General features: G+C 40.2%; 1 protein-coding gene across 2 annotated transcripts; it reads right to left on the reverse strand.

Moving 5' to 3' along the window:
- Positions 1-24,830: 24,830 nt before the first annotated feature.
- Positions 24,831-81,327, reverse strand: ATP10B (ATPase phospholipid transporting 10B (putative)). Of its 2 annotated transcripts, XM_081939293.1 has the most exons (21): positions 80,772-81,327; positions 71,965-72,169; positions 69,592-69,677; positions 66,676-66,782; positions 59,654-59,785; positions 55,972-56,099; positions 51,821-52,073; positions 50,451-50,680; positions 48,310-48,489; positions 44,736-45,336; positions 43,685-43,791; positions 40,392-40,518; positions 38,954-39,138; positions 36,982-37,297; positions 35,518-35,594; positions 34,102-34,227; positions 30,691-30,891; positions 29,039-29,119; positions 28,764-28,868; positions 27,569-27,756; positions 24,831-25,392 (listed from the first exon to the last, which is right to left on the reverse strand). In XM_081939293.1, the coding sequence occupies exons 1-21, from the start codon at positions 81,233-81,235 to the stop codon at positions 24,984-24,986; spliced, it is 4,308 nt and encodes a 1,435-aa protein (XP_081795419.1). In that variant the 5' UTR covers positions 81,236-81,327; the 3' UTR covers positions 24,831-24,983. The 2 variants fall into 2 exon arrangements, with proteins under 2 accessions (XP_081795419.1, XP_081795420.1); XM_081939294.1 differs by lacking the exon at positions 30,691-30,891.
- Between the last annotated feature and the right edge of the window lie 62,852 nt (positions 81,328-144,179).

Below are 144,179 nucleotides of genomic sequence, written 5' to 3' on the forward strand. Positions count from 1 at the left end.
CATTTGCCCTTTCAACATGCAACCACATGGAAGAATTGGGTGCATTTTAGGACACATTTTCAATTTAGCTTAGACAAGGCTGTAGTTAGCTTGACCTTTTCTGTAATATGTACAAACCCAGTGAATGCTCTAAAGAGCCTTCCAAGAATTGCTCCACCTCCATTATCTCAATTATCCATTATCCCCATCTCCACGTCCAACCAGCATGGCAAAAAGTGAAAGATGCTATGAATTTTAATATAGCTACCTGTTGTGGCCCAGCAGGAGCTGTTGGAGCTGCCACCAGACTCCGACAGTGAGGGTCCCTATGAGTCGGCTCTGGAGGATGTGGAAGACCCTGGACAGGGTTCTGACTCCGAGCAGGGATCAGAGTGGCTGGTTGGCCACCAGGAGGCGCCTGAGGCATGGAGCAGTGGTGAAAGCCAAATGGAGGGTGCTCCTGATGTCATTCCTTGGAGCAGTGGGGAGGAGACAAGGGACAGTGAGTCAGACATCAGCAGTGAGTTGTTGGATGCTCGTTACTGGCGCGCTAATAGGCGTCAGGAGCAATTGCGCAGTTACAGGAGGTAATTGCGCTCAGCTGATGATAATTAGACTCCTCTCCAGACTATAAAAGGACTGCTTGTGCACACGCCCTTTTGCAGAAGTCAACGCATGAACTAATGTGGGAGAACAGTCTTGTGAGCGTGGCAGGCTGGATTGCTGCCAGTGCTTATCAGTGCTGAGTTGTTATGAAGGCTTATTTGTGTTGGATTGCTGCCAAGGACCTGTCTGTTTGTAAATAAATCCCGTAACTTATCTGTGGCTCGGAGTGTGTGTTGGGGGGGGGGGTGTCAGAACAGCTACCTCTGGAAGAGTACAGATTCTTTATCTCTTTTTCAAAAAAGCAGAGCAATCTATGATGGGTTGGATCTGTTGGTCGATGTGGGAAAGGACCTTAAAGTTACGAAAATTCGAAAGCCATGGTATGCTGTAATCTATTGTTACATTCTGAATATTGTTCAAAATTGTCTGAATGTTCCGTAAGTTGAATGAAACAATAATTTCCGTTCCTCTATCTTTGCTTCCTGAGTTTGGAAGAGAGGCATATTGCACCCTTAATATTGTATCCTCATTTTCCTCTTCCCAGGTCCTGCCTATCATCTTGTGACAATATATTGCAACAATGTGTATTTCTAACAAGGGTATAAAATCATTAGACAAATTGGGCAGAAATTTCTGGCACTGAGGTATAGTGCTATGAGAAATTTCACCTATTAAAGCCTTGGGTTTCATGGAGCTGTTAAAAGAATTCCAGCTGCCAAAACCAGGTGTTAATGGATTTGTGTCACCTGAAGGGAGAAGACCAATTGTTGTTCTTCCTTTTGGGCAGGTTAAGAAAGGGAGTGTTAGTGAGTTGCAGTTGCAAATTGGGTATGTCTAATCTAGGGAAAAGAAGGACCAGGGGTGACATGGTAGCAGTGTTTCAATATTTGACGGACTGCCACAAAGAAGAGGGAGTCAACTTATTTTCTAAAGCACCAGAAGGCAAAACAAGAAGCAATGGGTGGAAACTAACCAAGGAGAGAAGCAATATATAAATAAGGAGAAATTTCCTGGCAGTGAGAACAATCAATCAGTGCTGTGGCTTGCTTTCAGGGGTTGTGGATGCTTTATCATCGGAGGCTTATAAGAAGACACTGGACATCCATTTGTTTGAAATGGTATAGGGTCTCCTGCTTGAGCAGAGGGTTGGACTAGAAGATCTCCAAGGATCCTTCCAACTATGATGATGATGATCCCCAGCTAATGGAATTTATTCTTTTTTATTGCTGAATTTTGAACATAGAATCTTCATGCTGGATGGCTGCACACAGTCAATGAAATGCTACCTAAATGTGACTTGTTTGGTAAACCAAATCGGAACCATAATGAGATCATATAATTCTACTTTATTGTAAAGCTGCATTGGCAGAAACTTGCAAGTCTGCAAGTACAAGCCTCACCGCCCTATCTGCCTTACAGTGTGAGAAACTAGGAAGGATCTCTTCTGAACCTCTTGTATCACCTTCTATCCAGTTGCAAGCTTTGCTGTCTCTTATTTAACCATCCCTTTGTGGCATTCTCTTGGCCAAGTCTCTCAAGGTTTTTCTTACATACAATTACATCCAACCATTGTATTTGGCAGGGCATTCTTTATAGCTTAATATTCTGTGTGAACCGAACCAGTAGAACATAATTTGCACAGGAGAACTATTTGCACAGCTTTGATTTCTGCAGAATCCTTACTAAACAGCACCCGTCGCTATATTTGTTAATCATTAGGATGTGACTATGCAAAAAAACTTTAAAAGGTTAATGATCTTTTGACTTTGTCTTGTCATAGTCTTGAGAGTCCAATAGATGGCCCTCTTGGACTATATATGTTAGCAACAGAGGCTGCAGAATACTGAATTATCTTGCTTTCCTTGTTATTTTCCTAATAATAGAGTGAAAACATATAAAGAGAAAATTAGCCAAGGGGAAAAAAAGAGTCCTCTGGTGGAATTGTGGGCTTAATTTATTCCTGAGCACAGTGTACTTGAGGAATGATAAGAAACAACTTTGATATTCTTCTAAATAAATAAATAAAAATTATGTAACCTAATCTCTTTGGTTCTTGGTTTAGGTTTATTCAGCTGCCATTTAACCACTGCTGTAGTCATAGAGCATAGAGTCATGGGAGCAAATAAAAGCTATTTTGATTGATATATATTCCTCAAGGACAAGATGAAATATAAAAAGCAAGCTTGCAATAGCTGCTCACCTGTGCTTTGAGCTTTCCTTTTCCTACTCACTCCAACTGTGCAATGGAAACAAAGTACAAACCAATAATGGAAATTGTTTTTTCCTTCACTTAGTCCCTCCCTCCATGCTTCATACAGGCCCATATGTACTTGAACAATGTGGAATGAGAATGAATTGAGATAGAAAAGTAGTTTTGATGGCAAGGGGTAGAGATAAATCCACAGGTTTTGTTAGAGCCTAAGAGCACACTTTAAAAGATAGACTTCAATAGAAGAAATCCAGTCTCCCCTGTGATCCCATTTAAAGTATGACACAACTGATGGAAAACAGGCACTGCTTTTATAGTTCCATTCAGAGTTATTAGGGAGGTGGGTTAAGCCTCCAACTAATTTCTGATTTGTTGCCTACACAATACAAATGGATTGTATTGTCCTACCATCCGAATTGGACAGGATAAATAATATGTTAGAAGACAGAAATGAAATGAAAATGCTTTGCTAAATTACTGGTGTGGGATTTTTTTTTTAAAAAAAAGATCAGATTTTGAGATGAATGCTATGTTATTTAAGAGCACAGGTACTGGGTGGGTGGAGAGCTGGCTTAGAAATACTAAATGTGGGGAAAATGGCATTGTGATTGAACATGGTCTGAATATGAGTTAGCAGTGTTGTGGCTCTGAAAAAAAGGCAAACACAATGTTGAGTTATAGAGGAACAAGTGCTCTTTCCAAATTATGGGAAACAATATTTTGCATAGCTCAGAAATCACCTCAAGATAGCTGTTCCAGTCTGGATACCATGTTTTCAGGAAGATTCCCCCAAAAGTTGAATAGATGCAAAAAAAGATTAGGTGGATGATCAGAAATCTAGGAAGAAACCTGGAAGGAATTGGGGAAGTTGAGAAGACAAAATTGAACAGGATGTGAATGCACTTTTCCCATACCTGAAAGGATGTCATGCAAAAGAAATGGAAACTTTTAGCCCAGAATGTAGGGCACAGAATAACGATCTGAAATTGCAGGAAAGCAGATGTCAATTTAATGTGAGGAAAACGTCCTAATGTTGTTAGGTGTTTCAGTGGATGTGTTCAAGCAAAGGCCGACCAGCTATCTGTTGTGAATTCCTGCACTGATCAGAGATTTAGATTTGGTGACCTGAATGCCCCCTGAACTGTATGATCAGATAATAAGACAGCAATAAGCCAGGCTGTTTCTCATGGCTGAGTTAATATGCTGTTCTCAGGCCCTGAGTTGGCAGAAAAAGAATAAAGTGGCATAAACTGCTGTGCCAACTGTGGCTGCAGTGGGGGTTCACTGACTTAAAATGGGTGTGTGGAGCATGACTGGGCCCCACCACCTTTACACTATGCATAAAGTGTATGATGCATATTAAAAAAGGGTGGAGAGTTGATTGCCTGTTTGTATCCACTATTTTAAAGCCAATGGCTACTGCTGCAGCTTTCCTGATGCTGCCTCCTTTTTCTAGCCTGTTGTTATTATTTTTCTTTTACATGTCAAGCTTAAGAAAGAATAAAGGCAGAGTCTCCAGTCTGCCTTTTTTCTCCCAACAAACACCACTTGCAAAACCACCCATGTTCATACTCTTTAACATGAGGTGAGTTTATTTATTTTTTATTTTATTTATTTATTTACCGTGCTTCTAGACCGCCCCCTCTCCCGAAAGGGACTCGGGGCGGTGTACAGTCCATGTAAAGAATATATCAAAATACAATAAATAGAAGAATTAAATATGTACAGTTAAATATGGAGGAGGTTAAAAATAGAATTAAAAGAACTGTACAGAGTTTAGCGAAGGCTTAGAATCATGTGTTTAGTCACCAATCCAGTTGCCTGATTACAAGATGGTGTTCTTTACTTTTTTGAAAAGCATGAAAGAAATGCTCAGAAGTAGCCTGGAAATAGCTGGTCAGGCATTACGGGGTCAAAATTCTCAGTAGAAGCCAGCAATCTGATCCCTCCTGCAGCCCAGGTCAGAATGATCACATTTGGTCATGCCCAAGGATTTGTTGAAAGAAATGTCCTTCTGGGTTTGCCCCCAAGTGGGGAAAAATACACTGGAGGCATGGAGGCTGCTTATAAAGATGTTTTAATGTTTTAATGGAGGACAGGATGGCATGGCTGGAGGTCCTGGGGAAAAAAGGTGATCACATGCTTCCAGGTTTTGGGTGAAGAAGAAAAGGGAAGAAGGGTCAAAGAAGGGCTTGCAGGGCTTTTTATAATCTGTTCGGCCCCACCTATCTGTTTCCTGTTCCTGTGTAAGAAATGTATTCTGATTGGTTATAAAACTTAAACTTAAACTGGTTGTCAGACTCACATGGGCCCATGCAAGGGCAATCCTCTAGGCTGAGTTTTGAATCCAGGTTTGGTTGAGTTCAGATGTCATGTGGTCAGTTGAGTAAAGGCTTATATTAACATGCCTTCATTCCCATCCCCCTGGAGCTGAAGTGGAGAACTCTTTATTATGTAAAGTGAACTAGCTCGGGCTTTAATGGCTCATGGACAAAAGGTGGGGGCAGGAAGCTACAGGGAGAGTTACCTTGTCTTTTTGAAACATGTTTCTTTTCACATCCAGAGAAATATTCTGCCTTTTCAATATTTTCCTAGGATATTTCATTTTTCTGGGAGAGGGCTGGGTGATAACTTCCTACATATTGGAGGAAGGGATGCAATCAGAAGTCTAAAGCGGTCTGATCAATAATCCAGGGGTGTCCATGGAAGGGGTGTGTGTCAACAAGTCCCAGTGTTGATCATAAAACTGAAGCTCTGCTCTTTTTATGTGTGTTTCACTACAACCAATGAAAAGGGCACTAGAGCATATCAAATTTAATCCACAGCATAAATTGATAAAAGGAGAAACACGATATCTGTAGTTGTTAGGAATGACTTATCCATATTACGAATGGTCTTGGGAGGACTTTCAGGGAAAAATGGCAAACTTTCCATGAAGTCAACATTTGCAACAAATAGTAGGGGGCTAATGAGTAGATTGGCTCTATTGACTTTATCTGGATAAACAGAGGATGCAAGAACACTCAACAACTGTATGTTGTGCTCTATACAATTGTTTCCCACGAGGAGAAAGCAGCCCAGGAACTTAAGGAATTTGTCACACAACAACAAGTACAAACCTATGAGCAACAAATGCAGCCTTTCAAGGGACACTAAGTTAGCACTTCCCTTGCTGACCACTTTTGGAAATTACATATTGATTTGCTTTAAAGAAGTTAAATAGCTTCAAATGACAAGGCTGGAAACACTGGGTGAGTACTTTCATTTCCTAACATAAGAAAGCAAAGATTCATCTTTATAACTTGTAAGAATTTAAAATAAACAGCAAAAGCAAGATAAGGGCATAGAAAGTTTTAAACAGGTTAAGGATTCAGGAAACATTGGGATACTGTATTTCTGACATTAAGACTTTGAAATTAATTTTAAAGAACAAATGCATTTTTTTGAGAAAGAAAAATATTTTTGATATTGAATGCATCAAAAACTTATAAGGGCATTTGGAAGCAGTTTTGAGGAATGGCACTGGGACTTCCTATCAACAATGCCAGCTATGCTGTGTCTTCTTGGGAACAGTCTGTTTCCAGAAGAAGATATTACAGAGCAAGTTATGCAAAAAGTATATCTGAAAACAAGAATTTGAACAAGATTTTGCTATTAGGCTTAAAAAAAAACACCTGGATGAGGCTTTAAAAATTAAGGAAATTAAATGACAATCTGAGAGAGCAATTGGATTTTTTGGGGGGTTGGACTTCTGAATTTGCTTATAGTTAAGAGTTGATATATGGAATAGTTATTTGAATAGGATATGTTGATAATTGGAGTAGTTCACTTTGGATTTGCTGATATCTGGAATGGAAAAATGATGTTTAGTTGGTTTTATTACAGCTAACGTGATCTTTAAGCTTTTCTCCATACAGTTTTTGTGTAATGTTCTGATCTGATTAATATTTAATTGTCTTTTTTGTAAAAAGTTTTTTATTTTTATTTTCAAATTCATTCTTAGATATACATTCTTATAATTATTATTTAATATACGTCAATTCATATCATTTTTCCACCTGTATATTTACATTTTAATATTTTCTTATTTCCCTTCCCCCTTTATTAATCATGTGTCATCTGAGATACTTATTTCATGTTTTGTTCCTTTTTCTTTCTATTTATACCTTTATTCAAACCACTCGTAAAATCGCCCCCATGTCCTGTACTACACTGATTCCTCTTTGTCCTTTATTCTCAATGTCAACCTGTTCATTTCTGTGCAATCTAATATCTTCTTTATTACTTCCCATTCCGATTGGATTTTGTCTGCTTTCCAGTTTTGTGCAAATACATATTTAATGTATTTAATTGTCTTCATCTTCCTATTTAAAGTATGGGATATTCATAAGCTCATTCACTTTAAAGTTTTGTACTGTCCCTTTTTGTCATGTTAAATTATAGTTTTTTTTTCTTCACACTTGGATATTGGACCACTGTATGCCCTTTAAATGCCATTTGTTTACAGGTGAGAGTTGAGAGGTGGAATGTGCAATTTTATATATGATAATTAAAGTTATTATTTTAAGATTTTGCACAGACTTTTTGATAACACCTGAATTGAGAAGATATTACTTACTGGATTTGTTTATAGTTAAGAAATGAGTATAGTTAAGAGTGGAAAAGTTTAATATTTGTTAATTCAGAGAGGGTGAAGAGATCATGAAATTGTTTATACGTGTGAGGATCATGGGAAGTTGCTTTCTTAGGGATTTTTACTTTTTCTTTGTATCTGGTCTGGTGATGAAAAGAAGGCAAAGGCATAAGAAAATTGCAGGAAAATGCATACCATGGTTAAAGGCAAGTAACAAATTACCTTTCTATCTTTCCATGTCTCTGAAGAACAGATACTATTCATTTGCTTTGGTGCTTGACAGCACTGTCTGCTCCTTTATAATATGAAAAAGTGTTTGTGGCATCAGAATAAAAAGTATATAATATGGAACTGTCTTCTGTCCCCTTGATTAATATGCTTGTTAAAAAATAGAAAGATAGAAATTTATTGGCAAATATTAGTTCTTGTTAAATGTTAGATGTAAAGGTTCATGTCTCTCCTTTCCTTTATCTTCAGTGGGAAATAAGGAAAACTATTAGACGGGGTTCTGGAATTAGGATTAGAATTGTAATGCCAAATGTAAAAGCAAAATCTTCCTTCAGCTCTACTCTAGCAAGTAGCTAGAATTCACATACATTTTGTTAGATTAAGACTTATTGAATTAAATTATAATGTTGGTTCCCATAAAGCTATGTTACATCCACATAAGGTTGGATTCATATAACTTCTAAAAACAAAATAAATCGTGACTTGTGATCTTTGACTTCACATATTGCGTTAATTCACAGTTTGCTTATTCATTGTTTATCAAATTAATGGCAAAGAAGTAGTATATGGTTCAATGCTAGGAAATGCTATGTAATGCTATTCAACATGGTTTAAAATTATTCTTCAATTTCCTCATTTTCAAGGAAAGGACAAAAGTTTAATGAAAAGATGAATTATTTATTCACTTAGGAACCATTGCAGCTAATCTGGATATGGGTGATCTTAGATACATATTTCATATCCCATTAATTTGAATACATGGTTAGAAGAATACAGGGACTATGAATTATCATAAGGCACCCAACATTCCTATAATGAATTATAGATTAAACACTGGGATTTGCAACACCAATACAAATGTGGAGGATATTAGAAAGCTGGCTTAAAGAAATGGTAGCGATGGCACACGATATATAATGCAAGACATGAAGCCAAAGCTACATGGGAACTTTCTTTTGAATGATCCCCATTATTATGCTGGCTTAGCTAACTAGAAGTACATTAGAGGACCTTTTGGTGTCATTTGTCAATTTATGACTCTTTTGACCTGAGAAGCTGGTTTATCAAATGAAAGAAGATGTCTGTATATACAACTTCATTGGGTTATTTTCTTTTGTTGCTTCTCTTTCTTTTGCGTTCACTTTTTTTAGCAGAATTTAAACAATAATCATTTTGGGAAAAACATTTGTCTCATTTTGCTTAGAGTATAGTTTTATGATTTTAAGAAATTAAGATTATTATAATGGCACTGAAGGACAAGCTCTCTTTGTATTAGGGAAATGGTTGCTCTCAGCATTACTGCCTGTTCGGTGCATGCAAAAATTTGCTCCGTGCATATGCGTATTTGCGTAAAAATAGGTCTGTGCATGTACAAAATGTTTTAAAAAAACAAAAATTATATTTGTGCAATTACAATTGTTCTGTGCATGCGCAGAACCGAAAATTAGGATGGCGGCCCTGTAGGAGAACCAGTTCGAGGGCGTGGTAGGCCTGGCTCACTACCGGTTTCAGCCACCCAGGCTGCCCAACCACTACCGGTTTGGCTGAACTGGTCCGAACCAGTAGGAACCCACCTCTGCTTTGTATGCACATTTGCAAATATAGCTGTAGCAAAGTCAGGATCACTTTATGCAGAGACAGGCACCCATGTGGCAGGCTTATTTGCATAGTTCATTAGGGTGGGAGACGGTGCCCTTTATATTCTAAATGGTGAGTAATTTGCTGAAATAACGACTCAGATTCACAAGAAATTGGAAATAATTAGTTTAAGCAGCTTTTCTCTTAAAACGTTTTTCACTGATAGGGGAGAAACAATAAATTAACAATTTATAGAAAGATATAGTTTGATTAATATATCCTTTCTAGTCCGGGTGTCAGCTTCCAAATTGCATAGCTCTGAGTTATAGAAAGGAGGGAACAAAGTTCTATTAGTCATACCGGTAAAAAGAGGGGAGTAGGAAAAAGAAAAAAATGGTGAATTATGGAGAGTGAAATGTGGAGAGAGGTTAAGAAGAAAGAAGATGAAACAAAACATTAGCAGTTAACATCAAACAAAAACATTAAACAAAATCGATCCCGATTAATGGGAAATCTAGACCATATGAAGGTTACTCCCAGCCTCTCAACTTTTAGAAGTGAGGCTAACATCTTTAAGTGATGGTAGGCATACCGTTATGTATCTATTGCAGTTATAATCCATATATTCTTGGTAGTTTAAGGGCAAATTGCCATAGGTATCTTTATTGCTACAGCGATAACTGCATGAGATGGATGAGGCCAAAAGACCAACTGGCCCCAAATCACAAAGTGAGCAAATTTGCCACCCTATGTAAGCTATGAACATACCATTTCTGGTCTTCAAAAAGTTGGACCATTAGACAACAGAAAAGAGTTATAGCTTTATATATCTCTTTGCTGCCATCTCATGATCATCTCATTTTTTTTTTGCAACTCTGATAATTTCTAATCATTTGAAGCTTGGCATTGCTGACATATGTTGGGATGAAACTCATGACTGAATGTAGTACTGGAAGATATAGTTTGTTCAAAATAAACAGACCCAATAAAAGGGGAGGTGGGATTGCATTACAGATCTGCAGGTAAATTTCTTTCTCTCCCTCCCTCCCTCCCTCCCTCCCTCCCTCCCTCCCTCCCTCCCTCCCTCTTCCCCTACCTCTCTCACACACACTCTGCTGAAAACCCTGCAGAAAGCATCTAGGTGAATATTAAGGGAAAAAGAAAATAATGACACTATCGTGGGCGTGCACTAAATAATAGAGATGAAATATTCATGAATCAAATGGCTGAGGAATCCAGGAAAATCACCACTGTGGTAGCTGCCCCAATACGAAGTGGGAATCAAACTGCAGCAAGTGGGAGACCCAATATTTTTTTGAGGCGCCTTCCAAACAGCTTCATTGTTCAAAGGTGGGGAAGGGATCTTGAAGATCAAATGTAATGAACTTAGCACTCATTAAGAAGAAATGGTTGAGGACATTGAAGTCATTGAGGAAACTTGGGAAAGAGCAAGCACACGATCCTATAATTCACCATATTACAGTCAGAGAGAAGAAGGGAAAGTTGGAGTAATGTTCTAGATGTTAAAATGGTGAACTTCCATAGCTACACATTCTGGCTGCTGGACCTCAAAAGGATCTCCCAGCAAGAAGCAGCGACACCCGTACTGAAAATAAAAACAGCGGTTAATGCTGTATTCTGTGATGCCACATGAAATAAATAAATAAAAGGGAAAGGCAGGAAGCATTTCTTGCTTCTTGAAATCCTGAAGGGAAAACCACTTCTACAAAACTGTGAAAAATGAAGTAATTAAGGCCCAAACACAAGCCAAAACAGAAAGAAAAGGAGGAGACAGTTGTTGATTGCATAAAGAGCACTCTGATCAACTGAGAAGCAAAAGCATAATTTCAAACAATGGAAAGAGGTGTGTATAGCAGAAGAAGTCCATATATCTTAAAGTTGCCAAGGTTGAGATACATGGCTCTAACTAACTGAACACCCTTTTGGTGTTTTTTTTTTTTTTGCAGTCTCCAATTGTTCAGCTGGAGGAAGCACTGATGGCAGATGGTGATCTTTGTTTGTTACCAAAGTTTTGAGTTTGCCAGAAGTGAAAAATGAAGATAATTGCAGGTTAGCTTGAAAACAGGGATTTGGGCATGAAAACTACAGTGGTGTAGAAATACCCATGGATTCCTGAATAAAAATAGCAAGGCAAGAAAACATAAGGTTAAAAACTACACACAAATAGCAAGTGGACACCAAGATCTTCTGTTACACAAAAAAGAAAGAAAATGATCAGTAACCTCCTTTTATATTAAATGCCTTTTGGAAAAACGAACCTTTTTTCCCCAATCATGAGCAGACTTGCACAAACATATCCTTATTCTGAAGTTCATTTTTCTATGCTTAGAATGTTGTGATGCCGTTCTTGGACCGCTGGATAAAGTTGGCTTATTTAATATTTTGTCCCCTATCCAACCCAAGTCTTTCACAATTATTGTTGATTTCATAACAATAACTTTGGCAGTCTGTTAATTGCATTCTGAAACTTGTTCTAGATAGTTCTCAACTTACTATCCATTTATTGATTGTTTGAAGTGATGATAGCAATGCAAAAGGAACTTACAACTGGTTGTCACACAGAGAGATCCATCACATGATCAAAATTCGGATGCTTGGCAATTGGCATATATTTAACATTAATTGCAGCATCCCAGGGTCATTTGCAATCTCCCAGAGGGCTTCTGACAAGCAGTCAATGGGGGAAGCTGAATTTGCTTCATGACTGTGGCAAAAACAATTGTAAAACCGGGCATGTTTCACTTAGCGACCAAATTACTTAATGATAGAAGTTCTGGTCCCAATTGTGGTTGTAACTCGGGGCTTATCTGTATCTTTTATCTGCTTTAAATCAATAATACAGTTTTAAAATTCATACACAGTGAAAGAAGTGTATTGATGATTTAATTTTACTTTGCATTTGGAGAGCCTCTTCTTAGAGTTCAATCTTTCAGACTAATAACAGGGATGAAAAAAGAGCAGATCCTCTAACTCTTGGGGGAAATCTTCATGTACTCTCTCTATTCCCCTGATTTTTGTCCTTAGTTAAATATATTCATATTAAACCTTGCCAGCACCCCTTTTCAATCTTGTACTTTAGCATATAATTTTCCAAACAACATCAAACACAAAAATCAAATAGTATAAGTGCAAGAGAAAACAGAGCAGAACAAATGACTGAAATGCATATTTCTCTTCCCCCTGCCACCCCAGAACCTCTCAAAATAGATTCAGAGAATGAACTGAAATTAACAGAATTCAGTTTCTTTTTCATAAAAAAGGGAAATCCCCCCCCCTTCCCTTGCCAGTCTAAATGAGCAGTGTAGAAATCTGGGTAGAGGCATATTCCATCAAAGGAGAATATCTGTAGCTCAAAATTGAAATGAGGGCTTCTTGATGATTTCTGAGCTTGTTGTTTTCTTGCAGACATTTCATTACTCAAACTAGGTACTATCACCAGTGCTTATTCATCTGTAAGTAAGATAGAAAAAAAGAGTGGTAAGCTTTGTGGGTTTTGTCGCAGGAGTGGGCTTCAAATTTTTTTAGCAAGGGGCTTTCCTTGAGCCTCGGGGAGAGTGAAAACAGCACCCTGGAGGCCAGAAATGGGCTCATTTCTGGACTTCCCAAACATCTAGTACGCCCGTTTTTCACCCTTCACAAGCATCTGTGCGTGCCCTGCACTTACTTGCATCCAAAACAGACTGTGTGGGGACATCTGGGAGGGGCGGCGTGGGGTGGGCGGGGCCAGCCAGGAGTGGGATTTGAGGGTTCTCCGAACTGCACAGAATCTTAGCTAGAAGTACTCCCAAACCCCTGTGATCCCCCAGCAGCCCAGCTCCTGGATTTGTGTATAAGAGGGAAGAAAAAAGAAAAATCTGAAGCCATTCAGGGATGGGGTGATATTTTGTATTCCCCCTAGAAAATAAAAGTTATATTTTCCGGGCTTTTAGATTTAGCGAGATTATTTTTTTTTAAAGCAGCACCTTTTATGATATTAAATTTGGATTTTGTAGATCACCAAGAGTCTCCATAGATAAATGCAAGAAATTAATTAAATAAAAATCTCATGTTTTTTTTGAATAACAGTTTATTTGATGCCAGAAAAACAGTATTCCACTCTAGTGCCCATAGCAAAACTGTTTAAATATTGGGATCATTTGAAGTATCTGACTGATGCTTACTGACTACTTGCTTTGACTTTAAATATTTATAAAATGTTATCACAAGCATGCAATATTGCAGGAAACCGAAAAAAGGAAGATTCATAGCGGAGACCAGTAGAGAGTTCATGCTTGTTGAAAATGCAGAGTTTGTAAACCTTACAACAGGCATAACAGAGCATTTCCTGAGGCTAATAGCTTTTAAAATAAATGTTTTGGTAAGAGAGTGCCCTATAGAGGAGCAGAGGAGCGTCTCAACTTTAAATGAAACTTAGATCTATTTTAAACAGAATATTTAGGCTTCTAGTGTAACAGATATTGTAATCCATGACTTCAAAATAATGTCCTTTCATTTGACAAGCAATCTGTTTTTAGCCATTGCCTTTCTCAGTTTTGAATCAGTTTAAGTGATTGAAGGAAAAAATGTGTTATTCCTTTCCTTAGCTCAGGTTGTCCTTGGGAACTTGGACTCTGTTTAGAAGTTGGTTATCTGTTCTGACCCCCCCCCTCTTCATACACCAAACACGCCGAGACAAAGATACTGCACAATGATTTATTAACACACAGACTAGACCTTGGCAGCAATCCAGCACAGACTAGACCTTGGCAGCAATCCAGCCTGCCATGAGGACAAGACCCGATAGCTTCTCCAGCTCTGGTAAATATGTTGATTCCTGCAAACAGCTTGTGGAAAGTCCCTCCTTAAATACAGTCTTGAGAGGAGCCTAATTACAACCACCTGAGTTCAATTATCTCCTGTAACTGCGTAGCTGTTCTTTACGTCTATTAGCCCTTCGTTTGCCGGGCATCCAGAACCACCTCCCTTGTCTCCTCCCCACTGCTCCAAGGCATGACTTCAGGAGCACACTCCCTTTGGCTTTCACTGCTGCTCCATGCCTCAGGCGCCTCCTGGTGGCCAACCAGCCTCTCTAATCCCTGCTCGGAGTCGGAACTCTGTCCAGGATCCTCCACATCTTCCAGAGCCGACTCATAAGGCCCCTCACTGTTGGAGTCTGGTTGCAGCTCCAACAGCTCCTGCTGGCCCACAACAGTTATCTGAGGTCAATGTGCCTGAAAGATGAGAAAATTTAGTCTGGCATATGGTTTTGTGAACTGAGTTTTACCAATCAAATCCATAGAGTGTATCCTGAGATAAAAAAAAGAATCACTCTTTATTGGATGGAGCAAGAATTATAAATAATGAATCTAGAAAGAAATGAAGTGCAGAAGATATAAACATTTATGAACATTACTGGTGTGATAAAGTTATTCTTGCCTGTAAAATGATTAAGACTATAGTGAGTATTGTTTTAGTAAGGATTTTTTCCCCAATCTATAGATTATTTTATTTGGTTTCTGAAACAGAGCATGCCTTTGCTGGAAAAAGATATATCTCTGTATATGTTGTTGATGGCATGAAGGCATTTTGGGATTGGTTAGCACCTTAAAGGAGTGGAAACTCATGAAAATATTTGTGAACATTCTTAGGCATTAACAATTCCAGAGTAGATTTTTGAACAGAAAATCTAACAGCAAAATTCATTCTTTAGTATATGACTTGTATTTATTGGCAATAAGAAAGAAACAGTTAATATACAGAGGACAGAAATAATTTCTATTCTGAATGCTAAGTAGCATGAGATAATGTCTTTGAAGCCTGGGGTGATATATGATATTGGCCAAAGGTGTGGAAAGACCATCAGAAGATTGGATATGGCTCACAAAACTTTGTTGTGGTGTCAGCAATTGGTTGTTAATCTCCATGAGGGTATACCCATGGTCAGTTTTGTGATACATTTTGAGTTAATAGTCTTAGTTACAGATGCCAGTTTCTAAATACAGAAGAAAACAGTAGGAGATCTGAGGTATTGCTAGTAAGAACCTAATGATGTTCTTCCACATAGGTTATTTAACTATTATCACAAATAAATCTTCTGAGCAGTGAGTCTGGTATTACACATTCACTCTAGCTGGGTAAAAAGCTCTGCATTTGGGCAATACAGAGTCCCTGAATACTTTCCTCAGTCCCAGCATGCCTCAAGTCCGTGTACAAAGGAATATTGTTAAGCATTAATTACATCATTAGTCCTTTCTCTATTGGTACTAAAATGATAGTCAGGGCCGGATTTAGATGAAAAGAGGCCCTAGGCTATTCCACTTATGGGGCCCTTTCACCTCCCATTTTTAAGTTTGTAAATTACATGAGAGATAATAAAATACATCATTACTGTGATATATATCTGTCACCGTGAAAGACCGAAATTGGTGAATGTCGACATTCACCGGTGAATGTTGGTGAATGTCGACATTCACCGGTGAATGTTGACACATACCAATTTCGGTCTTTCACGGTGACATATATAACGAGTCAGCGTAACGCTTTACTTTTGCTTTTCAATTCGCGGTCCTGGAAACTACTCGTTCTAACCGTGCAGGATCGCAGGTTTAAAAAAAAAAGAAGTCCGCGAATAGAAGACGCTTAAAAGGAAGTGAGCAGCCGAGGTATTAGGGTAAGGGTGTCGAGAGGATAAGGACAGCGTAACGCTTTACTTTTGCTTTTCAATTCGCGGTCCTGGAAACTACTCGTTCTAACCGTGCAGGATCGCAGGTTTAAAAAAAAAAGAAGTCCACGAATAGAAGACGCTTAAAAGGAAGCGAGCAGCCGAGGTATTAGGGTAAGGGTGTCGAGAGGATAAGGACAGCGTAACGCTTTACTTTTGCTTTTCAATTCGCGGTCCTGGAAACTACTCGTTCTAACTGCGCAGGATCACAGGTTTAAAAAAAAAAAGAAGTCCGCGAATAGAAGACGCTTAAAAGGAAGTGAGGAGCCGAGGTATTAGGGTAAGGGTATTAGGGTAAGGGTGTCGAGAGGATAAGGACATACACCAAGCGACTATGTGAATGTCGACATTCACCGGTGAATGTCGACATTCACCAGATTTCGGACTTTCATTCATCAGATTTCGGACTTTCACAGTAACATATCAATATATTAAATGAAACATGTTGTAATTGGTACTAACCTTTATAAAAAATGTGGCACGGATAAATAAAAGGCCCCTCTTGATCTTGAGGCCCTAGGCTGAAGCCTAGTTAGCCTATAGGAAAATCCGGCCCTGATGATAGTACTGTACAGTAATGGGAATAGAGGGTCATATAAATATTGAAGGCAAAAGTGGTTTCTTTGGAGCTGTGGGCACAGGGGCCCTTGGGTTCCCCCTTAATTTATCTTTGAAGCAAGCCCTCCAGTTTTTCAAACAAACAAGCACACAAACCTGGGTGCACAAGCCCCTGGTAGTACCATTGTAGGGGAATAGCACCGAAGGAAGGGGAAGCAAGTGAGAGAGGAGTTACTATTGCTGCTACACCACTAAGGCTGCCATATCTGGATTATGATATCCAGATGAGCAGCAAAAATAAAAGCAAAAAGATACAGAAAATAGAAGATAATATATATGGCTCGGGGTTGAACTGTGGAGCTTTTGGTACTCTCTTAACAACAGTGGTACTAATTGAACAATTCCAATTAACAACCATGGCAAGAAAGGTCATAAATGGAGCAAAATCCACCTAACTTACTTGGCTTGCTTAGCAACAGAAATGTTGGGCTCAGTTGTAATCATACATCAAGGACTACAGTACTTGTAATATCCCAGGTTCTTGGGAAGGACTTGATAGGCAGATAAAAATGCCAAATCCAGTCTAAACATCTGTGTCAGTCCTACTTCAACTTGAACCTTTAAGTAAGAATGGATCCTTGACTCCATTTAGTGAGAAAGATACAGTAGAGTAAAGCCAGAACTGAAATTTGCATGCCAAAACCGCCAAGTGTAACTCCTCCCGCCCGAGGGGCTTCCCACTGTTGGTCCATTGTCCAATCATATTTGAATGTGGTGTTTTGAGAATGGTCTCTTCAACTGTGGGCTGGCCGATATGCAGCTGCATGCCATCCCCAACCATCTGACCTTGACGTTATGTCTCTAGAAGGTAGGGTGCGTAGTGAATCTTCCCCCCTCCTAATCAGCTCTCTCCCCACAGTGTTCATGACAGATTAACATCGAGCAATATGAAAGTCTGAGCATGAGGCGGCAGTTCTAACAATCTGGCTCACGGTATGATGAACCATAATAATTATAAATCCTGTGGTAGTAGAAATTGCGCTCTTTGGAATTATTTTATGCATCTCACTTTTTTCCCACTCATATATCCTGCAAGAGATCTGTTGAAGTCACTAATAAGAGCAATCTATTCCTTCACTGCAGGCTGCTTCATCAGTTTTATGAAACGTGGGAAAAAACCCCCCCAAGATGGGGGGGCTTCAGGGAGACAGCGAGTGTCCCACCTTTTTAAATTTCTACTCTTACCCGTGGTTTGTTCTAGCTCCATCCATCAGCCTCTGACACATCAGTCCTGTGGGACTGCTTCTTTTGAAAGAAAAAAATAAAATTGCCTCTAGAGCATGAATGGTTCTCTTTTTGCCATCCATCACCAAATTTCCAGATCAATAGAACAGAGAACATTTGCAGTGGATAAAAAAAAAGTTATTCTAGTTGCTCTTTATCCAGAGCCTCAGAAAGGACAAGCCTAGACATAAATATTTACAATGTTTCTGTTGCTGTAGGCATAGCAGCTGGCTGCCATGATACTTGGATCTACAAATCAATATTTATGAGCCCTCAAATGCTTAGATTACACCTGGCTATTAGTCTGAATCGACTGGTTTATTGTTTTAACACTTGTTAGAGAAGTGATAAACACCTTTAAGCAGCACTTTTGTAAAAAGGTAGCTTCATTACAGAATTGGAAACTGCTTTTGGAAAGGGAGCATGCGTGGTACACGCTGAGAAAACTATTATTCCTGGTTTTAAAAAAGCCTGTGTTAAAAAGGGGAAAATGATAGCGGTATAAAGGTAAAATGTTAAAAGAAGGGAAAGTTTTGGCTTGGTTTTAGAGATCAATAATTGTGGTTACTCAATGTGCATAATTGAATGCGACTTAGAGTTCTAGGAGTTTTAGGCTTTATCATCCAAACCTTTGTACATGTCATTTATGAGAGTGATCAGTGCAGTTTCTGCCTCATTCTTAGGCTTGACCATCATGAATCCCCTATTTCAGTGATGGCGAATCTTTTTCGCCTCGGGTGGAAAAAGCACACACATGCGGGCTATCGCGTGTGCTCACATGCCCCCTATGCTGTGCCCACTGTGCATACATGTGTGATCCCCCTGCTGCCCCGCACATGCGTGCACGGCTTTCTTGGAACCCGGAGAGTGCAAAAAACGCCCCCGCCCCTTAGAACTCTTCCGGAGGCCGGAAATGGCCATTTCCCGACTTCTGATGGGCGTGGTAGGTCCATTTTTCACCCTCCCAAGGCTCTAGAGGCTTTCTAGGAGCCTGGGGAGGGCGAAAAATGGCCTCAAATCAAGGCCTCAAATCAAGGCCTCAAATCAGCTGGCCAGCTGTTCAGTGTGCGCATGCACACTGGAGCTGACAGGGCAACGCATTACATGCCCTTAGAAATGGCTCCGTGTGCCACAGGTTCGCCATCCTGGCCCTATTTTATATGCCTTCTGCAATTGCAGTTCAATCATTTTCTTAACCTTCCTCAAAAAGAGATGTTGGAGATTGGATGATAGTTGTGGGATTTTACTCCATTTGGGCCTGGCTTCTTGAGGAGTGGGTTGAACAGAGCTCTTTCAAGGCTTTGGGAACTGCCTTTTCCCTCAAAAAAGCGTTAACCAGCCAGATGGGATACAGGGACTAGTACAAAACTGGCAGTACTGAGATAATAGAGAATTCCATTCACCTCCTTGAGTTCTAAATGCATCCTGGGGACATTGCAAGACTCCATCATTGTCATATCAATACTTTTGTCTATCTAGCATTCAATCTGGAGCAAATGCAAGCATTTCTAGGCATTAAATCCTCGGCCCAATTATTACAGTTACACTAATTACATTTTCAGATCTGCCCATCCCTAACAAGATCCAAATGTCAACTCGCTCGTGATTTAATTAGGACATTGGTCAAAACCCTGACACCAAGATGTTCTAAATAGTGGGGCTGGTTGACACTCCATACGTGTACTGTGTTTTCCCCAAAATAAGACAGGGTCTTATTTTCTTTTGACCCACGAAATATGGCCTTGGCCTTAGTATCGGGGGGTGGTGGTGGTTATTATTTTGGGGATGTAGGAGGCAGCAAGCCTGGGACTGCATGTACTATCGCCTCCATGGCCTCCCCTCCCTGTTCTTTGCGCTGGCCGAGCAGCTGGCCGGCACTGCTCTGACGTGTCCCATCACCGCCCTGCATCGGGTTGGGCTTTCTTTGCGAGGGGGACAATCTGGGGAGCGACAGATTTAGGAAGCCTGGGCTGACGTGGGGCAGTTTCTCCAGTGAAGCATCTGATTCATCTCTAGGGGTGAGCATTTTGCCTCCTCTCTGCCCTGGCTTGGAAGCTGCAGAGGAAGCCTGCCATGCCCGGTGAGGGGTGAGAAGAAGAGGCAGCAAGAGAAACCACGTCTCGCTCCACACCTCTCACTTCTCCTCCACCCCACCTGCCACCCCTCTCGCTAAAGAGATGGTAGGGAAGGGAAGCAGCCTGGATTCTGTTAGCATTGGGGTGGGGTGGGAGGAGTTGGGCTGCGAGACACGCGTCCTACCCAAGACTTGCAGCTCCGTCGTGTTTCTCACTGTTTTGCCCAGGGAAGCACCTTGTAAAAAAAATCTCGAGAGTTCAACTTCCCTGGACAAAACAGCGAGGAACACGACGGAGCTGCAAGTCTCGGGTAGGACGCATGTCTCACAGTCAAACTCCTCCCACCCTGCCCCAATGCTAACAGAATCCAGGCTGCTTCCCTTCCCCACCATCTCTTTAGCAAGAGGGGTGGCAGGTGGGATAGGAGAAAAGTAAGAGGTGTGGACCAAGACATGGCTCCTCTTGCTGTCACTTCTCCCCCCCCCCCAGGCATGGCAAGCTTCCTCTGCAGCTTCTAAGCCAGGGTATAGAGATGGCGAAGGGTGAAATGTTCACCCCTGGGGATGAATCAGATGCTTCACTGGAGAAACGGCCCCACGCCAGCCCAGGCTTCCTAAATCTCTTGCTCCCCAGATCGTCCACCTTGCAAAGAAAACCAACCTGACGCAAATGCCGCCTGCAGCCACCTCTTCATCCTGGTGAAACTACATTTTGAAAGGATGATCTGCAGGGGGGGGGGGGATTTCCTGCACATTGGCAGCGGCGTCTCATCACAGGGCTTCTCCCGATGTCCCACGTGCGAAGCAACATCCCGTAAAGGAAGGCATGGAAATCCATACAACTGGGGATGTCGGAAGAAGCCTTGTGAGAAGATGCCGCAGCCGATGTGCAGGAAATTTCCCCCTTTCCACCTTCAGATAGTCTTGTAGAGTTCTTCAATGAACTTTGCTCTGTCTATGTCTGCAGGCGGCAGCGTTGACAGCATCTCCTTGCAGGGCACATTCTTCCTTCTTTCTGGTCTGATTCTCAAATATTTTCAAGCAAAACACTGCCAAGAGAGGGAAGTATCTCTTCTCCCTCCCTTGCCAAACTTTGTGTGTAGGCGTAACGTTTCACAAAGCTCCTTAATCCGCGGCTGCTGGCTCCCTCGCTTTGTGTTTTTTACACACATACTGACGTACCCACCCTTCCTGGGAATGCTGTTTCCCACTCCCAAGTTTCCGTTTCCAAGGAAAGAAGAGCGCTGGGGCCACACTGGACATTCCCCCCTGCCCTGACTCCTGTCAGCCTCAACTTTGCTCCTGAAACCCTGCGGGCCACTTCTCTGCTTGAGCTCAGCTGAAGGGGGTGGCTGAGGGCAAGGGTGAGACGAAATAATGATAAAAAAATTGTGGATAGCTGCTGCTACAGTACCCTTCGGAAGGCCGGTGCAAGGCCCGTGGGGTGCATCACTTGGCCTCTTGCTGCTTTTGTGGCCGCAATCGATGGCAAAAGCAACCGCACTTGCCAGAGGCCATGGCCTGAGCAGCACCCACAAATTAACTGTTTTTTGAATGGCAGCCAGATTGGCTCAACTGATCTTATTAAGGAGCCGAGAAGCGCTGAGGTGACCGGGGAAGGGAAGGGCTTCCTCTTGTACTTGCCATGGCACCCTTTCACTAGGGCTTATTTTCGGGGAAGGCGTATATTTACACCCACCTCAAAAACCAGGCCTGGCCTTATTAGCAGGACATGTCGTATTTTTGGGGAAACACGGCAATAAGGATAAAAAAGAAGTGAGGCTCCATTTTGAACTCAGACCCATATCCAGGCATACTTGCTTCTCTGCTAGTGTTGCTCCAGCTATCGCTTCATGTACTTTGTTTCCTGAAGTACTTCAGAGACCCAAGGGCCTATACAGGATCAGTGGACAGGAAACAGCTGCTCTGAGGCAAGCCAGGTTAATGCCCTGATCAATCTGTATTCCAGAGGCTAATATAGTGCTCCGAAATTTTTTTTCTTGGGGGGGGGATCCCCGGAAACTATCTGAAAATCATTTAGATCTATATCTATATTGGGGTTGGCCATTTGAATCAGCTCCTCCTTGTCAGGCTTTCAGCCATATTCTTTTTGGATCTTTGGCCTGTCACACTTTCTATTATTCTACTATGCTGTTTCTATTGTGGGAAAATGGGAGGGGATGGTGGTACGGAGTTAAATGTTATGTAGCCAAAATAAAATTCCTTTCTAGAAGCCAAGGTCATTCTTTGCCTCTGCACCTTTGCACCTGACCGGAACTGGATGGGTGGAAGCTACCAGCATGGCAGTGGAAGATTGGGCCATGCGATGGACTTGTAGGTGTCGGGGCAAGATCTTGAACTCTCAACTGGGTGGAGGAAACCCAGGAAGCTTTCAGAATCGGGTTTTTCCAGATGTGCCAACATGGCTCTCTTCATAAATTGGAACTTTGAGGAATACTTTGCCTTGGACTCTGATTTACTTTTGGATGCTATTTGGAACGCTGACACTCCTCTCTGCAAAGATTATTGGCTCCAATTAATCCCATCTAAGGAAGCTATCTACCCATGACAAAATACTGATGAAAATCTACAGAACCAGATCTATAGTGCAAGAATTACAATATTGGAAGAGCCCTGTAGTGAAGTGGATTGAGTCTGTAAGGAATAAGACTTAAGGCCTCAGATATCCTTTCTTATAAACAGTCTGGGGCTTTACCCTGATGCTATTTTCTATTCTGCCTAGAGCCTTGGTAGTTCCCATTGCCTCCATGCAACTTTCAAGGCGGCACCTTCCCTGGGATGATCCTTCTAACCATTTGGGTGAGGAAAAAAAAGGGGTTCCTATATTTTGTAGCCTTTCTGTCAAATGAAAAGGCAAATAACTGCCATAGTGTTGCCTGCTGGTTACATAATATTGAGGCACATGAAGATGTTCCAGCCAGAGGTGGCTTGCTGCCGGTTCGGCCCAGATCGGGCAAACCGGTCGAAGTGGTGGTGGGATGCTCCGCCAACCCACCCGGATGCTTCTGCGCATGCGCAGAAGCATTATGTGCACGCATGAGCATGCCCGAACCTGTAGTAAAAAAAAATGGCAACCCACCACTGGTTCCAGCCCTTTCTTGGGAGACAAACCAGAGACATACCAGAGATAAACAGTAATCAAAGTTTATTTAAAAAGATGATGTAATTTTAAAAAAATGTTAGATATTAAAATGTTAACATTTTGAAAGAGGTAAAGTCAGAACTTCTCAAATCATTGGACAGCAACAACTTTAAAAAAGGGAATTGCAGCAATGGTACTACTATATTATAAACTTACCAGGCTCTGAGTTTTTACCAAGCTCAGAAAATTTCTCATCAGGGGAAAAATTTGATCTTAACACAACCTGCTATATGCTGAATTTCTGAACTTGGGCAGAGATATAAATAATATTCAACTTAGACAGATACAGACAGAATAAATTAACAATTAATACAGCTTTTGCTTAAATGCTTTCTTTTTTGCTTAGGGGTATTCAGAATCCCAACACAAAGTGCCCTGTTTTCATCTGGACCTTCCCCAACTTTTTATCAGAACTTTTGCAACAGCTTTCTACATTTTCTTATTTTTTTTAAACAGTCTTTTTCTTAAGAAAGAGAAGAAGAGGCCGGAGCACAAGCCTTTTCTCTATGTGACAGAAGTCATGCCTCTGGTACTGATTCTGCTTGAGATGACAGTATGAGTATTCCCGGTCTGAGAAGTCAGCTGTCATTCTTATGAATCCAGACAATAGGGTCATTTGGAATATGTAACCTAACCTTTATTCACTGTGGGAAACGAAAGCATGCCCTGCTTTGACACAGTTAGAGAAAAGATGTATCTCCCCCCTCCCCCCCCATGCTGCTCTTACTGTTAGGAATTCTTTTTTTCTTGTAACATTCAACCAAAATTGCCTTCTCACAACTTAAATTCATAATTCCAGGTGATAGACTCTAGACTTCCTTTGGTGCAACATTCTTTCAGCTGTGCTATTATGCCCCCTTTCAGTTTTCTCAAGGCTGAACTGGCTTGGTTCCTTCCTTCAGTCTCTCTTCATAGGAATTCTCTTTGCTTCTTGGACCCCTGATCAGTGGTGGGTTCTTACTGGTTCGGCCCAATTTGGTCAAACCAGTAGTAGTTTGGCTGCCTGGGTCGCTGGAACTGGCAGCGACCCAGGCTCGCCACATCCCTGACCCGGTTCTCTGGGCAGCGCTGTAGGCACCGCCATCTTGCTTTTCACTTCTGCGCATGCGCAGAACATTTTTCATTGTGCTGCATATGCGTGCACGGTGCACCCACAAACAAACCAGCAGTAGTGCCTGCCAGAACCTACCCTTGCCCCTGATCGATGGTCCACCTTCCTTACTCGGCATCCCATTCAAAGTAGAGGTAAAGCTCTTAAAATATATATCTTGGCTGATAATTCCTGAGAAATCAACAAACTTTACTTCCAAATATGGAATTAGGTCACTAGGTTGCTTTTTACCCAAAAGAACTAAACAACTGTCTGACCACTGAAGAGCAATTTGGCATGTGCAGTTTTTCGCATACAGTATGCATATATGCAACATATATTATATATGTACAGTACATACAGTATTATTTCAGATTTATTTAAAAAAAATCCCCTCAAAACAGTTTTGGATTCTCACGTAAAATATCTAGATTAATGGCTTATTTCTTTATATCTTTAAACATGAATCATTTTACTCTTAAGATGTTGCAGTTTTAACTCCTATTCATCAGTAAGGCAGAAATGTGGCATGATTCTGAAATTTCATTGGTGAAAAGAAACAGCCCTTCTATTTTTAAGTTCCCACAAAGGAAATCTTGTGAATTGTCCTCTAAGCTATTTGAACCCTTCCTCCCTGCCACCCCCCCCCCCAGAAATATATAGCCATATGCATCCAAAATGTCTTGCACTGTATAGTCAAAACACAGTTTCTCGATATACTGATGAAATTTTATTTATTTTATGTTACCATGTAACATAAAAAAGGAATCCTATTTTTCCTTTCATTGCCCTTATTCGTGGAGAGTGAGGCTGGGAAAGCAGTCAATTTTGACTTTTCCCTCTTGAAAGTTGTGCCTCCTTCACAAAGTCACTGCACTCAAAGACCTCCGATGGCTTTGCTGGGAACTTGTGTTCTGGGGGATTTGGCCAGTAAATGGCTCCACAGCTGTAAGTTGTCCAGTCTCTTCCTGGATGCATCTTTTGGCATCATCCTTGGCTTCCTCATTCAAAGTTCTTTCTTCAAGCATTTCTTTCTGCAGAGGCCCTAGGCCCTGGGGAACACTGGTCTCGGGAAGCCCGAGTGCTACATCATCACAAATATTTCCACTGAGTTGACTAGGATCATCATTGTGGATTGCCGGGCTTTCTTTTATCAGCTTCCATTTCTGTATTTCACAGTCCTGTTGCTCTTTTGGCAACTTCTCCAGTTGTTGTGCTTTCAGGATGCAGGATATTTTAAAAGTCCCTTGCAGAGCCAATATAAGATATCTAGGGAAGGCAAAGAAAAACACAGTTATTTTTTCAATAATAAGCTATCTCGCTCACTCATTTTGTAGGTGGTAGATGTATAATGTGAATTATGCTTTTAGTTAGTCATTCATACAAAGATTCCACTTTCTACAGATAACAGTTCCAAAATACCACACATACAGTATGGATTCCAAAGGCACTTTTTGCAAAGTACAGACAAAGATACAAAAAGGGAACAAAAGCTAGAATGAGGAAACTCATAATTTTATGAAAGTTAGAGTCACAAAAGATCTGTCACAATGGTGGTTTCCATCTACCTGCTAAGGTGGTGCCATGGCTAAAGATGCATAGGTAACCTGATACTATCCGAACAAATAAGGCATAACTCACATCCGTTCAGACATAGCAAGATAATTTGGAAATAAAATCCAGAATGTATAGAATAGATCAGCTTGCCTGTTCTTGGGCTAGGGTTTTGTTTGATGATTATGGACAGCTTCAAACTGCCATTCAACCATGTTAGGGCCAGCTGCTATGTTTCAGGAAAAAAAATGGTTTAGTTATGCCAGTCTGTGGATCACAGCCCATGGTAAGTGTATTTCTCTGTAACTGTATTATATAAACAGATATGGTTTTCCCTTTCCAGAAATCTTAGTGTGGTCAAGATTGCAGGGAAGGGTAGGTTAAACCTTCACAGCTTCTACCAAGTCCCCCACCACTCTTTTGTCATTTCTGCTCTTGATCAGCCCATCCTCACTTCTTTGTGTGGCTCAACTCAAGAGATCTGTGACTTCTGAGGATTTTTTTTGGTCCCCATTTCTCCTTGCAAGATAGCAAAGCAAATGCAACTGATTCCAAAGACACAGATGTGCAGAAGGCTCCTCCTGGTTCTGGCATGAATAAGCTGCAGAAGAAGCAGTAAAGGCAGCCTACATTCTATACAACATTAGTGGTAACAGGTGCAAGTTGACAAATGCAGGGATTCATGGAAAATGTTACAGCAAGTGCAGTGACTAGCAGTAAATCAGCAGCAATAGTAAGATGAGAAATTGCCAGTTGCCCCAAATGTCTTGGACAGTCATATATACAAGAGGCCTATTCTGTTATTTTTGAAATAGGGCAGCTTCATAAAGGACATTTTGAAATTGTCTTATTTCGGACACCATGCATAGTATTGCCCATACTTTTGTCTAGATTTTGAATATCAGTGATCTGTTATGAAAGGAAGAGGACACTTCTGCTCTTCTTACAGTTACAGCAGGAAAGAAGAAGAAAACAAGTGAACAACTCTGAAGTTTATCAAGGTTTGCTCATGTAAATACCAAAAACCAACATTTGTAAATATATTTGGATGCATTTCTTCAAGCTTTCTTCTGTTATTGCTGCCACTCTGTGGCACCCCACTCTTTATCAGTTTTACAATAAGCAAAAAACGTCTCATTTTACAGAAAATTCATAGGAATGCAATGTTATGGAAAGAAGCTAAAATGTTCTGCCCTCATATCAATGTGTGTTTTGTAGTAAGAGATTAAAGCAGGACTCAAGAAGAATAAGGCTTCCTGAGGGAATTCTTTTCATAACCCTTAGACCTTGGGTGTTAAGAGGGAGAAGCAGATAGTCGATCTTTATGCTATTTCTAAGGATCATATGACAGCTGGAGAAGTCTGAGCTGTGGCACTAGCTGTAACATGGAAACATATTTTTTCTTTGAAGTACTCAAGGGTTGCCTCTCAAAAGAGAGAGAGAAAAAGGAAGGCATCACACAATACAACAAAGCTTTTATGTTCTAGCAAGGCATGTCAACTCAATTTCTCCAAATTGTACAGAGAAAGTTGCACTGCATTAAAGGATGTGGGCTGTCAAGGGCTTTTAAGCTTCCCTTCCATAAAATGACAGCTATACCAAGGAACTGGCTCTTGGTTGGCAGGTTTTTGTGGAGAATGGGGAAAAAAACAGACTAGTAAGGGTACATCTGCTGGGACCTTTCTCTGGAAATCAGATTTTACATGGTACCAATTGCCTTATTTGCAACATCCAATTGAGACCTTGCTTAAATAACACCATACTGCAGAGATAAGGCTTTCTGTTTCCTGGGACAACATTTAATCAATTTTTGTAATCCTCGATCTGGTAAGCTAGTTATTGAGTGGCACCTCAAACAAGAACAAGTAAGAAAAAAAAACATTGGTCAAACCTTGGGAGAAGTGCTACAACTGGCATAATAATGATTGTGAAATAAAAGCTTGGCTCTGAAAATGCCATCTCCATAATCCAGTAGGGATTTGTGGGAGGGTTACAAAGGACACAGGTTGCATTGTAGATGGATGAGAAAACGAAGTACAGCAAAATACTCCCAATTATTGCAATCCCATGGAACAGGGTCTGTGAACAGAAGAAAAGAAAAGCAATTAGAGAAATAAACCTTTTAGCTTTGATTCCTGTCTAGGAATGTGATGGTGCAGAACATCAGGAGAATATAAAGAGCAAATACCATAGTAACAATCTTATGCTGAGGCAGTGCAATTTCTATGCAAACAAAAGGCATCTGAATGTAAAAATTGCAGCAACGATGAACCTGCATTGAGGAATGTCAAATTTTGGAATTAACTCTGATGCTTTTTGTCAGGTCTTTCCAAGACAAGTGTGGGCCTGGTGGGAAAAAGCAGTATTTTTTTCTGTTGCATTTGAGAAGTCATGCTTTTTAGTTGGCTTTGTGCGAATATTGGTTTCCAAGCCCTGCTGTCCATTTATTGCATTTTTGTACGTCTGTACCTTTGAGTCAGTGTTACCTGGTTTAGTCTCTGCAGTTTATTTGGAAAGAATTTTCAGAAGTGGCTTTGCTAAAGCGGAGAGTGACAGGCTCAAGATCACTCAGCTGGCTTTGTGCTTAAGCTGGGACTAGAACTTTAACTTTCTTCCATTTTCAGCAAAAATATTATCTGCAGCCTTGTCTAACTGCAATCAGCAATAATATTTGTAATTATGTAAAATTTTTACTGAAATACATAAATATTTCTGATAGAAATGAGGGAAATGATACTTTTTTGGCGGCTGCTGCACACTGTTGGCTCATATTTAAGTGATTGTCCACTAGGACTCCAAGATCCTGTATGAAAACTCACACTTATACTATTTCTGAATCTGAATACTGCACTATCTGCAAATGTTGGCATTTCAGTACTTTTTCATCATTCGATAAATCCTTTGAAATCCAAGGTGGAAGGGACTTATACCCAGACACTCAAATGTAGTATCAACAACACATGACTATCACCTTAATAGCCAGGTCATTGTTTCAATCAATCAATCAATCAATCAATCAATCAATCAATCAATCAATCAGCAAGCAAGCACACAAACTGGGATAGTTATTGAGACTGTATACATACCCACATCTGAATTTCTAAAGCTTGGTGAAAAAGAATAGTAAGAAGGGCACCAGTGTTAACTACTGTTCCAAATGTGAAAACATCAGTATCAGAATCCTGGTATACCTGAAAAAGTAGATAAAAGAATATTGATGTATCAAAATACAAAACAGAAATGTTGAGTTTTATGAACCAGCCTTCTCAAGTCTAATATACTTCAAATATGAGCTGAATAGCAACAGGCTGGAAAAGGCTGGTTTAGAGAAAGTTGAATAGTTTGAGATTTGAACACTTACTAGATAAGGGATGAAGAAGCAAATGAGACTCTGGTAGAAGGCATCCAAGATAGCAAGGAAAAACGTCAGAGGTTTGTAAATCTGTAGCAAATAGGACACAGAAAGAATAGAGATTTTTCAGAACATGTACATTTTCTTGATATATCACTTATAACTCGATGGCCACTGGGGAATCCACCAATCAGTTGTAAATGACAGGATTTGCGTCAGTTTCATTCTCTGCCATTGCCTTCAAAATCAAAATCAGTGGAGATGTGGTATGCCTGAAAACCTGAAAAAGTTTTATTTAAATTGCTACTGATAATTCTATTTATTCTTATATCTCTATCCAAACAGAACAGCAAGAGGGGGGATACGGGGAAGAAGAAGGTATGGAGCTTGGGTTATTGATGGGCTTGTCTCTATCATAAGAGGTCAAAACAAGCCCCTGTGGGCAAGAATGCATATTTCCAATGTAATTATTGTTTTGGTTAAATTGTTGTATATCTTTTCCATAGACCTCTAGGGGCTTCCATGGAGATCTCCATGCCTTTTATCTCCATATCAGGATGGACCAATAAGGTAAGAATGGATGTCTTCAAATTGGGTGTCTCTGGGTCTAGTTTGGACCTACTCTAACACTTTAAACATAATAACACATTACAGTTTTGGTTACTATGATAGGTGTAACTTTTTCAAGGTAGGGATTAGCCATAGCTGTCCCAGGAATATTGCAATATATTTTACCTAGAGACTGGACTTTTGCAACGTGTTTCTGCTCTTGAGGGTGATTTATAAACCACACTTAGATTAGAACGAGGAACTAGGTTACTAGGGTCCTTTTCAATTAATGTTGTATTTGTACTATAATGTAGTATTATAGGGTCTGCATTGTCTGCTGTTTAGTTACTAAACTACTTTCCAGATTTCATTTTGATTGACAAGCACACAGCCAAGTCATATGAACAATCATTTCTCACAGAACTTTACCTGGTTTTTAGAGCCAGGGAAGAATGTCCCCATGACCATACTGTAGCTTGCTGACATTCTTCATAAAGGATTGTGGCTTTTTTAGTGTGGGATAATATCCTCTGTGATTGTATGTGGGTTCTTGGTTTGGAAGTGTTTTTTTTTTTTGCTATCGCTTAAAAGACACATATTTTCCCACTTGTCTCCTGGATTTCCCTATTTTAGTCATACCTACCCCAACAATTGTTGAACTAGCACCTTGACTTGTTAACACATTTTATTGTGCTTATTGTATCAACCTGTATTTGTGGCTATTTTAAGCTTTGGGAATTTTTGATCCAATGAGAATCAATGTATTTAAAAGTGTAATGAGTTGCATTTCTTAGTGCAAGATCAGACTTCACACAATAGTTTGGACTGATGAAAAATGATAGAAGAAAGCATTGAATGCTCCTCCATAAACAATTGTTTTCGTTCTATTTTTTTCATCCATTCATAGCAAAAATGTTTTTAAAAGGTGCTTTTTACCCAAGAGAATACAGTTGTTTAATAAGGGAATTGTTTAGCTAAAAAATTGACCATATTCAACAAATCGTGGCTTAATGCAGTGTACAAACCCAGCCAAGTTCTACTTTAGAGAGGATATTTATCTTGCTATACTGTGAAACCTGTTATATTATGGGATATTCTTGAAAAAGTGTTACCTCTGAATTTTGTCCACTTTTATAAAGCACAGGAATGTCCAATAGGGTTTTTGCAGAAATGTCTTTATCCAGAATTCCAGAAATTAATGGTGGTACAGATGTAAAAAACAAGCTGAAAAATATCATTTGCCAGTAGTCTATCATAGAAGCCCCAGAGAAAGCACAGAAGAACTGGTACCAGAAGAGAAGGTTGGCATAGGTCTGGTGATAACATATGAAAAAAATAAATGTTTTAAATATCTGTAGAAACATCATCCAGCCTTTGCTATCCAAGGGTGTTTGGTCAGTCATAATACCTAGCCCCTGCAGAGCATGATAAACTCTTAGAATCTGATCAAGGACTCACAGTATTAGGCTAAACAAACTCAATATGCTATTTGATTTTAATTAGTTTTTTTATTAAGTTGAGAGACTAGCTAAAGTTACATTACAACCATGTACAACTGAACTCTATTTCTTTTTTAAAGCGCTGGGAGTGAGAAAGTTAAACTAACTATTGGGATAAGGAGAGAAGCATATTTATATTTTTCTCTAACTGCAATTTACCCATGCTAATTTGCTTTTTGTTTGTGTTTTCTTTCTCAAGTTTTTAAATGTACCCGAGTTAATTTTTGGAACCCATGATGTCATATGATTAGGAAAACAGCAGATGGACAAAAGGATTGAGAACTGTTTTCTCAGTTACTTCCCTACTTTTAAACTATTTCTTTTAAAAATAAATTTGTCAAATTTAAGCTAAGGAGGCATGGTGGTATAATGTTTAGAATGGAATATTGCAGGCTAACTCTACATAGTGCCAGCAGTTTGATCCTTACTGGCACAAAGTTGACTCAGCCTTCAATCCTTCCAAGGTTGGTAAAATGAGAACCCAGATTGTTGGGGGCAATATGCTGACATTTATAAAATCACTCAGAGTGTGCAGTAAAGCATCACAGAGCAGTATATAAGTCTAATTGCTATTGTTAAGAGTAGTAACAGACTCACTGAAATCATCAGAACTTAATTATGACTACAATATATCTACTTGTTTTTAGTAAATCTACTTTAAGCACAAATAAGACTAGATTCAGTGCATTATTAAGTCTTAGTGACAAACATTTGCATGAAAAATATAGTTAACCTTGGGTGTATGTAAATGGATTGTAGTCATCTACTTGAGATTCACAGTCAGAGCTTGCTTTCATGAATATAAATAGCTTTTGTATTTCTTGCAGCTATGTGATTGTCACTCAGAATCAAACACAAACTTTGTATGCTGCAAAGGTAACATATTTATAAAATGTCACTTCTATTTATTTATTTTTGTACGAAAAAATTGAAATAGTAAAATTAAATAATTGGCAGAAAAATCCCTCCTATTGTTTTCTACAATTTTCTAGCTACTTTCATAGCAAACAATGTTATGGACCTTGATGGTAATAAGTCAGAAAAACAAAAGGTAAACAACATTTGATATAATGAAATTCACCAGAAATAGGCAAAGTAGAAAAAGTTCAATCAAATAATGGGAGTTAAGTGTCTATGTACATGCAAGAAATACCAATTTCGTTGTATTTAAGTACAATGACAATAAAGATTATACTTCTACTTAAGTGGATAAATAGGTACAATTTTGATGGGAAGACAACAGCATTATCTTGCATAGTTATGCTTGCCAAATGACCAAATGAAGCACCTTTAGGCAAAGCTGGCTCCTTTGGCTAGGAAGCAGATATGAGCACTGGCCCTTAGAGTTGGACTTGGGAAACCCTTACCTCTTTTATTTATAGCAATGTAGTTAAGGCAGGGGTGTCCAAACTTGGCAACTTTAAGACTTGTGGACTTCAACTTCAGCTGGCTGGGGAAATCTGGGAGTTGAAGTCCACAAGTCTTAAAGTTGCCAAGTTTGGACACCCCTGAGTTAAGGGAATCCATCATTCTTTAGTAATGGGAATCATACTTTTTCCAGCATCAGACCTAATATTAACCCCCCCCCCTTTGTAAGGGTTATTAGTGACAAAGTAAAAATTAAATAATATTTTAGAAAATCTCCATGGTTTTTGACAGTGGACTGGGATATTGGGAAATGAAATAATAGTGGGAAAATTAATGACATTAATTCAACATAAGCATTTCCCAAAAGATATTTGATTTTCCCTCAGTCCTTATAAAATTGTGGTTTTGGACACCAATGCCCAAAGTGGGAGTCAAAAGAGGCAAAATGGTACTTGTAGCAATGCAACAGAAGCTTATCCCTTTATGTCTGTCTCTCTGTCTCTGTATCTCATCTCTATCTCTCGGCATCAGGGAAGCCTCTGGACAGTCCCTGAAGTCTTCAGAGCACTCAAAACGATCCACCGAGCAAACCGGAAGTCTCGGAGGGTCATTTTGAGCGCTCCCAAGGCTTCAGTGACCGTCCAGAGGCTTTCCTGAAGCCTTTGGAATGTTTAAAATGACCAGTCACTTCAGGTTTGTTCGGATGATCATTTTGAGCGCTCCGAAGGCTTCAGGGACTGTCCGGAGGCTTCCCTGATGCCTCCAGAGGGCGTCCAGAGGGGCCGGGGAGGCTGTTTCCGTCTTCCCCAGGCTCCTATAAAGCCTCTGGAGCCTGGGGAGGGCGAAAAAAGCATGTAAAAATGGGGGGGGGGCGGCACACCTGTAGTGCGCACATGCGCACTGGGGGTCGTGCATTGCATTATGGGTGCGGCACACCTGCACATGACCCCCCTGCGCTCCCCCCACTTATGGCACGCGAGCCAAAAAAGGTTCGCCATTGCTGATCTATCATCTACAATTTTGTATATAGTGTACATTGCAATAAACATATAAAGGAACTCTGGCCTTGATTATGCTGCCATGATGTGGCAGCATGTTGTGTGATTATGCTACCATCTTGTGTTTTTTTTAAACACCCCCTCCCTTTGGACGTGCTAGTGGCTCTGGATCCCAAGAGATGCATGTTAATTGCATGATTGAAATGTCTACCCTGAGAATATGGATGTCCAACTGAATTTCCTGCAATGTGGCAAAAGCTGACTAATATGGTCATCTATTAGTAGCATAGGTTTCCCATCACTTTAGGTCATTGTCAGCCTGTAGAGTCCATGTCAGGACCAACTTCTACATGGCATGATTATAATCAGCCATTTTATGTATAGCAGTAGAGCCACAATTCTGTTGAGGATTCTCCAGATAACATTTTTAAATAGGAAATTAGAGAATGAAACCTATTTTAAAGGAACGAATGAATCCATTTAATCAAAATATTTTTAAATTCTTGAATATTTCAAGAATGACTTTATGGAATGTTTCCTTATTATATTTTTGGCAACTGGTAAGCTGGGCTCCAGTCAAATAACCTATAAACAAAACCTGTCCAATTAAGCAATAATGGATGGCATGCAGGATGAAATAAAAAGTTAAAACACCTACCACATTTTTATAGAAAAAGTATAGCACCATCTTTCCCAAGCGAGAATAGCACCAGTGTCCATGGACTAGAAGTAACTTCTTGAGGTGTTTAAACTGAGATACTGAAAAATCACTGGCCATGACAGCCTGAAATGGAGAACGTATATATAAATGACACAATATATATTTTCAAGTTTTACTGATCCAATATAAATCAGGACTGCAGGCAAAAGTCAAAATAATAAAAGCCGAGAGTGGGAAATATAATGTGTCTCTAGTGTAATATTAGACTATTCGATTGCAGCTTTTCCAAAGCTTTTGCTCTTTAGATGTGTTTAACTATCATTTCTGGAATTCTCGCCAAAGCTAACTGGGAATTCTGAAGTGAAGTTACACACTAATATAACTGGAAGAAAAGTTAAAAATGAGTGTGCTAGAGTTTCATTATGAAACTGCATCTGTCTCCATTTCCAAGCCCAGTGTGACAATTTAATGTATAAGACAGTGATCTTATGACAGTTAGACTTAGAGTAAGCAATTTTGGGTAGTTGGAGGCTTCACATCACTCTAAAATAATGAGGAAAAGAGGGTGGGAATATATCATTTATTTGGATGGAACTACAATTCTCCCCTTCTCCTTAACCTTTGTGTGAAAGTTTGGGATCCTTTGTTTTTTTAAGCCATTTTGCTTATTTTAATGCACTACTGTTTGTGCATGTTTCTCTTCTCCAAATATTCAGCAACAGAGGAACAGTGAGAGACAAACAAGCACTTGGAGAACCTCTTGTAGCTCTGGAGCCACAAATTGCCCATCCCAATCTAAAATAATAAAAACAGCCTTGGATGAAACAACTCAAAACACCGAATGAGGAAAACATCCTCAAGTACTGCTTGTAATCCAGTACAATTCCACATCAAATATAGTCCTGCACAGAGAATATGGATTTAGTGGTAGAGGTTGGACAATCCATCTATGGTTTTACTGGATTACAATGTAGTTGTGATTCAGCCTCAGTTCATAAGTGTCAACCAACAAGAAAATTAATTGTCAGCTTATTCTATTAGGATGCTTCTAGTGACATTTCTATCAAACAATTAACCCCCTTAGGAAGGATGGGGGAGGACAAAGAGTTTCCAGATGATGCTTCTGATTGTTAATCAACCTTCCTTATTTTTTTTCTGCTGCACAATGTCTTTGTTCAGAAACATTATAGCCTTGGACATTTGCATGGGATAGGTTCATATGCCTAAATGAATAATCAAGGTAAGCATACAAATGATTTGATTCATTATAAATGCAAATCATTTCACTCTGATTTCTCAAGGATATTGCTTACCTTGTTATAACAGATAAGTTCTTAAGTTCACTTTTTATGAATATGTACCTTAGCAATTGTTGCCAAGGGCAAGAGAGTATTCTTCAATTATTATGCATACCTGCATACCTTCTTGTCCAGAAATGCCAATTCCAATATCAGCTGCCTGGAGCATACCTACATCATTTGCGCCATCACCTAGAAAAGAGTGAAACATATATTTCTCTCAGACTGAAAAGTAGGCTGAACAGATGGTATGTAAGGCAATGGAAATATTTGTTCAGCATATTTCTCATTCTGCAATATATGGTTTATGTCAGAGGCCAAGTTTGTGTAATTAGATATAGAATGAAAAGATACTTCTTTTTGTTTGCCTTGAATCTTGCCATTGCTTGAGCTTAAATTTGAGTAGTATGAACAAGAGAAATAAACTTCTTCCCATTCACCTTGTTCCAAGTCACTGCTGACTTTATTATAAATCATTGACAGTGACAACAACAATTTCATTTTCAATTCTTGTATAAGTTTTCTCAGCAATTTTGCCTTTTGCTCAGCAGAAACATGCATTTTTTGTTATGTTATGTTTCACTGACATATCAAACCCAATACTAAGACCCCATTCTTACACTTGAATTTAGCCCAAAACCTGAGAAACAATTGATCCAGAGTCATATTTCCAGACTTATCACATTACTTGAATGTGAAGTTGGGATTTTTTTTCCCATTCTACAATTGCTAATTTTGAGTCATTATTTAATTTAATGTCTATTCACCTAGTTTGGAGGGACCCCTTTGGACCGCTACACAACCCATAAACAATTTGGACATAAAACCAAACATAGTACAGTAATACTGTACATAGTACTGTTTTGCTTCATTCCTTGACAGTAATAAACATCTAGTTTTCACATTTCAAGCTAAGTAGCAGCAACTAGTGGTTGAGTAGCTCATTTTTTGTATGTTTCCATTCACCATCTCAGATCACGCTGCTAGGAAAATAGTAGATTTGGGAAGGATTCTTTTTTTTAAAAAAAAAATCAACCCTATTCATTCCAATGTTATCATTGAAATACTCCTTATAGCCTACTGAAGATAGATAATAGCTTGGATAGATGGATGGTTAGGTGGATGGATGGATAGATGACAGCCCATTTGGGGCAGTGGTTAAGTCACCAGACTAGAAACAAGCTGTGAATTGTTGACCCTTCCTTGGGTACAAAGCCAGCTAGGTGACCTTGGGCCTCAGCACTAGGATGTGTGGGAGGTTCTTGGGAGAAATGTGCAAAGAATGCTGGGAGTGTATGCCAAGAATGTACATTCTCAGTAGGGTCATTCAAGGCAGAAGAGAACCCTAGAGCAACCAGACACTTATACTGAGCAGCAGCGATGTAGGAAGATTGATCACTTTAGTAACAATGACAAAGATAGAAGCATCATGTTATACTATATGGGAAAAGGCAATAGTAAACTATTCCTATATTTTACCAAGAAAATCAGATGGGATAGGCAAGGTTGGAGACAGAGTGTTCTGGAGAAAATGTAGTTGTTAAGTACTGACAGCTACTTGATGGCACATGATGCTCACCTACTGCAAGAGTCAACACTTTCAGCTGATTCCGTACAAGTTTGACCACCATGCTTTTCTGCAAAGGAGTGCATCGGCAGCACAAAACTGAGTGGCTATATTTTGTAAGTTGAAGAAACTTATGCTCAAGTTTTCCTTGGAAAATAGTATTTAGAGCTCTTCCATCAACTACTAGTCCAATAACCGGATTTGGAAGTCCTGCGTTTGACCAAGAAAATGGCAGCTTAAAGCCAAAAATACTCCAGATTTTTGTAGGGATTACTTGACCCTTCTGCACCTCTTCCAACATGATATCCAGCAGCGATTCACAGGTTTCCTATGGAAAAAATAGTTGAATAAGTTGTGAAGCTACATGGCACTGCAAACAAGAATTCTTCTGTTACTAAACAGTATATGCTAAACTTTTAATTATTTATAGTCTTTCATTCCATTGGACTACCACATAAATTGAAGGACATAAGTGCTGATTTAGAGAAGTCATTGAACAAGTTATTTGATCAAATATTTAGTAACAGTTCAAAATTAGAGAATGTGGTGCATTATCCAAGCTAATTTTAACCTCCCTCATAATGTATAGTTAATTTGTACTTCGCTAATTCTTATATAATTCTGTATATTCATGTTTTACAATATAAGTCTTCAATTTTGGATTACAATTTACATCACCCATATGTGTGACCTGAGCTACTGATATGAGACCATGGATTGGTATGATTGGGATTATAAATAAAGATATTTAGAGGACACCAGGTTAAAAAATGATGCTATACAATTTTTGCTATTATTAGTGTATATTCAGAAGAAATTGCAATATGTTCACTGTTGATGCATTGAGATAAATACTACTGCATATACTGTAGTTTATGACTAAATGTACTGTTTTATTGCATATTGCAGATGAATTAAATACGCTTTATCATTACATCACTGATAAATGAAATATTAACAGGGGGGGGGGGTAGGTTTACCCCCTGTTTGTTATTTCAGAGAAGAATTACTTATTTAGTACCAAAGTTTACTATTTCTAAATAAGAATCAATTTCTTTCAATAAGGAACAGATGGCAAGCCTATGATTAAGCATCAAGCAAAACCTCAACAGCATGTGGAGATAAGTTATTTTGCAAACTGCCTAAGGCATATGATGGTATTAAAATCTTAAAGCTTGTTCCTAGCATTCACAATATCTCCCTGGGTTCTGAAGAAGGTGATACAGGACTGCTTCTAAAAGCACGGATGGAATCCAATGGTATAGTACAGAAGCAGGTATATTGATTCATATAATGAGAATTCTCCGCATCTCTCCCAACCACTTCCCACATCTTCAAAATCTACTATGAAGGTGGCGCAGTACTGGAAGAAGGAAGAATTGCCTACTATTCAAGAATGGACATTAAAAGTAGTAAACGTAGCAGAGATGGCCAAAATCTCAGCATATTTGAAGGATTATTCAGATGAGAAACACAAGCTGGAATGGAAAAGATGGATTGACTACATTCAAAATAAATATCGGACTAAGAAATTCCAATTAGCTTATGAATGAACAAGGAATGTTACAATTTATCTAAAGTTAGTTTAATAAAAGGGGAGTTAAAGTACAAGAGGAGGTAGGATGCTATAGTTAGTTAGCTTATGTTAGTGTATGATTGTTAAATGTTTATACCCTGTATTTTGCTCTGGGAGGTTGGGGGGAGGGAAGGTTGGAGGAGGGGTAGGGTTGGGGTGGAGGGAGGGAAGGGGAAGGGGAAATATTTGTAAAATTATTAAATTCTTAATAAAAAAAATCTACTATGAAGCTGGAACAGATTTTGAATACATATGGGGAGGGTCTCCCCATTTGGGAACCCGTGAGAATACACCATTGGATTCAGTTCTTTTCTCCCCTCCACAATTCAAGCCTGTTCTGAAAAACTTTTGCATGAGAAATTATTTACCTATCATGGCATATTCTCCCTGCTGGCCATTAGGACCTACCTTGCTTTCCGTATTAATGGTAAAGACAGTGTCTCTTTGGTCTAGAAGTTTGCAAGAATAGGCAATGTTGACAGCTGTTTCCTGCTTATCTCCAGTTAATACCCATGTTTGGATTCCAGCTTCTTTGAAGGCAGCAATGGTATCAGGCACGCCTTCTTGCAACCGGTCTTCAATCCCTGTTGCTCCTTGTGAAAAGGAAATAATTAGCATTATTGATTGCTGCCACAGGGAAGGCACACTTCTGGGATCTAGGTAAATGGCAGTATTTAATCGATGGAAATCAGAGCACGGCCAGGCAGATATGATGAGAGACAGGTGATCCCTCAAGTAACTAGGCTCTATGCCATTCATTAGGAATAATTAGGAAACAATTGCCATGTGATAAAGCAGCCCATACCCCACATTTAACTTTTGTTATATTTTACAATAATTGCTCTGCAAAACAGTTGTGATTAAGAGATTCTTCTTTAGGACTTTAGAATATAAACCATTTTTTTTCATTCCTACAATTGGCTTATGCAAAATGGTTTGTATGCCAATTGTAGGAATGAAAAAGATGGTTTATATTCTAAACGTTTTGCAGAGCAATTATTGTAAAATATAACAAAAGTTCTGTATGCTCTGTATGTACTATGGGGTTGGGATACATTTATTATACACATATACACGTGCACCACTGCTGGAGCAATGAGGCATAGGATTGCACAAGAACATTTGTTTTAGCTTTTCATTATCTTCTGGAAGATGAGCTTAAAAGGTCAAAACTTACATAAGAATAAAAGAAAAACTAATGGAAAGCTGACCTGTTTAACCAAAAACCATTCACTAAACAGGTTATCTATTGTTTCAATGCAAAACGTAGAAAACCCTATTCCCTGGTTTGAGATGTTCCAGAATTAAAATAACTCTGCTAAATGAACATTGAAAATAATTACTGAAAGAGTAATAACAACTTTCCTACTGGGATCAATCTAACGTTATTGGAAATTTTAACTATTACATATTGAATACAAACTATCACATAAAACCTGGATAGCTAAGCTGTGACTGACAGCTGAGGTTTATAGGAGTCCAGATTGGTGCAAAGAGGTCTTCATAGGACACAAACATAGAACATAATGAAGCAAAATTGTCTACATCAGTGCTCAGAAGATATGACATATAAGACATATGTGCTGTAGTGTACAACTAAATGATGTCATTTCATGTTTTGGGTTTCTGAGGTGCAACTGGCAGGTTACAGTTTACAGATTAACAAAGTTGAAAGGGACTTTGTAGGTCATCTAGTCCAACCCCACTGCCCAAGCAGGTGGTACATTGGCTACTCTTGACTCAGAACCAGGTAACACTCATTTTAAACCTGAATTGAGATACTGATTTATTAGTAATCATGACTATCAGATTAATTAGGCTAGAATGAATAAATACTTCAAGATACCTAATAAGGTGAGTTTACTTTCCAGATGTTGTGCTGCTTCCATTAAAAGTTCATCTTTGTTGTCAATAGCTATTTCTGCCTCATGATGAAAGTTGAGCCATTTTCGAAATTCCTCTTCACTTAAAATCTGTCATGGTGTAAAGTCGACATGTAAGTGAAAATACTAAATGCCTGTCATTAGGTTGGTGGAGATCAACAACTCTAGTCTGATTCAGTCGTTAGAACATTTGTTGTTACCAACTGCAATTCTAATACATTATCACTAACTATGATGGGTTATAAAAGTTAGGGTAGTGTTACTTCACAAATACAAATAGAGTCAGGTAGCAATTAATAGTATTTTGACAACTGAGCACAAAGTATGCAATATTACAAACACACAGCCTGAAGTAATAGATTTGATGAAGTATTATGTCCTAAAAATTGAGTTAATTTTGAAGCAGATACAGCTATGTTTTATTTTAATAAGAATTCTGGGAATACAGGAAAATTCTAGTGAAGGAAAATAAAGCATTTTCAGTAGGAGAAACTGTGATTTAAGAGATGAACTACGGTTTGTGAATTCCAGTATCTGAGCTGACAGAGAAGAATTTGAAGCTTTATTCTGTCCTCAGAGGCATTTATATGAGATGACATCCAAGGATTCTCACTGAATAAAGCAGAGATGAAGTCTTGTACTTTGAATCATGATCAAAGCAAGCCTAAGAATATGCTGTCTGAAATAAAACCCTGGACATCCTGCCAAAGTCCACGAACAAGACTAAGAACAGAATTATTTCAGCATTGATAATGGAATAGCATCCTCCATTGAGTCTGAGGGGCTCCCAACTCATAAATGGCATCCAAGTTCGGTGAGATGGCATAGAGCATTCTTCAAAACTATTGTGAGCTGTGATGGCGCAGTGGTTAGAAAGAATGCAGTACTGTAGGCTACATCTACTGACTGCCGGCAGCCAGCAGTTTGGCAGTTCGAGTCTCACCGGCTCAAGATTGATTCAGTCTTCCATCCTTTCGAGGTCAGTAAAATGAGGACCCAGATTGTTGGGGGAAATATGCTGACTCTAAACCGCTTAGAAAGGGCTGTAAAACACTGTGAAGCATTATATACTGGTAAGTCTAAATGCTATTGCTGTTGCTCACCACTCACATAAATCTGAAGTTTTACCCTGTTTAATAACAAAGTGCAGGAGCTCTGCCTTTTGGTATTTATATTCTGCAGCAATGAGATAGTATCAGTTGAGCAAGAAAACCATAATGTGTACAATGAAATAATAATAAAAAGCTTCATATCTTAATTACATTACTGCAAATGTTATTGACAGAGTTTGGTATCACTTTGGCAGATGATACGTACCAAAAACCAGACAGTGGAAATGTCTCTTTTGTTTTGCTGGAGTGCTAGATGATTTTAATACTTATGGTACTAATATTATAGCATTTAATATTTATTATTAAGATGTTCTTCCAAAGTCTCTCTCTGGTATAGAATGGGACTTGGAGAACTGGTGTATGATGATAGAGGACTATCTAGAACAGTGGTTCTCAACCTGTGGGTCGGGACCCCTTTGGGGGTCGAATGACCCTTTCACAGGGGTCGCCTAAGACCATCGGAAAACACATATTTTCGATGGTCTTAGGAACCGAGACACCAATTTTATGGTTGGGGGTCATACAACATGAGGAACTGTATTAAAGGGTCGCGGCATTGGGAAGGTTGAGAACCCCTGATCTAGAAGATGTTACCAGAAGGTGATAATAGTTTTCTTTGGAATTTCATTTTCTCCATCATTATTTAAAACGCTCCTAAAATTTATGGAAGCCTTGTTCACATTATTGACATCTGATGCTGCCAAATCCTGATGAGTTGTAATTCTGTATGTCTTTCCTACCTAAATCCAAGAAGGCTATTTAATACCTACTACTGTCAATAAAGGATTACACGAGGGAACAACAAATAGAAGCTTAATCCAAATGAATTGAAAATGTTCCTGTCTAAAACAGATTGGGATCAGGGATTCCATCTGTGTTGGAAGGAACTGTGATTCTTTTTACTCACAATTTGGCCCTGAGTGCATTTGCACAGCTACAGCTAGGGTGCCAACTGCACCTATTCCTGGAGATGTTAGATGATGATAAATGTCTTCATTATATCATATAGGAGCAGCCATTAACACAATCGCAACGAACTAACCTTTGAAAATGATTCAGAAACTTTGATTGGCATAAAATGCTGCAGGCAGGCAATTGACCTTCAGTTTTAGTGGGCACATCTCCCTTACTGCAAGAGCATTATTGATTTCCAAGCTGTTTCTGGCCACAGTTCAAAGTGCTAGTTATCCCCTATAAAGCTTTCCACCATGTGGGATCAGGCAGTTTGAAAGAAGAAAAAAAAGTCTCCCACATGACCTTACTCAGGCTTTAAGATCCTCTGGGGAAGTTCTGTTCTGTTATTATCAGAGGGAAGAATGCAAAAGATCTCTCTTCCAAAAATTCCGATGTACCCAGCTTTGTCCCTTCTTTAACATCTTTCCACTGTCGGACAAATATAGTTTTATTCACATAGATGTTTAATTTTCCAGCTGCTGTAAGAGCAAATGGTGCTGCATGTTTTTCCTTCTGGAAAAATATATATTTATTGCATTGTTTTGCATACCAACTTGTGCATACTATAAAGAGGAAAAATGGATTTGGAGTTAAAAGCAGGTGAATTTTGCCAATCAGTTGCTGCATGTCTTCAGGTCATTTCTGCTGTTTCTTTCTCCTATCAGGTAAGGGTTCCAAAATGAAAGTAATTTTCCTAATATTTCAAGCTAACACTCAGTGCTACTGAGAACAATACCTTCCAAACGTTTTTCTGACCATCAGCCAAAAACTGTAATTCACATATTATTTTCTTTGGAGCAGTCCAGAAATGTTTATGCAGGCTTTGATGCTTATTCTAAACTAAAGCAGGATAAAAACCACAGGTTGTAATTTACACTACGATTAACCAGCCTAGCCGGAGTACCAAATGTTTCAAGAAACAACAGAGAAGCTCTGTTTGATTGCAAATGTTTCTGATATTCAAAAGTTAGTAATAGGAAGAACAGATGTCAAAAGACTGGATTAGAGTATTGCTTTCCTTTAGCTTCATTTTAAGATGATTCAGATGAGAGGGCAGTAAGAACCGTAGGAAATTAATCTGGGTAACAAAGCATTTGCCATTGGGGAACTGGCTCAAAGTGTCAAAACAAGCCATTTACTGAAGTGATTGCAATTATTATTGCTATTATTACCATTAAAAAAAGAATTACCTTCTTTGCTATGCATAGAGTTCTCAGACCGTCATGTGCATACCAATCTAAATGTTTTTGTGTTTGTGTTCTCACTCTTCTTATTCTTTTTCCTGTGGCCACACTAGCTGTGAAACACAAAGGAAATCTGCTGATTCTCACCACAGATTTAAGAAGTACCCTCTTAAGTACCCTTCTGCAGCCCAAAACTAAGACATTTTTTTGACGCACAACAAAAAAAAAATCCTCGTGGGCATTGGTCTTTCTTTTCTGTCAAGATTTAAGTATTACCCACATGTGATGCTTGATTTTACTTTATACATGAACAGAGTCAACTTGGTCCTTATCAATTACATCTAACCTGGGCAACTGAAGGCTTTTAAGATGCTACTGAAGCAATTTTCACCATTGTACATTTTAGCTAGGGCTGCTGAAGTAGTAGCCACAAAGCTCCCCAATCATGGGATTTCTTACCCCTGCCCTACAATGTGATTTCTATTATTTAGAGTTTACTGTTAATTACCAGTTTGTGTATCTTCTCCTATTAGAGAATCACTATGGTCATTTTTTTACCATTTTAATACAGTGCTCATAAAAACAAATTAATGTCTACATTAATAATTAGAAAGGATACAGGCTTTCTTAATTAGTCTGTTCAATATCCTTTCTAATTACGTAAATCAACATCCTTGCTCTCATTTTCACTACTAAGGTTTCTAAGTGTATTGTTTCTGCTGCAAACTGAAGCCTATACATCTTGAAGATACTGTCCAACAATCAAAAGTACCCTCTTTTCCTGAAAATAATATCTCCCCAGATAATAAGCCCAATTGGGCTTTTGAGCGCATGCGCTAAAATAAGCTCTCGTCTGATAATAAGCCCTCCCCGAAAATATTGCAACGCAGCAGCAGCCATGAGGTGACCACGCTCGACGCCTCCTGCACCTCAAAAATAATAAGACCTCCCTGAAAATAAGGCCAAGTGCTTATTTCGGGGGTCAAAAGAAAATAAGACCCTGTCTTATTTTCAGGGGAACATGGTATGCCTTCCTCCTAGTTCATTAGTTCTGTACCTTTGGTAGGGTCTTCCAATACATCCATTATGGCGGAGTCTGCCCCTTTGGTATAGACTATGATTTCTTTGGTGAGGGGATGCCTTACTACCACCGACATCCTCTTCCTGCTGGAATCAAAACCCAAGGTGAACAAGAGGTCAAAGGTCAGAAGAGTCCCTTCCGGCAGCCTTACAGTCACTTGTTCAGGCGTTCTGGAGACTAATGTAAACTGGTAGGCATGGGCTGCGTGGACTAGAGCTGCTTCGTCTGGGCTTTCTGCCTCATAACAAATTTCTCCCTGCAAAGGCCCATGGTTTCTGCCTGCAAAGCTCCTCTCATTTGGAGAGGGATCCGAAACCCCACAGAGGTCATTCTCACTGAAGGACTCCCTTCTAAGACTCTCATCATCTGTTAAGCTGGAACAGCTTTGAGTAGGACATTCATCTTTCATTTTTGATTCCGCAGAGGCAGTGCTGCTCTCTGTGTTAATACTCTCTCCTAAGTCTGAACTTGATTGAACCGATGTCTGGCTGAGGCTTGCCAACTTCAGCCACTGGAACAGCTGGTGAATTTTCTCCAGGGAGAGTCCTGACTGCTTCATCAGTGATGGTGTTGTAACCTTAAGAGAAAAGAGGGAATTGGGATTAATTAAAGCAAACATTCTGCAGCACAGCTAATATGAAATTGGACCATTTCACATTAACAGAGGAAACATGGAGAAGGTGCCAAGTAATGCCATTACTCAAACTTAGGGGCTCATTAATTGGACATCTCGATAAGGGGGATTTTGTTGGCTTCCTTATGTAGATAAAAACCAAAGCTTTACACGAACAGTTTAGGAATTGAGATATTTATAAGCCCATTACAGAATATTTCCTAGGATATATAGCACCTTTTAAATGATTGAGACAGAATGGATGCAAGTGAAATTTCTGTGTATTCTTTCAGTGATTTAAGCTCTATAAATGGTTTAAGGGAAAAAGTATGTTTCTTAAAACTCAGAAAAATCCCCAACTCTCAAATGAGTGTGCTTTTTTTTCTCGTCTATGGTGGTTAAGCAATTAAAATGTTTCTTTAATCATCTGCTTGGTTTATTTACAATACCAGTTTTGCCTCTTAACCCACTTCCCCCTCTATGAATGCACAAACCAAGGGGGAGTCTTGGTCTTGCTTGCTATGATGTGACAACATTATTGTGCACTTTGTGGATCTTAGTTTGGGCAAGAAATCACAGTGTGGTTCCAGGCTGAAAAATGGCCTACTCCTGTTCTGCATAAAGATGATGTTTTTTCTTATTGTGTAGAAAGACAGATTTTTTTTTAAAAAAATGAAGCTCCTATTCACTGTAAATGGCAGAATTAATTAAAGATAGAGATGTATGTCAACCTATTTTACTGCATTTCAGCTTCACGTTGTTCATTTGGGTATTAATTACACTCAGTTTCTACGTAAGTTTATGGAGAAGATTATTTAAAAAAAACTCTGCAAGGAAAAGTGTGTATATAAAATATGATTAAGTCTCCCAAACAACATTCCCAAGTTTATCTTATTCATGGGTAGCATCTTGTTAATATTGTAGAGTTTCTTCATGATGTTCTAAAATTCCTTTTATTGGGTTTTGCTGAGTTAAACGTTTAGCAGGTAGGGGAGGTGGAGGAAGAAAGCTGAGCATTATATTTCTGTGCTCAACCATAAGGACTGTTATGAGTGCATAAAATAATAGTTCTGCAAAATAAGTGAGTTTCAAGATGGGATGTACAGGAAAATTGCAATAAGAAAGTGAAGGAACTTTTAGAAAAAAATTAAAGAGGAATTGGAAATGTTTCAAATGAGAGTGCTCAGATGAGAGTACTCAAAACCTTCAGCAGGTACAATAAGAAACTGAAAGGGATAATACCAAACTAGGTGCTACACATATTGATTCTTCTAAATTTTGAGGTTGATTATGGATTACAAACACTTAATGTGGAATTTAAATGGAGCAAATATTTCTCAAAAGAGAAAAGATCATTTGAAAAACAAGATATAATTTTTCCACAAGCCACACATGGAAAAAAAAAGTTATAAAACTTGTGTGAAGAATTTATTTTAGCAGAAACTAAAAAAAGAAACGGAGTTGTGTTGTATAAAATTAAGTCATATTGTAGTCTAACCCTAAATTTTATTACAACTTATATTAAAAAAACAAGATAAATTTTTATTACACTCTCCATAAGATCTTTATAGCACACTACTTTATCCTCATTTGGGGCATAATTTCCCCTTAAACCCTTACAAATAGCTTTCACCCCAACAAATATGTTATGGTCTTCAGTCGATACAAGTTCTGGTTTCGGCTGAGGATGAAGCCAAGTGATTCACTGAGGGAGATGGGCAGTTAAGAAATATGAAATATAAATGAATAACTAAAACAATTTTGACCAGGTCAATTAATAAATTAATATTTCTGTTATAATGAAGAAATATAATATATCCTCAGGTTATTATTCAGTTTAGCTAAATATATTAAGGTAAAGGTAAAGGTTCACCTTGCACATATGCTCTAGTCGTTCCTAACTCTAGCTGGGACAAGTAACAGGAGCTCACTCCATTATGCATCGCTAGGGATTCAAACTGCCGAACTGCCGACCTTTTTGATCAACAAGAAGGGATGCCACTGCGTCCCTTCTAAATACATTAGTTTCCCTTTAGGAACAGAGTTTCTCCAATAGTAAAGGATTTCTTTTTTTCACAGAAGAAAAGATCCGCATTAACATTGGCTGTTATTTCTCAGAGTAAGTTTGCTTAATTGGCATATTTTAACTGATAAGCACAGGTAGCTTAAATGTACTATTTAAAATAAACCTATTTCTCTGACTTTATCCTTCATAATTTAGTAGAGAAAAAATACTTAGGCTTTGGGGACTCTTTTTCTGAAAGAACCTTTTTGAGAATCTGTGAGTTCATTTTTAAACATGAGAATATAAATCATAAAAAAGTAATGAAAGAAACTGATGCTTTTTAAAAATGTAAATTTAATTAGTTTCACCTTTTTCTTCTTAAAAGTGGATGCTTTTCATTTCTGCAAATGGATGTACTTTGGATTTGATCCAGATTTTTTGATACTCATTTTTTCCCAAAGATTTAGAGGAAAAATAAATAAACAGAATTGGTTCATCCATCTCAAAAGTTGTTTCTTTTGTTGAAGATTCCAACAATATATTCTGTTGAATGTCAGTCTTCTATTTTCTCTATTGTGTATTTTTTTATATGAATAAAATTGTATGAAGTATTCATATGTTATTATTTTGTATTGTCCTTGATAAAGGAATTGCTTGAAACTTGTTTCTGTACAGTGAATTATTTTTTTTACTTGCCCTTTCTATCTCCTTTCGGTGGGATATTGATTAAGTTCATTCACACAAAATGGTAGGGAATTCTGGACATTAACTAGGATTACTGAAGGTCAAAAGTAGGGAAATATTCTCCCTTATTATAAAGTAATATTTCTTTCTAGCCTGCTTGAGAGTGGTTGCCATATGCTTTCAACTATTACATTGAATAGATAGAACATTCTTCCTCAACTAGCAAGGCAGTCAAAGTGAAAGGTTACCCTTTGCCTTGGTTCAGTTGCTGTAGATACCACTACTGTGTTGCAAAGGGTCAGAGCAAGAAAGAAGTCTGTGATGGAAGACGTGGTTTCTCCAGCAGTAAAGGATTTCAAAGATTCTGGTGGGCACGAGAGGTTCTTCATTTTCATCAGCAGCTTGTTGTCAGGGGTCACATCTTTCTCCTGAAATGCATATTATTCAGTTAAAGCAGACATTTGGAGCATTAGGATTGTGTGAAAAATAACATCTTACGCTGGGTGTTGTAAAAATTTCAAGAACACTGTGTTTGTACAGAACGATACCAATCCAAGCACAAAGGCAACAGATCAGCTTACTTCTGTTGCCGAACATATACACCAACACACACACATATAAAACCTTTGTCCAATATATGTCATGTGTCAGTTTCAACAGGGGTCAATAACACATAGATTTCCATTCTTCCAAGGTCGTTAAACGAGGACCGAGATTGTTGGGGGCAATATGCTGACTCTGTAAACTGCTTAGAGAGGTCTGCAAAGTCTTACTGCTATTGCTACCACATGTGGCCCTCTAATTTTCTTAGGATTGTGCTCTTAAATTCAGTGGTGAACAGCCTGAACTGTGATTCTTTATCATCTCTGCTTTTGGGGGAAATAGATGCACAAAACATCAGAATTAGCTTATTATCAATAACTGCCAAGTTTCCTAAACTGCGAAAAACATACCCTCAAAAATACTGCTCCATTCTCCTTTGGGAAAGACATCAGACCTTGCCATGCCTATCTCTGCCCAAGATGCCCAAGAAATGGCTTTTTCAAAAGTATGACATAGTATTTAAAATTATTACCTGCATCTGCATTATAGGTCAACATGTAGAAGAGAATATTTATAGCTCAGGGTTGAACTACGGAGTCCTTGGTGCTAGGTTGTTTCCTCGCAAATGTTTCATTACCAACCTGATGATGTTACCTAGTTTGGTAATAATACATCTGCAAGAAAAACAAACAAGCTCAGAGAGCACCAAGGAGTCCGTAGGCCAACTTCTTTGCATCTTGCTTTTGGAAGGATTGGATATCATTTTCTGGATGCCGAAGACATTTTGCTAAATACTGCTGGCTCCAAGCTGGGAAGGAATGGGGGCTGGTTCAAGAAAGATGTAAGGGTTTCCTTCAAGTGTAAAGGCAGAGACTAACTAAGAACAGTCAGCATGTTGATCATGCTTGCTCTCACTGCTCCATATTTATATGTAATTCTTTTGTAATAAGCCAGAAAGCACATTTGCATCAGGAGAACAATAATCTGCTTAGACTGATACCAATTGATGTACATGGTTCTTCTTATTTGCATTTGCCTCTCTGGATCATTTGCCTGATTTTTGCCTAATATTTTAAGAAAGCGCTCACATACAATTTTGCCCATGTAATGTAGCTACTTGCTTGATTTCTTGTCAATGGTCTTAAGAGACAGATATTTGAAGGTGTCATTTTACTAACCTTTAACTCCTGTGCCTTCTTGGCATGCTAAATTGCTACTTATTCTTTTTACCTGCTTATTATTCCTGACTGATTATTATTCTTGATATAGATCTTTAAAAAAGAAATTGCTGTTATACCTCTAAGAATTTGAGGCTAGGTTTGTCTTCTTTGTAAAGCCGAAATTTACTTTATGTTATTGCTCACTAGGGCTCAATGTGCTGTAGGAATGTGCTTTGGTCTGAAGTCTCAACTATAACCTCTTATTATCAGAGAGGGAAAAAAACAGCAGGGAAAAAATGCATTTTTAAATTTCAACCTCTTTTTATATGTAGTTTCCCTATGTATTTACAATGTAACTATCTGGCTTCAGTTCTGTTTTAATTTTTCTGTTATTTTTTTTTAAAAAGCAATACAAATTAATTTTAAAAGGTCAGAGGGGAGAAAATTTGACTCTCTCAAATAAGACAAAACATATCCCGCACATAGCATATTACTAATCCAAAATGTTTACTTCAAATATGTATACATAATCATAGGATCTCAGAGCAAATTTTGCCTGGTGACTGGCACCTATTGAACACCTCAATATTTCCTCTTTTTCTTATAGTTGCAACTGAGATTTTTCCCCCTAAACCAGCTGTAGGAGCAAGGTTTTATAATTTAAAGAAGTGAAAGGTCATACTTACAAGGGTGCTACTAAATGCCACCTGAGATGGAGCAATTCCCCAGAGACCCTGATATTTATTTCTTGTGTGTCCTTGAAAATGGGGCCGAGCACTATGACATCTTTGCAAAGGCCTCACATTGTTTCTCTGTGTTACTGTGGTTATTTCTCCAACTTTGGAAGGGAGGCTCAAATGTTTCTTCCAGTTTTCATTCTCTGAATTGATTTCCTTGTATGAATCCAACCGCTTAGCTATGAGAGACAAAAAGAACCAAGACAATGTAGTGGTTAAAATGTTGGATTTGAGCTCGGAAGACCCAGCATCAAGTCCACACACATCGCAAGGCTCACTAGTTGACTTTAAACCAGTTATAGTCTTCAATCTACTCCACATGAGTCTTAGTGGAATAAAAGAGATCACCGTGTTTACCCCTTCAAAGTCCTGAGAAAGGTGCCCCTTCTATTGGTTCTGGTGGGGCAGACAGAAACAATGGGGGAGAGGCAGTCACCTGAGGAAGTCACCTGTGGGACAGGAATCAAGCCTTAAGGGGAATGGGAGTCAGACGCAAAAGATCACACATAAGGTCTAATTAAACTGATTTATTGCTACTCATGCCTATGCACAGGAATAGGCTCAACTAATGATTACAACCACTAGGAATTCAGATCTCTTGCATACAATCTAGGAGTTAGATAAGGATGATTGGAATTCAAGAGGGGTTGGACTTAGGTTGCTTGTATCTATGTAGAGATTTTAGGCTTTTAATTCCATTCTCAGGTTCTGCCACTCCTTCCTTTACAATGGGCTGTTTGAGGGCACTTCCTTACAGCTAGGACTTTATTTTTCACAAAGTTTGCTGCACTTTTGCACTGCTTTGTGAATGTCTTCACTGCTGTTCCTTGGGATGGGGGTGAAGTTGAGGTATCCAATGGCTTCTCTTGCAGGGAATAGTAGCGAAGCAAAAACTTGGGAAATCCCCAGAGCTGAGGTGAAGTACCCTCACATTTCCAAAATAAATGCTGAATGGATATCTTATATTTGTTTAAAGCTGAAGCTGATCTTGGTTCAGCTTCTCCCCATATAAGCTCTTTGTTTTCACAGAGGTGCAAATAGCCAGCATCCTTCTCAAAATACCCTTCTGCATCCTTCTGTGTATAAGGGACTGGAATCACAAAGGGTTTACTTTGTGACCTCTGTGTATAAATGCACATATGGTATAGTCCTGTCTATGTGCATACAACATATCCTGTAGTCTATTTCCTTCTCAACTTCCAAGAAAGGACTAAGCTGCAGGACATTTGTATTTCATATTTGAAGTGAATTTCTTTCTCCTCCAGCAGTTTTCACATTCAGATTAATTTAACACTTAAGAGCAAGCACACAAACCTTACCATTTTCCTGATGTGAAAATTCTTTCCCATTAATTGTACATCTTCGAAATACCATTTTGTTCTCCGTCAGAGTCCCTGTTTTGTCAGAGAAGACATACTGAACTTGTCCCAAGTCTTCAGTGATATTGAGTGCTCGGCATTGTATGGGCAAATCTTGCTCTTCATTATACAAGTCAATATCATTATGAATTAAGAAGACTTGGCCCAACTTGATTAGTTCAATCGATATATAGAGGGAGATCGGAATTAAGATCTGAAAGAAAACATTTCTCAGCATGTTAGAAATTCTTTTGCTGGATAATTTTCTGTTTCTTTTCTTGACATTAACAATGACTGCTACAAGAAGTCTCCACAGAGATTTCCATAGTATCACCTATGTCTTACTCTGAAGTCTTTATTGGCCTTCAGAGTTGGGGCAAATCTACAGAGTACCCACCATCTCGGTGCCTCTTTCTCAGCCATCCTGGAGCTCTACAGAGATCAGGAAAATAATGGCATTTATTTCCCATGGCTGGGAAATTATTACTGTAATATTTATAGCTGTTTTAGCACTTGGTTTTTACTTTCTGCTTGATATTGTTTTTAGATTTAACTTTCAGATTTCAGATTTAATGGTACATTGTAATTATATTTTTGTTTTTACAGTTGCTGTTTTTAACTTTTCTGCTAGTCCCTACAAGAACCTTTTTAAAAGAGTGACGTTCAAGTATAATAAATGAAAATATCATGACCCTATATAGTTATACTAAGAATATCTAATAATAGATTACAATGGGATTTTTCTGGAAAGTTGTAATGTATGATAATATGGATTTATATTGGATTAAGTCTACTATTTTTACTCTAAAATTGAAGCACTTTGTAAATATATTTCTGCTCAGAATTTTCCAGTGAGGTCATTTTCTCCCCATTTCTTTGCAATCACTGGGACAAACAAGAAAAAAGTTAAGGAAACAATTGATCCATTGCTAGGAGAAAGTGTCAAGAAGGTGACAAGCAATAGGGAGAAAGCAGATCTATTTAACTCATGTTTTGCATCTGTCTTTACACAAAGGGATAAAACAGTCCAACCTATCAAAAACAGCATCACAAAAATCAGATTAGGAACACAAATTGAAATAGGGAAGAAAATGGTAAGTGAGCACCTATCTACTCTACATGAGTTCAAATCACCAGGACTGGATGGATTACACCCCAGGGTTCTGAAGGAACTGGCAGACGAGATCTCAGAACCACTGAACTATATCTTTCAGAGATCTTGGAGCACCGGGGAACTACCAGAGGACTGGAAAAGAGCTGATGTGGTTCCCATCTTCAAAAAAAGGGAAAAAATAGATCCAGGAAACTACAGACCTATCAGCCTGACCTCAATACCAGGAAAGATTTTGGAAAAAATAATCAAGCAATGAATTTGCGAACACCTAGAAGCAAACAAAGTAATAGCCAAAAGCCAACATGGGTTTGTCAAAAACAGATCATGCCAGACTAATCTTATTGAATTCTTTGATAATGTGACAAAATTAGTGGACCAGAGGAATGCCATCGATATAGTTTACTTGGACTTCAGTAAGGCATTTGATAAGGTAGACCATAACTAGATAAAGTAGAAGAATGTGGGTTAGACAGCATCACCACCAGATGGATTCGTAACTGACTGACCAACGGCACTCAATGTGTAGTCCTCAATGGAACTGCATCTACATGGAGGGAAGTATGCAGTGGAGTACCCCAAGGCTCTGTTTTAGGCCCAGTACTCTTCAACCTCTTCATCAATGATTTGGATGAGGGAATAAATGGGGAACTCATCAAATTTGCAGATGACACTAAGCTGGCAGGAATAGCTAACACTCCAGAAGATAGGCTTAAGATACAGAAGGATCTTGACAAACTTGAACATTGGGCACTATCTAATAAAATGAAATTCAATGGTGAAAAGAGTAAGGTTCTACATTTAGGCAACAAAAACGGAATGTACAGGTACAGTATAGATGGTACCTTGCTCAGTAGTAGCAACTGTAAAAGGGATCTTGGAGTCCTAGTGGACAACCAATTAAATATGAGCCAGCAGTGTGCAGCAGCTGCCAAAAAGGCCAACACAGTTCTAGGCTGCATAAATAGAGGGATAGAATCAAGATCAGGTGTTAATACCACTTTATAATGTCTTGGTAAGGCCACACTTGTAATACTGCATTCAGTTCTGGTTGCCACGATGTAGAAAAGATGTGGAGACTCTGGAGAGAGTGCAGAAAAGAGCAACAAAGATGATTAGGGGACTGGAGACTAAAACATATGAAGAACGGTTGCAGGAACTGGGTATGTTTAGTTTAAGAGAAAGAAGGACTAGGGGAGACATGATAGCTGTGTTCCAATATCTCAGGGGTTGCCACAAAGAAGAGGGAGTCAAACTATTCTCCAAAGCAGCTGAGGGTAGAAAAAGAAGCAATGGGTGGAAACTAATCAAGGAGAGAAGCAACTTAGAACTGAGGAGAAATTTCCTGACTGTTAGAACAATTAATCAGTGGAACAGCTTGCCTCCAGAAGTTGTGAATGCCCTAACACTGGAAGTCTTTAAGAAGATGTTGGATAGCCATCTGTCTGAAACGGTATAGGATTTCCTGCCTAGGCAGGAGGTTGGACTAGAAGACCTCCAAGGTTCCTTCCAACTCTACTATTGTATTGTATTGTACTTTTCATAAATATTCTGGAGATTCCCACAACCTTTTAGAACATTTACAAGAATGAATATTATGGCTGCTTTAAGAGTCATATTCCAGTATTTTCTCACACTCATGCTGATAACAATGCTCTCTAATCAATATGCAATGTTGATATTGTGTGAGGTCCAATGTCTGCCTGCCTGCCTGATCTCTCTCTCTCTTTCTCTCCCTCCCTCCCTCTCCCCTCTCTCTCATGACTAATTTCTTGCAGCTCCTAGACCTTGTCTAACACTCACTATGAAAAGTCTGGCATCCTCAGGAACCTGTTTCATTAGTTGAAAATAAGAATTTACAATCTCCTGGGTACATTTAGAATTCTGGATAGATCTTCTAATTGAAATTTCTTTCTTTAACTCTATTTGCAATAGACATAAATCCTACTGTTACTCATACAAACAAATGTTCAGGTTGGGACAAGAAGTAAAATTCAGATAGATAAAGTAGCAATGATTTAGGTTATATAGTATGGCAACCTCAGCCTGATACCCAACTTCACATTTTGTGAGCTGCTTTAACTTTTAACCCTGAGTCAAGATCAGTTTTCTTTCCTAGTTTTTATACTACAGTAACTTCCTTCTGCATGACAGAAAGCAGGAATGACATTGTCCATAAATAATAAAACAATTGTATATATATTTATGTGTACAATTTGATTTGATTTGATGCTGCCTGACTCTAAATGATTCTTAATTATAAAAGTTTGGGCTTCTTTCTTTTTGTTGTTCTATTTCCTCTCCCATCTATCAGGATTACAACACAGAAATGCTAAAAATCAGTGGTGCAATTTCCCACCCAGTTTCCAGTAAAAAATAATAATAAAGAAATAGTCTTTTAGTTGGGACTTCATACGTACAATAGGAAACTGAAACAGAATCCTCATAAATGCTAAGCCCTGCTCTGTCTCCTGCAGCCATTGGCTACCTGAAAAGAATACTTCAAAAAAGTGTGGTTCAAGCAAGGCTACAAAATATTCTTCATTCCATATCTAAAGTCACATTGAAAGATTACCACAAAAACAATGAGATGCTTTCAGCATTAATACTGAGACATTTCTCTCAACCCTTCATTGGTTCCCAGCTGAAAGAATGATGCAACCTTTTTTTTTTTTTACAGCTCTTCCATATATTATAAAGTGCATTCCAGGAATGGCTATGTCATTCTTATCAACCAAACAAGATAGATCAGTAATTTATTTTCCTGCACTGCACAAGGATGGCTAAACTGAAGCTGTGATACTGAAAAGGAGACACTTGTGGTGTGAGATAGGATGTGAATTGGGGTTCACACATCTAGCTCATCATTAAGCTGCTTGACTGTTCTATTTCTGTATTTCCTTGGAAGAAAGATCCCTGTAAAGTAACTGAGATGTAATCCTGGGTCAACGCACAACTTTAAACCTCCTTTTCTCATTCATACAATAATGATTTTTCTCACCTGTAGAAGGATGATCATTGTCAGGAATGTGTAGAAACCTGCAAGAGCTGGAGCAAGGTAGTTGCCAGTTATGTCTGGGATGATAAATAAGGGGTGGGTGAGAAAACTTCCATTCCAAATACTTTGACCTGCATTCAAATACAAAATATTTCAGGGAGTTGTGAAGAGGGAGGCAAGCACATTAAAATAAAACATAACAGGATTGTATCCAACTATGTTGTTACACAGAGGACGCAGCATTTGATAGCATATGAATTCCCCTCCTCTTTTTCCTGTCCCTCCTCATTAATCCTCCCCTACCCCCACCCAAATTCAGAACAGGGCCTTCTGCAGGAATGATCTAACAAGATGCATAGAAGAGGGAAGAAATATCCTTTTGCACGAACAGAAATTCACTGGTGTAATGTGGTATGTAATCGACAAGGAATTGGTTCATTACTCTGTAATAATTCAATGTGAAAAGACCCCCCCTCCCACTTATTTTGTTGCAGCCATCTTGGGCTATTTGCTCCACAACTGTAAGCTGTAACAGCTAATTCCACTTCAAGCATTCGGATGTGGCACTAGTTTATAAGCCATTATCTAATGAACAGTTAAAAAACAAACTGTGCTGTTCTTAAGTGTACAAAATTGGATTTTGCATGAAACGAAACAGGAGGTTATTAATAGATATCAGCATCCAACTTTTTCATTAGAACGAGTTTCCATTTAAATGAAATACAATCAGAGTGTATTTAAGTGCAACATTAAAGCCTCAGGGAAAGAACACTGAAAAGCCAAGAAATAAAATGAAATCATTTTCTACCCATCTCCTTATAATGAAATGTATGTCAAAAAGAAATACTTGCAGGGGACTCCTGGGAAGTGTGAGGAAATAGATCAGGACATGTTTCCCAATTTTAAGGCGTACAAAGATTAAGACTAAACTTGTTTGCAATTTGCTTTTCCATCTTTGATCTATTTTTTTCTCTCCCTGAAAAAGGAAGACATACTGCGTTCCCATTCTATAAAACTGATCCAGCTGCGATCCTAGATTAAACCAAGACTATAACCTGAAATTCCCATTTTGTTAAAAATGAAATGAAAAGGAAAGGAAAACTGAACTGCTGCTTAGTTAGGACTCTTCATTTCTAGCTAGTTCAGCTCTTTTTGTCTGGCTAATTCAACAGATTACAGGCATGTCATCATGCCACTTTCCTCAAAGACTCTCACCACACAAAAGAAATTAAATGCTAAATCTTCCAGTGGAGCGTTTTGCAACTCACTTGCAGACTGACACTTAGAAATTGGGACACAATTATAGAAACATTTGCTTCTTCTGCCAAATATTTATTTGTAGAGTCTTGGTGGACTTGTTTTCATTAGAATTTGACATCTTTGCAAATCCTGGTCACATTAGGACACAATCTCTGCAATTGCTAAGAGAGCAATCTTTTCCTTTGCTTCTTATTGAAAGTGATTGGTACCATCTAGGGAATTTACAACAATGAATTATTAATTTTAGCAGTTAACTTTTTCTCTACATCCAAATTTCTATCCATATTGAATGGGCTTTAGTGCTGTTGTTTTCAAAGTGTTTCTTATAAGCTTATTATGGGCTCCACAGTGAAATGACTAGCAATGGCAGGCAAATAAATTCTTCAAGGCCGTTATGACTCTTTCCTTGTAATTTGCAGCCAGAGTCTTACTTTCAGTGCACAATAGGAAGGAAAAGAAGGAAAGGAGTCCACCAGAGTTTATTTTGCTAGTTATTGCTGACTATAGGGGGAGGTGCTCATCTTTGTTTCAAAGACATGAGCCAGTGCTGTTCAAAGACATTTCCGCAGTCATGTGACCAGCATTACATTGTGGAGCGCTGTTTCCTCTCTACCGAAGTGGTACCTATTTATCAATTTACATTTTGCATGCTTTCAAAATGCTAGGTGGGTAGAAACTAGTCGAAGAGGGCACTCATGCAATGCTCAGGTCTCAAACACAGGCTTTCTGCTTTCCAGCCGACAAGTTGAGTGTTTTAACTGCTGAGCCATTGTGCCATCTGAGTCATTGCACCCAATTCCACCCATTTTACAACAAAAAGAGTAATAGAAAAAAATAGAAAGAATAATAGCAAAACTCAAAAGGCCTAGTGCTGCATACAACCTGAGCACACATACACACCAAGATTATCCCACAGAATAAATGTAAACATTAAGCAACATTCCAGTATGGGCATAGAAATTTTAAGTTGGATAAACCAATTTGAAAAATTTGAAGGCCTTTATGATCTCAAGAGAAATTATGCTTTTCAAAAGTATTAGAGCAAATTAATTATCCCATTATTCCAAAAGATCATGTATTAAAATCCCTTGATTATTGGGGATAAAATGGTGGTTGGGTTTATATGTTATTGTGAAATCACTTTTTCTTTAGCATAGTATATTGGATAAGCCAAACACTGACCACATACATCATATTAATACTTAAATGATGGTTTGCAAAGCACAATAGATGGCTTTAACATTATTTATATTGTTAAAAATTAAGCAACAACATTAAGATATGCAGCATATGCAAATACAGGCTTAGATAATTTTAGATGAAATCTCTATGACTCTAAATCAGAGTTAGAAGAAAAATGCATCTTCCATCAATAGCAAATACTCTTTTTAACATTCGAGTAAACGTTTCTCTCTCTCAGTCTCTCCCCATCAAATTCTCATGGAATCCCAGCGTTCTAAAGAATACAGTTTGAACATCTGAGCTAAGCATCCTTTAGATTTTTTTCTCTTTCTCTATAAAAACTGTTCTTTTTTTCTTCTCTCTTTTTCTTATGGCAAAACATTTTTTTTAAAAAAGTTTTTTTTTAAAATGAGGAATTGTCTAAAGGTCTATAGCACACGGAGGCACAGTGGCAATGAGTTGGATTGTAAGTTGAAGAAGCTTCTTGCATGAGAAGCGAAATGTCTTCAAATAAAAACCAGAAAGTTCAGTTGCCTCTTGAAAAAGCACCTTTGGGATAAGAGAGTGGGCTTCCTCATTTCCAGATATACAAGTTCAGCTGGACTGGCAATAATAAATCTTTATTCGTTTTTAATGTTAAAGATATACCTGTATGGCCAGTAGAAATAACAGAATAACAGAGTTGGAAGGGACCTTGTAGGTCATCTAGTTCAAACCCCTGCTCAAGCAGGAGACCCTAAGCCATTTCTGATAAGGGGCTGTCCAGTCTCTTCTTGAAAGCCTCCAGTGATGAAGCACCCAAGTCACCTTACTGAACAAGAGGAAGAGCTGCAACCAAGCTAATGGTCAGATTTTTTAAAAATCTGATTCCGGGGCCAAAATATAAATTGAGTAAGCACTTTAGACATGACCCTCCCTAGTTTTCATAAAGATATAAGAGAGGAGAAGGAAAGTACATTCAGATGCCATTGCTATAATCTTATTATAAAGTAGTTAGCGGTCATACCATTAATGTCTTAATCTGGTCAATTTTGAGACGCTGATCATAATAGAGTTAATATCACTGGCTGCTATTGATTGCTACTTCTTAGGTTTTTTTCTACATGTGCTACCAGAGAGCCTCTCTTCCCTCTGTAAAAGGGCAGCATTGATCTTCTCACCTTTAGAAAAGTCCATCCAAGTGCACCATGTTACAAAAAGACTTTCACAAATAGTAGAATAGGTTTTTACCACTGTTCCATACCTAATGCTCCAATGAGACACATGACGAAGAGCAGTCCCACACAGAAGAATATATCCATGTTCATCTGTTGTTCTATCTTGCTGCGTTTGTAACGAGGACCTCTGTTATTCAACATAGCTTTGGTTTCGTGACCTTCCAGGTGTGCACATGCAGTAAGATAAAATGATCTTATGAATATAAAGAACTCAGGGATTAGGAAGAAACCAAATTTTAGATTTAAACTCTAGCCATGGAAACATACATTTTCATGGTAGTTTTGGGAATATATGTTTAAAGGATAGGCATATGCAAGAGCATTATTTCCAGAGATGTTGAGTCTCTTGCAACTTCAAAGGTTTTGGAAAGAATTGTATCTCACAGAGAATCTATTAATTTCTTTTCTGGAGGAAGCTCGCAGAAGCAAAGAAAGGTATCTAAAACCAAAATTCCTGCTCAAATTAAGATCCTGGAGAAATCCTGGAGAAAACAATGAGGTGTGCAGGTGTGTTGAAAAGGACATACTTTGAAGTTAAATCATCCTTGATTCAACCTGTGGACATATAATTCTTGGGCATATCAAAGGAAGTAATCTTAAAGAAAGTGAGGGATGGGTAGATTCAGAGAAATGGTCGAAAGAAAGAGAGAAGAATGTTCACATTTTGCTATGCATGACTGAAGGCCAAAATAGATTAAAAAAATACCAATGTCACAAAAATAACAGATTCATGAAAGAGATTAGGTAAAGGTAATGCACATATTGCACATAAGTGCTAGTCATTCCTGACTCTAGGGGGCAGTGCTCATCTCCATTTCAAAGCTCAGGAGCCAGCGCTGTTTGAAGACGTCTCTGTGGTCATGTGGCCAGCATGACTAAATGCCAAAGGTGAACAGAATGCTGTTACCTTCCCCCAAAGTGGTCCCTATTTTTCTACTTGCATTTTTACATGCTTTCGAACTGCTAGGTTGGCAGAAGCTGGGACAAGTAACGGGAGCTCGCTCCATTATGCGGCACTAGGGATTTGAACTGCTTAACTGTCGATCTTTCTGATTGTCAAGCTCAGCGCCTTAGCCACCGCATCTGCCATGGAAAAGATTATAGATGGATTATACAGAAAATATTACCAAATCCCAAAATCCCAAAATGAACATATTTATCTTTTTAGGGTGGATTCAAGCACTTCCTATTTGGAATAATAAGGCTGAGATTGGTACAAACACTTCCTCATCTATCTATAGATGTAATTTGAACTGCATTCTTGGCAACAGACTTCCAGTGGTAGATTGACATTGCAGAAAGCCAAGAAGATTGCATCAATATATCCCGAATTCCTAAAAATTTTAATGGTAAAACTGGAAAAGTTTTTAAATCTGCAAGTAAGAGGAACAGCTGTTAGACAGCACAGATAATTAGATGAAGCTGTAGTTTGATAGGGCTATTATATTCTTATTGCTGCTCATCAACCTGGATTTAGAAAGCTGAAAGGCTTTTTAAAAATATCTAGAAAATAAGTACATAAATAGTTTGACTTTTTTCTTTAAGAGAAAAAAGGAGGAGGATCAGATTAGGACTATAAAATTGTCCACAATGTGGAGAGAATGAATAGAGAACTATTTTAAACTGAACTTTAACAAAGTTTTTATTGCAGATTCTTTAATAATTACATATTTAAGGAAAGTTAAACATGCATATTTTTTTTAATTTCTTAATAGAACAGATGGCTGTAATGGATGTATTACTTACTTCTCTTAAATGTCATTTATTATTTTAAGGCAGATTACTAAATGGGCAGTTTCTAAATTTGGTTAACAAAATTAAAAATAAATGTCTTCAATCCTCTGAATAAGCAACACTTCTCCCAAATATAAGAAACAAATGCTAGCCAATAATTGCTATATGCTTTTACAATGGTCACTCCTTATTACATAATTTTAAAAAAAGACTGGAACAAAGCTCAATAATGCATTCAAGGTTCTATCATGGAATCTCACATAAGAAGACCTGAGCCAAGAAATCAAAACAATACTTTTAAAAATGTCTTTCCTGTCATAAAACTATAATCTTTGGTGATCTCCCTCTCAAGAGCTTTTCCGAGTAGTACTGAAATCCTTAAATTCAGAAGATTCTCTTCTGAGCTTGTGCAAGAATGTAAAAAAATAAAATAAAATCTGTGATATTCTGGCCATTTTTAAAAAAATGTACTGCATATATAACTTTTGTTTTTTTTAAATAAATTCTGCAATTGCCATCTGGGGATGCTGTTTCGGTGCTTCAGGGGCTATGCTGGATTAGTTCACTACGTGTTGGACAGCAATATTAATGGAAATTAACCATAAGCATTTGAATGAGTTTTCACATTCTGAAATAATTGGCTTAATAGAAATTGGCAATTGCTGCTCCATCATGTTCTGCTTGTGACTTTCTCAGCACCATCTGGCTAGCTACAATGGAAATCAGAGCAATTAGTTTAATGGATTTTTGATTTGATCCACTGATCAATTCATGAATTCTATCTCTGAACCCAATCCAGAGGCAACAGACATCATAGTCAACGGAGATGACTTCCTGAAATGAGAGTTCCTATAGAGCTCCCTGATGTGTGATAATCAGAGAAATGTATTTGATATCTAGGTTAATTCATGGACTATTACAGGAAGGGAAACAGGACTGATGACGGTTGCTGTAACTATTTATTGTTGCACATTTTATTTTGTGAAAGCTCTGGTACCAGGGACGTGTGGTCAGGGGAGGCAGGGGAGGCAGAGCTGCACCGCTCTCATCATGAATTTTTTTTAAAAAGGGAAAAGGTGCTGAGGAGCCTTCTGCACACGTGGTTGGGAATGGGAGTGCTCCGTGGTCCCCTTCATGTTGATTCAGGAGTCAGGAAGGAGGGGAATGGGACCACGTGTGCAGGAGGCTCCTCTAGCCTCAGCCTTACTTTACTTTATTTCGTATTTCTAGACCTCCCCCTCTCCCAAAAGGGACTCGGGGCTGTGTACAGTCACAGCCTCCCTCCTGCGCACGTCCCATTCCCCGCCTTCCTAAGTCAACATGAAGGGGACCGCGGAGCGTGAGCCGCGGTCCCGCAGAGCGCGCTCCGTGGTCCTGCAGAGCGTGCTCCGCGGTCCCCTTCATGTTGACTTAGGAAGGCGGGGAATGGGACGTGCGCAGGAGAGAGGCTGGAGCGATCACGGAGGAGGGATCGCGGAGCATGAGCCGCGGTCCCGTGTAGCGCGCTCCGCGGTCCCCTTCATGTTGACTCAGGAGTCAGGAAGGACGGGAATTCCCCTCCTTCCTGACTCCTGAGTCAACAGGAAGGGAATCGTGGAGCGTGAGCTGCGGTCCCGCGGAGCGTGCTCCGCGGTCCCCATGTTGACTTAGGAAGACGGGGAATGGGACGTGCGCAGGAGGGAGGCTGATGTGGTCCCATTCCCCTCCTTCCTGAGTCAACATGAAGGGGACCACGGCTCACGCTGATGACATCACCAGCCTCACCAGCCGTAAAGCTCACCGCACGTCACTGTCTGGTACGGTATATTGAGACCACATTATATGCTGAGCCTCACTTCCATGAAGACAACAAAGTTTTATTTTAGTGTCTTAAAAGAGTGCAGGGATGTGGGATGCTTCTAGATACTAATTTTCTTCTGCCTTTTGGGCTGATTGAATCTCAATCCGTTATTCAATGCTTTCTGCAAACCAGCTCCGGGGCATATCAGCAGACCTGCATCCCTTGTCCCATTTGGAAAGTTCATTTGCATTTTCTGTCCCTTGTTTCAGAGACATATGGGACCTGTTTCCCAGAGAATCATTCTTGTTTGTTGGCATGTGTTTCCCCTTTCCTTTTCATATCCCCAAGCTTTCAATTCCTTGCTAGCACTTTATTTAGCCTAGCAAGGAGAAAAGCGCTCAAGTGCAATTTTGTTTGCATGTGGTTCTCATGGGGGCTTGTTGCCTTGCAGCACTCAGGATTTGCTGGGATAACACACTTCACACATTATGCAAAAATGCCACTTTCGCAAGATTTACCATGATTCACAGACTCTACCATGGTGATCTGATTCCATGTGAAGAGGAGTTATTTGAAGCTTCCCTGCATTAATAGTTTCAATAGTGAGTCTTTCCTTGCAACGGCTTTAAAAGCAGGCAATTGGAAAAAAATGCCTTGCAATACAGTCAGCGGATGTACAAAAATATAGAAGAACAAGTATGTGAGCAGTGTGCCAGCATCTATGTGCGTGTGTGTGAAGAATACTAAGAATGCCATTGTTCCTCTTTCTCTGCAGGTAGAGCAACCTAATGGAGTTTTGGGGACAATGCATTCAGCAACTGGCTAGTTTAAAAAAAAAAAAGAGTAGGTGGCCAGCAATCTTTGGTCATAGCTGTCTACAACTGAAAAGCTACAGTTGTAGAGGCAACATCATATTGAATGTGCTTGACATTACTGATAATGAGAACAATGTGGAGAAATCATAGATAAGGTTTAAAGTCTGTTGGGGATTATTTGCAAATGGAAAGGCTGGTGGTTAGAGAAGTCCTTATTCACAATGAATATCAACCGGAGCCAAAAAAAATGCAGAGTACTTTAATGCCTTAAAACCTAATTAGATGGCCGACTGATTTCTAAGTAAATTTGACTGTTTCGCAGCTGCCAGAGTGACTTAATGAGAATCTACTAGTGCATGTTCTGGGTGAACATAAAGAAAGTCCAATAAGTTAGATCCAGCAGTGAATAATTTTAATGCTGTTTAGTTCTTCCCAAAGTGAATCTGAAGTACCAACAAAACAGCAGGCCAGAAAGAAACACAGGGTAAATTGGAATCTAATGGTTCCCATTTCAGGAAAAGTTGTAACCAAGGAATTTCATTACATAGGGTCTGTTTATTTAAAGCACCATGTATTTTCTGTGGTTTTTGTCTGGCTGCGCAACTAGGCATATTCAATCAGCGCGCTCAATGTCCCATGCATTAAGCAGCTCCACCTGATGGGATCTAGGAGGCATGCCTTTTCTGTTGCAACCCCTGCCATCTGGAGCACCATCCCAGATGCATTATTCCCCCATCTGAGTTCTTTCCACAAGACTTGGGTTAGAGAGTAGGTGATAGTCCTATATATTTGAATATTATTTGGAGCCTTGATGGTGCAGTGGTTAGAATAGAGTATAGCAGGGTAATTCTGCTGACAGCCAGGAGTTTAATTCAGATCAGCTCAATGTGGACTCACCTTCCCATCTTCTCAGGGTCAGTAAGATGAGGACCTAAATTGTTGGGGGCAATATGCTGACTTTGTAAACTGCTCACAGGGCCCTGCAAAGCACTATGGAGCAGCATATAAGTGCCACTGCGATTGCTAAGTGCTAGTTAATGGTTATTTTTATTCTGGCACTTGCCTTTTTATTGGTATTTGTATGGTTTTTTACTGTAATCTGTTCAGGGTTATTGTAGAGTTGGGTGGCCATACACATTTCTAATAAATACAATATGAAAACAAAACCAGTGTTATCATTGTGATATGAGGTTTCCACTTTTCCTTGCTCATGAGCAATTGGTATTGTGGGAACACCTCCGGCATCCAAGAATTTTTTTTTGAAAAGTGATTTACTAGGAAAATAAAAGTATTCCCAAGAGGTACTGCTAGGTTTATGCCTGAGTTCTTAAAGTAAAGAGCTGCTACAGCATTTAAAATGACAAGATAAGGATGGAAATTAGTTTCTTTCCTGAACCTCCTTCCTGAGTGATAGTTTTACTGTTATCAGCACAGCAACTGCAACAGTTTTACGCAAACTAAAAAAAGTGCATGCTGACATCCCAGTCAGAATCCAAGTTATTCAGAGCAAACCGGAATAAAATTTAAGCAGTTCTTGAGGACTTGGAATGAGGATTTTATATTCACAATATAAGGTGAAGACAACTCTTCAGATTAGTTAAGATTGCAACTTCCTCTTTTCCCACTCTAAGAATTTGAAGCGTTCCAGAACCCATTATTTTAAAAATCATTCTTGACAATGCATTCTTCTCTCTGTGTAGTATAACCATTCACCTATAGTCAGACACTAATGAAACACACCATGCACCTTTCTTCCCTTTCCCTTTTACACATCTTGATTAAGTGCTGCTTTTGTGGTGATCTTCAATAAGGATTCCTAAAGTAGCTTACAAAAACAGCACAATCCTCCTGCTCACAACCCTGTGAAGAGTGCCATCAAAGGCCACAATTTGGTTTCCTGTATTACTGTACAATGCAGCATTTCTTCTATTCTCAAATTATAAAGCTGCCCTTCAAGAAGCAAGATATAATTAGCCAAAGTGATGGATTAAGTAAGAATATATTTCTCAGACTAAACTACAAACGGTGACCCAGGCAGTTTTTGAGTTCTCTAAAATTATTGCTCAGATTAAAAAGTATCCAAAATAATGAAGAGTGGAAGCTGGCATAAAAAATTAATAGGAATTCATTTCTCAACTCAATGGTTTTCCCATTGAGTTGCAATGTATGGCTGTGAAAGTTGGACCATAAGAAAGGCTGAGTGCCAAAGAATTGAGGCCTTTGAATTATGGTGCTGGAGAAGATTCATGCTAGTCCCTTGGATTGCAAGGCAATCAAACCGGTCAGTTCTAGAGGAGATCAACCCTGACTGCTCTTTAGAAGACCAGATCCTGAAGATGAAACTCAAATACTTTGGCCACCTAATGAGAAGGAAGGATTCACTGGAGACAAGCCTAATGCTGGGAAAGATTGAGGGCAAAAAGAAGAGGATGACTGGGAATGAGGTGGCTGGATAGAGTCACCGAAGCAGTAGGCATGAGCTTAAATGGACTCCAGAGGATGTTAGAGGACAGGAAGGCCTGGAGGAACATTGTCCATGGGGTCGCAATGGGTCGGGCATGACTTCACAATTAACAACAACAACCTCAACTCTGCATTTTACAGAGAAAGTACCAGAGACAAAACAAATTTTACATTGCACAAAAAGTGCTGGGGAAAAGAATGTTTTGTGACCCTAGTATCAATCTGTAGCTGTATGAAAAATAAATCCAGTAATTACCTGCATAGATAACAATTCCTATTGCAACCTCTGTATTCCTTATTATGCAACCACGAAGAAGAAGGCTTTCATTGTCCAGTCCAATTCGTGTGCAATCAGGCTGTTCCCTGTAAAGAAGAAAGATGTGCATTGTTTTCTTCACATCTTTTTTTTTCTTGTTCTCTCAGTGCTAAATAATACACTACTAATGTCGTGACTGTGGGTGATTATGTTTTGAGGCTCACTGATGGTATAAAGTACTGCAGGGGGTCACTACCATGCTGCGGTTTCAAATCAGTGTTAAAAGGCTGAGAATTTACATTACAGAAAAGATGATTTCTCTGATGTCTTGAGCCCTAGGCTTCTACAGATCACCATGTAATGTTTTGACACAACACATTTTTTTTTTAAAAAATCACACAATACATTCTTTTAATGCAAGTGTTCAAAGATCTCGGAGGCTCTTCCTACCTTCTGTTGTACCAAAGTGTCAGCAGTGGAAATTCAATACATTGGGTATACATTTGCCAGCAGCATTTAAGAAAGGATGTCCTTGCCACTGCAGATAAATCTATGTACATGGTGAAACGCTCGCAGGCACTTGATTGGATTCTTCATACTTAATGCTCAAAGGCTGTTTTAAAGCAACCATCTGTCTTTTGTCTGAAAAAAGGCCTCAAAATGCTTCAGCTTTTTTCTATGACCCATCTTTCAAGTTTACCTTTGGAGGATTCTGAATGGAATGATTATCACAAATTCTCCTTCCTTGCGGTGGAATCTAAGGCGAGAGAAAGACTTTGGAGGGCCGCATAGAACATCACCACATTTCTGATAAATGTTGAAGCTGTTGAAGCTATCAGAACCCTGACACCCAGAAAAATTGGCTTTGCTAGACATTTCCAGCAAATTAATATTCAGGATTGGAGTAAATGAGGTTTTAACAGCAAGAAGGAATGCCATTTTGCTATTATTTTTGTTGTCTCTTTCTCACAGAGGAGAGGGGGGAGATGCCATGCAAGTGGGTTGGTCTGATTTATCTGTGGGGGATCTTTCCTTTCCTTTCCTTTCCTTTCCTTTCCTTTCCTGTCCTGTCCTGTCCTGTCCTGTCCTGTCCAAGTCAGTGCCTTATTTCTTTTACTTTACATCAGAAATTGGTAGAAAACTTCTCTACCAGTGTTTGACGATTGAATTTGGATGCTACAAATGACAGTTTGAGAGAGTTTGTGCAAACTATAGGTTGCTTCATTTTTTATGCCAATCTTTCTGTTAACTGCTATCTGTACATACTGCAAAATAATTATAGGAAAGGTTAGGGAATGGGTGATTGTAGTTACAGTTCTATGCATTGAATATTTGCTTTTAATGTAGGAAACCAATTTAATTTTCCACTAAAAAATGGAACAGATAAAGGATCAGCCTCAGACCCGATCAATAATAACATTCAACGAGGTCTCTCTCAATTTTAAAATACTTGGCTACAAAAAAAAAAAAAGATCCATAGAAACAAAATAATTACAGCCCATCTTCAGATGATCCCGATACTGGCATGCCATAAGGCAGTTTCTAGGAAGAGCAATCATGAGACACACCCAGCAGTGTTGATTTACATTTGCCACTGTTGGGAATTGACATTTGTTTGCATATTTAAATATTCTGGGCTCAGTAGTACTAGTTTCATATCACATGGGCTGTATAAATCCAATGACTCTTCATGAGTCAGAATAATTTAACTACAGATAGCTAACAACAAGAATATGTTCTGGATAACTTGCAGTGCTTAGATGGGGCAATATAGAAGAAGGCTGTATTAGTTCACTTTTAGAATATTGAAAACATTCAGTGCGCTATGGAATAATTTATCAGTACACTTCCCACTAGTTTTATATATCATGTTGGGATCTGGATAGATTAACCTGATTGGTGAATATATTTTTGGAAAGCTCATGGGCCTTCTTTAGTAATTCACCCATTGTAAATACAAAGAGCAGACAAGGTTGAATACCCAAGCCTCAGTTATCTTTTCCTGATATTGCTGTCAGGAAACAGCCAGACTGGCACAAATAAAGGATTGCATCCTTTGGAATGAAAATGATAGACTTCTGAATCTATGCAAGATGAATATGGTTACAGCTCTTCAGATATTTCTCATTATTAAAGGAAATTGAGGATGGAAATGGTTGAGGCAAATATTTCATTAATTATCCCCCACATTTGCATTTTTGGACAGCCTAAAGAGGACCTAAGAGGACTTTAAGTTGAAGGAAGCAGAACTTGCAGAAATGTGGCTGTTTATATAGTGTATCTGTTTGAAACGAAGTCACAAAATAGTCTTCTGAATTCCTAATTCCAACATAGGATGCACTGCAGAGCTCATGAGCTCATTCAAATTCTTTCTGAAGATGTCAGCTGCTCACCCTATAATAATCACACAAATTCATCTAATTCCATACTTAAACAATGACAATTGCTCCCACTTTATAAGGATACTGTGGTAGATGATAAAAGAAAATGTATTGTTAAAGTGCTAAAGCCAAACACAAAGTTCTCTGCAGAAGGACATCAGCAGTCTATTCAGTCCTAATCCTCACTGAAGAAGAATGAATGTAGCAAATATTGCTGAATATATTTATTTCTGGACTACTTGCATACTTGGGAGAGTACAATAATAGTTATATAAATTGTTCACAATATCTCAAAACATTTTGAGTAGAATACAATCATAACATAACATAACATAACATAACACAACACAACACAACACAACACAACATAACATAACATAACATAGTTATGGCATCATTTGCAAACTGCAGCAATGAAAAATAATAAAATGTGCTGTGAAATCATGACACATACATATTTTATTACTTTCCCCTTTTCTCTACTGGCTCTAATAATAGTGATTGAATGGTAAAAATAAAAACTGCAGTAACTTACATGTAACCTGTAAATCTATTGAGATCATTGTTAGGTTTTTCACAAATAATGATATTTTGGAATAATTCTGGCTCAAATTCCGTATTCTGTAAAGAAACAAACAAAACAAAATTAGTGATTTGTAATAGCAAATGGATATTTTTTAAACTGGTTTATAAGAGCTGTCCCAACATTTCTGCAATGGTTAGAAGTGATAATTGCATATTAATGTGGCATGAATGAATCTAAAATGTGGCCCCATCCAAGTACTTATTGTAATACAACAGTAGCTGAGTGAAGCCAATAAATTAATCCAACCTACCCCAAATTGGTACAATCTAGATTTATTGGACTCCAATGTCTATCATTACAAAGGCTGAAATCCAACATATCTGGAATGCAACATAATGGGAAAGATACAACACAGGCAAGGCAAGAAAATATTAAATCTGTAGCACTGAAAACAGAAATATTTAAAAATACTTTATGTTTGATGTCTCAGGGGTGTCAAACTTGATTTCATTAAGGGCCACATCAGGGTTGTACTTGACTTCAGGGGGCTGGGTGAGCGTGGCCAGGGTGGCCCATTCAAAATCACTTGGGAGCAAAAATGGAACTGGGGAGGATTGCATGCGGTCCTCCTGAGTTGTTTTCCCTGACAGAGACACCATGGGCTAGTCCTTTGCTGTTTCCAGGGCGGGCCCATGGGCCAGATCTAAGCATCCCATGAGCCGGATCCACCCCGTGAGCCTTGAGTTTGACACCCCTGGTCTAGATGATGCTGACTTCATTTATTTGTGTTTAACCATTAAGGTGCCATTAATGTGTTTGAGAAATCACTCTATAATTTAAATAATATAATTTTTCCAAGATTAAAAATTCCACAAATGGCTTTATATATAAAATGGATAAAAGGAAATATTAATTATACTGCTTCTGAAAATATATTAATGTGGGAACAGAGATATTAAAATATCTATTATTTTTGGCCAATCAGGCTTAAATTTGAAGTAAGACTAACATTTATTATCAATTTTTCATATCCCACTAAATTTCACATCCCAAAATGCACATGTATATTAACATTTCCAGTGGGTGGATGAAGCGTTAGTTTTCTCCTGAAGTAAGTGATTTTAAATTGGACTTAGTTCACCCAAGTCCTTTCAATGCATTTGAATAAAAACACAGTGCCACATATGCCTCTATATAGGGGTGAAGTGTTGCTAAGTTTATTTCTATGTGATAAAGTTGCAAGTCACTTCTTTCTATATCTTTTTTTTATTTACCGTATTCTTACTTCACTTTTTTCTTTCTTTTTTCTGATTTTACTTTTCCTTCACAATTTTCATCTCCCTCTGTCTGTCTGTCTGTCTGTCTTTCTCTCTCTCTCTTACTATTATAAATAAAATAGTTATTTTAAAAAATATTCTGATGAAAACTGAGCGAAGGTGCAAGGAAATGTTACATATTGGTAAAAAGTCACTGCTTGCCTGCTGAATTTTTTAAAACTGGTAGTCACAACATTCTCTTTAAATTATATTTCTGGACCATTAATGGCTTGCTTGAAAATAATGACTGTGTCTTGGTTAGGGGCAATCTTAGAACCTCATTCTGAGGCTGTACACACTAATATAACCAATCAATCGATCTGCACAGGGTGGATGACCATCTGACAGTACAGCCTGCAAGCTGGCTCATCATTTTGGAGCACAATAAATCACCTGTTTTTTCACCCCCACCCCCAACTGTAGCCTTGTCAAGCATCTGACAGTCTACACAAAAGTGCTGACAGGCTGGGAGTTTCTGTGAAGGTCTGGAGTAGAGCATGCCCCTTCCTGTGCTGACAAAACTTCAAAACCTATGTTTCAAAACCCAGCTTTTATATAAGATTAATGTATCATTTCAGCAGCTGATATGTTATAAAGATTACTTTTCTCCTCTCTTCTACTAATCATTATAACTTGGAAGAAGAATCTGAGGCTGTCTCACAAGCCCTCCATACCGCGCTTCCTTAGAAGAGTCCCGAGGAACCGTGAATCCTGCTCCTGAAATGGTCCCATCTTCGTGCATTTGGCAAACAATGGCGGATATAAATGATTTCCTAAGTGTTTAGGGCTTATGCTCTTATCTTGCTGCACTCTATATCGGTTTTAAAAATCAGTGGCTTAGAAAACTGTTCCAGACACGTAAAATTCAGGGATAAAAAAAAAGGGGGGGTTATATTTAATTATTTAATTTTCTAGTCTTGACTGAAAATAATCAATAGTTTCAAATCCTGAAACATACTGAAAATGTCTCTCTCCATATTTGAAGCCTGGGACCCTTGCATCCTTCCTTCACTAAAGGAGGTGGTGGCCCTGTTCCACCAAAAAAAGAGAGAGGGAAGTTGCTTACCTGATGGGAGAAGCCTTTCACAACTTGTCTTTGTTTAAGGTTGGTCTCACCATCAAGATTTGCTGTCTCCAAATAACAGATCCTGTTCTGATCAGAGGAGTAGAGCAGCAGAATATCAGCAGGAATGACCTCATTGCATTGCACCTGCACAAAGTCTCCCACTTGAACATCTTTCCAGCACTTCTCAATGTAGGTGTGTTGGCTCCTGTTATGAGAAGATGCACCATCAGTTAACAACCTGTGACTGCCCTATCAATGCACAGAGCACCTCTTTTCTTTAGGGCACAGGAAAGCATTGTGAAAGACATTTTTTAATGCAAGTGGATTAATGGGAAAAGCAGATTATCCATCCATCCATCCAATTTGGCCATCTATTTCAACAAATGATTCTGGGTGGAAAAAGAATCTTAAAATATATTAAAAAAACAATTGCTAAGATAAATATAGAAAGTGAATCATATCAACTTTCATAAGCAACCAGATGCTTTGAAAGTTGTTATTACATCATTGATAGCTCTACTCAGGGAGATTCCTTTAAGTTCATATTTTTAAGTTCAAGTGGATCAATAAGTTATCAAGTAGTTTTAAGACAAATCTACAAAAATGTTTAGTTAATCTATGTTGTCATATAATGGTAAAACTGGACTAAAATTTCAGGCGTATTTTTTTTCCTTAGGTCAACAGGGTAGTAACATTTTAAAACAGATTACTGCTAATAAATATTAAAAAAAACATTTGAGTTATTGCAAAAATGCTTTGGGTTGCCTTAAGCTGTAGGATGGCAGTGTATAAAATTAAATAGCTTTTGTTTTCACAAATGCAGTCAAAACACATTAGCATCATCTAGCACTCTTAAATTATCTTCAACACTGAAAAGTGTTCCCACGTTACTTATTTAGATTTGTTACAGCTGCTTCAGTCTTCTCTCTATATGTATTATAAAATATTTATCTTTAGTTTTTGCAGCAACCATTCCTTTATATGGATTTTTCCTTATTGACAGGATTTTTTCATGTACATTTCTATCATAGATTATTTTTTCATCCATTCCACTACCATAGTTCTGTGATAATGTGTAATAGCTTATTTTTCACTCTGTTTCAAATGACTCCCATATCTTTTTAAAAAATGTCCATTGGCCATTTATTCAATTAATTTACTAATGCTTTTTCAACAGAACTCATACATCTTCTTTTTGTACTCATTATATTTTTTGTTTCTTTTTCTTTTTCCCTCCACTTTTGTTTAACCCATGTTTCTAGTTTCCACCAAATTCTGTTTTTCCAGCTTTGGATTTTCTTTTTCCTGCATTGGTCCCCCAGCAGCAAGATTCCTAGCTACATCAAGGACACCATCCAACACTGTGTATCGTCTTCACTTTATCTTGTTATCTATCCAGTTTTTAAAAAATGTGTTCTTGCCTTTGCGTTGTTGTTCAAATGACTACCCAATTCCAATAAATATTATTGCTGTCTGATAGCAATGCTTGCTTGTTTTAGTGGGCTGTTTGGATGACCTTCTTTACTTGGTTGACTCTACCTGGAGAATACACTGGCATACACTTCCAGTACTTTTTGCTCATCCTTCTCAGGAATGCTCCATTCTCCCAACCACAATGACTCAGGATAACAGGACTTAACAGTTCATTATGCTCACATAGCAGCAATAGGAATAGCACTTAGACTTATATACCGATTCATAGTGCTTTTACAGCCCTCTAAGTCATTTACAGAGTCAGCATATTGCCCCCAACAATCTGGGTCCCCATTTTACACATCTCGGAAGGATGGAAGGCTGAGTCAACCTTGAGCCGGTGGGATTTGAACTGCCAAACTGCAGCTAGGAGTCAGCTGAAGTACCTGCAGTACTGCACTCTAACCACTGCGCCACTCGGCTCTTTATATATTCACATACTTTATTCATTCTCTCAGTCCTTTGAAAATGATAAAATCAGTCATGCTTTCAGATTTACATTTATTCTTTTGACATGCATATGTATGAATCATTTTATACTTAAAACACGTATTTTTTCTTAAAATAGAAGGTAACCATAGATCCCCATTCTCATTCTCTCTTGGGTTTCTGAAAGGCCCAGTCATGTTATTTGCATTCTTATTCCTACCAGCTATTCATGTCACCTAACAGAATGATGTTTTACCCAGATAACATTCATTCAGAATGCTGCATTGTTTCTCCCAAGATGGTTCTCCAGTTCTTCTATAATCCCCATTCACTGGAGTTTAATTTGCTACTGTATGGATTCCTGTTTTTATATGCAACCCTCAACAATTAATATATTTTAGCACTTCATTCCTAATTAAGCCTGTTCTTTCCCCCATTCATGTATAAATCAACTCCATTTCAATAAAAACCGTTCAATTTTTATTTGGAACTATTACAAATTTCCCTTTCCTTGTAGTTTCACACTGTATATACACACAATATTCTTTCATTCTTTCATTTTATTTGTTAATGCATTGCATAGACTTTGATGTTCAGCCTCTTACATTCCAAGTCGCAAACTTTTATATGCGATGATCTACATCACATGGAGTCATAGTTATTGGCCTTTGTTGGTCATCATGGTCTTGGTTGCCTGAGACTTTCACATAATGCTTTTGAATAAGAGAAGGAAAGAGTAATTAGTCATAATCATGCCTGGCCACATACAGCATTTCATGCCAATTATAAAGCATGATAGTGATTAGTTTTGGTATACTCTGCTCAAGAATGTTTATGCTATCCTATGCAAATGAGGGCACCTAATCAATTGTGGCTTGGAAGGCAGCATGCTATTGCCTGGTAGAGCAGTGGTTAGAATGCAGTGTTGCAGGCAAACTCAGGTTGACTCAGCCTTCATTCCTTCTGAGGTTAGTGAAATGAGAACTCAGATTGTTGGGGACCATATGCAAATAATACTAACATTATAAGCCATCTAGAGCAGTAGTTCTCAACCTTCCCATTGCTGCGACCCTTTAATACAGTTCCATATGTTGTGGTGACCCCACAACCATAAAATTGGTGTCTCGGTTCCTAAGACCATTGAAAATATGTTTTCTGATGGTCTTAGGCGACCCCTGTAAAAGCGTCGTTCAACCCCCAAAGGGGTCCCGACCCACAGGTTGAGAACCACTGATCTAGAGAATGCTGTAAAGCACTATGGAACAATATATAAGTTCCAAATGCTATTGTTATGACCCTGAATCCATCAATTAGGAAATATATATGGTGTACTGACATATTCTGGATATAATCTTTTGACTGTTTACCGAAACCCCTCCAAGCTGATTAATTGAAACTGGCATTTTAAACTGAGTGTACCAGGTAGCAAGTAAATATTCTTTAAGACGGCTTTCTACAATGAGGGTAACTAATGAATTGAGGACATGTGAGTATTTATAAGAGAAGAAACACTTGGAGAAAAGCTTTTAATTCTTCATGATAGACGAGAGAGAAAGAACTGTGTTCATGGATTGTATGGGCCTTCATATATTCAACACCAGCAATTGGAATTGTATTTAAGGTAAAGGTAAAGGTTCCCCTCGGACATATGTGCCCGGCTCTAGGGGGTGGTGCTCATCTCCGTTTCTTAGCTGAAGAGCCAGCGCTGTCTGAAGACGTCTCCCTGTCATGTGGCTAGCATGACTAAACCCTGAAGGCGCACGGGACACTGTTACCTTGCCAACAAAGGTGATTGCTATTTTTCTACTTGCATTTTTACATGCTTTTGAACTGCTAGGTTGGCAGAAGCTGGGACAAGTAACGGGAACTCACTCCGTTACGCGGCATTAGGGATTCGAACCGCCAAACTGCCAACCTTTTTGATCGACATGCTCAGTGTCTTAGCCACTGAGCCACCATGTCCCCTTACTTGTATTTGGGAATCTAAATTACTTGTATTTGGGAGTCCATAACTAACCAAAGAGGTTAAAGACAAAGTAGGTTCCATGTGGTAGGAAACAATTTGGATGCCATATTGTTACTATCTGAAATCTCCAAACTGCTTCAAGAGAAGTTCCATCTACTGTGCACCATGGTAATCTAAAACAGTTTTTTTTTCCAATGCAGAAGTCATTATCATTGGGCCAGTTCTGTGATTGAAAAAGTTCGGCCATCTAAGATAACAAAGTATGTTTCATGTCCAGATGCCAAATTGGTATTCTGAGAGAAGATTAAATCTAATAGCACCCTAAACTCTATATCGACTTCCAAATGAGAAAACATTTAGCACTAGTTCCCTGGTCAAATAAAACATTTATTTACATTTCAATTATATTTCTCCAATTCTTTACTGATTTTAGACACTTTCTGGGCATTTTCTGCAATCAAATAGATGGAAAGGAGAAATGTAATCTATATATTAGCTGGCAGAATTTTCGAACTTTCAGAATTTGTACAACTTCAGTTTATTTCTTAGATTTTTTTAGATTTTTAGATTTTAGATTTTTTAGATTTTAGAGTTAGCCTAATAAAGTTTTGGATTTCTCATGATAAACCCAACTGCTTTTGTTTTATACCAAAACACCAGGGACAATTTACATTAACCATTGGAATGATTACCCTGACATTTTCAGGCCAATAGAGAGCAAAAGTCTCCAATGTTGCTTTCTAGAAACAGTCTACCATATAAGAATGAAACTGTAGCTTCTAATTCTCTAATATTCTATTAGGAAAAAAAATATAATTCTAAAGCCTTCTCCCAGTGAAAATAACAATCCAGGACAACCCAATTATGTGTTAAAAAGATGACCAGATTAAAATGATTTTATAATCTTCATTGAGGAATGCAGCCTTGCCCCTCATGAATTCAACTTCCTTTATTACCTTCCTTTCTCAGGATCAGTTGTGAACAGACCATAATTGATCTAGCCTGCACAATGCATGAAGCCAGAAGCTACATGTTTAGCAGAATGGCTGAGTTCAGAGTGGATATTGTATATTAAGATCAAATGAAATCATATTATGTTTAGTTTGATATATATATTTCAACACGAAGCTTCCATAAAACTCTCTACATGCTGTTTTGGTAGTGGTTACCATTACGCTACACCCAACAATAATACTGATTCCTTTTAAAGCCACCAAATCCTAGCAAATTATTTTGAGTTTTGTTGGAAATAGAGGTAGATAGTGTAGAGAACTACGGTATGTCCTGGTTTTCATTTTATGGCTATTTTATTTTAGGGCATGTACTTTTTGTTCCATCTGGCTTCTTTAATTTTGCTTCTTGTGTTTTCAAGCAATTCACAGTGTCTCAAAGCTAAAAATGTTTAATAGGAAATGAAGATGGTGATTGCCTATAGAGTAGTTCTCATACTGGAGTGAGTGGATGCCATGTATTTTATATCCATAATTTGATTGTTCCCAACCTTGATTTATGAAAGAGGGTTGGATCTACTTTGGATTCAATGCATTTTGCCCAAGTCCAGTCAGACTTAAATAAACAACTCCCCCTTTCTTTTCCCCCAAAAGAATTGATCATTTAGAACTGTGTACAGAAAGCACAGATCATACTAGCCTGATTTTCTTTATATTCCTTGCAGTCTTGCTTTGGATATGTGGCAAAAGATTGCCCATCAATGCTAAATTTTCTCCTTCTCCCAGATGACTGAATAGCACAACCAGTAGGAATTTGTGAAGACAATTTAAATCCAGTCTAACAGTACCAACACTGTGAAGTGTTGCTAGCATTCCCTTTTTCTATGTAAAAATCAAAATGAGTGTGATGTCTTCAGGAACAGTTTGATCATGTGCTAAGATGTGCAAGAAATCTTCTATAAATATGTACATTCAAACATTCATTATCTATTGGGAGAATGCCTTTTCTCCAAAACCTACATTATACAAAACACTGGAACCAAAAGGTGTGGCCTAGGCAATGATTGAAGAGGCACCTGGCTTTTCCAATAATGGAATTGCATGTAAATGGAAGTTTTGGCAAGAAGAAGCAAGAGCCTCTCTCCCTGACAAATATTGTACCTCCATTAATTCATTGCCTGGAGTTATTTCAGTGTTGCAGCATGTTTATTAATAACATTATGCAAATCAATTCCATTTAAGATGAAGCCTTGGTTAGCCTTTTGCAAGGCAAAATTTCAAGATCAGCTGAAGATGAACATGGTATTAGGACATTTCTTAAGAGAAATCTCACAACAGCCTATGAAGTTTTTTCTAGGAACTAGTTGAAACTGTGTAAAATAAGCCCAAATACTTCACAGTGTTAGATATAAATAGTAAGAAACCGGTCACTTAACGAGGAAAATGGGCAGCATTAAAATTTAATAAATAATAAAATAAAATACTTCCTCATTTGGTGCCGTGATGTTAGGCCTCAGGTTTTTTGTTTATAAGGAAGAATGACCAGAAGCAAAACTGAAGTAAACCTTTTTAAAATAAGAGCAATGTTGAAATGATCTTAAGAAGATTATAGAAGAACTTTCATTAGAAGCATCAGCCAGGAACACTTCAAAATAAGAAATCATATGTAAGACGAATCCAACTGGCATTCTATGAATCCCAATTCATACTATTGTAGAAGTGTGTGAAAAATTCTTGTATTCTAAACAGATCCTGGATATGTGAACATGTATGTAAGTTATGGGAAGCATAGTTTAAATATGTTATCAATATCTTTAAACCTGACCTGATAGAGTACTGCTAAAAACAATTATAAAGGATCTCATCCATTTTACAAACTTTCAACTTTTTATCACACATTTTCCTTGTAGCCAATATAATTAATTTTTAAGAAAAATAATGATTTGATATATGCTTTTGTCATCTGAAATTGAAAAAAAAATTAAATTCAAGGTGTTCTGATACATCAAGGCAATTAAGATGTTCTGATGCACCCATAACACATATCTCTACGGAAATGTTGAAGGACAACAATATAGAAAATTCCAAGTGACTACCATCTGGAGATATGGAAAGTTCCAAGTGGCATTGGAAGTTCCAAATTAAGTGCCCCTGTCCAACTAGCCAAAATGCGTTACGTGCCTTAGGGAAAGCAGTTCCCATCTACTAGTTCAGCTTCCTCTCATTTTGAGTTTAGGTCACAGCCCTGAGGCAAATCTGAGTAAGGGGAATCATCAAAATTTGTTGCCACTGAAGAAAATATTCATTTTACTCTTCTCTTATGTGGCAAGGAAGCAGAGATCTTGTCTAATAGTATAGTATTCAAATATACACCTGTACACTTTAATTTCCTAGACTTTTATCTGAAATTAAGTTCCATACTGATGCCAACTTGCTGTTTGGATGACAAATAGTAACAAAGAATGTTCCACCCATAGCTGGACATCACGACAGGCCACTGTTTGGATATAATAACCTTAAAAAGAAATAAAGCCTTTATGGTAAATGTGCATGGAAATGCTTTCCCATCCTTACTTAAAATATATCAGAAATTGGCCTGTTAGCCAAAAAGAGAATCCTGTGGCATGCTATAGAGACCGGGAAGCCTAGGAAAAGATGTGGAATGTAGTGTGTTAATCTAAATTTAAAGCAGGGTATAGAGATGAAGATAGAGATATGTGGCTAAATTCTCCATTCACTTCTCCATTCTTTAGAAGCTGAAGAATAAAGTACAGATAATTAAAAAAAAACTTTTTTCCTATTCCTAAGAGCACTAATAAGGACAATGATATGGATCTGTGCCACTAAAAGGACCTAATTTAGATATCATTACTTCAGGATCCATACCTAAAGATGATATGTTCCTCATATGGTTCAGTGGTTCACTCACACAAATTTAATTCCAACTTTTCTTCTTGATTCTTCATAGTTTACCGATAAAATAGATAGATGACAACTAAACTTGGGAAAAAAATCTCAATTGCTGTCTGTAAGGCAGCATAAGAAACTTTTATGGGTTTGAATTCTGGTAGGTAAAGTACTGTTGTGTGACTCATCATTGGCCTTGCTTTGTGTGGATGACAAAGTATGGTGATGGAGGAAGTGAGAGAAGGAATTGTAATACCAAAAGGATAAAGGAAGGAGGAGAAGGAAACTGTGAGGCCTTAGGGATAGCTCTGGTGGTTGGTTTGTGGTTTGATTGTGGTGTCTGGGCCAATGTCCCCATGCAAATTTTTAGCTTCCTCTATAGTTCTCCTTTAGGCCAATAAATTATGAACAGAAATATAATAATAAACTAAATACTAACAATAATTTTATGTTAAATTACCTTTACAAAGGTTGTAAGAAAAGAAACATGATTATCAAGACTTGACAGTTCAGTAAATGATGACAGCAGCACGGGTGTCATTTTTCAAAAACCAAGAGATGAACTACTCAAAGTATTACAGAACTACTCAAAGTATTACAGAACTACTCAAAGTACACATATTTTGCTCACTGTTCTGATTTTACCTAACTATTTATAGGTTCTGATTAGCAACCTGACTAGTAATATAAAAGGGTCGCTATGTATATGACAGCGGTGAAAAAACCAGAAAAACAAAACAAAACATATTGGGAATCATTCAGAAAGGATCAAAAACTGAAATTGCCAAAACTAGAAACTCAATTCTTGGCTATTGTCTTCGCGATGAACACTACATCTCTACGATATGTCACATAAGTTTAGTTTGAAATAGAGAAAAAAGCAGAAGAAAGCAACCTGGGTGGGATTACTAGAAAAAATTTCTCTCTTCTGCAATACTAAAATATTTGTTTTAGTTAGTTTAATTTTAGCTAGATTATTTAAACCAAATTAGCATTAGTAGTAAATAATATTGGATAATATTTGAAGGCTCATTAAAGTTGCTTCTGAAACCTCCCCAAACTGCATCCCAGAACGTATTTACCTGCTGTACACTAGGCAGCCCATGCTATTGATCTCCTTGTCCAGCTTGTATCTCCGGAAGTCTTCCCAAGCATCTTTAAGAGCAGTGATGGCCATTATAACACAGACGGGCAATACAGATATTCCTGGCTCAAAAACATTGACTACTGGCACAAAATTAAGAACAACGATGGCCACAAAATATATATTGGCAAAGCGGCGAAACTGTTCAAAAACATTTTTAGGGATAAAAGACAAGAATGTGTATCGGGTGGTCTTGATTTTGTTGCCTGCATAATGTCTATTTGGTTTTTCTTTCCACTTGGCTTCAAAGGGCAAGTTCGACAGCACAACTCGTGTAGTTTCTTCATTCTTTCCCCCATTCCTCCTTGTCACAGATTCCACACTCTCCGACTCTGAGACAACGCTCTGGCAGCACAGCCTTCTGAACCAATGTATATCCTGTAGGAATGTTACTGAGCACATTTCCTCGACATCTTCCTGCCCCTTTAAAGCTACACTTAAAGAATTAAAACACAAACTATCCCAGTTGTTTTCTTCCAGGGAGAAGTGTCAGGCTGAATTTAATTGAGCCAACTGCTTTTGCTTGCTTTAGTCAACACCTGTTGAAACACAGAGGTGTCCTCCTTCTGCAAACCAGTTTTGCTGCCATCAAAAAGAGTGCTCCTGGGTCCTAGTGCCTGCCTTGCTGCCAATCTGGATTTTTTCCCTTCTCGGCTGTACAATGAGACCGAAACTTTCTGAACAGTATAAAATAGAAGATAGACGTTTACTGGCCTCTTACTTGAATCTCGGATATGTATGAATTATAGGGCCTTTATAATTTTAAATACTTGAAATTTAAAACAACAACTTCAAGCAATCACATTTCTCTGCATGGAAATTATATGCGGAGAAACTTGTCTGTACACTGTTTTCCATAATTTGTATGCCAGTCTCCAAAACGCTTGCATCTCCAGCTGTCTGCACTGTCAAAAAAATATTGAAAGCAATGTCTAAAGGAGTGGATGTATATTTTATGTGATGCAAAGAGAAGTATCTGTAGAATGGCTTCACACATCACCCTAAACCAATTTTTAACTATTGGTTATTAAAGAAAGCACTGTGGTTTGCACATTCAATGACTGAATTGGTAGAAAGCAGTAAGTTAAAACTAGGTATATTACATGATTGCTTATGTGAAATAAATCATATTTCTGTAGCCGTGGTGGGTTCTGTATCCCGTGGCAACTGGTATGGTTGCAATGGGGCCTGGCGCCCACCACATGAACGAACGCAGTGTGCGCATGCATCCTTACCTCCTGCAACGCTCCGCAATGCTCCAGCTGCTTGGTGGAGCATCACGCAGATGCCGTGTGCTCCGTGCACGTGTGTGGAAGTGCCGAAGAGCTCAAATACAAATAAGGAGCTCAGGCGGGCGAGCCCTTCGGAGCACCGTACTGGAATGGTACCCAGTGCTCTGGGCAGGCACCAGTACGCCCGTACCGGGCACACCGCCTGCAACACACCACTGTTCTGCAGGAATCCAAGTAACAGTGGCATAAGCATAGAATTGAATTTTGTGATATTCATCATAATTGATGTTTGAAATACAATTTTTAACAGGAAATTGAATGTACCAACAGAATTACAGCAATACCGATATTATAAAGAAAAAAAATATCTTCTGCCACAAATTGTATTCTGATTGCTTACTTAAATATGGGTGATGGGTTAGGGATATCAGAAATAATAATGTAATGGCATATTTATAGACTTACTTATTGTATGCCTTCGTTTTAGAAGAATTGACCTGCTGATCCAGTTTGTATCTCTTATAATCTTCAATACCATCCTTGACTGCTATAGCTAAAAGAACAGCAAGTAAAGGTACCATTGTGATATCCCTCTGAAAAACTTCCAGTTGTGGGAACCAGTTGATGATCACCAAGAGGAGGAAGTAAATGTTGGCCAACCTAAAAGAATAGAATAATTAATGGAGTTGTTACGTTTATCATCTTTCTTATTGTTCTAGTGAGGCAATGATTTCTGGGTCCAATCAAACCAACCAACCAATCAACCAACCAACCCCTTATTCGTTCATTTGCTTTTATGGCTTAACTCTGTCCAAAAACTGTGTCTATGCAATGCATGTACCATGGTTTAACCAAATTATTTTTTTTGTATTTCCATCATGCACTGAACCACACTAACCATGCAGAGTGATTTTTCATAAAATATTAGACTAAATTGTGATGAGTTTGTTTGTGGCATGGTGGCAAGTCAGCTGTAGCATCTGTTTGGGCAGGGTTGAAATAGATGGTGTACAGCAGGGTTCCCAACCCCCAGGCTATCTGTCTGTCTGTCGTATATATGTATATGTATATATGTGTGTCTGTGTGTCTGTGTGTGTGTGTGTATGCATGTATGTATATATGTACATACATACATACATACATACATACATACATACATACATACATACATACATATATATATATATATATATATATATATATATATATATATATATATATATTGTGTTACAACCCCTGGTATGCCCAAATATGGGAGGGAACTCACTACTCCCCCTTTCTGTCTATCGGCTCACTGCAGGAGACCATCCAGGCAGAAAACCATATTTTTAATGTTGCCTTTTTATATTTGTATTGTATTTGTGCTGATAAATAAATAAAGGGGGACTAGTATAGATCTATTTCAAGCTATTTAGCTCTCATCAGCTAGCCATACCCTTACTGGGATTCGAACCTAGGCTGTATTACATATTAGGCAGATGTATTAGCCACTAAGCCACAGGCTGTCCTCCTTATCAGCTGAGCCAGGGAAATAGGTATTCATTCTATATATAATCTACAGCTCTGTCTTGGCTGTCAACAGTCTGTAGGTCAACATTATGTGGCTTTAATCTGTATATAGTTTTACATTTATGCATAAGAACGTTCTTGACATTGTGAAGGAAGAAAACAGATGTGTGTGTGTGTGTGTGTGTGTAATGTTCTTCACATTGTGAAGGAAGATAACACAGAGGGAGATATATATAATACACACACACACACAAACACACACGCACACATATCTGTTATCTTCCTTCACAATGTCAAGAATGTTCTTATGCATAAATGTAAAACTATATACAAATTAAAGCCACATAATATTGACCTACAAACTGTTGACAGCAGAGCTGTAGATTATTTTATGGCTTCTACTCCAATTTCCCAACCAGGTCTTGGGATGGCTGAAATTGTTTCTCCACCAGAGATAATATATAGCTGCTTTGTCATGACCCATTTGTTCTGACTGGGCTATTCAAGACTGGTCTATAATTTCTCAGGTCAGATGAATTTAATTAAAGCTTCTTCTGAATGGTGCTTAGAATAGCTTCTTGAGGATCTGGACCATCTTGTTACTTAAAGAAGTGTTATTTATAGCTCCCAATGAATCACCAAGCCTCTCCCAACACACTGGAATTAGGCAACGTCTGACACACATCACAATCTATTGTCTAAATAGCCCGAGAAAGGATTGTATAGTATCTCATGTCATACTAAATGAGCTATTCTTTAAAATGCTACTGGACTGTCCCTTATTATTCATTTTATAAATCATCCATATCTAAATATGGAATTCAGTGTTGCTTGTGTGACTTCCTGTTGCACAATCAGACTTTGATCCAATCCTTCCCTTCCCTTCCCTTCCCTACTGTATTCTTCCCCATGAGATATGGAGTTTCTTCTGACTTTCTTTAAACAAAGTTTAGAGCGTGTGTGTATGGAGGGGAGAGGGCGTGAATTTCATTCGCACATCCACAGATGGTGCCAAAGAGGAGTATTAGATTCCACTGAACAGAACTGAATAACAAAGTTGGAAGAAATCTTAGAGCTCTTCTAGTCCAATCCCCTGCTTAAGCAGGAATCCTTGTACCATGTTGGACAAATGGTTGTCTCTTCTCTTCTTAAAAATCTCCATTGATGGAGCACCCACAATTAATCTACTGATTAATTGTTCTGTCAGGAACTTTCTTTGACCTAGCTTGGTTTTTCCTTGATAGGTTTCCACCCATCACTTCTTGTCTTGCCTTCAGGTGCTTTGGAAAATAGATTGATCCCCTCTTCCTTGTGGCAGCCCCTCAAATATTGGAATACTGCTATTATGTCATCCCAGTCCTTCTTTTCATTAAACTGGACACACCCAATTCCTGCAAGTATTATTCATATGTTTTAGCCTTCAGTCCTTTGTTGCTTTTCTCTGCACACTTTCTAATCTACAATGTTTATGCACTGTACAAAACATTCCCACTTTTAATTTAGAGTTCGTTGAATATCTGGTGCCTATCAGATCTGCAATAGAGATACTATGAATAGGCCAAAATTTAGCTTAAATCTTCCAAGGTTTTGGCATTGTCACTTAAAATCTCATAACATTTTGGTCATTTTAAAATAAAGAAACAATGTTATTTCATTGCAATTTTGATGCTATGTAGGAACATCATCTACACCAGGGTTTCTATATCTCGGCATGCTGACTGAGGATTACCGGGAATTGAAGTCCACATTCTTAAACTTGTCAGGTTTGTGCAACACTGGTGTATAACATTGTGTGCGCCAATGCTGTATTGCCTGTTCCAGACTTATATAATGGAAAACCTTTGATGACAATCTAAATGAGGAGTTTAAATCTGCAACAATATCTGATTCTTACCTCACTAAAGGCATTATTTGCTTTTTTGTATGATTCTTTTTTTTGTGTGGGGGGGGGATACTTTTCTTCCATTTACTGAAAACAGATATAAAAATAACCACCATTGTGGTTTTCTTTTGGTGTAGTGGTGCATTTTCATACCTGTGAAATTGTTCAAAGAGATTTTTGGGTAAAAAGGTCAGCAAAGTATATTTTGTGGTTTGTATCCCATTTTTGCAATATGTCTTCAGGACTCTTTCCAACTCCTTTTGAAATCTAGCATTGCTAGGAAAGACAACTCTGCATTTGTCCCAGTTGTGTTTCTGGTTCTGCCTTGGTTTGTCCGAGGATAAGAGAGGTGTTGATTCCAACTGTGAACTCTCTTCTTTTGGCCATTGCCAACGGTACGTAGCCGAGTCAACTGGTAAAGTCATGGTCACTGATAAGGAATGTCTGAAACACAAACGCAGAACAGGAACTGAAAAACAATTCTAGCTTGGAAGCGAATGCACCTCTTCCTAGGTTCTGAATTCACATGTTACCTGCTGCACAAAAGGCTACCCAGTACAAGAAAAATGCTTCCCCAAGAAACAAAAGAGGAACACATGGTTGGCTACATGCAGGAAATGATGAAATGCACACAGAATTACTTGCAACCTTCAAGCCTAAATGATTTATAGAGCAAACAAACACAGTGAACTGTGTCATAGCAGATGCTGACATTTGACAACCTAAGGGGAAATCCCATCCAGCTCGCTGTGTGCAATGAACGTGTAGAGATGTTTCTGTCTGATTGAAGCTCTGCTCTCTTTGCCTCCTTGTTGTTGGAAGAAAGGAACCAGGATTGGTGGTGGGGCAAAGAATATGGGAAAAAGCGAAAACGGGAAAATATAATCTGATATTCCTCATTGTCCTTATTGTTAGAAAAGCCCTTTGTGATAAGAAAGGGTTAAACTGTTGCTTATAAGACCATTTCCCTAGAGGGGCAAAATTAAAAGCAAGGATAATTACAACTTACAACACACACCTGAGCCCTGTAAGCAGCAAATACACCCAACAGTCACACAGAGTGTGCTCATCTACTATTTTAAATCCAACCCACTCCTGAATACAGTCTCTCAGTATTTCAGTTTCAATTCTCTACAACAGGTGAAAACATAGGCAGTCAAAACCTCTAGCCCAAACCCTAAGGATAACTCAGCAGCTTTCTTATTCATTTTAAAACCCTGATGCAATTAGGACACATTGCAGACAGTTGGAATTTGGAAGCCTGGAAACGTAATATCTGAGTTGTGGCGTAATATTTACCACTAAAGCCAGCATTTTAGGCAGCCCCTGACTCTTTCACTTTTGTACAAAATGTATCTCTCAGTTGAAGATGACACGGTCCTGGAAACCTATAGTTTTTGTAGAGATCTTTATATTTTCTTTGCATTTTTGTTCAAAGAAGAGCTGTTTCTCTCATCCTGTCTCTATTTTGCTAGTGTAAGAACTGTGTCTTGGACAGTGGTGGGATTCAATATTTTTTTTACTACCGGTTCTGTGGGCATGGCTTGGTGGGCATGGCAGGGGAAGGATACTGCCAAATCCTCATTCCCTCCCCACTCCTGGGGAGGTCACTGCAAAATCCCCATTCCCTCCCCACCCCACTAACCTGCTTTCCAGCGATCAGCTAGGAGGCAGCAATAGACCGACCATCAACTGAGGCTGGGAGGCTGGGAGGCAGCGAATAGAGGGCATGGCCAGTCAAAGGTGGTATTTGCCAGTTCTCTGAACTACTCAAAAGTTCTGCTACTGTTTCTCCAGAAGCGGTCAGAACTGGCTGAATACCACCTCTGGTCTTGGATACAAAAGGATTGACAAGGATTGCTTTGAATTGAAGAAGAGTAATCAGTCACAGGTTTTTTCACCCCTTGAAATGTACTTTGTCTTTTTGATTAAAAAGCATTCGAAAAAGCAATTTCAGACAACAGACAATTTAAAATATAGTGTGCATTTAACATTGGGATAAAGAGAACAAAATGAAATGTAGATACTTGAAACTTTTATAATATCAACCAGAAGGGTGATAAGTCTGGTGCAATGGTTAAGAAGGCTAGAAACGGAATCTGTGAGGGAATCTAGTCCTGACTTAGGCACAAAATCAGCTGGGAATCTTGAGCCAGTCACATACTCTCAGCCCCATGAAGGAGGCGATGGCAACTGCTTTAGAAAAACTTTACCAATCTGACTTCAAGGTTTGTCCAGGCAGTTACCAGTAGTCAACAGTAAGTTGAAGGCATCCCTTCTACCTGGAAAGTTTTCAGCATTGCCTTAAAACAGGGAACCGACATTAGAAGAATTTCTTGGGTTAAGAATTCTACAAATGTTGCAGAGGCCATTGAAAAGCCCCCTTTCTTGTATATACAAAATTGGTTTTACTGGAAATGTGTAGAGAAGCCCGTACAGTTTTTTTTTTTTTTTTTGCATGTGTGGGAGATTCCTGCAAGAGCAGATAGCCTTTTAGCTATCAAGATGCAGAAGAGGGGAGATTGGAACAATTCCTTTTAATTTGATCCTGATGATCCTGATTTTTCTATCCCAGGTAACAGGCATTGCCTGATTTTAGAAGACAGTGTCAATTTTTCATTGTCTTCTTCAAGATAAATGTATCCAATTTCTTTGTGAAACTTGGTCTCTCAATGTGTTTTCATCTTTGTCAATCTCATACCGCATTTTTTTTAATACAGAATCCTTAAATGGTGGTTGAAGGAATAGTTCAGGTGACAGTTGAACAAAGCAAGTAAAGGGATACTATTGCTACTTGCAATCTGGATAGAATACCTTTCCTGCTAGAATTAGATGCTTCAATCCTTAATAGCAGCCTATAACCAAGTAAATGAGAGTCATGCATAAAGTCTATGCCAAGTAAAAGAAAATTACAGAATATTGGGAATTAAATTAGATATACTCCAGCCTTCAGAATAACAGAATAACAGAGTTGGAAGGGACCTTGGATGTCTTCTAATCCAACCCCTTGCTTAGGCAGAAAACCCTATACTATTTTAGAGAAATGGATGTCCAATCTCTTCTTAAAAACTACCAGTGTTGGAGCACCCACAACTTCATTTATTAGCGAGTACGTTAAGATATGGGTCTCTGTGAGTTATTTCTCATTTCCCTTTCTCATAAAGCCTTTAATAGATGAAAGAGACATAAGAGAAAAGGCTAAAATGCCCATTGGTTTCTTGTGTCTTAGGTTTTGAAAAATTCATTTCCCCCCCTAAACTCAGAACCTAGAATATGCTAGAATTGTGTTTTGCCCATTTTCGCAATCTTTATTTATTTATAAAACACATTGCTATCTTGATATAACCAGAAAGAATCTTGGCAGCTTAAAGAGAATTTAATTGTCATCCCATTTCTAACTCATGGTTTGCTTATGGTCTGTGAAGACACTTCGTGGCGTTTTACATATACAGTCATAAAGCCAGGAATCCACTAATCCTATAATTTTGCATCTGCTTTTCCTACCTAAATGCAGAATCCCACCTATTTAGGATGAACTTAATTTTGTTAATTGGAAGCTACCAATAAAAAAAAAGTTGACTATCACTTTTATGCTATTACTCTGAGCACGTGCAGCTTCTTAGCCTTTTTGCACAAAACAATTGTGTTTTTTTAAAAAATTGCAACAACAGATTAAAGTAGAAATGAGAAAAATAGATTGCCTGTTGCTTGTCCTATGTATTTAGTATTCAGAGGCATGCTGATTCATTTTAATAGTCAGAAAAGTCAATTAATATTTTGGATGGTATCAAGATCAGAGATATCTAGAAATTGCTTCTCCAAATAAATTCCTGGATAAAATTGACTCTTAGTTTCATCCATCAGGCAATTCTGCTTTTGCACTACAGTAGTTTAAAATTCTTGTTTGCTTCTATTTCTTCTTCCATGCCTTGGTGAATAATCAAAATGCAGTAATGATGAAAGCTGAAAAAAAAAATTATTATAAAATTTCTTCTTCCAAGGAAGATGAGTGAACATTTAGATGACTTTTTTTTTTGCAATAAGTAAGTCTGTTAGTAGCATTGGGAACAGCTACTTAAATCAAAGTCTGCTAGAGCATTTAATGATATATTAAGTATGAAGTAGATGGTGTCCAGGGGAACATAATTTAAGTATATTTTAAGAGTTACCATATTTGACATTTCTAAAAAGTTATATTCTGGGAAGTATTTAAACTAAAAAGCTATGTATTTTACACTGGGCAAAATTTGTTTATTTAGTGAACTAGGCTTATTTCTTTCAGTTAAATACAGGGAAGGTGCTACCTGCATTTGGAAGTCAATGTGGGAGAGGACCTTATAGCCAAAATCCAGCCAGTTGGAGAGAATACTGGAATTCACATGCTCTATCATGGTAAATGTTTGCTCATCAAAGCACATAATCAGTGGTGGGATTCAGATTTTTTTACTACCAGTTCTGTGGGCGTGGCTTTGTGGGTGTGGCAGGGGACGGTTACTGCAAAATCCCCATTCCCTCCCTACCCCACTAACCTGCTTTCCAGCTCTGTTCTCCTTTTCAGGGCAACAAAAGAAGATCAGCTGGGAGGCAGCAGGGGCAGGGCCAGCCTATTTGCTGGTTCTCCAAACTACTCAAAATTTCCACTACCTGTTCTCTAGAACCTGTGAGAACTGGCTGAATGCTATGTCTGCACATCATCTCTATCTTACCTTAGGTCAAGATTGACAAATGCCACACAAAGTTCAGAAGGAAAGAATCTGTTCACAAACAAGCTTGCAGAAAGAATCAATGATTGATGCATAGCATAAATTTTGAATAACTCTGGTAGGCAAAAGATTTGATACTGAGATTATTTTATATTTTATATTTATATTTCTGTAAAAATAAGTAAGAACCGTGGTAGCACACTGGTTAGAATGCAGTATTTCAGGCTAACTCTGCCGACTGCCAGGATTTCGATTCTGACCAGCTCAAGGTTGACTCAGCCTTCCATCCTTCTGAGGATGGTGAAATGAGGACCCAGATTGTTGCGGACAATATGCTGATTTTGTAAATTGCTCAGAGAGTGCTGTAAAGCACTATGGATTGCTATATAAGCCTAAGTGCTATTGCTATTATTTATTTATATGTCACTGTTATTATTTTTACAAATAACTCAAGGCGGTGAACCTATCCAATGCACCTTCTTTCTCCCATTTTCCCCACAACAATAACCCTGGGAGGTGGGTTGGGTTGAGAGAAAAAGTGACTGGTCTATAGTCACCCAGCTGGCTTTCCTGGCTAAAGCAGCATTTGAACTCACAGTCTCTTTCTTTCTAGCCTGGTGCCTTGAGCACTAGACAATTTGTTACTACTTTCATGCAGTGGTGGGATCCTGCCAGTTTAACAACTGGTTCGGTAGTGGTGGGATTCAAATTTTTTTTACTACTGGTTCTGTGGGCATGGCTTGGTGGGCGTGGCATGGCTTGGTGGGCATGGCAGGGGAAGGATACTGTAAAATCTCCATTCCCTCCCCACTCCAGGGGAAGGTTACTGCAAAATCCGTATTTCCTCCCGATCAGCTGGGACTCAGGAAACAGAAAATAGATAGGAGTGGGGCCAGTCAGAAGTGGCATTTACCGGTTTTCCAAACTACTCAAAATTTCCCCTACCAGTTCTCCAGAACTGGTCAGAACCTGCTGAATACCACCTCTGTGGTTTGGTGATTGCCATGCGTGTGCAGTTTTAACTTCTGGGGAGTAACACAGCTGAGGCACGGCAATCTGCTCTGCGGTGCAAATCAACTGAGAGGATATAGGTAAGTAAAGCATAGGGACGGGCGGGCAGGCCCATCTGATCGTCAGAGCAAATTGGTTCACCCCAGCTGATTGTCAGAGCTACCAGTTCGCCCAAACCGGTCCGAACTGGCTGAATCCCACCCTTGCTTTCATGCATACGGTATTTCAACTGAGGAGTGCAGTGAATTTATTGATACCGAACTGTTGCTTTTTCATAGCAATATCTGATGGCTATTGTAATTTCCTGGCATTATCATGATGTTTCTTTCTATACTTATTTATTTATTTATTTATTTATTTATTTATTTATATTTGGTGCTTCTAGACCGCCCCCTCTCCCAGAAGGGACTCGGGGCGGTGTACAGTCCATAGAGAATATCACAAAATACAATAAAAAAGTTAAATATGTACAGTTTGGAGGAGGTTAAAATGCAATTAAAAGAACTGTACAAAGCTAATATAAATATAAGTTTTAAATCCCTAAAACAGACACAACAAATTAAAAAACCCCTAAGATAACCAGATAATAATACATTTGCCAGGAGGGACAGTTGTAATTATGCCAGGCCTGCTAATCGGAACAGGTGAGTCTTCAATTTTTGCCGGAAGGAGCGGAGGTCAGAAGTGGTTCTAATGTCGGGGGGGAGGTCATTCCAGAGGGTTGGGCCCATCACAGAGAAGGCCCTACTCCTTGGTGTCACCCGTTGGCATTGCCTAGTGGATGGCACCAGGAGAAGTCCCTCCCTGTGTGAGCGAATTGGCCGCAGGGATGTATGTGGGAGGATGCGATCCCGCAAGTAACTAGGTCCCGTGCCATGGAGCGCTTTAAAGATGGTAATCAGCACCTTGAAACGCACCCGAAAAACCACAGGTAGCCAGTGCAGCTGGCGCAGGAGAGGTGTTACGTGGGAGTACCTCGTACTCCCCATCACAGCCCGCGCGGCTGCGTTCTGAACTAACTACAGTCTCCGGGCACGTCCCAAGGGCAGCCCCATGTAGAGAGCGTTGCAGTAATCCAGGCGGGACGTCACCAGCGCATGAGTGACCGTGCGTAGGGCATCCCGGTCCAGTAGGGGGCGCAATTGGCGCACCAGGCGAACCTGGTGGAACGCCCCCCTCGCCACGGCTGCCACATGGTCATCCATTGACAGCCGGGCATCAAGGAGGATGCCCAAATTGCGCGCCCGTTCCACAGGGGGCAATTGTTCGCCCCCTATGGCCAGCGATGGAATCAGCTGGCTGAACCGAGGTGCCGGTAGCCATAGCCACTCGGTCTTGGAGGGGTTGAGTTTAAGTCTGTTGTCCCCCATCCAGACCCCGACGGCTTCCAAGCACCGGGACATCACTTCGACAGCCTCGTTGGGGTGGTTTGGGGTTGAAATATACAGCTGAGTATCATAAGCGTAGAGGTGATACTCAACCCCAAAACCACGGATGATCTCACCCAGCGGCTTCACATATGTGTTGAACAGGAGGGGCGAGAGGACCGACCCCTGTGGCACTCCACAAGTGAGTGGCCTCGGGGTCGACCTCTGTCCCCCTGTCAACACACATTGCCTCCGGTCGGAGAGGTAGGAGCCAAACCACCGCAAAACGGTACCTCCGACTCCTATCCCCTCCAACTGGCGCAATAGGATACCATGGTCGATGGTATCAAAAGCCGCTGAGAGGTCTAATAGGACCAGGATAGAGGAACAACCTCTATCTCTGGCCCTCCAGAGATCATCAACCAACGCGACCAAGGCTGTCTCTGTGCTGTGCCCGGGTCGGAAGCCGGACTGGCGTGAGTCTAGATACTCGGATTCGTCAAGGTGTCGTGGAAACTGCTGCGCCACCACATTCTCAACAACCTTCGCTAGAAACGGAAGGTTGGAGACTGGACGATAGTTAGCTAGCTCCATTGGGTCGAGTGAAGGCCCACAGGGGTCGGTCCTCTCGCCACTCCTGTTCAACACATATATGAAGCCGCTGGGTGAGATCATCCGTGGTTTCGGGGTGGGATACCATCTGTACGCTGATGATACTCAGCTGTACTTTTCCACCCCGAACCACCCCAACGAGGCCATCGAAGTGATGTCCCGGTGTGTGGAAGCCGTACGGATCTGGATGGATGACAACCGACTCAAACTCAACCCCTCCAAGACGGAGTGGCTGTGGGTACCGGCTCCCCGGTTCAGCCAATTAATTCCATCATTGGCCATCGGGGGCATTCAACTTGCCCCCGTGGAGCGGGCGCGCAATTTGGGCGTCCTCCTGGATGCCCGGCTGTCCATGGATGACCATGTGACAGCCGTGGCAAGGGGGGCGTTCCACCAGGTTCGCCTGGTGCGCCAATTGCGCCCCCTACTGGACCGGGACGCCTTACGCACAGTCACTCATGCACTGGTGACGTCTCACTTGGACTACTGTAACGCTCTCTACATGGGGCTTCCCTTGAAATGCACCCGGAGGCTACAGTTGGTCCAGAACGCAGCCGCGCGGGTAATTATGGGGAGTACTAGGTACTCCCATGTGACACCGTTCCTGCGCGAGCTGCACTGGCTTCCTGTGGTCTATCGGGTGCGTTTCAAGGTTTTGATAACAATCTTTAAAGCGCTCCATGGCTCAGGACCTAGTTACTTGCGGGATCGTATTCTGCCCCATACATCCCTGCGACCAATCCGCTCGCACAGAGAGGGCCTCCTCCAGGTGCCGTCCACCAGACAGTGTCGAGGGGCGGCGCCTAGGAGTAGAGCCTTCTCTGTGGCAGGCCCAGCCCTGTGGAATGACCTCCCTCCGGATATTAGGAATACCTCTGACCTCCGCTCCTTTCGTGTAAAGCTCAAGACCCACCTTTTTCAAGTTGCTGGCCTGGCTCAACTTTGATCCAACTATATCGCTCCTGACGGGTTTTTTTATTTGGGGTATTTTAATTGCATTCAATTTATTTAGGGGTTTTTAAACATTGTGTTTTTACTTGTTTTTATCTATCACTTCACCTCCTCCTTGTATATGTCATGCATATGTCTTGGTATATGTTTTGTTATATGTATGTCGATATATTTATTTCCTATGTTTTGTTGTACGCCGCCCCGAGTCCTTCGGGAGAGGGTGCGGCTAAGAAATAAATATTTATTATTTATTATTATTATTATCTTAAGTAAGGGCCTCACCACCGCCTCCTTCAAGGCGGTTGGTAAGGATCCCTCACCCAATGAGGCATTCACCAGGCCCAGAAGCCAGCCTCGGGTCACCTCCCAAGATGCCAGTACCAACCAGGAGGGACACGGGTCCATTAAACATGTGGTGGGTCGCAGCCGTCCACGCAACCTATCCAAATCCTCGGGGGCAACAGAATCAAACTCCTCCCAGGATGGTCTCACAAGACTCGCTGTTGGCGGCCCGTCCGGTCCACTGAGGGGGGCCCATCCGCTCCGGATCTGAGCGACTTTATCCTGCAGATATTCCCCAAACTCCTCTGCTCTGCCCTGCAAGGGTGCCCCCTGCGTCCTCTGTGACAAGAGGGAGCGGGTCACCCTAAACAGGGCGGCAGGGCGGTTATCCGCGGACGCAATAAGAGCAGCGCAATATCTACGTTTGGCCGCCCTTAATGCCACAAGGTAGGTCCGTAAGTAGGCTCTTACCTGTGTTCGATCAGATTCGGAGCGTGAGGACCTCCACCTGCTCTCTAGACGTCTCCTATGGCGCTTCATCACCCTCAGCTCCTCGGTATACCAAGGAGCCCGGGTGGATCGCTGCCGCAGGAGAGGTCGCAAAGGCGCAACCCGGTCCAAGGCCCCAGCCGCCGCCCTATTCCAGGCGGCCGCTAGGTCCTCTGACCGAGCGCGGGTCAGGGCTACAGGTAATGGCCCAAGCTCCATCTGGAACCTATCCGGCTCCATCAGGTGCTTGGGGCGGTACCAGCTTGGACCATCTGGTCCCGCCTCCTCGCGGTGGGGGGTAGCGCCAGGGAAGTCCAGCCGGAGACATGAGTGATCTGACCATGACTATACTGAGGGGACCTCAAGGTTTTATAAGTTACTATTTACTTTTTACGTTTCTGTGATTCCTTTTCCTTTCCCCCTGAGGGAATATAAACAAAATCCACATGGTAAGTCTATTTCAAGAATGGAAATGCTCTAAGTGGCTGTAAAAAGAGATTCAAAGTTTAAAATGTTTCAAAAATCACTCAATCTTTATTTGAATTGTTTCTCTGACATTAAAATATGAACCAGAAAGCACAGGCAGATGCAAAGAAAAAAAAACATAGCAAGGTACAAGTAGTCCTTGACTAACAACCACTTGTTTAATAACTGTTCAAAGTCATGATAGTGCTGAAAAAATGTGACTTATGACCATCATACTATCCCTGCAGTCATGTGATCAAAATTCAGGTGCTTGGCAACCAGCATGTATTTACAATGGTTGCAGCATCCAGGAGTCACATTATTCCCACGGAGCTTACAACAAGCAATGTCAACGGGGGAAACTGGATTCACTTAATGAACGTGTGATTTGCTTACTGATTGCAGTGATTCACTTAACAGTCACAGTAAAAAAAAGGTGGTAAATCGAGCATTGAATTTCACTCAGAATTGCTAAATAATGCACCTTTTTTGGTATTCTCATGATGAAAATGTAGAATTACTTTTCTGACTAGTGGCAAAGCATGAGGACAAGAAAGGGATGACTTACCTGCTTAGTTATCCAAAAGCATTTTATTTATACAGTACAATTTCGGGTCTACCTTTTGCACATTTTTCTCTTTTTTGAAGACCTGTCACTCTGAGAAACATGTAATATTCTGAGGAGTGTGCATGGAGCCACCCAAAGAAAGAGGACAAGACGGAGCAGTGAAAGTAAATGATTATGCAATTGTAACAAGATATGATTTTGAAACAGTTCTTTAGCCTCCTTTATTTTTTTCCCCATTTTTTTGCCATTCCTGATTTGGGTTTAGGCATAAAATAAAATAGTTCTTTTGCACCAGTTAGCTCTCACTCTATTATTTGAGGCTGAGTAGTAATAGTAGTAACTTTTTTTTTTTTTGCAAAGATTAGATTATATCTTGGTTTGGGCCAGTTGAAGGAAAATCTATTTTTAATAAACCTGTGTTTGTGGAATGAAATCAAATCTCTCTTCCATAAACTATTTTGGTAATAATTCAATCAACTTCTGTTTGATAAACCAATGTTTGTAAAATGAAATCAGTCTCACTTTGATAAATCAACATCTGCTGAATTAAATGAAATCTGATCTTTCTTCCATAAATCACTTTTATTAAAAAAAATAGTAAATAAATGAAATCATTTTCTCTCTTAACCAGTTTATTCAAGTCATTACAGCAGCTCTAATGAATATAAAATCCAGAAACTGCTGTGTGCTTCCTCCATTCTTTTTGACTCATGTGATATGTGTCGGGTTTTTTTTTACTGCCAGAAGAATGTTCCATCTATCTTATCCAAAATATCACCAGATTTCTGGCACTGATTTATTTTCTTTAAAGTTGGGAGGTAGGTACAACTTCCACTTATGCAATAATCATATTATTATAGGAATCAGAAACAATTGGGCAGTGCGTTGCATTCCCCCATTGCATTTTTTAAAATCCAAAATGTCTGAGTTTTAGTTTAATTTTGATGTTTTCAGAGGCTTGTCTGGTTTTACTTCATGTGGTGTTCTGAATTATTTGTTCTTGTGGTCTGAGGCCTTTGCAACATTTTCTCCCCAGTGCTACAAATCAAACATTTCTCTGAGTTTATCCTTTCTGATGATTAGTTTTCTTAGCCAGACAGGATGTTATAACTGAGAAAATCATAGGTTTAACCATGTCAGTATGATGTTTCTGTACTTTAATAGTCTTCAAATGTCTGAATTCTACAATTGAAACATTCTAATCAGGTGGATTGACCATGGTGAACTGGCCAATAATCATCTAAGTTGCTGGTTTCTTAACTTCATACAAATTAATCAGCTAGAAATTTGGAATGTGGTCTCTAAGGTCCAAAAGCAATTTCAATTACATACTTTTGCTAAGAGCCTCAACTAACCTTGTTCCAAATTTGTTTTCAGCAAATGTTTGTTTTACCAAAAGTACTCCAAAGTATCCATTAAAAGGCATCTTTTACACATAGCTATTACTACAAGTTTTTCAATGACTATAATACAAAGACAAAGAAATTCTGGTCTTAGATCACAACACAGATACATAAGGTAGAGGAGGAAACTGAAATTAGATGGTGCCATGCCAGGCATTTTTGGATGAATTAGGAATTTATCCTGGGAAGACTGACCAAGTCTAATATTATCAAATATGAGTTAAAAATGAGGATATGGAAGGATAAATTCAGGTAGAAAAATAAAAGGAATTACAGTGGGATTAGTGAAAATAATTGATCCAGTCTGGACAGAAGGGACAAAAAACTTGTAATAGATTTACATATTTATATTCTGTTTTAGTTGACTTGTATAATTATAGAACATTTGAACTTTTCATGAGCTAGCTTTATATCCTATAGCAGTGCACTGGATTTCTTTTGTATGAACCCATTCCTATCTATTCCAGTGTCAAACCCTGTGAACATCTTCATGCCCAAAACCTCTCAAATTGAGGAACATTTCATTTGATTCTATCCACAGAATTCTTTATCTGATTCCATTCAGGTGATATATCAAGTGGAAGCCATAAAAGTGTTAGAATTTCCACCTAAAATACCAGCGGGTTGCAGTGGTAGCTTATAATTATTCTTCCTTGCCCAGAGATCTGATATACCTTACATTGCATCATCACAACAGAACCACTTCAGTTGCCTGTGTTTAGGTAATGTCATCTTCTATGTGAAGGCCTCCAACTTTTTAAGGCTGTAGTTATAAACAAGCCTTTACCTCACAAAATGACCATTATAAATATGCCCATTCACATAACAACTGCTAAGGAGCATCTGTTATTTAGGGAAAATAAAATTCAAAGACTAATTGTGAGGCAAAAACCCGAATAACTTTTTTAAGATCCTAAACACACACTAGAGTAGAACAAAATACCGAAACACAATTCTTTGAACTCTATTTCTTTGATATAAGACAAAAAAAAATCAAAACTGATTTTTTCTATACTTCACATCTTAGCATAATTCATTCATTCAATCAACCAATGAAACTCATACACAGAGAGCATAATAACGCAAGCAATTGTATTCCTTGTGATACTCTATGGAAGTGAAGGTTGGACTTTGAAGAAGCAGTATAAGAAGAATATTGCCACTTTTGGTCTTTGGTGTTGGAGAAGATTCTTGAGAACATCATGGACAGCCAATAAAACACAGGAATCATTTAAACAAATCAAACGGGAGTTCTCATTCAAAGTACAAATGACGAGGCTCCTATTATCGTACTTCAAACACATTTTGTGAAGAGTTTCCTCTTTGGGGAAGGTTTCAATAATGGGAAGGATGGGAAAAAAAGAGAATAGGAGGACCAGCAGCAACGGAGATGGGTTTAGTTACGGTCAGTGGCATAGCGTGGGTTGTCAGCACCCGGGGCAAGTAATTTGCGCCCCCTAACCCGAGGGCGGCCCGACTGCAGCTGCCCCTTGGTCGGCATCAGTCAAGTGAGGCTCTCCATGCTGGCCTCCTGCCTTCCTCCCGAGGAGGAGCTCGACAGGGCAGCGGGAAAAGGCTCGACTGAAGGGAAGCAGGTGCCGCGGGGGTGGGAGGCGCACCAGGGGCTTCGGGAAGGCGCCGGCTCCCCGGGGCGCTCCAGGCGGAGTGGGAGGACGCGGTGGCATTGCAGCCGCGGGCAGACGGAGCGCAGCGCCGCTCTCCTTCGGCTCCCGCGGGGGCGGCGCGGCGGGTCTTGCCGGCTCCACTGGGAGGTAGGCGGTGTGCAGGAGGGGCCTGGGCGGGCCGGGACCGGGGAGCTTAGTTCGCGGGCCAAGCCGGGCGCGGAAAGAGGCGGCCACAGTCCGGCAAAGGGTGGCGCGGGGCGAGTCAGGCGCCCCCCCAGATGTTGCACCCGGTGCGGCCGGCACCCCCTGCACCCCCCACGCTACGCCACTGGTTACGGTGGTGATGGAGCACTGTTTGCAGACTTGAAAAAACAGTTTTGGGACAGATTGACATGGAGAAAATCAATGTGGTCACTAAAAATCAACCCTGACATGATTGCAATATATCTACTGTATATATGTATATGTGTATATTTATATATCCATACCATCTACATCTACAGCTATATTATCTATATCTGACTTTTACAAGCACATTTTAAAAATGGAAGCATATATCTGAAATAAGATGTCCTACAGTATGTCAAGTTTTTTTTTTGTTCTTCAGCTATCAGCGGATTACATTAGGATAATGAGAATAAACAATAAATGCTTTCTATATGACATTTGGCTGTGAATTATCAAAATAAAAGAAAGCATGCCCTTAAATATGAAGTCATAAAATGCTACAGTTTTTAGTCAATTGTCCCTTCTACAGTAGTGATTTGTTCTTGGCAGTTTTTTCCCACCAGGTGCTCTCCTGTTATGCTCAAACTTCAGCTTCCAGAATTCCCAGCCTCCCTAGTTACATGACTCAAAATGACTTATCTGTTGAGCAATTCATTATAGCCTGCCTATAGAGCAATTAATTGAGATGTATTGCACCCACTTATTAAATGGATTATTTTTAGGCCCCAGTGTTTGCAAACACTAGTTTGATGATCTATGATTTCCTAGGTATTGTCTTGCTCCTCTAAAGACAATACCAAGATTTCAGTACTCTTCATTGTTCAGTTTCACTTCTGGTAAAATCATGTCAAGTAAGTGAAATTATGAAATTATGCTAAACTGCACAAGTTGCAACTTCTCTCCCCCCATGCCCCACAAGATATTTGATCAGTATCTTCCCCCCTGACTTTTAAAATGTCAGTAAAGATTTAGTTATTCCTTTTAACCTTGGGGGCAGGGCTGTTGTGACTGTTTTCTGGCTGATGAGTTATCTTTTTTTTCTTCAAATATTTAGATTCCTGATTTATGCATGATGTATTATAATTTATGGGATGTGGTGGCTCAGTGGCTAAGACGCTGAGCTTGCTGATCAGAAAGGTCAGCAGTTCAGTGGTTCAAATCCCTAGGGCCAAATAACGGCGTGAGCTCCCGTTACTTGTCCTAGCTTCTGCCAACCTAGCAGTTTGAAAGCATGTAAAAATGCAAGTAGAAAAATAGGAATCCCCGTTGGTGGGAAGGTAACAATGTTCCATGCGGCTTCAGTGTTTAGTCATGCCAGCCACATGACCACGGAGACATCTTTGGACAGCGCTGGCTGTTCAGGTTTGAAACCGAGATGAGCATCGCCCCTAGAGTCGGAAACGACTAGCACTTATGTGTGAGGGGAACCTTTATTATAATTTTTAGTTTTTAGCTTTGATTATGTTATTGAAGTTATTTTTGTTTGTTTGTTCTTACCCGCCCCTCCCCAGTTACATATTTGAGAAATGCTATACAGAATCAGTTTGATTGGAATGACTTATAAGCCTTGCAAATAAATTAATGGAGGAGAAGCACGGAATTCTGCTGGAATTAACTGGGAAAGGAAGGTTGGGGAAGGATGTAATATATATAAACAATCTATTTTTCTTTCCCCATGGGTAGCCCTGACTATTTGGATCAGTCTGTAATTATTATTATGTTAATGTCAATAAAATTAGGGAAGAAACATGCATTGAAGGAATAGCATCAGCTGAATCAAAAATATATAGTACCTATAATTTTAGCTGATAAATGAGGAGTACGGGTTGTCTTCTGTTAATAACAATTTTTGGTCCTATTTCAAAGTTATGATGGTGCTTCATGTGTTGTGCTTAGAACCAGTCCAGGCATTCCAGCATCCTCACAGTCATATGATCACAAGCTGGATGCGTGGCAACTGGCTCATAATTATGATGGTTGCAACACCGTGCAGTCCTGCAATTGCCATTTGCAATCATCCCTGCCAATTTCCCACCAGCAAAATCAATGGGGAAGCCAGCAGTGAAGGTCACAAGTCTCTCTGGAAGTCTCATCCACCTGACAGCAGCCATTCCCAGCATAGCTGTAACTGCACCCCCTCTCTCCAGCCACTTGCCTACCCGCCCAAACTTGCAGCAGATCCCTACTTGCCCATCAGCTTGCTTGAAAGCGGCCTGGACTTGCGATTTCCTGCAGGTTTTCCCACTGACTTTGCTTACGGGAAGCCAGCAGGAAGATGTGGGAAGGTCCTCATTTAACATGGGCAACAGAGACTGCCAGGATTGCTATGGTTAAATGATGTGATCATGTGACCTCAAACTTTATGATCACATCACCCAGTTATGGAAATTCTAGTCCCCGTTGCTGTTGTTAAGTGAGGAATATCTTTAAGCTGTTGCACAGTAATTATAAACTATGAACAGTGAGAAATTTATTTTACAATTAAAATATTCAATTTTCTATTTCCATCAATTATATGTTGTACTTTCTTGTCTATACAAACAGCCCTCTTGAAAGCAGTTACATTTATGAACAGTCCCTGCTGATCTAGCTGTCACCACACAACAGTACTAGCTGTCACCACACAATCATTGTCACCAAGGGGAAAAAAATGATGCTGAAGAGAAATGGATCTCCAATGGTGCTTAAATAAATAAATAAATAAATAAATAAATAAATAAATAAATAAATAAATAAATAAATAAATAAATAAATAAATAAATAAATAAATAATAACACACACACACCCCATAATACAAAGGCTGCAATCTAGGGTTCTATTAATGACTTTCAAGTTTTGTTTCTAAAAATGTAACTTCTCTGATTTTATTTGATAACAAAATCATGAGGCATCTTCAGAGCTATAGAAGAGAGACTACGACACAACCAGATTCTTACACTAGCATATATTTTTTTACCTTAACCCCTCTGCTTAATATTAACTTTTTCAGTTGAGACAACAAACAAACATCCAGTTAGCTATAATAGAATAACAGTATAACAAAGTTGAAAGGAACCTTAGAGGTCTTCTAGTCCAACTCCCTGCTCAAAAAGGAGATCCTGTAACAATTCAGACAAATAGCTGCCCAATCTCTTCTTAAAAACTTCCAGTCTTGGAACATTCACAACTTCTAGAGACAACTCATTCCACTGATTAACTGTTCTGGCTGTCCCAAAATTTCTCCTTAGTTCTAGGTTGCTTCTCTCCTTGATTAGTTTCCATCCATTGCTTCTTGTCCTGCCTTCAGGTGCTTTGGAGAATATCATCTATATTAAATACTTAAGAAAATAACAAGCCAAACTTGATATTTTCTTTCTCCTTACATTATACATCCAAGCTCACGAAAGAGCATGTGGCAGCCAAATCTTGTTGGCAGAGGAATAAAAGAGTGTGATTCCAATAAATCATGCCAGTTTGGCCACTGTTGCCAGTAAGTGTTTTGCTTGACTTGGCCCATGCTAACTCTTCTAGCTTATGAATTGGACTTTAATCAATGCTTATCCCGTAATGAATTTGTTAGTCTTGGTGGTTCCACAAGACAATGTTTTGTTTTTAAAATCTTGAGGCGGAGTAAAGTATAAACCCAGCTGGATATATTTCAGTTAACTTAGAAAATAACAAACTGCAGTTGTTTCCATTTATTTGTACAGCAAGTATCTCAGCAACAATCGCCAAAATGCACACCCAGCCATGACCAATTACAGAATCTATTTCATTTCTGTTCGGTCCTATTAATTAATTTTTTTATATCTCTCTCCCTCTCCCTCTCTCCCCCTCTCTCCCCCTCTCTCCCCCTCTCTCCCTCTCTCTCCCTACCTACCTACCTACCTACCTACCTACCTACCTACCTTTCTATCATCTATCTATCTATCTATCTATCTATCTATCTATCTATCTATCTATCTATCTATCTATCATCTATCTATCTATCTATCTATCTATCATCTATCATCTATCTATCTATCTATCTATCTATCTATCTATCTATCTATCTATCTATCTATCTATCTATCTATCTATCATCTATCATCTATCTATCTATCTATCTTTAAATGCCCATCTGCCTCACAGAGAGTTGGTCTGTTTGCCACGTAATTTCCAAGAACTTGAATTGAGAATCTAAACTAGACTTAGAAATGTAAATAACTCCACTGAATCCCACAACCATTTTTATGTCTATTTTTGTTGTTATTGTTGTTGGCCTGAAGCACCTTTCTTTTTTTTAATTAAAGTTTTTATTTTTCCATTTTCATAACATATAATCACATGTATACTATTACATAGCCAACATCATATTGTATAATTAAATGTTTACATCAATTCATCTTACCAACAACTCCCCCAAAACAATTATTGGCTCTTCTGCTCTCCATACACCATATTTGTACTTTGTCCATCACTTTCTTCTCACTTTCTCCTCCCCCTGCCTACCTCCTTTCTTTCCTCTTCTCTTCTCAACTTCCCCTTCCTCTCTCCTTCTCCTCCCTCCCCTTACCACTTCTTATTTCTCTCCTCCTCTTCTCCCCCTTGCCCTCTCTCCTATCCCTCTTTCGTCCCTTACTTTTCTCCTCTACTTCCCACTCTTCATCTCATTTACTTGGTGTATTTCAGCTTCTGAGCAAGCTCCCTTTTAGATTGATGTTGTTTATAATTCTTTTAAAATATATATATTTAATTTTTCTCCTCCTTTTTAGTAAAAAAAAGTGTTATAACAGAAAAGTATACATATACTGTATAGTCATTGTGCTTTTAACCCCCCCCCCCTCAAGGAGTTGTGGGCCTGAATAATACACAAAGGAACACATCCTTGGTAGAAGAAGTAGAAGTAGTAGAAGAGCAGTGGTGGCTAACCTTTTTCCCATCATGTGCCAAAAGTGGGGAGAGTGGAGGGGGGGGTCATGCATGGGCATGCCACACCCATAATGCTATGTGCATGACCCTAACTCCCCTGCGTGCATGCGCATGCGACCCCCATCCACCCACTTTTGGCTCGTGATGGACCAGTTTTTCACCCTCCCAAGGCTCCAGAGGCTTTCTAGGAGCCCTCCGTAGGCTTCAGGAAGCTTCCCTGAAGCCTCTGGAGCGTGAAAAACGGCCCTATGGACAACACAGAAGTGACTTCAGGGAAGCCTCTGGAGGGCAAAAAAACGGCTGAAAAAGAAGGGTGAAGTTAGCTGACCAGTGCACGCATGCACGCTGGAGCTGGCAGGGCAAGCCTCATGTGCCCTAACAAATGGCTCCGTGTGCCACCTGTGGCACACATGCCATAGGATCGCCATCACAGCACTAGAGCACGAGGTTAGGAAACTAACAGAAGGGAGTTTAATCAAAAAAGAAAATGCACCTCTACTTTATAGTGTTGGAAGTTGTCACCCAGCCCTCTCCCAGAAAAATGAAATATCCTAGGAAATATTGAAAAGGCAGAATATTATATTTTCCTGGATGTGAAAAAGGGAGAAACACATTTTAAACACAAAGTAAATTCCTGCAGCTTCCGGCCCATCCCCACTTTGTCAATGGGCCATTAAGAAGGCCAAGCTAGTCCACTTTACATAATAAAGAGTTCTCCTCTTCAACTCCAGAGTGATGGGATTAAGGCAGGATAATATTGCCTTTTACTCAACTGACCACATGGCATCTGAGAACTCAACCAAACCTGGATTCAAAACTCAGCCTAGAGGGTTGCCCTTGCCCGGGCCCATGGGAGTCTGGCAACCAATCAGAATACATTTCTTACACAGGAACAGGAAACAGATAGGTGGGGCAGAACAGATTATAAAAAGCCCTGCAAGCCCTTCTTCACTCTCTTCTCTTCTTCTCCACCGACATTGAAGCATGTGATCACCTTTTCTGTTCAGGACTCAAGCCACGTGGTCCTGTCCACCATTAAAACCATCTTTCCAAGCAGCCTCCATGTCTCCTTTTCCCCCACTTGGAGCCGAACCCAGAAGGACATTTCTTCCATCAATAGTATACATTACATTCCTTCCTTGGACATTCACTTGATACCAGTCCTGCTTGTTTTTCCTTGATAGTAGCTTTTGGGTTGGGAAAACATGCTTTAGTTGAGGCTCATGGTTTTAATTCTGGAATTCCAAGCATGATTACAGAAGACTGGACTTGGGGATAAATGACCAGTCTGAATGCATTTACTCTTTGTCATTTGTTCATAAAGTGTATCCTCAGGCTTCCATTACGTACACCATCTCACCTTGGCGTCAGTGTGTGCTGGAGCCACTAAATACAGCTATCCTTTAAAGTCTTGCTTTTATTTCTAATATAATAAGTTTTTACATAAAGGACAAATCAATAAGGATATAACTCTGGATTATTCTTCCCTATAAGAAGGCAGGCTCTTCATATTCAGTGGCAGTATATTTCTGAGTATTCAAATTTGTAGAGAGACAATAGCAGACACCTATCATGGCCTTGATTTCTGCATTTTCTGGGGTTTTATTTATCACTAATCAGATTTGTCTAACTTTTCACCAAAAAAGGCTGTGGGTGGCATACAATGATTGAATAAAACAATAAATATAAAACAACAGTAATTTGTATAGCCACCCATCTCACATTGTACACACACAAGCACACACTATATAACCACTTTTTCCTAGGTCTACTTCAATCTTAGACAATCAGATGCCTCCAGAAAATGCAGAAACAGAGATTATGATATACAACAGATTTTAATGGTTGTATAATGTGGTTGAAATGAAATGTTCAATCCTGAAGAAATCTGTGTACATTCTTAAGCATGTTCCAGATACTAGAACCACTTACTTGATTTTTTTTTAAAAAGTCAAAGACAAAATTTTATATGCAAGCTGTTCTTTAGCATATTCCACTTAACAAATAATTACGTCAATAGGTTCACTTTCAGCTTTCCCTCTCTGTGTACATAACTTTTAGTAAGATGACCCAAGAGGGATGCTTATTCAGCTGTAAGACTACTTTCTCCTTTCATTTCTCATCAGCATTCACATTAGTGCTTTTGGCTAATAGTCAAGCGCCACCTTCCAGATACATAGTTAAAAAGGAACAGTTGTTCCAGCTGAAGCAAACCTTTCAACTGGAGACACTTGGAACCAGTAGTTTTTCACACATCACAGGCCATCTGAAACCTTCAACTCAAGCTGGTTTTCCCCAGCTATTACATTCTGTATGCAGAAGTCAAGGGTGCTGCCACTAATCTGCAATTGTGGTGAATTGCCACAATTCAGCTTGTTAGATTTGTTTACCCAGGTGGTCTTTCATCATATAGTAAATGTGTGGGACTACAATTTCCAGAAGTTGACTGGGAATTGTAACTCTAGTACATTTAGAAGGACTGAATTGGAGAAGGAGTACCAATGTATGGTCTTTCAAAAGCTTATTTTGGCATAAAGGATTGTCTATATACAGAAAATAGAATGGGATTGTTTTTTGGGATGTACCTGCTGTAGGAGATTTTGCTGTTGTATTTCTAGTTTGGCTTATGGTGTTAATATCAAAACAGAGTAGGCACACCTGAAATTTCCAGATTTTTTTTTGCATTTGGGAAAGTTGTGATTGAGGTGTTTGCAGACTTAATACACAGATTTTAGGAATCAAATGTGCTTCAAGGTGTTAGTTACCATCTTCAAAGCGCTCCATGGCACAGGACTTACAATACAATACAATACAATACAATAGTAGAGTTGGAAGGGACCTTGGAGGTCTTCTAGTCCAACCCCCTGCCTAGGCAGGAAATCCTATACCGTTTCAGACAAATAGCTATCCAACATCTTCTTAAAGACTTCCAGTGTTGGGGCATTCACAACTTCTGGAGGCAATCTGTTCCACTGATTAATTGTTCTCACTGTCAGGAAATTTCTCCTCAGTTCTAAGTTGCTTCTCTCCTTGATTAGTTTCCACCCATTGCTTCTTGTTCTACCCTCAGGTGCTTTGGAGAATAGTTTGACTCCCTCTTCTTTGTGGCAACCTCTGAGATATTGGAATAATGCTATCATGTCTCCCCTAGTCCTTCTTTCTCTTAAGCTAAACATACCCAGTTCCTGCAACCGTTCTTCATATGTTTTAGTCTCCAGTCCCCTAATCATCTTTGTTGCTCTTCTCTGCACTCTTTCTAGAGTCTCCACATCTTTTTTACATCGTGGCGACCAGAACTGAATGCAGTATTCCAAGTGTGGCCTTACCAAGGCATTATAAAGTGGTATTAACACTTCACGTGATCTTGATTCTATCCCTCTGTTGATGCAGCCTAGAACTGTGTTGGCTCTTTTGGCAGCTGCTGCACACTGCTGGCTCATATTTAAATGGTTGTCCACTAGGACTCCAAGATCCCTTTCACAGTTACTACTACTGAGTAAGGTATCACCTATACTGTACCTGTGCATTCCGTTTTTGTTGCCTAAATGTAGAACCTTACTCTTTTCACCATTGAATTTCATTTTATTAGATAGTGCCCAATGTTCAAGTTTGTCAAGATCCTTCTGTATCTTAAGCCTATCTTCTGGAGTGTTGGCTATTCCTGCCAGCTTGGTATCATCTGCAAATTTGATGAGTTCCCCATTTATTCCCTCATCCAAATCATTGATGAAGATGTTGAAGAGTACTGGGCCTAAAACAGAGCCTTGGGGTACTCCACTGCATACTTCCCTCCATGTAGATGCAGTTCCATTGAGAACTACACGTTGAGTGCGGTTGGTCAGCCAGTTACCAATCCATCTGGTGGTGATGCTGTCTAACCCACATTCTTCTACTTTATCTAGTAGTAGGTTATGGTCTACCTTATCAAAAGCCTTACTGAAGTCCAAGTAAACTATATCAACGGCATTCCTCTGGTCCACTAATTTTGTCACATTATCAAAGAATGCAATAAGATTAGTCTGGCATGATCTGTTTTTGACAAATCCATGTTGGCTTTTGGCTATTACTTTGTTTGCTTCTAGGTGTTCGCAAATTCGTTGCTTGATTATTTTTTCCAGAATCTTTCCTGGTATTGAGGTTAGGCTGATAGGTCTGTAGTTTCCTGGATCTAATTTTTTCCCTTTTTTGAAGATGGGAACCACATCAGCTCTTTTCCAGTCCTCTGGTAGTTCCCCGGTGTTCCAGGATCTCTGAAAGATATAATTCAGTGGTTCTGAGATCTCGTCTGCTAGTTCCTTCAGAACTCTGGGGTGTAATCCATCCGGTCCTGGTGATTTGAACTCGTCTAGGGTAGACAGGTGCTCACTTACCATTTTCTTCCCTATTTCAATTTGTGTTCCTAATTTTGTGGTGCTGCTTTTGATAGGTTGGACTGTTTTATCCCTTTGTGTAAAGACAGATGCAAAACATGAGTTAAATAGTTCTGCTTTCTCCCTGTTGCTTGTCACCTTCTTGCCACTTTCTCCTAGCAATGGACCAATTGTTTCCTTAACTTTTTTCTTGTTTTTAACATGTTGGAAGAAGCTTTTTTTGTTAATTTTTACTTTTGTGGCAAGCCTTTCTTCATTGTGAGCCTTAGCTTTCCTTACTTCATCTTTACAGGCTAGGGCTATTTGCTGATATTCTGCCTTAGTTATGTCCCCCTCCTTCCACTTTTTATACTTACTTTTTTTGTCTTTCAGTTTGTCAGATAGTTGTTTATGCAGCCATGCTGGTTTCTTTTGGGAGCTGTTGTTTTTCTTCTTCATTGGTATTGTGTTAGACTGGGCTTTTCTAATCTCATTTTTCAAAATTTCCCAAGCTTCTTGAGTTGTTTTCCCCTCGAGGATTCTCATCCATGGAATTTTTCCCAAGCTCTCTCTAAGTTTATTGAAATTAGCTTTCTTAAAGTCCAAGACTCTAGTTTGACTTTGTTCTACTACTTGTGTTTGGATAATGTTGAATTCCAATATTGCATGGTCACTTGCCCCCAGGGTTCCTATGGCTTCAACACCTTCTATCATTTCCTCTCTGTTAGTGAGAATTAAGTCCAGTATGGCTGATCCCCTTGTTTCCTTCTCTACTTTTTGGAAAACAAAGTTGTCTGCTAGGTTTGTTAGGAACCTGTTGGATCTTCCACTTGGTGCAGAGTTTGTTTCCCAGTTGATGTCAGGGTAGTTAAAATCTCCCATTACTATTGTGGTGTGCTTCCTACATACCTTAGTTAGCTGACTAGCAAAAAGTTCATCTTCTTCCTCTGCTTGGTTGGGTGGCCTGTAGTATAGACCTATGGCAATGTCATTTCCCCCACAACCTTTAATATTGACCCAAATGCATTCAAGATAGTTCTCATTATTGTTGTGCTCTATTTCTGTAGAGACGTAGTTATTTCTTATATATAGTGCAACTCCACCTCCTCTTTTATTTGGTCTATTTCTTTTAAATAATTTAAATCCTTCTAGCTGTATGTTCCATTTCTCAGTTTCATCCCACCAAGTTTCTGTAATGGCAATAATATCATATCTGCCCTCTTTTACTTGAATTTCTAATTCTCCCTGTTTATTCCTCATACTCTGTGCATTGGTATATAGACATTTGAGTCCATTTTGATTGACCTTGTGTTTACTGTCTACATAACCTGTATTATGCCTGACTGCCCCTATTTTCTTGCCACTTGTGTGATTCATGCACATGGTATGACAATCACTATTACATGCTTGGTTTTGCTTGACAGCAGGAGTGATAATCTTACCCACACACACATCTCTGTTACATGCATTTATAACCCTATGAATTTTAGTTTGCTGGGGACAGAGATGTTCTGTATCTATTAATTCTCTGTCCCCGCTCTTCAGTTTAAATGTTTATCAAGAAAATCTGTGAATTTAATGCCAAGTAACTCAGTTCCTTTCTTGGATGGGTGCAACCCATCTCTTTTGTACAGTTTTTCATTGGACCAGCTACAGGCTTCATGACTAATAAAACCAAAGCCTTCCCTTTTACACCACTCCTTTAGCCAAACATTAAACTCTGCTACACGCTGGCCCTTCCCTTTTTGTTCCTTATATACAGGTAAAACCTCTGAAAAGATAAGCCTACAACCTATACTACTAAGTTCATACCCCAAGTTCTGGAAATCATTCTGCACAGAAAGTACATCTTTCTGGGATAGATCATTAGTGCCAAGATGTATAATAGCATCAACGTCACAGTCCTTACTTGCATTCTTGACTATCTTAAGAATACGCCTCTTGTCTCTGCTGGCAGTAGCACCTGGCAGACACCTGACCTCTTTTAAAACCTCTGTATCCTCTCCTAAATTAACATCTCTTATGATTGAATCACCAACCAGAAGGTGACTTCTCTTTTTACATACCTTGATCTTCTTCTGCGACTGATGTGTAATACCTGGTTCTCCTTTTCGCCTTTCCGAAGAAAGTTCTTCGTTTTGGACCACGATCCCCTGCTTATTTGAGTCATCATTATCACAACTGCCTTGACCTATCTCTTTAGTGTCCCCATTAAGGTCAGCAAGGGCACTATATATGTTTTGCTGGGTCACAGCAAAAGCTTTGGGTTTATGGTTCACAGCTCTCAACCTGCCAGATCCCACAGTTGTCCAGACAGCTCTTCTCCTGCAAGATCTTTGTGGTAGAGGGGGCTGATAGTGTGGCTTCACCATAGAGTGGAATGGCTGACGTAGACACCTAGTTTCTGCTTGGAGAGCACAGATTACAGATTCTAGATAGGTAATCTGCCTATGTAGACTCGTAATTTGTTTACAAAGGGGACAGTATCCAAATTTGAAAAGAGTACTGCGAAAGACAGGTGCAAAACAGCTATTACATTGAACTAAGCCAGTCATTTTGAAATAAATAAAATCACAATCTCAAACACACTAATCCAGAATGTATTATTGCTATTTTGGTTTATAGATATATGATTCCCACCCACCTCAGTGTCTTTGTCTCTGTGACTCTCCCCCCCTTCTCTCCAGCAGCTCCAATCCTAGCTTCAGGAAGGTTCAAATGATATGGAGTTTAAGGGCCCCCACCTCAGTGTCTTTGTCTCTGTGACTCTCCCCCCCTTCTCTCCAGCAGCTCCAATCCTAGCTTCAGGAAGGTTCAAATGATATGGAGTTTAAGGGCCCCCACCTCAGTGTTTTTGTCTTGTGACTCTCCCCCCCTTCTCTCCAGCAGCTCCAATCCTAGCTTCAGGAAGGTTCAAATGATATGGAGTTTAAGGGCCCCCACCTCAGTGTCTTTGTCTTGTGACTCACCCCCTCCTTCTCTCCAGCAGCTCCAATCCTAGCTTCAGGAAGGTTCAAATGATATGGAGTTTCAGACTTAGCTATCTGCGGGATTGCATCCTGCACCATACATCCCTGCGACCAATTCTCTCTCACAGAGAGGGACTGCTCCGGGTGCCGTCCACCAGGCAGTGTCAGAGGGCGGCGCCCAGGAGTAGGGCCTTCTCTGTGATGGGCCCAGCCCTCTGGAATGACCTCCCCCCAGATATCAGGACAACGACCGATCTCCGCTCCTTCCGCACGAAACTCAAGACCCACCTGTTCCAACTAGCCGGCCTGGCTTAACTAGAACCTTCTAACCTCCCTGGCAATTTTAATATTTTAATATTTTAAACGTATATTTTGGGGGTTTTAAATTGTTTTAATTGTTTTAATCTATTGCTATTTATTTTAACCTAGTGGCTTTCACTTGTATTTGATTGTTAAATATTGATGTCACCTCCTCCATGCCACACTTGTATTTTTGATTTAATTGTACGTCGCCCCGAGTCCCTTTGCGGAGAGGGGGCGACTGATAAATCGAAACAAATAAATAAATAAAATAAACAAATAAATAAAAACTATGAAAATTTTCTGCCAAATGTGATGGCCCAATCTTGGATTTGCAAAGATGGAGCTGGAATGTTACAAATTGCCTATCCAAATTGAATCATTGTTGTGGAATTCAGGTAGTTAAGCAGTGAGAAGGACACATGTAATTGGTGTGAAAGGAATACACTCTGCTGCACATACATACTACTGAAACTGTGAGAGTCATTGCAGGAAATAATATGTTTATGTTTGCAAGATGTTATCAGCCTGGCTGACCTCGATTGATCTTGAAAAAGTTAAACAGGATTAATACTTGGAGAGAAAACCACAGGAAATATCATGCAGGTAGAATGACTATGAAACTGAAAAAACAAATCTTACAGGGAACAGCAAACCACATTCATATTGTTAGCAAGAAATAACCAGAAGGTATCTATACCAGCGATGGCGAACCTTTTTTGGCTCGCGTGCCACAAGTGGGGGCAGCGCAGGGGGGTCGTGTGCGGGCGTGCCACACCCATAATGCAATGCGCGATCACCCCCAGAGCGCATGCGCGCACAACAGGTGCTCCCCCATTTTTACATGCTTTTTTCGCCTTCCCCAGGCTCCAGAGGCTTTATAGGAGCCTGGGGATGGCGAAAAGACCCTCCCCCGCCCTCCCGGAGGCCCTCCAGAGGCTTCTATAAAGCCTCTGGAGCCTGGGTAAGGCGAAAAATGGCTTTTAAAAATGGGGAACTCAGCTGGCCAGCGCGCGCATGCGCGCTGGCCAGCTGACAGGGCAGCGCTTCACGTGCCCTGACAAATGGCTCCGCGTGCCACCTGTGGCACGCGTGCCATAGGTTCGCCATCACTGATCTATACACTCGGCAGGAAGTGAGTTTTACTCGAAGGAGACTGTACACATATCTGGAATGTTTATCCACAGTCTAAAAATATTATTCATTAATGCACCATTGATGAATCGTTCAGTCTTCATTATATCTACCACAATAATAAGCAGAAATATCCAAATAAACAAACAGGAAGATAATCAACATGACATTTGAATACTATTTTAAAGAGGTATTTTGAAAGTTTTTGGGACCCTGATAATTTTCTCTCTTTTGCCAACTGTCCTTAACAAAATTAATTTCTATCTGTCAAACTATTAAAATAGGTCCAAACTTAAAAACCTCAAACCAAATAAAACAGTTTTCCATGTCAGGGCAGGATAAAGACTTGAGTAGGGGTGTGGAGGAGAGGAAAGGAGAGGAGGAAGATTTACAAAGCGAATTACGGAGCCAGGATCTCAAAGGAGGGGGGAGAAGATATTGTTGCACTAAAAAGCCATCTTCCTTCTCTACTTCTGAACTTAGTGGCTATAATTTCTATTGCTTCTTTGCATGATGTGTCCATTGTATGAAAATATTGCCATTTGAGGTTACATGAAAGCTGAGGCTTGATTTCCTTTAATGTCAAAGATGCATTTGTTGGTCAGTCGGTGATATTCCACTCTGGAAGTGACAAGTGAAAGTTGCAGTGCTTATTGTTGACTAGATTGAGATATTGGTCTAGAGAACAGGACCTTTTTATTATGAAGTTCTTTCTCTTCTATTGTTCTACCTCCAGGTATTGCCACGTTCAATATATAGACTTAATATACCTTGTTTCCCTGAAAATAAGACCTCCCCGGATAATAAGCCCAATCGGGCTTTTGAGTGCATGCACTAAAATAAGCCCTCCTCCAAAAAATAAATCCTCACCAAAAATATTGCAACACAACAGCAGCCAAGAGGTGATTTTTTTTTAAAAAAACTTGACCACCAACCTGAGTGAGTAATATTCAAACACAATTCAATGACCAACTTCCTTTATTTTGAAATAATTGTTATCATTTTTAATAGCTATCCAGATCTGCACGCAGCCCTTGAGCCACAGGTTGGACATGCCTACTTTACATTGTCTTGTCCCCTATACAAATAGCTAGTAATTTATGCTATATCCTATATACCAATTCCTATAGTTTCTTACTGTTCTCTAATTTTCCTCTGCCTTTTGGGGCCAAAACCTATCCCAGTGATGGCGAACCTATGGCACGTGTGCCACAGGTGGCACACGGAGCCATTTGTCAGGGCACGCGAGGCGCTGCCCTGTCAGCTGGCCAGCGTGCATGTGCGCACTGGCCAGCTGAGTTCACCTTTTTAAAAGCCATTTTTCACCCTCCCCAGGCTCCAGAGGCTTTATAGGAGCCTGGGGAGGGCGAAAAGAGCCTCCCCCGCCCCCCGGAGGCCCTCCAGAGGCTTCAGGGACCGTCCAGAGGCTTCCCTGAAGCCTTCGGAACGCTTAAAACGATCCTCCGAGCAAACCGGAAATGACTTCCGGTTTGTTCGGAGGGTCGTTTTAAGCGTTCCGAAGGCTTCAGGGACCGTCTGGAGGCTTCCCTGATGCCTTCGGAGCGCTTAAAACGACCCTCTGAGCAAACCAGAAGTCACTTCATGTTTGCTCGGAGGGTCGTTTTAAGCATTCCGAAGGCTTCAGGGAAGCCTCCGGACGGTCCCTGAAGCCTCCGGAGCCTCTGGGGGGGGGCGGGGGAGGCTCTTTTCGCCCTCCCCAGGCTCCTATAAAGCCTCTGGAGCCTGAGGAGGGCAAAAAAAGCATGTAAAAATGGGGGGGGGTCACGTGTTGTGCGCACATGCGCACTCGGGAGTTGCGCATTGCATTATGGGTGCAGCACGCCTGCACACGACCCCCCTGCGCTTCCCCCACTTGTAGCACGCGAGCCAAAAAAGGTTCGCCATCGCTGACCTATCCCAAAGCCATTTGCATGCAATATGCAGCCCATTGCTTGCGCTTGTTGTTAAGAGGGTCTTTGGGGATTGTAACAGACTCCTTTCTACCACTGACACTACTCAGGGCCTAGTGCTGTACCCTCAGGGTGATGTTTTGAAGTGGTCAGTGTCCAGAATCTTTACAGAATGGTAGTGGCTGATGACCTGGGCCTCCTCATCTAAATACCAAACCATCCTTAAATGCCAGTACTCTGGACCATACAGCGATTGCTTGCCTGATGTATTATGAGGCATAAACATTGCCCTGTTCATGCTATCTCTGCTTCTTCTTTTAAGTTTTTAGTTTTTTTTCTATCTTCCTTTCAGCTAGTGTGACACTACCATGCTTTTAGTTACAGCTTTAAGCCCCTTCAATTTTGAGGGGAGGGGTCCTCAAAGGTAAAAGGGAGAAGAAGAGGCATACAGAAGGTATTTCCAGCACCATGCATCCTTCCTTCCACATGTCTGAAGAAAAATATCCTCTTTAATTCCAGCAAAGAAAGGCTTGATTTTTTAGCAACAGTTGTGGCTGAACAGGAATAGGAGCAGTGAGTGGTAGGGGGAAATTAATATTTTGTTCCATCTAGCAATCCAGATAGTGATTACTAGGAGAGAGGTTTAATACCAAGTGATAAGTCAGAGAATTAAGGAATAACACCGGATTCATACTTTGGACACATGCAACTGAAGTCAAGATTGCTAGGATGAAAGGATTAACCTATTTCCTCCTCCTCTCAGCAATCTTGACTTCAGTTGCTTGTCTCCAAAGCATGAATCCATTCTTATTTCTTAATTCTTTGTGTTGCCATTTGGTATTTTTGCCAAAATCAAGTGCTCTGCTTCGTCTTATCTTCACTTGGCGTGGTGTGAAATCTTGTTTTGTTAACCAAGCCATGTATTTCTCCAAAAGATGATTATATTTGCAAAGCTTGATGCCTCAGCTGCTGGCACAAAATCGCATAATCTCACTCCTTTATCCAAGACCTGAATCAGGTCAGAGCTAGAATTCTGCTGGCTCTAGTTTCTGTTACATAGTCTTGTTCTTAGCAGCACCTCAGGGAAAGGCAGGAATTAAAAGCTGCTAGTGGAAGAGCAATAGAAGGAAGGTAGAACTTCTGGTCCGATGTTGTCAAAGGCAGAACCTGCTGGTTAACCTTGTCAACCAAAAGAGCCTTAGCAACAACACATGTCAGTGAAGTTAGGCCATATGTTGTTACACAGTTGTTTTGGCAGCTGACAGAGTTCCAATTACAATGTATCCCCACGGAGAAATGATTCTGTTAATGATTAATGTCTCTTGATCTCTTAAGCTCTCTCAACAACAATGCTAATGTTTGATAAAGAGCACAGCGCTCAGCTTTCAGAGTTTCTGCAGGTATGCATTGACCTCCACAGTGAAGTCAGATGAGATGTCCTGTCAATAAGGGGTGGGAGAAGGAGGGAAAAATAGGTGTGAAAGTAGAAATGCAAACTTGATATTACAAAGCATTCTTTGTATAGGCAAGTAGCAAAGGCACTAGGACTGTTCTGCTGAACTGTCTGAATCAATTATTCAAGTCACGCTCTTTGTCACTTCCCTGGCAGAAAACTGTTCCCTCCGAGCCCCTGGTAAACAATTACCTGCTAGAGAAAACTATTTTCCAAATCTTCAGTACTCTACTTGCATCTTTCCATGGCATCTCTGCTTTAAATGCATTATTTATGACTGAGTTTTATGAGAGAGGTATTAAGGGAAGTTGCATAAAATGTGCAAAACCTGGCTTGAATTAAGAGTGGAGAGAAAGCATCTGTCATGTAATTTTTAGATTTGGGCTATAAGTACCCTTGCCACTTTATAAATGCTAGCATGATATTTTAGATTTTTCTTGCTTCTTTATATAATTAAATTTCACCACTGAAAGTACAGTAACTGTTCATTTGCCGGAATGTTCCATAGTCGGGGTATGGTATCATCAATACTCTGATGATACCCAACTTTTCATCTCTACCCCAAACCACCCCAACGATGCCCTCAAGGTGATGTTCCGGTGCCTGGAAGCTGTGCGGATGTGGGTGGGGACGAACAGGCTCAAGCTTAATCCCTCCAAGACTGAGTGGCTGTGGTTCCAGTTATCCCGATTTGTGCATCACGTACCATCTTTGATGATTGGGGGAGAAATTTTAGCCCCCTCAGAGAGGGACTGCAATCTGGGAGTCCTCCTGGATATGCGACTTAGTTTATAAGAACATCTTACGGCCGTGACCCGGGGGGGGGGGCTCTTACCAGGTTCACCTGGTACGCCAGTTGCGCCCCTTCCTGGGTCGGGATGCCCTGTGCACAGTCACTAACACCCTCGTTCTTTCTCGCCTGGACTACTGTAATGCTCTCTACATGGGGCTGCCCTTGAAAAACACCCTAGGCTCCAGCTGGTCCAGAATGCGGCCGCAAAGGTTGTCATGGGGGTACCTAGGTGCTCCCATGTTACACCCCTTTTAGGCGGCCTACACTGGTTGCCGGTTGTTTTCTGGGTGCGATTCAAGGTGTTAATTATGATCTTTAAAGCGCTCCATGGCTTAGGCCCAGGGCACTTGCGAGACCGCCTACTGCCACTGGTAGCCTCCCACCGTCCAGTACGATCCCACAGAGTTGGCCTCCTCAGGGTGCCGTCGGCCAGGCAGTGTCGGCTGGCGACCCCCAGGGGGAGAGCCTTCTCTGTGGGAGTGTCTTCCCTTTGGAATGAGCTGCCCCCGGAGCTTTGCATAACCCCTGACTTCCGGTCCTTCCGGCGCGCCGTATAAAGTTGGCTTTTTCAGCAAGCTGGCCTGACCTTAATAGAATAAAATAAATTATTAATTTTAAATTGTCAATTTTAATTTACCTAAGTTTGATGTAAATTGTCAATTGAAGGTTATTGGATTTTCTATTTAAACATTTTTAACTTTTGTCATATGTGTTTTTATGTTGTACGCCGCCCTGAGTCCTTTGGGAGAAGGGCGGCATATAAGTCCAATAAAACCAAACCAAACCAAGCTATCCTTTCCTGAACTGCCAAAGATATCAACCCAATGAGGAAGGACAGTCATTTTCACTGTCTTGTAGATTTCAAAAATCTACACCTACCAGTAAGCAATAACTTTTATTCAAACAGACTTTTCTTGCTAAACAAAGAATCCATAAGCTTAGGAAAGAGATAAATTTATGTTAAAAAGTAAAAATAATAATAATGGAAGAGTTCCAATGACATCAGTGGTAGGATGCTGCCGGTTGAACAACCAGTTCGTTGAATGTGCACTTTGTGTGCAGACGCCTAAAGCATTGGTGTACAGCACTGAAAATGGAGCATTTAGAAGCTCAGCTACTTACCTTCCGAGTCAGCAACGGTAAGTAGAACAGCGAGGGGAAAAAAAAAGCAGCTGTGCCGCTTGATTGTGACAAGATAGAAAGCAGGAAGTAAAGGACAGGATAGAGCAGGGGCGAGTGGGTGGGGCCAACTGATCATTGGTGCTACCGGTTCATCCGAACCAGTCCGAACCAGATGAATATCACCTCTGAATGACATTCAGTATAAGGTTGGTTAGTAATAACATATAAAAATAGAAAATGGCTGAACTAGGATGGAGGGACACTGTCTTCATTGACAGTTTCTGACCAGTTTCTTGATGGATGGGGATAGAACAGGGGTCCCCAGCTCCTGATCTATGGCCCAGACCTAGGCTGTGAACCACTGGGAACTGGGCCATGCAAATGGTAGGCAAGCTCCATTTGTATGAAACCATCCCCGCTCCTCCCACCCCCGCAGCTGCCACTGCTGCTAGGCTGCAGAGACGAAAAGATTGGCAACCAGTGGAGTACGTAATTCAGCATTGTAAAGTTGTTCACTGGTTAGTAATACTTTCTATAATTTCAGCAACTAATGTTACCCATGGCTCTAAGCTTTGTCACCCTGGTGCTGATGAACCTGCCTTTAAATTAGGTGTATTGTAGGCATTATCAAAGTTTGGAAAGCGTGCAAAATGTGGCTTCTGGAATTCATTTTGGAATTTTATTTCCACCTACTTTACCAGCAATGGTGATAGAAGATAGCAGTACTTTCTTATTTATTGGGTGTAATGAAGTAAAGTATTGCATTTGTGTACACTTTTTCTCCTGTACTCATAAGGTTGTACATGTGTGTGAAGTTTTAATTTAACAGATTAACAGAGTTGGAAGGGACCTTGTAGGTCATCTAGTCCAAGCCCCTGCTCAAGCAGGAGACCCTACACCATTTCTGACGAAGGCAGTCCAATCTCTTCTTGAAAGTCTCAAATGATGAAGCTCCCACAACTTCCGAAGGCAAGCTGTTCCATTGGTTGATTGTTCTCACTGTCAGAAAGTTCCTTGTTATTTCTAGGTTGAATCTCTCCTTGGTCAGTTTCCATCCATTATTCCTTGTCTTACCTTCAGGTGCTTTGGAAAATAGCTTGGCCCACTTTCTGTGACAGCCTTTCAAATATTGGAACACTGCTATCATGTCTCCCCTGGTCCTTCTCTTCACTAGACTAGCCATGCCCAGTTCCTGTAACTGTTCTTCATATGTTTTAGTTTCCAGCCCCCTAATCATCCTGGTTGCTTTTCTCTGCACTTTTTCCAGAGTCTCAACATTTTTTTTTATAATGTGGTGACCAAAACTGGATGCAGTACTCTAGGTGTGGTCTTACTAGGGATTTGTAGAGTGATATTAGTACCTCACATGATCTTTATTGTATCCCTCTGTTAATGCAATTTAGGAATGCATTTGCTTTTTTGGCTGCTGCTGCAGACTGCTGGCTCAAATTTAGCTGGTTGTCCACTAAGACTCCAAGATCCCTCTCACAGTCACTGCTGTTAAGCCTAGTTTCACCCAGTTTATATGTGTACTTTTGGTTTTTTTCTTACCTAAGTGCAGGACTTTACTTTTCTCTACATTGAATTTCATTTGGTTACATAGGGCCCAGTGAATGAGTGCCCGGGTTCAGAGTGAATGCATATGTGTTGCCTCTGAGTATGCTGTGTTCACTGAGAAACATATGGTAGGACCTTGATGCTGTGCTCATTGGGAAGCATAGATCAGACTGCAGATACGTTGGTAACAAGGTCAGGATGGAGGAGGGGGAGTGCTTAGCATGGAGGGATGACAGCATTCTGAGCTATTGTCCAATATTTTTTCCATACTGAGATTTAGGAGGAAAATATTTTTGTTTTGTTTTTTTCTCTTTCTCTATATCCACGATCAAATATAGCCCATTTTTTGGATGTTATCATTCTTTTGCTGATTTCTCCCACTACATTAAAGTTGGCCCAATTCTGTTCCGTGTTCAGATAGTTATCCTGCAGAGATATAGCCTAGTCGGTAGATGGACAGATTTCTGAATCCTTTTACATAATTTCCAACCTTTCAAACTCTGCAGAATAGCAAGTGGGGATTACTACTGCTGTCCATTCATCACTGTATGGGTTAGGGAACAATTACTCTTTGTGGTGATTAATGCCTAAGTGAGGATAGCTATTGTGGTTTAGCAAGGCTATAACTACTCTGGGGAGAAAATCCATGTCTGCTTAGATCATGCAGTGAAGGAATGGTACTTTTCAATTGCTTTTTACTGTGCTTCCTTTCACAAAACCAAATGGGTTTGAAAGCGAGGATTTGCTGAAATAAATCTCTCTTAGATGTAGAGTGAAAGTTTAAATGAACAAATACAGCTAGTCCTTGACTTACAACTGTTCATTTAGTGACCATTCAATGTTACAACCGCACTGAAAAAAGTGACTTATGACCATTTTTCAAACTTATGACTTTGGCAGCTTCCCCATGGTCACATGAACAACATTCAAACACTTGGCAATAATTATGAGGGCGACATCTGTGTACTTCAAGACATGGGGAAGATTTCGGATGGAGGAGTCAACGTTGCGACGAAGAACGTGCGGTCTCGACACTCCGAGACCGCCGTTGATACTTTTGCCACTGGATGGTCCATTTGGACCTAAACCGTCCCGCAGAGATGGTGATCAGAAAGACGAAGCCTTTCTGGTCTCAGGGACACCACAAAGTCCCTGATTGACCCAAGGGAAGCTCTTCAAGCTGGCAGTAAACAGACAGCCCCAGGCTGATGAAGTTGGGATGGCTCCAGAAGGAAGGAAGTGAAAAGAGAAAGTGAGTCCATCTGGTGAGGCATTTTTCCTATTTTGAGAAAGACTGCCCAAAGAAACTTTTTTTTAAAGCCAAAGTAAATCCTTAAGCAAAAGAATTAAGCGACAAAATTAACCTATATTGAGAGCTGAAAAGAGATAATCACAACAACAGAAAAGGAAAGGAAGAGAGTAGGAGAGGAGAAGAGAGGAAAGGGGAGAGAATGAAGAAAGAAGAAAAGAGAGGAAGGAGGGAAGGGATAGAATGAGAAGGAGAGAGTGTAGGAGAGGGAAGAGGAAGAGAGGAGTAGGAGAGAAGTAAAGAAAGTAGGAAAAGGAAAGAAGAGGAGGAATGAAAAAAGTAGAGAAGGGAGGGAGGGTGAAAAGAAAAGAAAAAATAGGGTGGTGATAATACAAAGTAGGTATATGGGACAGTAAGAAAAGCAACCCAGAATGTATATTTTAACTTTTTGTATGGAAAAACAAATATGTAAAAGTGATAAAGATAAACAAGAACAATAACCATGTGAATATATACCTGTAACTATATATAAGAGAATAAAAATAAAAAACTTTAAAAAAAACAATTCAGAAATACAAACCTTTTCCACCAAGTTTGGATGATTCCAAGACTACATATATCAGTGGTTCTCAACCTGTGGGTCGGGGCCCCTTTGGGGGTCGAACAGCCCTTTCACAGGGGTCACCTAAGACCATTGGAAAACACATATTTTTGAAAAAATACAGAAAACATAAAATAATCTTATGGTTGGGGGTCACCACAACATGACAAACTGTATTAAAGGGTCATGGCATTAGGAAGGTTGATACCCACTGACATATATGCTTAGATAATAAATAGATTTTATTTCACATAAAAAATCATTGTCTGCAAGGAGTGATCTGGGTAAAACTTAAAAAGAGGGATGTGTTGGATGTACTACTGGTCTCTGGAACCCATTTGTAAATCTCCATGCTCCATATATTTAAGCAAGATTCTATAGCTTGAACATAGTAAGACTGTATGAACCAATACTATGCTTTTTTTTAACAGCCATTACTTACTTACAAATGAATTTAATCTTATAATTAAGTTTACATTACTTACAAGGCACGTTTAGTCCACATTTAGCATGAATATTGATCTATAACCTGTGCAACAGTGGAATATTTTCCAGGCTTTAGTATTATTGTTTGTGTAAGTGTCACAGAATAAGGGAAATGTAGAAAAATTAAATGATTGATTACAAGCCTTCAAGAATATAGATGACAATAACAATTCTATACAATTCATCGGAAATCGATCTAATCAGTGGGTTTTCCCAGATGTCTTATATCCCTACGTGATCTTTTGTAATGTCAGTGTTCTCTTCTGTTTCAATAAATCTCAGCAAATTAATAATTTGTGGTTTGGTTATAGAATCCCTAAATGATATAGCTGAATAAAAATAATAACAATTGCAATTGATTAGTAGATTATGTTTCAGTAATAACAGTTCATTGCTCGCCTGAATTCCAAATACAACATTTCATTATTTTTGTTCTTTCAAATGATATTTCCATTTTTTTTCTCCTCGTTTCCAATATTTTTGGTTAATACATTAGAAAGAATATTCAAAACCTTCTAATGATGAGATTTAGGTTGACTCCCATTAATCCCAAATGACACAATTTAGGTCACTACCTGGGCTGGCATACTACCGAAGCATTGAAAGTCATTATCAAAATGTCATGGTGTTTTCAAGTATTCTAGTACGTTTGAAATAAAAAAGGATGCTTAGTGCTTCTGCTTCAGTTTTTCCTCAGTCCTTATGTATAAAGTATAATTCATGGTTATGAGCCCAAAGAGATAATGAGATTCTCAGCCTAGCACAAAAAGCAGGATGATTTGGGAGAAAAGTTCAGAAGCCAATCTGAAAATTCATCCAGGATAAATTTTCGGAAGATATTTTCAGGCCTGCGATACTTCGTTTAGCCTAACGGTAAAAATGATAGATATGAAGTTCATTTTATAATTGCTAGGAACTTTATCTCTTAATTAAAATTTAATTAATTTTACAGCACTGAGCATTGGAAATAATGTGTCATTGTTGCTGATCTCTTTTTGTTCTCAGGTCAATTGTTCTTAAAATTGACCAATTACTCTTGAAAATATATGTGTTCCTAAGAAGTCTTCTGCTGCTGCTGCTTCTTGTCATGTTTTGCTTTGCTTCAGTTGATGCTTTTAGTAGAAAGCCTCCAATTATCTCTTTGAATCGGTCACGATGACCCTGCCAGTTTGATACAGGTAGAAAACTGAAATGCCAACTTTCTCTTTACTATATTCCACCACATGTTCATGGAGGGTTATATATAAATTCTCATTTAATGTTAGATACCCTTGTTTGTTAAACAAAGGGGGCTCTGAGGAAAGCATTTTTCCTGTGTTTCTTTTTATGACTCTTCACTATAGGATATAATTTTAAAAACAATGAACTGTTGTCTATTTTACCCATATTGGCTACTGGACTACTGAACAAGTACTATTATTCTTCATTAGCTTCTACTTAGCTGATTCCACTTAGCTATACTTTGCCTTGATTTAAATGATTTTTATCTTTTAACTGAAACAGAAATGTAAGCAGTTGATAAAGATTCCCACTACATTCACATTGAAAACATCCTTTACCATTTGTATAAAATCTTAATTTTCTATTTTGAATGTAAGAATGATTATTTTGTAAACCATTGCTTCTTAGATTTAGATTGTTGAATTTGTTCTGGGTTTTTATCCTTTTCTATTGTCCTAAAGCTGTTCTCTCTCTCACTTGGACCTTTCTAGTTAGTATGTAGGTCAAATGCAATTTATTTTACGTGGGATTACTTTTCTCTCTCATTCATTTATTTGCACTCACAAACATAACAATTAAATTTAACAATTCTTATCAATGTCATTCAAAAAAAAATACCATTGCATGTGAATTTTACATGTTAATGAATCATTGGAATAGTAGTTCTAAAACAATGAATACTTGAAATTATTTCTACTGAGAGAAGTATCTGGGATAAAAATGTAACTTTGCTATATAAATAGCAAATTGGGACAAGTACTTTAAATTCCACACATGACGTTTTCTGAAGGCTGATATTATGTATTTTTGATGTTTTCAGCTTGCTGCATCCTTGATCAAAGACAATAGAAAGCTCACAAGCTGCTTTTTGGCATTTGCCAACATAGTAAACTACATTAATATTGGATAGAAATAATTTGTGCTTTATCACTGATTACAGAATGAAACAGGCATGGCAATATTCCTGTTACCATGACAACAGAGAATGACAGAACTATGCTGTTCATAGGTTGTCATAGACACACACACACACACACACACACACACACACACACACAGTGTGCACACATACATGTGTGTAAAAGATAAAGGGAGATATCCTGAATTTCTTTTTAAACAGAACATCTTAGAAGCATCAAATTCAGATATGTTGGATTGGATTGCAACTCCCAACTTTTGCAACCAACATTCTTATGAGAAATCTTTGGAATCAGACTTTGTTTTCATTTCCTGTCATACATAATGCATGCATGAACAATAATCAGACAAGAACTTATGGACAAACTATACCAGTCAACTCAACACATGACCAAGCTGTCCTATTTTTGAGGAAAAGAATGCTCTTGGACCTTACAAAGTAGAGTGACGGAAATGATGATCTGAACTCTTACCAGCATGCAGTAGAATTTGCTGCTATAGAGTTGCTTTAGTCAGCAGGTTAAGAAGCTTTAAATAATTCATGGAGGCTAGCATTTTAGATCTGTATATTTTTGGCTTTATATTACCTCCAGTATTGGGGTTAGTGCATGAGTAATCTGTCCTTGCTTGTGATCAATCAATCAATCAATCAATCAATCAGAATAGAGCTGGAAGGGACCTTGGAGGACTTCTAGTCCAACACCTTGCTCAAGCAGGAGAACATATACTGTACAATTTGAGACAAGTGGCTGTCCAGTCTCTTCTTAAAAACCTCTAGTGATAAAGCACTCACAACTTCTGAAGGCAAGCTATTCCACTGGCTAAGTGTTCTCACTGTTGGAAGTTTCTCCTTAATTCCAGCTTGCTTCTTTCTTTGATTGGTTTCCATCTATTGTTTCTTGTCTTGCTTTCTGGTGCTTTGGAAAATAACTTGACCCCCTCTTCTTTGTGACAACCCCTCAAATACTGGAATATTGCTATCATGTCTCTAGACTGCCTTCTTTTCTCATATTCTGTTTATAGGATAGAATGCAGAATAGGAAGGCTATAAGTTTAATTCAGCTTGGCTTTTTAATGTTCTTATTTCTGCAAAACATCATGCGCAAATTTGGTTTTGCCCTTCGATAATTTACAAGTATTTATATCTTACCCAAAATAAGTGACAGTAGGACCCTAACCCTCACATAATCTCTTCCTCCATCTTACCCATCTATGGAACCAGTTTGCTTTTTCTGTGTTTGCATGTTTTAAAGGGAAAATACAAATTATGTGTAGTCATGACTGATTTTGCTAGAACAATGTTTTCTGGAACATTATCTCAGAAAACAAGTAAATTAGTGAGTGAGGACGGAAAGTGCAGACAATTGGTATGTGACACAAATGTACATAGACATTCTACTTCACAGTATTCAGAATCATCTTTTGCAGAGATAAATCTTTTCTATATTTTTAGAATTGCTACAAGCAAATGGAACTAATAGCCAATGCAGCAGTTTGTGTGGGTTTTTTAAACATGTAACTTATAAGCAATTCTAGGTGGCATTGAGAATGCTGATGCAAAAGGAAAGAAAATCTAGGTAAGTAATTAGTATGAATGATGCACATTTGTTTTCAGGGAGACTCACCTGACTAATTCTGAGAACACCATTCATCTATATTAAGCATTTACCTGAATTGCTCTTCACTGATGTTCTATTGCTGGGAGTAGTTTTTGTAGACTGTTTTTGTATCAAGTGCTATTTTCTTTCCCAAATGAAAATACAATCCGTTTTCAGTTCCTGGGAAAATGGAAGAGTAAAATATATTAAGCTGTTCATCTTATTATATTAACATATATCAGGTGATTATTTGTAGGGGAAATAGCTGTCAGACCTCAACCAGCAATTAAGAAATATAATAGCTTTCTTATTTTTCCTCTCTCTTTATTTCTTTTATTTCTTCAGTCTTCCTTTTGGTACAGTGGGGAAGAAGGAACACCTGAAGCTTTATGCTGAGAATGAAACTTGTTTTCATCATTATTTTTGTTAAGCAACACAAAGCGTGACTGTGGTTTCAAATGCGTGTAATTTGTTCCACTGTAATAGATTCTCACCAACGCCTAATGCTGAACACCTCCACACTCATTACCATAGGTATTTTTATGAAGTAACAGTAGTAAAATATTCATAATGTTCGCTATGGAGATATTCAGTACGTAGGTCTGCAAATGACATTTCAGTACTGTAACAAGCACGAACTGTTGGATAGTCTGTGGGGATTGTCAGATCTTTGTTTCTGCTTTTGGTGTCTGTGCATCACACTTCTGTTTCTAAACAAAAACAATGCTTAAAAGGAGTGCCTTGTTTTGGAGCAGCATGCCCATTTATCTAGTACAGTGGTTCTCTACCTTCCTAATGCCGCGACCCTTTAATACAGTTCCTCATGTTGTGGTGACCTTCAACCATAAAATTGGTGGTTCCTAAGACCATTGAAAATATATGTTTTCCGATGGTCTTAGGCGACCCCTGTGAAAGGGTCATTCGATCCCCAAAGGGGTCCCGACCCACAGATCTAGTAGGTATTAAGGAGGAATAGGCTATTGCTAGACTCCAAGGAGGGTGATTATGCATTGATATGTATGCTCATCCCGTTGAAATCCTTGAGATGCCCTTCAATAGTTTTAAATGCACAGTCCAAACAATCATTGGGACAACAAGATTTGGCATGAGTGCAGTCAGAGTACCTACTGATAGACAGCTCCTACCACTAGCATGTAATTTGTCTTTTTCAAGAGGTTTCATTTTTGTAGGAAGAAAAAAGAAGACAGAAGAAGGAACAGGAAAACACAGAGGGTACAATTAAAGATGTCTCCTGATGAAGTTCTTTTCACAAAGAACTCCTCATCTGGAATTCCAATGCCAAAGTTTTTGGGATTTGGGATTAGGTAAAGATAAAGATTCCCGTCACACATATGTGCTAGTCGTTCCCGACTTTAGGGGGCGGTGCTCATCTCCATTTCAAAGCCAAAGAGCCATTGCTGTCTGAAGAAGTCTCAAGTGGCTTGCATGACTAAATACCAAAGGCGCATGCAATGCTGTTACCTTCCCATTAAAGGTGGTTCCGTTTTTTCTACTTGCACTTTTACATGCTTTCGAACTGCTAGGTTGGCAGAAGCTGGGACAAGTAACGGGAGCTCACTCGGTTACATGGCACTAGGGATTCAAACCGCTGAACTGCTGACTTTTCTGATAGACAAGCTCAGCGTTTTAGCCACTGAGCCACCACATCCCTTTTTTTGGATTAATCAATGACTAATACTGATTTTTTCCCAAGCTTTGGTTACTGTCCCTGTGGCAGGTGACTTATGGACTCTGGGTAGCATATAAAATTGAAAAAAAGAAGAAGCTAAAAGCAGTAAATTGTACAGCCACAAATAATCTGATAAATAACAAGATAAAAACAAAACAAAATAAAACAGGGACCTTAAGCAAAACATAAAGGTCAAACTCAGGCCTGAGACCACAGTCAGGTTTTCAAAGCTTTCAGGATCCCTGGGAAGAGAGAGGGTGCTATCTTTATCTTGGGGTAGGGATGCGGGGGAGAGATGTTGTTCCAAATGATAGGGGCTGCAAAAGAAAGGAGGAGGAGCTTCCGGAGGGAATGGAGGACTGCCTCTGAGCTCCGCTAAATGCGGAGGGCTCTTTGACGGGCGGGACGCTGCCGACCCTCATTTCCAGCTCGAGGGTCGGGATTTCTGGCGCCGAACATACTGGCACCCTGCCCGGCTCCAAGCTGGCCTGTCAGGTCTGCCGGGCAGCCGGGCAGGAGGAGGATAGCGCGCCAGTCGGCGCGGCATGGTGGCTGGCGTTTTTAAGCCAGCATGGCGGCTGGCGTTTTGGAGTTGGAGCGGCGGAGCAGCGGAGCGCCAGCGCCAATGGAGCAGCGACGCGGTAAAGGCCTGAGCGGAGGGGGCGGAGAAGGCTAGAGGAGGTTGGAGGACGGCGGCGGTGGTCTGTTGGACTGGAGGCGGTGGTCTGTTTGACTGGTGGTCTGTTTGACTGGAGGCATTCAGATGGTGGTCTGTTTGACTGGTGGTCTGTTTGACTGGTGGTCTGTTTGACTGGAGGCATTCAGAAAGATGGTGGCAACCCAGGAGAGCCGAGCGGCCCGAATTACGATCTAGGGGACGCTGAGCTTCAAACTGGCCAGCGATTATGATTCCAGACCGGCGAGAGGGCCGTGGGAAGGAGTGCGAGGCCCGAGGGAGGCCTAAGAGACCCGAGGCGCCGGAGGGAAGAAGGGAAGGAGAGTGAGGCCTGAGGCGCCAGAGGAAATGGAGAGTGAAATGGAGAGTGGAAAGCTCAGCAGAAGGGCTGCAGGGAGGCCGCAGGGAGGCCGATGCAGCCCCCCCGGGCCCAATAACAACGATTATGGGTGGCCAAATGGACGGAGAACTATTTATAACTATGGCAGGCCATGGAACGGAGGCTTTGGAACATCAGAGGCCCATGCAGAAGGTCAGACCCAGTGCTTTGCTGTGCTCACTATTACCCCCCCCACTCACTTACCACCTACTTATTATGGGCTATCCGCCCTACCGCCTATTACGAACTACCCCTTAGCTGCAGCCTTTTATCCACCAGCTGGCTATTTTAATGCCATCAGCCCATCATTTCCATCCAGATGTGGACTATCTTCATCAGCCTATCCCCTTGCCAGGACTATCCCCTTGTCAGGACTATCCCCTTAGTGGGAACTGCGGCTGCTAATGCATATTAACATCGACAGCTCCCACTTGATGAACTTGGCCCTGTCCAATATGTTATACACGAGGCTAGACCTTCTACAGCTACGAGAGTCCCCCCTCTCGCAGTTATGGCCTCCTGCCCTCTCAAGGGCCCACCTCGAGGACGGGTTCATTAACCCAGAGAGGTGGAGGAAGCGCACATTGAGGGGTTTTTTAATTAATTGTTTTTTAAAAATTGTAAGGGGTTCCAGGGATGGGGGGGGAACAGGTCAGGAGGGATGGTAGAGCCAGGCATCTAGGTGTGGTCGAAGGAGGAGGGAGCGGAGTGGGGGAGGAGAGGGAAGATAGCATTCCTGTGCAGGGCTCTTTGATACCAACGGTCGTGGGGAGGGGCAGGTGCGAGGACAGATCAAGAGCGCGTAGTCGGTTGGGAGACCGGGGTTTTTGGTCATACCCGGTCGTTTGTACCAACCCCTGCATACTAGGTGGTCAGGATCTACAGACCCAAGGCCTGAGACTGCTGTTATGCAATGCGAGGTCCATTGTCAATAAGGCCCCCCTCATCCACGATCTAATTTTGGAGGGGGAGCCGGACCTCGCAGGAATAACTGAGACCTGGTTGGGCCACGAGGGAGGCCTACCCCTCGTGGAAATGTGCCCGCCAGGTTATCGAGCATTTCACCAGCCTCGGGCCCAGGGAAGGGGCGGTGGGGTAGCAGTGATTATCTGGGAAGACTTGGAGCCGAGAGAGTTCACTGTGCCGCAGACATCCGGGTGTGAGTCCCTTGTCGTGAGATGGGGCCCAGGGAGGCAGTTGGGCCTGCTGATAGTATACCTGGCTCCTCGCTATACATCAGCGGCCCTGCCTGAACTCCTCGAGCTGATCTCATCGGTGGCGGTTGAGACCCCCAAACTTTTAGTGATGGGGGATTTTAACCTGCCGTCGATGGGAGAAGCGTCTGAGGGGGTTCGGGAGTTCATGGCTTCCATGACAGCCATGGACCTGACCCAATTAATTCAGGGCCCTACTCACGAGGGAGGCCACACGCTGGACCTTGTCTTTGTCTCTGGCCAGTGGACGAGTGATCTGGGAATAGGGGACTCAACTATTATTCCCCTGTCATGGTCAGATCACTCACTTCTCCGGCTTGACTTCCCTGGTGCTACCCCCCGCTGCGGGGAGGCGGAACCGGAAGGTATTAGATGGTTCCGCCCCAGGCGCCTGATGGAACCAGATAGGTTCCAAACGGAGCTTGGGCCACCTCCTGTGGACCTGACCCGCCCCCGAGTGGAGGACCTGGTAGACGCCTGGAATAGTGCGACTACCGGGGCCCTAGACCGGGTGGCGCCTTTGCGGCCTCTCCTGCGGCGACGAACCACCCTGGCTCCTTGGTTTACCGAGGAGCTAAGGGTGATGAAACGCCACAAGAGACGCCTAGAGAGTCGTTGGAGATCCTCCCGTTCCAAATTTGACCGAGCACAGGCACGAGCCTATTTGAGGACGTACCTTGTGGCATTAAGAGCGGCCAAACGTCAACATTGTGCCGCTCTTATTGCGTCTGCAGATAACCGCCCTGCCGTCCTGTTTCGGGTGACTCGCTCCCTCTTGTTCGAGAGACCGCGGGAAGCCCCTTTACAGGGCAGAGCAGAGGAGTTTGGGAAATATCTACAGGACAAAGTCGCTCAAATCCGGATGGGATGGGCCCCTTTCAGTGGTCCAGTGGAGACGCCAGAGGCGAGTCTTGAGGGACCGTTCTGGGAGGAGTTTGACTCGGTTGCCATCGAGGATTTGGACAGGTTGCGTGGATGTCTACGTCCTACCACATGTTTATTGGACCCGTGTCCCTCCTGGCTTGTACTGGCATCCTGGGAGGTTACGCGCGACTGGCTCCTGGGCCTAGTGAACGCTTCGTTGGGTGAGGGGTTTCTACCGGCTGCCTTGAAAGAGGTGGTTGTGAGGCCCCTGCTCAAGAAGCCTTCCCTGGACCCAACGGATCTAGTCAATTATCGTCCAGTCTCCAACCTTCCCTTTTTAGCGAAGGTTGCAGAGAGTGTGGTGGCACAACAGTTTCCACATCACCTGGAGGAGAATGATTATCTAGACCCGCGCCAGTCCGGCTTCCGACCCGGGCACAGCACGGAGACGGCCTTGGTCGCGTTGGTTGATGATCTCTGGAGGGCCAGAGATAGGGGTTGTTCCTCTATCCTGGTCCTATTAGATCTCTCGGCGGTGTTCGATACCATCGACCATGGTATCCTGTTGCACCGGCTAGAGGGGCTGGGAGTCAGGGGCACCGTTTTACGGTGGTTTGGCTCCTACCTCTCTGGCCGGACGCAACGTGTGTTGGCAGGGGAGCAGAGATCGACCCTGAGCCCCCTCACGTGTGGGGTGCCACAGGGGTCGGTGCTCTCGCCTCTCCTGTTCAACACATACATGAAACCGCTGGGCGAGATCATCCGTGGTTTTGGGGTGGGATATCATCTGTATGCTGATGATACTCAGCTATACATTTCCACCCCGAACCACCCCAACGAGGCCGTTGAAATGATGTCCCGGTGTTTGGAGGCCGTATGGGTCTGGATGGATGGCAACCGACTAAAACTCAACCCTTCCAAGACGGAGTGGCTGTGGCTTCCGGCCTCCCGGTTCAACCAGTTGCTTCCATCTCTGGCCATTGGGGGCGAGCAACTGGCCCCCATGGAACGGGTGCGCAATTTGGGCGTCCTCCTGGATGCCCGGCTGTCCATGGAGGACCATGTAACAGCCGTGGCAAGGGGGGGCGTTCCATCAGGTTCGCCTGATGCGCCAATTGTGCCCCTTATTGGACCGGGATGCCCTACGCACAGTCACCCATGCGCTGGTGACGTCTCGCCTGGACTACTGCAATGCTCTCTACATGGGGCTTCCCTTGAGATGCACTCGGAGACTGCAGTTGGTCCAGAACGCGGCCGCGCAGGTGATTATGGGGAGGACTAAATACTCCCCTGTAACACCTCTCCTGCGCGAGCTGCACTGGCTTCCTGTAGTCTACCGAGTGCGTTTCAAGGTTTTGATTATGATCTTTAAAGCGCTTCATGGCACAGGACCTAGTTACATGCAGGATCGCATCCTGCCCCATACATCCCTACGACCAATCCGCTCACACAGAGAGGGACTTCTTCGGGTGCCGTCCGCTAAACAGTGTCGGGGGGCGACACCCAGGAGCAGAGCCTTCTCTGTGATGGGCCCAGCCCTGTGGAATGACCTCCCCCGTGACATCAGGATTACTTCCGATCTCCGCTCCTTCCGTGTACAGCTGAAGACCCACCTCTTTCAATTATCTGGCCTGGCTCAACCGTAAATCTTTTCTTATTCCTCCTGACAGTCCTTTTAAATTTTAAATTGTGGTATTACTAATGGGGTATTTTAATGGTGACTTTTAATTGTCTAAATGTGATGTAATTTGTTACCTCCTCCGTGCATGTATGTCTTTGTATATGTCTGTATTTGGATGTTTATGTGTTTGCACACATGTTTTATGTTTTATATGTTTTATTGTACGCTGCCCCGAGTCCTGTCTGGAGAGGGAGCGGCTAATAAATTCAAATTTATTATTATTATTATTAAAAGATGATTCTATAATTTCTTATGCAACACCAGAAGGGTTCAAAAGAAATGTGACCCTGCAAATCTTAAACATTTCCAGACATCTTTGGTAGACTTTCTCAAACTTATTCTTGTGAATTTGTTTGCTTCCTACTTACAAGCCTTTTGGTATTTGCGGTGCTTAGGTTGAGATTTGACAAATGTTCTAAAAATGCAATGCAGGGATACAATGATCGTCACCAGGGATTGGGAATAGTCCTCCTGAGTCCCGGCTTTGCTGAGATTAGACAAACTTTGAATCATATAATCATGACAGTCTTCCATTCGCTTGACTTTAGTTTCTGAGAGAACAGATGTTTTTACTTTCAGCTCCGCACTACATTTTGGAAAGTGGTGCACATCCATTTCTCATTCTGTGGAACTGATCTTTTTCTTTGCACTAATTATTTCTTCAGTTCAATCTAGTGTTGTGTTTAGAACCATTCTGGGATCTGTAAATTAAATGAGGGTCCTTTGGGCTATCGGCGTTGAATGCGATCTTACGTTATACACAAAAAAAATTAAAAATAAAAATAAATAAATAAAAAGAAATTAAAAAAGACTGGCAGCATTTATTTTGAGAGGCAGTAATATTTAACATTTGACCCAGCAATTGAAAATACATTGATTTGATTATTTCATCAATGTAACAACTTATAACTGACTTGGAAGGTACCTTGGAGGTCATCTAGTCCAACCCCCTCCTCATGCAGGAGACCTATACTAGGGATTCGAACTGCCGACCTTTCTGATCGACAAGCTCAGTGTCTTAGCGACTGAGCCACCTAGTCAGCAAATGAACATTTGAATATTAAAGTGAATATCATAAATTAAGAGCAACTCAATAATTTATGAGAAAAACATGCTGGATTATCCATGGACAATCTAGTCCAGCACCCTAAATATATCCCTCTGAAATTCCCCAGAGATGGAGGGGAAGGCTGAAGTTGATAGCAGTGGGAATTTCATAGTGTGATTTCCCCCCTCCTACTCGGGATATTTTCAGTTACATAAACCACTAGGAAGCACCACATGACCAGTTTTGTGATAGCTTTCCTTCCTGCATATACTACTTGTTTAAAAACTCCAGATAGAGAGTTTTAATCCCGTAGAATAACATCTGGTTACCCAGATGTCTGATGAGTTTCAATAGGACAAAACTGGTCACAAGTCAATGTACCTGAAAATACCACAGAAGATATGCACTGGTTAAAAAATAGCCCCCGTCCCTTTCAAGGTGAGAGAGAAATAATTAAAAACTTTATGTACATAATTTAACACGTGTATCTCAGTTTAAGGAAAGAGTTGAAGGATTTAAAGTAGGGTGGACTGAACTACTGCAGCATTTACTCTGGCTTCTTTACTATGGCAGTGTTTTACTAAAAAGCTTGCAGGAAAGGAAATGCAGTCCTCTAACAAGGTTTTTCTGGGAGTTCATTTCTTAATTCCTCCCCCCCCCCATGTTTTAATCAACAGGAAAATGAAGTGTGCACTGTTTTAGCATGAAGGAATGGAAACTTGTTATTAAAAATAATAACAATAGCACCGGGACCTAAATACCAAATGTCAAATTTAATGCTGTAATTGCAGTGAACTAGCTAAGGAAGCACATTTTCCATATTCATTAAAAGTACATAATATTAATTTTTGAGACTTCTTCTACCTGGCACTTTCCTGATATGCCCTCTAGACTACCATCATCTCTAAGAAATGCTGATAAATTGTACCCAGCAAATACCAACACCCACACCAGTATTACCATGTTGATGAACTTAATATGAATGATGGCCGACTCAGTCCCAAGCTTAGACTCTCCTCTTTCCAAACCACAGAATTTCAATGAAACAGCGCATTTCATTGCATGGGCTTGATACAGGCCAACCTGAATATTTTGTTGTACCACGTCATTTGAATTAAACACAAACACAATCCAGGACACACTTGAACCACAGGACATTTCAGTGTAAAAAAAAAATGAAATTAACCAATTAATATAGTTAAGCGTTCAGAGAAGCAACGAAGGTCTCACATTCTGAATTAAAGTAATCCCTTTTACAGTTAGGCAGAGTAATTGTTGATCTTATGATAGTTGAATGTTGTTGAGCGAACACAGAACAGCACATACGTAGCTCATCCCAGGAATATACTTATCTGCTGAGCTGGGTTTCTTTTTAAGATCGAAATGAAAGCAAGTAAAATGCATTAAATGCTGTAAGTTTGCTTGCTGTACAGCATATTTCCATTTTTAGCACAAGAGTTCATAGGCATCATTTTTTCAGATCATTTTTTTTAAATTTAAAAGATATTACTCTACCATATCCTATGCTTCATAACACTGTCATTGAAAGTTTATTTGATTACTTTGCTTTTATTATAAGTGAGTCTTTCTGTTCTTTATGCCTGCAATAATATTCTTTACGTCCACCGTAGAAGCCCATGCAATTCCTGTGGGTCTATTTCCGAGAAATTATGTATTTGCTTGAACCAAAGGCATAGCTGTGCTTAGGGTCTGTTGATATTGTTTGTGTGGTAACAGTTCAATTGGCTGTGGAAAAGTTTTAAACACTGATTTTACAAAACCCTCTAGCACAGGGGTGTCAAACTCAAGGCCTGGGGACCAGATCTGGCACGTGGGCTGCTTAGATCTGGCCCGCAGGGACGTTCTGTAAACACTTAAGGACCAGCCCATGGTGCGTCTGAGAGTGAAAATGGAGTTCGAGAGGCTGGATGCAACTCTCCTGAGCGCCATTTTCACTGGCAGAGGGTTGCAGGAGGCTGTCGCAGCCGAAAATGGAGCTTAGGAGCCCATTTTCACTGCCAGAAGGACTCAGGCCACCACAGATGCCCCAAACACAAATGATGTTGAGCTGGCCATGTCCACTCTGGCCACGCCCACTCTGGCCACACCCACCCCAGCCCTCCAAGGTCAAACACAACCCTGAAGTGGCCCTCAATGAAATTGACACTCCTGCTCTAGCAGTATGATTGTTAGGATTTCGAGATATGGACATTAGAAAACCTGACAGGAAGCCTGGGTTCTCCAGCTTGAGCAGATGGCTGGACTAGAAGACCTCCAAAATCCCTTCCAGCTCTATTCTATTCTATTCTATTCTATTCTATTCTATTCTATTCAAAATAGAATAGGGTCCACAATAGGATCCAGCAGGGACAGCAATAGAAAAGGAGTAAAAAGGTCAAGATTGCAAGCATGACCATGCAATCAAACTCACTGCCCTTGGGGATGTGTATTGCAGCCATTTCATATATAAAAAAGGGCTGGGCTTTGATCACACAGCCATCTTGATTAGTTTGATCCACCCAAAACAGCCTTGTGTTCCAAGCAGGCAAAGGATGATGCTTTTAAAACGCTCCTATCGCCTTGGAAGATATTGGCACCAAGCTAGTAGATAATCATGGTTGTACTACTTCCGATGCCTTAGTTTTAAGACTCATAAACATCAATAGCTATCAGGTAGAACAAATAAAAAATTGTCTCAGGCCTCTGTGGAGAACCAATTTGCTTCTTGCATTCTGGCCATTCAGCCTTAGAGATCTGATCTGAGAAAAATGTTAAATCCCTCAATCTTCCGAAAACTAAGCACAAAATATACTTTTTGGCTGGCTAATTTGACACACTTTAAGCCATAATAAACTTTATATTGTTTCTCCATGGTGTGCTGTGTAAACCAGTTTCTGAGGAAGTGAAAATCATGGTTTGTGACTCAGCACTATGAATGTAAACTCTGCCATCTGTGCCAATTATTGTCAGCTCCTGAATTTGTACCATATTAAGGGATCTCAATACTTTGCAATTTTCCAATTCTTCAGTCTATCACTGGCCAGTCTGCAAGTGACTTGCAATAATGTTCATTTCTATTGACTTTAAAGCTAAGAAAGCCGGCAATGAATCGGCCAGTCAGTCTTACCAAATCATCTGACCAATGAAAGAAAATAAGTCATTGTCAAAGTTTTGCATCAAGGTATTGTTAGTCATGAGGCAACACAAATCCCCTTCCTTCCCCAATCTGTGAAAAAACAAAACAAATTATTAGAATGCCTTGTATCCACACTTCAAGAACATACTGTGTATGCTTGCCTCTTTGCAAAATGATTGTAATTGTTGTTATAAAGATGTAGCTGCAAACAAGTTAACTTTGACTCATCTAAGTGAAAGTTAAATGACTTAGATCCGGGGTAGTCAACCTTTTTATACCTACCGCCCACTTTTGTATCTCTGTTAGTAGTAAAATTTTCTAACCACCCACCGGTTCCACAGTAATGGTGATTTATAAAGTAGGGAAATAACTTTACTTTATGAAATTTATAAAGCAGAGTTACAGCAAACCCCTACCACCCACCATGAAAGCTGGAATGCCCACTAGTGGGCGGTAGGGACCAGGTTGACTACCACTGACTTAGATGATGGAACAGAAGGTGAACTCATCAAATTGGCAGATGACACTAAGCTGGCAGCAATAGCCAACATCCCAAAAGACAAGCACGGGATGCAAAAAGATCTCGACAGACTTGAACAATGGGTCCTATCCAACAAAATGAAATTTAATGTGGAGAAAAGCAAGATTTTACAATGGGGCAGGGAAAAAAACCACAGGTACAAGTACAGATTAGGTGAAACCGGGCTCAAAAATAGTAACTGTGAGAGGGACCTTGGACTCCAGGTGGATGATCACTTAAACATGATTCAATAGTGTGCAGCAGCAGCCAAAAAAGCTAATACAATCCTTGGTTGTATAAACAGAGACATAGAATCAAAATCACATAAAGTATTAGTACCTGAGATGGGTTGCTGCCGGTTCGCCCTGGATCGGGCAAACTGGTAGTGGTGGTGGCAGGAGGCTCTACCCATCCACCCAGATGCTTCTGTGCAGGGACGTGCGGTCAGGGGAGGCAGGGGAGGCAGAGCCTCACCTCTCATCATGAAATAATGATATATAATAATAATATCCACAAGGAAGTTTGATATATATAAGAGGAAGAGGAGGGAGGAGGAGGAGCGCACGTGGGGCGGTGCCAGCTGGGCAACCGGCAGAGGCAGGAGGGTTCTCGGAAGCGCCAATAACCTTCCTGCCTCTGCTGTACTTTGTGCGCTCCTCGCGACTGCAATTAGATGTCCAGAAGTGGCAGGAGCTTGATGACATGGCCGCAGCTGCCATGCGTGGATGGACGGAAGTAGCCAGAGTGGCGCCGAGGCAGTCCGGCGGATGAGCTACCGAGGATCAGCCTGCCTGATCCTCCATCGCTCGCTCACTCTTTCGTCGGCCCGGACCCCTCGGCGCCACTCTGGTTACTTTCGTCCGGCCGCGCCCAGCAGCAACATCGGCAACGTCATCAAGACGAAGTGGCTTGGAGGCGAAGTGCTTTTCAGTGCTTTTCTGTGCATCTGGCGTTTAGGTAGATAGCCGGATGTCCTAAACGCCAGACGCACAGAAAAGCAGCTGCTGTTGGGGATCGCGGAGCGCGAGCCAGTGGAGCACGCTCAGGAAGGCGGGGAATTGGATCATGATCCCATTCCCTGCCTCACCCAGTCATAAACCTCACCGCACGTCACTGCTTCTGTGCATGCGCAGTAGCATTGCATGATTGCATGCGTGCATGATTGAACCGGTAGTAAAATAAATTACAACCCACCACTGATTAGTACAGCCTTATAAAGCCTTCGTAGGGCCACACCCGGAATACTGCATCCAGTTTTGGTGACCACACTACAAAAAAAAATGTTGAGACTTTGGAAAAAGTGCAGAGAAGAGCAACTAAGATGATTAAAGGCCTGGAGACTAAAACAGATGAAGAATGGTTGCAGGATTTGGGTTTGGCTAGTCTACAGAAAAGAAGGACTGGGGGGGGGGGCATGATAGCCGTATTCCAGTATTTGAGAGATTGCCAAAAAGAGGAGGGGGTTGACTTATTTTCCAAAGCACCAGAGGGCAAGACAAGAAACAATGGATGGAAAGTAACCAAGGAGAGAAGCAACCTGGAATTAAGGAGAAACTTCCTAACAGTGAAGACAATTAACCAGTGGAATAGCTTGCCTTCAGAAGTTGTGGGTGCTTCATCACTGGAGTCATTTGTCTGAAATGGTATAGGATCTGCAGCTTGAGCAGCAAGCTGGGCTAGAAGACCTCCAAGGTCCCTTCCAGCTCGATTCTGATTCTAAAAAAGTGACTGATCCTCTAATGAATTGAAAAGCTCATTCCTAATGACGAGATTGAAAGGATTGCATCTTGGAAAAACTGGTAACCAAAACTTCCTTAAATAGCTGTCACCATGGTTGTAGGTTGCTGCATTTCTGAAATGGAGAATGGGAAAATATATTCTAGAGATGCAGGAGCAAGGCATTGAAAGTTGCTGATGTGAATGAAGGATGGTCCCTGGAAAAGCAAAAAACAAAAATCCCCTTCCCCCTCCCAAAAGAAAAGAGAAAGTCTCTTTCCACCCCAACCCTCTCTGATGGTCACAAAGCCCTCCGAAGGGAAGAGCAAAAAAGCACATTTATGGTTTCACTCCTGTTCCTTTCCTTTCAGCTCCTGTGCACCTGCAACACTCTGTTAAGGCAAGAACGATCTTGGCTGCACATTAAAAGAGGAGGTCAACCCATATTTCCTCTTTAATCACCTGCAAGCCAAATGCTACCACAGTGAAAGGGACAGGATGATCCCAGACTTTCAGTCAATGGGAGAGCAGGCTGCCCACAAGCTTTCCCTGAACTTCAACACTGCAACTGGAAATTTGACTCATTTTCCTGTTAGAATTAAACTGCCTCATGATAGCATGAGGAAACAGAGATGTGGGTTTGAGTTTGGAGTGTGCTAGTTGAAGGAGCAGAACATCTGCAGCAGCTTTAGAATTTCTTTTTGTATTTCTAGCTCTTCTCTATGGATCCCATTTCCAATGATATGATCAGAGTCCTTAACAATAGATCAGGATTGCTCAGGCTGTCCTGAAATCCTGAACTCACTGGGATCACATAATTCTATTAGTACATATTGCGATTAGCTTGTTTCAGTCTCATGTGGTGGTAGTGGTATGTGAAGACATTGTTCTCTGGAGAAGGTTGTAATGCTGAGAACAATGGAAGGAAGGAGAAGAAGAGGACCAGCAGCAAGGTGGATACAAGCTATAATGGTAGTGGGTATGCTGTTGGAGGACCTGAAGGGACCAGTTGTCACGGAGAAAGTCTATGTGGTCACTAGGAATCAAACATGACTTAATGGCACATAATCAACCAACCAACCAACCAACCAACCAATCAACCAACCAACCTGTAGCCAGGGGCTGGAGGGCCAAAATAGCAATAGCACTTAGACACATGCTGCTTCATAGTGCTTTACAGCCCTCTCTAAGCAGTTTACAGAATCAGTATATTGCCTCCAACGATCTGGATCCTCATTTTACCCACCTCGGAAGGATGGATGGCTGAGTCAACCTTGAGCCTGTCAGGATTGAACTGTTGGCAGTGGGCAGAGTCAGACTTCCATGCTGCCTTCTAACCATTGTGCCACCCCAGATCTTGTTTACCTTGCTTTTTCAATTTGAATTGTGAGGTACTTTGGAGAAATGTGAGAAGAAAACGTGAAAAAGCTTAAAAGCTCCAATTTCAAGTATTAATACCTGCCCACCTGCACACAGACACACACACCTATCGTCTATTGTTCCTATGGAGGGAGCTGAAGATTTATGAGCCAGGGCGAAGAGTTAATGTGGCTGTTAATAATGATAAAAAAGCTACTAAAGGGGGTTGTGAAACATAGAGCAGAAAATCATAAAAACAGAGGCCAGAAAGGCTCCAATCGCACCAACCAACATTATCCCTCCATAAGTCAGTCTGCCTGTTGTTTCCCTCTGGCTTCATATATTTGCAAGCGAGGATGGGTAAAATTTTGTGCTACATGCACAAATATTTTCCTAGAACTGTGCACATTTCAAGCATAGGAATTCAAAAGGTTCCTCTCTCCATCCGGTTTAGTACTCTCTACATGGTTTGATGATATCTCCCCAATGTCTTAGAGAAGTGCGAAGGGGTTGGAATTGATCAATTTTATAGCATTGCAGATCTCTCCTCATTCCCACCTTGAGAGATTAGAAATCGCTTGGAAACAAAACTGCATTCTTGAGGGCCAAGTTTACAAATCTGTCTGATTTATAGTGTAGAATGTATGTTGTTCTCCATTGAACATAAACATGTGTTGCAGTGTAAGTTTATTTCATTCAGTATTCTCCAGAGGTTTGGACTACAGTGGTAGCCATGATCTTAAGGCAAAAGAAAGCCTGTGGGTGAGGCATGAAGAGTCCTTGCTTTCTCCAGGGCTTACTTCTATACCTGCTTATTTTACTTCTTGCTTGGCTCTAAGATTAGAAATGATCTTTGACAGGTGAATAATGAGCAGGGCTTGAGAGAATAAATAGGCTCTGAAGCTCTGTGTGGTATTAACTTTTTCCAATGGAAATACCTGTTATGAATTTTTCCCATGCAGCTTGGCCCTCCAGAGTGAATGCCTGCTGCTAGAGATACAAGTATAGTGCACCAAAGCCTAAGAAACTCAAACTTGTTCCGTTTGATCGCCCATCTTCTGCATTCTCCTTTTCCAGACCGCAAACGCAAAGACAATGTATATTCTGCAGGCTGCTTGACGCCTGGCATAATTATACCCTCTTCTTGAAACAATAAACATTGCTTTGGCCTTTGCTAATGCAAAAAGCAACATCAATACGCACGGCTGATTTGACTTGTTAATATTCCTCCTGCTTGCATAAACTTGTACAGGTCACACAGCAGCCCACATTAAAAGCACGATAGCACAGAGAAACAGGGTGTATTATGGCTGGGAACAGCTTCCACAAGCGATCCCTGCTGTCTCTACCAGTTTGAAAGGGTCAGAAGCTGCGGCCGTGGGGGTATCTTTGTGGGTGGGCAAACACCCTGCTGCAATTTAAGCAACTAGAAACAATTGCTACTTATTCCTGGCAGGTGACTGGCAAATTACTACTCAGTACTTTGCATAGAGGAAAATAGTCCATTTTTAAAAAATCTGCAGCTCTCTTGCTAGCAATAAAACATGGCTTCTTGGTTCTTGCATAGTCACAGAAAATGGGAACAAAGTGGCACAGGAGGATTGGAAGTAGGGAAGCCATCTCAGGATATATGTTGTAGGCAGTGACGTGCGGTGAGGTTAATGGCTGGTGAGGCACTGACACAGTGGTGGGTTTCAAATTTTTTTAGATTTGTGGACTTCAATTCCCAGAATTCCACAGCCAGGCATGCTCAGTTCCGATTTCAAGTGACAGCATTTGTTTTTTTCCTTTGCGAAACAAGTTTCCTTCTTTCTTTTTCTTTTTCTTCTCCCTTCCCCTCCTTCCTCCCTCTCTCCCTCCCCCCTCTCAAACACACACACACACACACACACACACACACACACACACACACACACGTTGGATTGGACTATCTCTCCTACCCCCTTCCCTCTCTCTCTCTCACTCACTCTCTCTCTCAAACAAACACACAGACACACAGTTGGATTGGAGGGAAGAGCACCAGCAAGGAGATCACAGGAGGAGGCAGGAAGCCAGTCAAAGAGTCATATTGGAGCACACACACTTTCCCCAGCCCCGGAAGGATCCAGCCCAGCTTCACTGATTACAGGTTTGAAAAGGCAACGTGGCTCTGCCTGCAATCAAACTGCACCCCAGGGAGAGCACAAGCGAGCCAGATTCCTTCCCTCCAGCCTTTGCCCAAAGCCCCGCACCAGGAGGATGAAGTTTGAATTCCTCCCCCTCCCTCCGACCCACACGTAACTTTTCCAGCTGTTTCAGAGAGGATTTCAACTCTGCTCTTGCCTGGGGTCCTCTGAAGAAGCCCCGCCTCACCTACATCAGGAATTTTTAGGCTTTTAACCCTTGCTTAACTCTGCTCGAGTGATCATAAAACGCCTAAAGTCAGACTAGATGAAGCATGCAGTTCTCCTGCCTCATAGTAGAGGGCGCTTTTTTAGAGGCTTTTTTAAACAGTTAAGCAGAGTCATCCACTGTGAGGCAGCAACTAGCTCAGCCTGACCTCAGCTCTTGCCTTTTTCCTTTTACATTTCTTTTCTTTTCATGATGACAGTAGTGAGGCTGTGCCTCCCCTGCCTCACCTGACTGCACGTCACTGGTTGTAGAGTAAGATATCACATATATAAAGTACTGAAGTAAAGAATATATCTGAGGAGAGATTTCTATGAAAGGAAGAACAAATAAACTGTCTACAATGAATTAAAGTAATGAGCTCTTTTTCTATTGCAACCTTTTGGCATGATTTTTCTTTTATTGCATGCTTTTTGAGAATCTCAGGATCACTTTTGCTGTATCGTCTGATGCAATGATAAAAGAAATAGATCCCTAAACGGTATGCTTATGATGGTACCTTTGCGCTTGACAATTCTTAACTGGTCAGAATTCAGAAAATTATGTTTCAGGGTTCTTGAACACTTGGCTGGAATACTGATTTTGAAATGTTATACTGCATTTTTTTCAATTCTCTATGGATAGTTGTGGAACATTAAGTCAGCAACTTCACACAAAAAGAACAGAAAAAGGGGGACGGTGGGGAGAAAATACACACGAGTGGCACTGTGTAAAACAGAATCGCCCATTGTTATATTTTTTTAGAGAGTAGGGAGTCTGGATGGCTACCACATAAATTGATCAAAATATTCCGATAGATGTTCTGATTTTTTTTCTATACTATTTGTTGATTAGTCAAAAATAAAATATATGTGGAGGAGAGAAAGATTACCTTTCTTCTAGATAAATAGTAAATTATCCTTGATGCACAAAGATATATCTGTTTGTGTGTGTGTGTGTGTGTGTGTGTAGCATATTTTCCTGCTTTAGGATAGCCATGGCATCCCTCTATATTTGCTTATCCAACCACAGACACATTTGTTAAGGAATTCAACATTGACTCCATTTGCTTTCTTTTCATAAGCTTTGGGCACCAATTATATATTTATTTGATTAAACTTATAATCTCCCGGTTGCTTTAAATGAATAGCACACTGAAAAATTGGTTAAAATGTGCCCTTGAGAAAATGAAGAAGTTTCATTATATTATAGGTTCCAGACAATTGGAACTGTGTAGAATTAGTTTTTATTGCAAATCAGCTTCTCCACAATTAGGACTTTGAGAGAAAATGTTAAATATGAATGAAAATAGGAGCAAGCTTCTGCAGTGACCCCACCATTCCAATTATGAGGTTCATCTCCATTCTTGTTCATCAGGCTGTCTATTATAACTAATTGCCTGAGTTCTGGAGGGTCAATATTACTTTGTTGCTTAGCTCTTTTGAAGAGAATTTCATGAGATGGAGAAGGAGGCTGCATTGGTTGGCTCACCTTTCTATGAAATGTCCATGTAACTGCCTTTCCCTTTATATACTGCAATGGGTGCAAACCTCCAAGTCTAACCTGAGACATAAATGGGTACCAAAGGATAAAGCATTCCCTCCATTCCAAACATTAATATAGATTAGGACCTTCATAATAGCTTCTTTTTTTTTAGGACACAAGAATTTGCATGCAATGTAAAGGAAAAACGTGGGATGTTCCTAGAATGGAATGCTTTTAATCCAGAGTTCCTTGAGATGCACCTGAAACTTAGTTGCCACCTATCAGAGGTCATTATAAATATTCCTGCTTGTAATGAAAAAGGCCTTATTCTGA

The sequence above is a fragment of the Natrix helvetica genome (assembly GCF_964273705.1).
Source record: "Natrix helvetica genome assembly, chromosome: 1".
Lineage (NCBI taxonomy): Eukaryota > Metazoa > Chordata > Lepidosauria > Squamata > Natricidae > Natrix > Natrix helvetica.

Bases quoted from the DNA above. Each gene is read 5' to 3' on its own strand.
- ATP10B (XM_081939293.1), bottom strand. From the start codon at position 81,235: ATGTGCTCAGTAACATTCCTACAGGATATACATTGGTTCAGAAGGCTG. The intron at 40,519-43,684 runs GTAATTCTTTTT...ACACCATGACAG, and splicing joins CTCTATGCATAGCAAAGAAG to ATTTTAAGTGAAGAGGAATT. The intron at 34,228-35,517 runs GTATGCATAATA...TCTCCATTTCAG, and splicing joins CTGGACAAGAAGGTATGCAG to GCTGTCATGGCCAGTGATTT.